Genomic DNA, 144,179 nt, shown 5'->3' with positions numbered 1-144,179 from the left:
AAGAACCGGATGTGCTCAGACATGCAAAAGATTGAAAGGTATTTGGCTATTTCCTTGCATGTTAAGAGGGAAGAAGAAAACCTCAAGGTCTCAGGTCTAGATTTATGCCTCAATTAAACAGATCTGAGAACCAATACACAGTTTGAAAATATGCCAAGGGTCAATTTCTAATGAATGAGGTACTAAATAAATGTTTAATTAAATTAAAACATTATATCAGCCAAATTCTTTCTCTGAAAAATGTAAGTGTATCTCTATAGCACTTTTGGTTTCAAAGCAGTTCAGCAGAAAATCATGATGTTGATCTTAATGCCTTTATTGGTGCATTTAACAGGTTAGAGCTAGGCGATAATAGCTATATTTACATTTCGCAACAAAATAAAAAAGTAGACAGTTAAGGTTTGCTAGTATATCACTTTACGTTAGTGTACTGTATGTTTGCTGATAAAGCTGGATATAACGTATATACAATATATAGCTCTGGGCGACAATACATCCATTTTTGCAACTATATAAAAGTGACAGCGAAATGCAACCTTTTTGAACACTGTGTTGGTCACGAATCTTTAGTAGAGTCTGGCTGAGAACAAAGGTTTTTTAATAATATAATTCACGTCTGGTCATCTCTGAGTACAGTGCTGCCATAACTCAGTAAAACTATTATCAAAGAGTTCAAGAGCTTCAAGGATACATTTCATAAGGCCACTCAATGCCTGCCCGCATCTATCCGCTACAATAGAATGCAAATCAAATCATACACTTGCTTTGCTTTTGAAGCGGCTGCTCTTTTATCATCTACTCCATATCCATTCTGAATCCTATGGTTTCTGCGATGTTGCCTTCTTGCACAAGCATCTAAAACTACAAAGAGAGACCCACTTTGTTTACAATATGTTGGATCTGTATGGGAGGAATGAATTACAGAGCTCAGTGAAGCCAAGATTGCATGGTGATTTTGAGACCTGTCTTATCAGGGGCCAGTTGCATAAAAGGTTAAGACTAGTCTTAAAAGTTAGTCAGCTAATTTTTTTCTTTAAGACTGGTCATATATATATATATATATATATATATATATATATATATATATATATATATATATATATATATATATATATATATATATATATATTCAGTTACATAAAAGCGTAGATTAGTCTAAGTTGAATGCAAAAATAAGACTGATTACCCTTTGGCTATAACTGCTAGCTGGTCAAACTTGTATTTAAAACACTGACTTAACATAGAGTTTATGCAACTGGCCCCAGGGTTGAACAGATAATGTTTTTTTACTTTATTTGCATATACACACATCACCTAAACAATGCATCAATCACACATATAGGAGGCGCTAGATTAAAGTACAATGCACTGCTGGAAAAAAAAAATGTCTCTCATAATCCCAAAACTTAAATCCCATTTTAAACTAGACCAGGCTGGGAGACCAGATAAAACCAGCAGACCATTTAAAGTTGGATTATATACTGGATTACTGAGATTATTCATAATTAAGATAATTAAGGGCTGGTTAAGATATCATTTTCATATATGAAAAGAATTCTATTAATAAATAAATAAATAAATAAATAAAATTCGTTAATATTTATAATTATATGTCGATACCAGCATTAAGTGCACTTGCTTTTTTCATTTGCTTAGAATGCAAATGAAGGTGATTTAGTCAAAAGTCTTGTTTTTCCTCTCACAATGGCCTAACTGTAAACTATGTTAATTCATTACACCATTTCTCCCAGCTAAGCTGTAGGCCTATTTACATTTTTTTAGGCTACTTAAAATTCCTCTGTTGGTCGACAAAAAATAGCCTAATAATGTAACATAAAAATGTAAATATAACATTATGTTAAATTATTGTTTCTTGTTGACCAGCATGAATTCACGATTGTTATATGTTCAATAATTTCTAAGAAAATATCCAGTTGTAACAATGAAATACATGTAGCCTACAATACAATTTATGGGGAGAAATGGGATCTAATGGGTTAAAATAGTTTCCCACACTTTACTAACACCAGAAAGAGGACTGAGACGAACGAAGACCATAAAGAGTTAAATAAGTTGATCAAAACACTTTAAATGTGCTGGGTGGGAGTGAGCAAACAGAGAAAACTGATTCGGTCTGAAATGCCTCTGAACAAGTTCTGAACCCCTCCCAGCAAACCAAGACAGGCGCAGTGCGCGCGGACACCAGCGCCGCGCACCATTGGCTGAGAGCTCGGCTTTACCTGGAGGAAGGTGTGCCAAGCAGACAGCAGGATGAACTTTTCTTTACTCTGATCCACTTCAGGGATTTGAATTCATGCTCCTAAAATCATGGAGCCCGTGACGTCCTTGAGCAACGAGAGAGTCGCCGAGTGGCTCAAAGGTAACGGGGCTGTGTTTATATATGTGTGTCAGTGATTTTTGCGACCGACAGGTGACTATATGTCAGTCGTTAGAGAGATACAGCCGAATTAAACAGGAACACCACAAATCCCCAAGGAAAGGGAAGGTGTAGTGGAATGAGGAAGCGCCTTTTAGTTTGTTGATAAACTCTCGCGCGAAATTGACTCACAGCTGGCGAATACAAAAGCGATTTAACTTAACAAACTGCATTCTATTGATACGTCTTGCCTCATATGCAGAGCGATAAAATATGCTGCTGTCATTCACTGCGCGAGTCTAGACTGGCCCACATCGCTCGCTATATGCGCATGTCTCTATTTCTCTCGCTCATTTCTGATCCATGTTTTGGTGGTTTGATTTTAACACTCGTCCAGTGTTATTTGTTTTATAGGTATACTTTACAATAGTGTTTGTGTCGCTTTGTAGGCTATTTAAACTGTAGTTACATCAGTACTGTAGTATTGCATGATAATGCTAGTGGTTATTTTGTGTGTTGCTTTTTAATAATGTATAAGCCTATGTTTTACAGTACTTTTGGACTGATATACAATATAACTATAATATGTGATGTTTAATATTAATTCTGTATAGTACTTCTGTTATTTTCAAACTTTGTTTTTACTTTATATTCCTATTATGTTATCACCTTTACAGTGGCTTGATACAGCAAAGTAGGAGAATAGTTGTCTTTTTAGTCCAGTGAATATTTATCTTTTGATTTGTCTACTAAAAGCCTTGACTACTGAAAGTTTTGAATGATATTGCCCCCAAAAAAGATATAGTTCATTGAACAGATGATGTTATGACAATGTCGTCAACAGTGGGGCATGTTGATACAATTCATCATGCCATTAAACAGGACTTTCAGCAAACTTTAAATGGTTTTGAAATACAAAACAATGAAACTGCATGTTTAATACTATATACACTATTGAAAAAAATATTGTCATTTAAGTTAATTTTGTAATTCAGCAGTTTCACACAGTTGGACAAAACAAAGGAATTCCACATTTCTTTCATAATATCAAAGCTGCTTGGTTTTTTATAATTTAAGTTTTATTCACTATTAACAGAGTTTTCCCTCAGTAAACTCCTAATTTGCTGCACTTGCTTACTTATAGTAAGATATATGGTTTACATATGTTCATGTAGAATAAGGCATTAATATAGATACTAATAAGCAGCCTACTGTATCTAGTAAAATGCATGTTAATAAGCAGCTAATTAATAGTGAACAGTGTTCCAAAAACAGATATTAACTTGAATTTTCCTAGCCTTTGCGTTCAAAGAAACAATTAGTTATTTCTAACACTTTATGAATGTAGACTAATTATGTTTGTATGTTTACTGTGATACTGTTAAAGCCTTGATACTACTGTATTAGACATAGCATAGAGCCCCTTATCTCACTTGTTTGTTTGTCTAAGTGTTTGTACAATGTTGGACATTGTTGTGTCTTGTGATCATTTAGGTTCTCAGTGTATGAGACCTCTAAAGGCTTAATAAAAACATCAAAGCAAAATGTGGTAAAAAAAAAAAAAGCTTTTATATTCCCTGCTATTAATTTATATGGTTTAATTAAACCAATTCAAATATTGTGCATGTCTTATGAATCTAGAATAGAAAAAAGTCTCAGACAGTTGTGGATAGTTGTGTAAAAATCTTACACAAAGGAATTTTCTTCAGGGCACAAAATCTTTGTGTTTTACCAGCTCAGAGAAATAAGCTTAAATCCTCAGTGTTCACTGCTTGAGTGACACAGTATACAGTAGTTTACAGTAAGTACTGTATGTGCTGACGAGATCCATCTAGTACCTTCAACCGTATTTTTTTACCTTGTTCATACCAAAATCAACAACAGAAACATGTCACATAGAGGTTCTGAAGTTCTTTCCTAAAGTAAACACACAGCAGGTATGTGTTTTAACATGACTTTCAACAACAGCTGGCAGCACAACTTCAGTGTGCATGACCCAGATGCCTCCTGGGCACCTTTTTCATGCTGGGCCACTCATTTCCTTCCCTTATAATGATCTTTTATTTGTGTATGTGTGGATTGATCAGTGGGTTGTATTTCAGCTCCTCATATAGCTGTTTCCTTTCATTCATTATGTGTTGGTGTCTCTCTCCTTATTCCAACCACCTACTGACATAATTTTTTCTTTCTGTATTTTACCTGGGTCAAAGATAATTATTATTTTTATTTTTTTTAAATGCACCCAAAGTTTAGGCTTGGTTAGTTGTTATTTTTATGGTTTTGAAAGAAGTCACTTATGCTTACTAAGTCTGCTTTAATTTGCTGAAAGAAGAAGAAGAAGAAGAAGAAAAAAAATGCTGAAAATATAAATAATGTAAAATATTATTACAATTTAAAATAACTGTTTTGTGCTTTAATATATTGTAAAATATAAGTTATTCCTGTGTTGGCAAAGCTGAATTTTCAGTAGCCATTATAGTCTTCAGGGTCATATAAATTATTACAATATGCTGAATTTGTGTACAAAAACTATTTCTTATTTTTATAAGTATTAAAAAACAGCTGTGGTGCTTATTATGTTTATAATATGTGTATAATAACTATAAACTTAATATGCTTATATTTTTATGAATATAAAGTTTAAAAGAGCAGTATTATTAAGTTTTTAATGGTAGTGTTTATATATAATAATATTGATATTATCTACATAATATTTTTGTAATAATATCTATATTATGACATTTTCCATTATTTTCCATTAATATTTGCTATTTTGATGAACTTCAATTCTGACATTAAATCGAACTGTTCATGAACATCACAATTTCTCTGTGCTGTTTACCCTTCTTTAACTTTGTGTCATATATCTGTGCATTTTTCAGGTCTGGATGCTCCTCTACAGCAGTACTCGTTCTCCGAATGGCATCTCTCTGGCTCAGATCTGCTGAATCTTTCATCTACCAGACTGGAGAAACTTGGAGTGCATAAAATCGGACATCAGGAGCTTATACTGGAGGCTGTGGAAAAACTCTGTGCTTTGGTAGGACCCTTGAGTTTGTTATGTGTGTGTGTGTGTGTGTGTGTGTGTGTGTGCCTTATCTTTGAGAGGAAAATTATATAAAATGCTCCCAAGTAGAATAAATAATTCCAAGTAATACGAAGGGGCGTGCTCAGTGCTAAATTTAGCCTATTTATTATTAGCGTCTATTTAAATCAACACTTCTGAATGGAGTGTTATAAAGAGGATAAGGTTTGTATTTGAGTGTGTGATTTGTGAATTCGGGGTGTATTTGTATGTTAATAATCTTTCTGTTATTTCATAACCTGATATTAAGTATATCTATATGAGTTTTTGTTAGTGCCTCTCTGCTACCCGTATTAGAGCCTCTGTTATAGAGATGAGGAATGCTTTAAGACTAAAATCATTATTTACAGCCTTATAGCATTAGTCTGTGACTGAACTGCTCTGTATACCATCTCTCTCTGTCTGTGAGTTTTATTACATCTGTGAGAGTTGCTCACCCTGCTGACTGTATTCTCAGAGGCCTGTAACACTAACAAAACTCCAGACAAATCTCAGGGAACATTATTCCACAAGTGTCTGACATATTTTTTGAAACCGTTTCCACTTCCATGCTTGTCTTCAGTCATCTTAGCTGTATAATATCATAGATTTATAGTGTGCATTATGTGTTTAAAGAAATAAATAGTACAGTCATTTCACTTCATTTTCAGCTCATAAATGTGTTGATTGTTGGCTGGTAGACTGAAGCTTCCCCTGAGCTGACAGTGGATGTGCTCCATGTGCTGTAAATGTTTTGCCCGCTGGGAGGATTAATGTGGACCTGTTGGTGCCAGGACTCCCTGTGTGTTTCGTAACAGCACATTCAGGATTAACTGCTCCTGCTTTGCTAGAGAGAATACCTTTTTATTTTTTATTTTTTTGCAAACCTAAAACTTTCAAGGCATGGACCAAAGGCAGATCAGGCTTTGGTGGGATATGAGGACATTAGTTATGCTGAGGTTGAAAATATGTTTGTAGGATAATAAAAAATGCCATGACATTTCAGAGTAGGATGAAAGGTAAGTGAAAAAGTCAGGTATAAATATTGCACATTTATCTTTTAAATGTAGGTTATTTGTATTTAGGACACAGAAGTCATCATAGTTGGGTAAACGTTTTCTGAGTTCGTAATTGTTACCAACAGCTAAATAAATAAACAAAAATCCATGATAGCAACAGCATTTCTATGACTTTTCAAAAGAGGAAAAATATCAAGAGATTGATTATGTCAGTAGAAAGAGGAAAAAGAGAATATTTCTGTAATTTAATGCCAAGATAGTATAAAACAAAGTATAGTGTTATAGATGTACATGCAGTAAAAAAAAAAAAAAAAAAAAAAAAAAAAAAAAAAAAAAAAAATATATATATATATATATATATATATATATATATATATATATATATATATATATATATATATATATATATATATATATATATATATATATATAAATTAAAAACTAGATGCAATGTTAATGACTGTGGACATTTTTTGAGTGCCTTGTAAAATTAAAAGTAGATACATTTTTAAATACACATTTCTGGCACCTAACATTGTTTCTTGTGTCTACGCAGACATACAGTGTTGGGGGTGACAATCTGCGCAGTTTGACAGAGAAACTGCGTGCAGTGGCTCACACTCTGCAGATGAGCATACAGGGGCGCTGGCGTGTCAATACTAGTGATGGACAGAGCGCCACCAAGCTGTCACAACAGGTCCTGCAGGCGTTGGTGGACGTGATCACAGCATCCAATGGACTTGTGTCTTTGCTCAATAGGTGAGAATCACACAGCCTGAACCACAGAGTGATGTTTACCTGTGTGTTAACATACAGACAGTGATTTTGCACATCAAGTAGTGTTGTGGCATTCTTTCTCAGTCATAATGCGTATGTCTTTCATAATAGGTATCAATTTGCACAGCAGACTGGACACACAGCAAATGAGAAAGTTGCCACTCTGTGTAAAGATCTGGACATTACAGTGCATAAGGTGAGTGCTCTTGTTACACTGCTTTAAAGGAGATTCAATTTAAAGATTGTCATTGTTTGCGTCGTTACAGAGTAGAGAGTTGCTCTTTTCCATAAAATGGAAGTGAAGTGAGATGTCAAGCTTCAAAGGTCTAAAAATGCAATAACTTTGTGTGAGTAACGGACTGAAATAGAAAAGGATCATGACATGAGAAATCAATTTGCCTTTTGACATATGAGAATTCTTTAGTTTATGCCATAAAAATCCTTCAATGTTTCTTGCCTCGCATCAAAAGTAAATAGAGCCCATTACAATCATTAATAATTTTTGCGCAGTACAGTACAATACAGTACACAGATGCCCGTTTAATTTGTGACATAGTCCACGCGTTTGAGTCTTCCTACAACAGTATAAGGATTTTTCGTTTCGACGGGTCAAAACGGCTTGTTTGCACCTCTGGACAGACCTCAGAAGGATCTCCACGTCAGGAACAAGTGGATAGTTTTTTAATGGAATCTCTGATCTCGTAAAATTATTATATGTTTGTTCGGAGCGTTTTACTTCAGATTGTTTTGTAAATGAGGTGCGTTGTAATGGAGAGTTCACAAAGGAATTTGTTGAAAGATGAAGCAGCCAACTGTATTGGACATGAAAGAAGCTGCATCGCAAACTGTATTTAACAATTTCATAATATTTTTCTGTAAATTACAATTTTATATTGATAATGTTTTTTAGAACACTTGTATGCAAAAGCGAGGAGGCATTGGTAATATTTCCTATGCAATGATGTTAAAGAAGTCATCCCCTAAAATTTGATAATTTCAGACAGAGGGGCAAAATGATGGTTGAAAATAATAATTTTCCTGCTTATTAGGGATGCATCGATCCGATACAGGTTCACATAAACTCTTCTTTCCGCTGCAGCTTGCAGCTCTAGGTAACTACAGTCTCAAAACGATGAAACTCTCTTCAAGAGCGCACAGTACTGAGGTTTATAAATGTTCAAAGAAAAGCCTCATTAAACTAACGCACAGATTTAATACACTACGTATCAATATCTCTACCCTTTGTTCTAGTGACGTCTGGTTCGCAAATGAATCGTTCGATTTAACCGGATTTTCTTAGTGAACCAGTTGAACCAGTTCACCAAATCGGACTGAATCATTTGAAACAGTTCGCGTCTCCTGTAAGCATTAATCCAATATCCCGGAGTCATTCATTTACTCAAACAGTACACTGACTGAACTGATGTGACGAGAGAACTGAAGATGAACACGAGCCGAGCCGCATGTGTGTTGTACTCACTTTTCTATGTGGACTCAGAGGGCTGCGCAGACTGCACACTGTGACTCTGTGTTGTTTCAAGCTCATCATTCTGCACACGGGATGCGCATAAGCGCTCTGTGATGGCACCTTTAGTATTATAATACTTATCTGCGCAATCAAAGATTATTAATAGTCTTTCTTGTTCGGTCCTATCTATCATATGTTGCTGCCTTTATTACTGTACTATACATTTAAAAGAAACGTCTTTTATATTTCTATATAAATGTATATACTTGTTTTTTCATGAATGTATTTTACAACAATACAAAGAGCAATGTGTAACATTTTACCAGATTTTAGACTTATTCACTTTTATTTGTAAATAGGGATGGGACGATTACCGGTTTTACGATTAACCACGATAAAATGTCCTGACGGTTAGTATTATCGTTTCAAATTTAATTATCATAACAACCGTGTTTGTTCGAGTCTAAAACTCGCGATAAATCCTGTCCAGCCAGAATCAGTTTGACGCAGGTGAGCGCTGCAGCTCGCATGCAACATTGAGTTTTGCATGAGAAGACATGGCGGAAGGCAGTGACAGCGCACGGGAGATTTTTCAGCCATCCAAGAGGACAAAATCTGAGGTGTGGTCGTATTTTGGATATTACAAGAGCCCTGACGGCAATTTAATCGAGGATGGACACCCTGTCTGCAGATCTTGCAAGAGGAAAATCGCTGCAAAAGGGGGAAATACATCGAATCTGCTAAGTCATCTTCGTGACAACCACCCACTCTTATATAGCGAATGCAAGGTGAGTTAACTTTTACCTCAGTACCAAAACTAACTTGGGCAAATAAGTGGACAAAAAATAATGATTAGAGATTAAATATTATTTCATTATCTCACTTGTGATTCAACGCAAAGCTTCCGTGAAAAAGGTTTAACGTTACAGCAAGTGGCTTTGAGCCATAACGGACAAACATTACCACAGAAATATTTTTAGGGACATATTGAATTGTGATGAATGTTTTTAAATCTTACCGGTTTCTAAATCCATTAAGTTATGCACGTTACAGTGAGTGTAAGAAACAATCATTGAGACAATATGATCACTTCAACATTTATTATTGTAGTATAATTAAATTACTCTGATTTGATTTTCAATACAATCAAAAACTGAGACGCAAGACGTACATATGAATGAAACCAGAGGTCGCGCCTGCGGTGATTCTAGACATGCAGGCGCGCTGTGTTATAATGCGTTGCTATTTATATATAACGGTCATAATAAGTATTTTAATAGTTTAGTCACCCAACCAACATATTTGTTCATTTAATGTGTGTGTGTGTGTGTGTGTGTGTGAAAAATTTATTTATTATTAATATTATTTATATTAATAATATTCGGTCATGCACACACATATGCATGAGTGAATAATATTATCATTAATAATAAGAATACATTTGCTATTTCTTTGTTTACAGAGTGGGCGTGCAGCAGGCAAACCTAGTGATGATTCTGGTCCCTCGACTCCCTCCTCATCTACAGTTGTGACACAGACACTTGAACAAGCATTTAAAAGGCAGACTGCTTATGCACCCACATCAAAAAATGCACAAGACCTCACTGCAGCCATTTCATTTTTCATTGCAAAGGACATGATGCCATTTCAATTTGTTGAGAGGCCTGGTTTTCTGAGGCTGATGAAAGTTGCTGTACCACACTACAAAGTGCCATCACGAAAATATTTTTCCAAAACTGAAATACCAAACCTGTACAACCAGGTCAAAGCTGCTGTTGTAAAAAAAAATTAGCTCAAGGAACATGGTTTGCTGCAACTACTGACCTCTGGACTAGTGAAAGCGGTGGTGGTCAACCCTACATAAGCGTCACTATCCATTACCTCACCCCAGACTGGCAACTGGAATCAAACTGCCTCGAAACTCAATTCTTCCCAGAAGATCACTCAGCTCAAAACATCAGCGAGTTTTTTGAGAACATGCTGGAAGAGTGGGGGATCAACAAAAAAGATCTGGTCTGCATAACCACAGACAATGCAACAAACATGATAAAGGCATTTGAAGATTTCTCAGAAGTGTGGCTTGGGTGCTTTGGCCATAATTTGAATCTGGCCATTTCAAAGGCTTTGAAAATTCAGAGAGTTGAAAAAGCAGTCAAGGCCTGCCGTCATCTGGTCCAGGGCTTTTCACGGAGCTGGAAGAGAAGGCGAGAACTGAGGGAAAAACAAGCTGCCCTCAACATGCCACAGAAGGCTCTAATTCATGATGTGGTGACTCGATGGGGATTTACACACAAGATGGTTGAGCGTTTTCTTAGTCAGCAGCAACCAGTCTGTGCAACACTGGCTGGAGAAAGAGGAACATGGCATCTAATGCCCAAGGATACCGAAATAACTGTCATGGAGCAACTGTGCCAGCTCCTCTAACCTCTGAGCAAGTTAACAGATGCACTTGCCTCAGAAACACGAGTAACGCTGTCAGCAATCAAGCCTGTCCTGGACCACATTAATTCTGATGTTTTGGAGGAAAAGGACACAGATACATCCCTGACCAAGGAGATGAAAAATAAAATTTAATGAGAGAAGACCTCAAAAGCAGATACCCAGAGAAGGCTAAGAGAGTCATGAACATGGCTTGTTTCATTGACCCCCGCTTCAAAAGGAGCGCTTTAGATGAGTCTGAGGCTTCAAAAATTGAAACTGACTGTGTCCAGGAAGCTGTGAAGCTGGCTGCACAAGTCAGGGAAGAACCACAAAGCACCTCCACCAGCAGCAGCACCTCCACCAGCACTCCACCAGCAGCATCGGAGGGGAAAGGCCTAGCCGGGTTGCTGAGTAGGATAACTTCAACAAGGCAGCAAAGAGGTGAAGAGGGTCAGATTCCAACCACTCTAGAAGACCGTGTGAAAGGAGAAATCAAAGTCTACCTGTCTCTGCCCCCAGTTCCAGCAGAAGAGGATCCACTGGTGTGGTGGAGGGGTCATGCATCAGAGCTGCCTCACCTTGCCAGGGTTGCCAGGAAGCTTTTGTGCATCCCAGCAACCAGCGTTCCATCAGAGAGAGTGTTCAGTGCCAGCGGGCATATTGTCTCTCCTCAAAGAGCACTTCTTAAACCAGACAAAGTAAATATGCTGACATTTTTGCATTTCAATCTCAAGTGAACAAAGATGCATATATAACACTAATGTTAGGTCAGCTGCACTTTTTTCTTTAGAAGATAAGAACAGACATACAACCAATCATTGCTGTTCATTTGATTCGTTTACATATGGTTGTATTGTTGTTACATGATGCACAGATTGCTTTACTTGTGTTGTTTTTATGTGTGCATTTGATGTTCTTATTTAAGGTACTGTTCATTAAAACCTGCACTAGGAAAACTTATACCTCTCAGGGATCCATGTTAATGTTAATTTAATGTTTATGCTTAAAACAAGTTCATATAGCTGCTAATTATATTTGTTGTTTGTTGATTTTCAAAAAATAAAACTTGTTCAAATGTTTTCAGTGTGTGTATCAGTTCTTTTTGAACATTTCCATCGCATTTTAACAAAACCTTGATAATATTGATAATCGTGATAACTTTGGTCACTATAATCGTGATATGAAATTTTCATACCGTCCCATCCCTATTTGTAAATAAAATATTTCACTAGATTTTATAAAATTATTGTGCACCCGTGATTTTTCTAGAATCTAGACTACCATTTGCTGCTGAATTATCCAGTAACCCAGTTAATAATAGTATTTATGTCATAGATTATGATTATATATTTTTTCATTCAAGTTGTCTATGTGTAATAGATTGTGTTTAACACACAAAAGAGTGATGATCAGGTCAACACAAAAGTATAGAAATTCTACATTGATAAAAAAAAAACTGTGCTGGAAAAAATGGTATCGTTGCATCCCTACTTCATATATATTTTGTGTTTCTCTGCCAAAACTGTAACATTACAAGTGAACCTCAAGAAACATATTAATTAGAAAAATCCTTGTCATGACCCCTTTAAGTAATTTTTCACTGGAAATATCTGCCATATCTCACTGTATATCACAGTAGAGGGAAAATGTTTTTATGAGTCTATAGTGACTGAAGTGATCAAGGTCAAATAGAGGTTCTGGTGATTTCTTTAATCTGTCTATGATGCCTATTTTTTTTTTTTAATTGCTTTGTTTGTTTGTCCTACGCCTGATACAGTCACACTATAATGCTGACAAACACATGGTTTTCATTACACTTATTCACTGGACTCAAGAGGGCTAAGGCTGTCTGAGGAAGAGAGAGAGAGGGTGAGAGGGTGGGGGCGGGCATTAAAAGTCAGACTATGAGAACTGAAAGACACTTTGGTTGTGTGTTATTCACCTGTGGTGAGCATACAGGAGAGAAGGTCACATGGTATTCACTTCATCAGAAGAATCATCTGGACCTGGAACAGTAGGGTTTGTTTTTCTATTCATTGATAATTTTACACTTCAATAAGTTTTGATTGTTTATTTTCTGTCTGTACCATTCATCCATTAATTTGACATACTTGAACCCAGAAAGGCTCACAAGTTTAACAGTCACCTTCGCTTGGGTGCAAACTAACACCCACAAACACATGCACACACATACTAATGATAAAACAGGATGACATACAGTGTTGTTGGAAATCAGATAGAATCTATTTCAAGATTGGGGGCTGCGTTATCATTCGAAAGGCATCTGAACCATTTGCTTAATGTTTCTTGCAGATTTCATGTTGGCGTTAAAAGTTTCAATGGCTTTTTGGTGCTGTTTGTGTACTCATAGAGGGAAATAACAAAAAAATGGTTTGATCGTTGATTATGTGACTCAGATGTCCACTCTGAGACCAAACAGCATTGCTGAAGAGGGGAAGGAAAGTGTGGAAATGAGAAAGAAAGCTTAAGTGTTTCTGTGCATGTATAGAAAAAATGTATACATAGTGTGCAATGTGCACACTAAGAATGCTGACACTTGATGCTATCAGCTTCTTTCTGTCGGCTGTCACAGACACACACACACAAAAACACAGAGTAAATCACTAGAGACTTGTTCTCTCTTTCTGTTTTGTCACTGAGTTCACTTTCCTAAAGCTGATGGCATCTTTTCCAGTTTAAAAGCATTGTTTGTATACTTCCTGTTTACGCTACAAACAGTATTGTGTGTGTAACATGAGTGCAAATGCTTTCTTGTGCAGCAATCAGAAACTTTATCATGTATGAACGGCAACAGTAAGAGAAGAGTTAATGTACAAACTGAAAGCTGTTCTGGATCACCAATCCTTACATAATCATTCCTGCATACAATGGGGTCCAGAAGTCTAAGACCACCAGTGAAAATATTAATGCTAAACATTTCCGTTCAAAAATCTGGTGTATTCCTTTTGTAACATTCATACATTTTTGGTAACTTTTAAAAATGTAATGAATCCTTGCTCTATAAATATATATATATATATATATATATATATATATATATATATATATTGAAAAAAGTCTAACTGACCCCAAGCTTTTGAACAATAATGTCTATATAATTAGAAAATTAAGAAAATGTATATTAAATTAAAACTAAATATAAATCCTAAGTCAAAATAGCTCACATCTGTCACGATCATTAGATGGAGCTTCAGTAGAGGGCACTCCAGTCAGGACCATTCCACCCATTCACCACCAGTTGTCACTTGGACACTAGCACCTCTCAAACTGTTGCACCACACCCGAACTACATTACCCATGAGTCACTGCATCACAATCACCCTGCCACACCTGCACCTCATTCATTTACACACACACATAAAAGCAGCACACTCACTCTCACTCACTGCGAAGTCTTGTTTAGCCAGTCTGACATTTCCGAGCGTTTTCCCCAGTGTTTATTATTCCTGTGTTTTGACCTTTGGACTGTTTATTCTGACTCTGATTCTCCGCTGCCTGTCCCGATCCCTGCTTGTTTCTGATTACGATTCTGGTTATCCCTGACACACCTGACGCCATTCCTGATCTCTGCCTGTATGACCATTCTGTTTAATAAATGCTGCATATGGATCCGAATGCCTCCGACTCCTTGTTACAACATCTGACTGAGGTCAGAACCCTCAACTCAGTTCAGTCTAAAGGTTTCTGGGAATAAAAAGTTAATTCTACTTACATTTGAATAAGTTTCTGACATTTGAAGCCATGAAGGTGAGTGTTAGAACAGGTGTTAGGGGACAGGTGGGCCTCTGATCCCTATAGAAACCACGTCACTTGAACTCAAAGGTCATCATGTCAAGCAAACCTTTCTGGTGATATACACGAATGACTGTGTCTTGTACACTGGTGGTGCTGAGGTTTTAATGAACAGAGTGTGTCCAGGGTTAACCCAGATATGAAGGGGAAACTCTTTTTTTTATCAGAGATATAATTGCACCTGTTAGTGTTTTGGTGTGTTTGTAGGTATTGCAGCCCTGCCCAGGGAGTGTGAAATAATTAGCAGTCAGCCGATGACTATATCAGGAAAGAGAGAGAAGAGTAATGAACTTTAAAAGAAGGAGAGGTGAGGGAGTGAAAGATAGATTAATTAAAAGAGAGATAAGAGGCAGAGAGTGAGAGAGGGTGCAAAAGGAAATTCATACACACACACAGTACTGGAATACATCAGTAGATTAAGCAGAAAAGGTCACGTCGATCAGACAGAAGTACTGTATGTGCTTGTTTTATCTGTTTTACCTTGAATATATTTGTCCCTTAATGTTTACATGTCTGAAGTTGCTTCAGAATTGTTTAGTTGCTGGGAGGAAATGGTTATTTTATTTAATTTTGGATATAATCTCTTCTGTAGAGTGACTAAATTCAGTTCAGAGTTTACAGCATGTGTGTTGTTTATGCGTTTGAGAAGTGTAAATGGATCCATGCAGGATGTGAGGCAGATCTTTTTTTAGTATCTTCAAGTCTGCTGGTCTGTGACCCCTTAACAGAGCACTTGATTTAGCTGTTTATCTCTGCCTAGAGACAGAACATTGATATACTTTGGTTTGCTCCATTTTTGTCATTGTATGCAGCTGCAAATGCAGTTATTTGTAATGCCAATAAGCTATAGACAAAGAGAGGGAGAAAAAGATAGAGGATGGAAAGAGAAGATCTGACCTGTGTTTTATCACTGAGGAAAGCTCTCTTTCTTTCTGCAGTGTTGAAAACAGAGTTAATGATCATTATCATTGTGAAATGAGGAGCTTTGTTGTGGACCTGAGGATAACAAGGTAAAAGCTTTCGAGTTGAATGAAGCTCCACTATATGAGGACATCAGCCTCAGTAGAACTAAAAGATGAGGAAAACAGCAGGACTGGAGAGAAAGTGAATATCAGTTGTCGTTCTCCTTTTCAGTTTTTTTTTTCAGTTATACATTTAGTTATGCATTTGCTCATAACTCGAAACGTAAAGAGGGGATAAAGAACCCTGGTGCAAATCAATGCACAGAATAAATCAAAAGACAAAATATTCTCTAATTCTTAACACATTCAAAGTAGCAATGAAACAGAAGTAGCTAAATATATTTTTATTTCTGTATTGTAGTATATATCCGATAAATATTGTGAATTTTGATTTCATGTAAACTTTAAATATTTTTATTTAAATTTCAATGATTTTTTTACCCCATTTTTGGTGCTGATTTTTGTGGATATTTGCAAAATCCTGTGAAATGGGTTTTAAAATGATGGCATATATTAACCGGTGGGGACAAAACTACACTGTTGTTTGTAGGTCAAAGAATAATTGAATTAAAAAAATTATTAAATACACAAATATGCAAATGGTAGCGGACGTGTCTAACAAAAACAACAGGTGATTCTACAAAAATATATGTAGTTTCTGATTCAAATTAGCTTAATTTTTTTCTGGATGTGATTATGATGAGTTTTATTGATGGCTCTCAATCAGCAGTAAGGACTGACCTGGGCTTGAACTATACCATGATGACCTATAAAAATACTCTCTGCCAATTTTCTTTGTTAGGGTGTGAATATACAGTAGAAGATATCACACTAAATCACACTGAAGACATAAGCAGAGTGTGACCTGTTTGACCTTCCTCATCATTCCCTCCTGTCATTTCATTCACTTTTACGCTTACATCTGTTTCCATGCCAACAACACATCTTAATTCCAAGCACCTCCTCAGAAGCACAACCATATGTTTATCAAATCACCTCAAACAATGCAGATAATTGCTCTCGTTTAAAGTGGAATCCCAGCAGTCACTGCTGTGTTGAATCCAGATGCTCTGTCACATCTCATTGTTTTACTCAAAACTGGGTGTATATTTATAGGGGAACTGAGAGGTTTATTTAATTTTTGAAGAAAATCTTGGTGGTGGTTGCCCATTAAAGTTGTCATCACAATCCTAGCATAACAAGTGTTTTTAACCCATTGTAAAGTTGTTTAATGCCCCACGTCAATATAGCCCACCCTGAACTCTAGTATTTTCCCATTTAGACAATTGGGCCACATTTTCATATATATATATATATATATATAATGTTGACCCTGTACTGCAAAGCAATTCATAAATAGCATGGGTATATTTGTAGCAATAGCCAACAATACATTGTATGAGTCAAAATTATATAAAAAAAATAATAATTAATTTAATTTAATTTAATTAAAATAATAAATAATTAACATATTTTGTAAATTTCCTACCATAAATATATAAAAACTTAATTTTTTATTAGTAATATGCATTACTAAGGACTTAATTTGGACAACTGTAAAGGCGATTTTCTCAATAAATCGAAATTTTTTTGCACCCTCAGATTCAATAGTTGCATCATATCCAAATATTGTTCTATCTTAACAAACCATACATCAATGGAAAGCTTAATTATTCAGCTTTCATATGATGTATAAATCTCAATTTCAAAAAATTGACCCTTATGACTGGTTTTGTGGTCCGGGTTCAAATATGTAACAAAATACATATTTATAAAATACATGCTGTGTAATATACATAATTGAATCTTAAGCTTAAGTTGACAAGCAATAGTATGAAAAGTAGTAACAGTAACAGTACTGATGGTTTACTTCTTACTTTGTTAGGTTTTAATAGACTACTGGAAATGAATGCATTCAAATAAAACTCTTTGTGAGCCTAAATGTTTGTGTGTGTGTTGATTTCTCATGAGGGGAAGTGTCACGCCTGTTTAAATTAACGAGAAGTGAGCCATCAGTGTCACACACACATACCTCCTAAACACAAAATTGTTCAGCTGCGTGTCATGTCATATCCTCTCTCTTGCATACCTGAGTTCGGTAAGTACATACTTTCATGCCTCAGATGGATTAACACTGAATCCGTTTAGCCAATACAAACAGATCTGAGGTTGGATATGAGCCCTTATTTGTGCTGAATTTCATGGCTGAGTGAGTTGTGCATAGGCTGAAGTAAATCTGTTGGTGGTCTGGGATTCAGTGTTTATCTTTAGGGATGTTACATAAGATCTGGCTCATCAGTAAATCTGGTTCAAATGCTTTTCTCTTGCCACCGATCTTCAGCAGCCACCCTAATCCTTTAATTAGACTATGATCTACATGTTCTGTACAGTCAGCAGTATGAGTGTGCGCTTGTGTATATGTAATCTTGTGCTTAGCTCTTGTACGGGTTGCTGGCTGTATGTTAGCGGTGTGTTCTCTGTTTGAGGAAGTGTTTCATTGAGAGATGTGAAGGAGCTGAATCAGCCCTGGAGTGAGTTGGTTAGGTGAACTCCCCTCATGTGTGTTTGTTGATCTCTGAATACTGGATTCAAATCTTCAGTGGGTGGAAACACTTGCATTTTTAGGAAATGTTCTCATTTCTCTCTCTCTCTCTCTCTTCCCTGTAGGAAACCGCTGTGTTTGAAAAGGAGAAGGACATTATATCTATTGTAAGAGATCATGGGCCTTCTGTTTTCACTCTTACTTTCTAAATATCTTTTCATTCTTTAAATTACATTAAAATATTCATATATTATTATTATATTGTATTATATTATAATACTGTATTATATTTTCAAGCCTTACACATATTGCAGTTATGAAGTTCATATGAATATATTAATACATTTCAGTGACAGAAATTACACACAATTACAGACTTTCAGTGGTAGGCCTAACTGATATGCTGTCATTTACCACAGAAAAGTAATTTTCACAAAAATAGTTTAGTGTAATGAATAAAGTTTTAAGTAAATGTGCAGCTTATATTTTTGTTACAGTACTTTATTTAATATTAAAAGTGTGGCATATAAACTTTTAATTAGAAATTTTCTGAATCATCCTTTCATCATTGGGACAGCAGTGTATACTTTAACATTATCCCAGGGCAATACTTTATAAACTTCCAGTACTGTACTTGCTGTAAATGTGATTTTTACATGTAGTTAAAGATGTATTTGTTGATAGAGCTGAACTTGTATTGATCCTGGGACATTCTTTTAATATTGTATTATGGTATTCATATTATTTATATAATATTTTGTAAATGTATTATATTTACACTTACATTTGCTGTTCAGAAGTTTGAGGACAGACTTTTTCAAATGTTTTTGAGAAAAAATTGATATGCTCACCAAGGAAGTGGTGATACATTTTGTTCAGGATTCTTTCATGAATGCAAAAGAATAAAAAAAATATAAAGGTTTTATTTGAAATAAAAAAAATTTTTAACATTATAAATGTCACTGTTGATCAGTTTTCTTCCAAATAACATCTTACCGACACCAAACAGTTAAATGGCAGTGTTGCCTACAGAATCCTCTATTATTCCAATAATATATGTGATTATATTCATTACTTCAGAAGAAATAACCAATCTTTTTCTTTTTCTTTCTGTCTCTTTCTCTAGTGTCGTCAGCTGGTAGCAGTGTGTGATGATATTTTGACCATTACTCCGTCGCCTCTTCTTACCCATACTGCCCAGCTGGAGAGTGTTGACCTGCTCCCAGCTTCAGCAGGAGATCAAGTGGTAATGCATCTTATCATTTATAACTTGATTTATTTACAGTAATTCATTCTTTAACTATTTCATCCTCTCTCCTTGTTGTCCAATTATGTTTCCTATTTTTCGTTTGGCTTTCAGCAGCACTGTGAACAAATTAGCTTTGAAACAATTTTCAGTCAGATATTTCACAATTGATTACAAGGAAAAGGCAAGTAATGCATTGAATTAAACATGAGACTTTGAGGTAGAAGGACTGAAATATTATTTTCTTGTAAAACATACTCTATTGATCTTGGTTTATTTTTAAATTTGAAAAATCATTTTTACAATGTCTAAGGTTCATGTAATTTTCAGTATTCAGTATTTATTTGGATACTTTGCTAATGTTAAAGGGGTCAAATGATGTTGCTAAAAATAACATTATTTTGTGTATCTGGTGTATTGAAATGTGTACTGTATATGCGGGTTAAGGTTAAAAAAACACATTACTTTCCACATAACTTACATTATTGTTTCTCCTCTGTGCCCTGCCGTTCTGAAAAGCGAGGTGTGCTCTTATTGGCCAGCTATCCAGTGCGTTGTGATTGGCCAAATGTTTCAAGCGTGTGATGGAAAGTTACACCCCTCAACATATACTGTTATGGTGTGTCCCGTTCAGAACTCCGGCATGACAGGACAAAAACAATAAAGCCCATTAGAAACGAGGCAGTCGCTGCATCCAGTGGGGACATAATTACGGATTATAATGACTTATACTGTCTTTTTACACGCTGTGTTGCATATTGCACTGCGTAAACAGTAAACCATGTCTGCATTTGTGTTTGGAGGAAGGACAAACTGCAAGTGCTATTCTACACTGCTCAAAACTCACGTTTGAATCATCAGTGGCAAATCCTTTGTAAACCTACTAACATACCGTGAGTCAGAAGCACCAGACGGTCCTTGCAAACAGTGAGGAATGGCCAGCAGCTTGCGATAATCGCATCATATGACCCTTTAAATTCACACTATAGTTTTGCGAATGATAAAGAACTAATCATGCTTAGAGGTACAGATGGAGTTTCAACATCACCTTTCTCCCTCTCTGTCTCTTTTATCTCTTTCTTTAAACAGAGCTCAAATCATTTTTACTCAGACAGTCCTTTTACTTTGTATTGTATTCAGCTAATATGTTGCTAAGGGTGAAGCTATTTAAAGAGAGTTTAATTATGTAAAGCTCTTCCTTTCTGTACCTTAGACACATGACATGGCAGCTCCACAAAAGAGAAGTTCTTCTGTAAGGTGTCTGTGGACTGATAAAATGTTCAATTAAAAATTCTATGATTGGTTTAAATTTGACCTGTTTTTTTTAAGAACAGTCATGCTCTGAAGGCTTGTGCTCATGCTCTTTTTTTGGGGGGGTACATGTTTGAAATGAATTTGGGGCCTTTATATTTTGTGTGTCTTCAAATCAGACCCAAAACACACAATGCAACATGAATGATTACATTGTCAATCATTCACAAACCATACAAGGAAATCCAATATCAGGGTTTTACACTGTTCAGTACACTGTAGTTTATTGACAAAGGAATGTCTGTCAAAATATAAAAAATACTTGCCAAGTGAGACCTGCCTCTCCTGTTTTCTGGAGAGAGGTTGTGGGAAAACTAATTAAGTTTGTATTTGGCATGCTTGTGAGAAACGAAGATTCAGAGAATATAATAATTGATGATTATTGGTGGATTCAGTTAGCCTGAGGTTGTACTATACTGGTTCATTGTCTCTTAAGCAGGAGGTCTCTGTGCTAACAGCACATTTCCAGCACAATCAATACTATTTAGATCCAACTTGGGCTGACATCTGACACTGCAGTCGATTCATTGACCAGTGCCGGTCTGAACATGCTCCCTCAGTTCTCCTTTTGAATTTCTTGTTATAATCCTGGAAGGAGTGCTGAATATTATAGGAAACCAGCAGGGTTCATGGACCAATTACCAGCTCTGATTCTCATTTTGCGCACAGGAGCCAATGTCAAATCCATTGAATTCTAGTTTAGCCCTTCAATATATTTTACCAAGATTGAAAAGCTTAATTTTGTTTTTCTAATGTATTTATTTAGGGAGGGAAATTTTGTGTTTCTGGCATAAACAGGTGTAAATCATTCCCTAAATTGTCTGCTGGGAGATATGACAGAGTGTGTTTGCAGTGAATTCACACATAAATGAATTGGCTCATAACCGAGTGGGCGAAAGGTTAACTTCCTCCTAGGGAAAAGGTTGGCTAGTTTCTGGACTCGCTTAAAACAAGAATCGTGGGTTTAAATTGTTTGCTCATTTTTCTTTTCTATTATGAGAATGAGATAAAATGATGCTTCCATGTAAACTGCTTTCTTTAGGGTCAGAAGGGGAAGGAGTTGTGATGTCATATCCTTTAGTTTCATCTAAAAAACTGCACTTTCCAGTCTTCTTAAGTGTCACATGATCCTTCAGAAATCAATATAATGCTGATTTGGTGCTCAAAAACATGTAATGCAACATTCTCAATGTTGAAACTCAATGTTGCTGCATAATATTTTTGTGGAGGATTATTTCATTCAAAAGAGCCACATTTACTTTCCTTTAAAATATTTTTTACTAGCAAGTTTTACTGTCACTTTTGACCAATATAATATATTTTTGCAGAATAAAACTACTGTTTCATTATTTTTAAATATTTCTGACCCTGAAGTTTTGAATGGTAGTGTATAATAATCATTCAATCTTAAAGATGTTGATGTTGCATTCAAAATCCACTTGGTTCAAAAAGGAGCAACATTCCTGTTTGAATGGGCATGAGGTTTCTGCTTGTGGGGCGGTTCCTTCTAAGCCATTGCAATTATTACTTTGGAATTTTTGGTAGAAGTGTTTTTGGTGCTCTTTTACTCAGTAGTGTGTCTTAGAACACTGTGTTGTACATGACCATATATCCTGTCTTACAGTATCCTACAGAGATCTTTGAGAAGATTTTAGCTGAAGATGAAGTCCTTCAGGTCAACGGACAGATAGTGGTAAGTGAAAACAGTTCAATTGTAATGATGTTTAACTGCACTAATAGTGATATACTGGTGTTATTTACATAAAGAGTGCTGTAAGGAAGGAAATTAGCCAGGGTTCCAATGAGAGGGGCTGGACCCCGGGTTGGCACAGTAAGACTCTTCCGTCCATTTGATGACCTGCCTGCTGGATTTGAGCAGATGTCTTTTGTCCACTAATTTGGATTATTAATAGCTTGTGCCCCAGTGTCCTGCAATTACTGATAGGCATAGAAGAAAAACAATAGTTACTTCAGATAAAGAAAAAGTGAGTAAAAAGCCATTTTAAATGAAATTATTTGTAAAAATCTAGCACAGTTTTCTAAAAATGTCCCAAAGATAGGTGCAGCCACAAGCATCATGTGCAAAAGAACACCATTTTGGATGCAAATATGCATTTATTTCATGCAATGTTAACGATACATCCTATTTCAGGTTGGCTGGAGCCGGGCAAACCTTGTTCAAAAACTGGAGGAAAATCCAAATGGAGTCACTCTGGTTTTGAGGAGGATTCCAGGATTCCTGAAACGCAAGGAGAGCCGAGCCAAGTCTGAGGTACTAGAGGTTCATCCTTTTCTTCAACATATGCCACTTTAAGCATTTTCTAAATAATTGTTGGCATAATTTTCACATGAAAATACTACTTTTATATTTGCAGTCTAGCTCAAAGACACTGAAATCACTTTATCAGCTTTCCAACTTTTATCAGCTTTATTAATGCAGACACATATCTGATTTGGTAATCAAATTCGATCTTAAATTTGAACTTCCACAGTTTTTTGGCAAATGAACCCATTGCACTCATTACAACAAATGAGATTCACTCTCACTGGAAAGAAAGGATGAAAACTGTACTTTTTCACAACCATGACTTGTGTATAGAAGCCAATTTCTGCCACATGTGAAACAAATCATGCTTTAGTAAATCATAATTGACATAAAATTTGAAATTGTGGCATACAAATTTTGACATGGCCTAATTATGACTTTTTATCTCATAGTTTTTACTTGTGTCATTTTCATTTTGTCACTCATAATTATGACTTCTCATAATTATCTGTCTGTCAGGATCTCATAATTGTTATCACGTAATGTCCTAACTAAGTTCTTATCCAGGTTTTTTTATTTGTATTGTTATGATTAATTATGATTTACCAAAGCATGATTTTTCTTATATGGCTGGAATGGGGTTTCATGTCACATATCACCAATATACTCCACATTTTGGTGACATTTGTTAATTTACTATTCACTATATGAGTGTCATGTAGTTCCCTATATGATGAAAGAGTGAATATAAATTAATGCACATTCAAGTAGTAATAAAGTAAAAATATCATATTAGTATTGTCTGTGCCTTGAATCTGGTCTGTAAAATCAGATACAGTAAAAAATAAGATTTTTGCTGTCTGCCTCACTAAACAAAGCCAAAGTGTTTTAACTGTTAATAACCAGATAGAAATGAACACATGATATGAGGTGCTGCAAGCATTTTACTCTCTTGGTTTTTTTAGCAGTTGCTTTGCAACAGATTTATTGACGTCACATGTGGTTGTGCTTGTTCAGTAAGCAACACATTTCCTCTTTGTGACACTGAAATGATTACAGATTCTCTCACACAAGCAGACTCAGACATGCACATTAAAATAAACATTTTCAAATGAAAGAGACAATCTAATTTTCATATGAACTTGTCGTGCCTTAAGAGCATCGTCATGACAACAGCAACTTTCTTCCCTCCAGTCTCCCGTGACTGTAAACACTCATTAGGACAGTGTGTGATGGAGCAGTCATGTGGCTTTTAAAATGATTGGGTCTATTGGTGACCCTGAGGGACTGATCCACGGGGATGTGACAAACACACAGATCCTTTACATACTGATGAATGCGGACACAATAGTTTTTTTTATCAAGCACATTTCAGTGTTGTTTTAGTATCATTGATAATACTATTCCTATTTCTATTTCTGTTTTTATTTTCATAAAATGTTGTGCTTTTTTGTCATTTTTTATTATTATTTAGTTGTAGGTTATTTAGATTTTAGTTATTTTTAGTGCCTTAACTTACACTTAAAGAAAAATGTGGCCTTGGGAACTAGCTGGAATAAAATAAGTTTAATCCCCCCTCCTCCCAGGTAATGAAGATGTTTATGGTTTTAGTTAATGATAATAACCCTGACATAAACTACTGTTCAAAAGTTTGGGATCAGAAAGATTTTTTATATTTTTTTAAAGAAGTCTCTTATGCTCATCAAAGTTGTTTATTTGTTCAAAAATACAGAAAAATGCATTAATATTATGAATTATTATTGCAATTGAAAATATTGGTTTACTATTTTACTATACTTTAAAACACAATTTATTCCTGTGATGCAAAGCTGATATTTCAGCATCATTACTCCAGTTTTCAGTGTCACATTTATTATCAATATTGGAAATCTATCATTTTTTGCTGCTTAATATTTTTTGGAACGTGTGATACTTTTTCTCAGGAATCTTTGATATATATAATATAATATATATATATAATATAATATATATATATATAATGTAATATATATATATATATATATTTTTTTTTTGCGTATTATTCACACTTGAATGATTCCGATCATTAAACTAATTTTAATAATATACAAAGATAACCCAAGTAAATACAAAATGCAGTTTTGAAATAATTATTTTATTTATTAAGGGAAAAAAGCTGTCCAAACCTGCCTGGCACTATGTGAAAAGTAATTGCCCCCTAAATCTAATAACTGGTTGTGCCACCCTTTACAGCAACAACCGCAATCAAGCATTTGAAATAACTGGCAATGAGTCTTTCACAGCACTGTGGTGGAATTTTCTTCTTTGCAGAATTGTTTTAATTCAGCCACATTGGAGGAATTTCGAGCATGAATGGACTGTTTAAGGTCATGACAAAGCATCTCAGTCGTATTTAAGTCCGGACATTGACTTGGACACTGCAAAACCTTAATTTAGTTTTTCTTGAGCCATTCAGAGGTGGACTTGTGGGTGTGTTTGGGATCATTGTCCCACTGCAAAATGCTGTGTTGGTTTTATGCCAGATGTAACTGAACACACACCTTCCAAAAAGTTCATCTTTGCATCAGTCCACCTAATATTTTCCCAAAAGGGGATAATCAGGATTAGGCTTGGGCCGATTACCGGTTTCAAGATATACCGTGATTTGAGGTTGTCACGGTTTCAAAACCACTAATATTTTCCATTATACCGTTCCTGCGGTATGCACTGTTTTCCATGTCTCCTTAAAGACTGAAAGAGTAGGAATCCCTCCTCGTCCTGTTGGTTCGAGTGAGCGGTCAGTCACGTGTGTGTAGGATGACCGATCTTAAGCCCCAGGTAAACCTCACATTCAGCGTTCCTTTTTGTTTCCCGCACAGCGTCCCACAGCTTTCAAAAGTATACTCATATATAAGTATACTGATATAAATGTTATGTATATGAATTATATAACTAATTAAATAACTGTTATTACAGAATTAGGTTAAATAAAGATGCCAAGCTTTATTTTTGATTTTATTTTTAGGAAACAAATAAAATAATAAAAAAATTCTACTGTTCTCTATTGTTGCTCAAAAACAAAATATATTCTGACAACGCCCAAAAAAACATTTCAGAGCTGTAACAACAATACCATGAAACCGTGATATTTTTCCTTAAAGTTATCATACCGTCAAAATCTCATACGGCCCATGCTTAATAAAGATATTTTTTGGCAAATGTGAGACAAGCCTTTGTGTTCTTTTTGGTCAGCAATGGTTTTTGCCTGGGAATTCTCCCATGGATGCTGTTTTTGCCCAGTCTCTTTCTTATTGTTGAATCATGAACACTGACCTTAATTGAGGCAAGTGAGGCCTGCAGTTCTTTAGATGTTGTTCTGGGGTTTTTTATGACCTCCTGGATGAGTCGTCGTTGTGCTCCTGGAGTAATTTTAGTAGGCTTTCCACTCCTGGGAAGGTTCACCAATGTTCCAAGTTTTCTAAATTTGTGGATAATGACTCTGAATGTAGTTTAAATATATATTATTGCCCCCAAAGTACTGCTTAATAAACCCAAACACAGGCACATAGAAAATGTGCTCATAAACTCATTGTCACACACCTAAAATGTGTCGCCACAAAGAAATATGCATTGGGTTTTTCCAAACATCTCATCAATCTAACCAATTCCTTACTTTCAGAGAGAGGAGGAAGAGGAAGAAGAGGAAGAGAAAAACCGACCTTCTCTTTTGGGCAGAGTGGCAGCTTCAGTCCGCTCTATGTCCTTCAGGTAAGTTCGGCTCCTTTGAATATCCTCAGATGCTCTTATAATCACTATATTGTTTTTTCTGATGCTAAATTTGCATGAGGCTCTGTAGAGGCATTTCTTGTCGCTCATTTCATGTTTGTTGTTAAAACATAATTGAGGTGAAGATATTATAGTAGTTAGTATAGAGGCAATATGGTATGATATAATAGGATAGATTTGTATTTGCCTACCATAATGCTTAGCCTTGAGTCTGTGCTTTCCATTATTTGACTTTTTTACAGTAAACTTACTGTGTTCAAGAAGTGAAAGTCTCCATTTCTCTGCCTGTGTTTCATAAACGAAATTCTTGTTTCATAACTGTTTTCGATGAGCTACAGTGAGGACATGCAAGCGATCCGCTATCTCAGGTCTGTGTGTGTGTGTATAGCATGGTTGAGCTGGATTTGAATGTGAACTATAGTATGTGTGTATCTGTATATGTAGCGCTGCAAAGGTCAACTTAGCTGACTTTGTTTATCGATAATTTTTTTTGTGTTTTATGCTTTCATATAGTGTATACTGCATGTGTGTGTGTTTATGTATCACAGATCAGCATCAGACAGCACACATTATTTCAGACGGGAGAAATCAGCACTCTCTAGTGCACAAAGCTCTAATGTACATCAGCCAAACACCTTAAAGCCAGGGACAGGTAAGAGTCACAGCAAACTTTACAGAAAATATTGAAGATACTAATATATATATATATGAAATATTGGCCCAATTATGCTCTGAATAAAGAATACAATATTGTTTAGTCAACAACGTTGCTTTACAGCTAAACTAGTACTAAACAGCATAAAATAGCCTGAAGCAGCACTTTAACTGATTTTATTTTAAGCTAGTCTTTTTATTGGCCTTTTAGTTTCTTTAGTATTCTTTGTTGCTGAACATATAGATTTGTTGTTTAGCTTACAGACGTTTACAGCTTTGATGGTAACACTTTAGAATAAGGTTTCATTAGTTAATGTTAGTTGACTAATTTAGTTAACATGAACTAAGCAAGAACAATCCTTCAGCATTTATTAATCTTAGTTAATGTTAATTTCAACATTTACTAATGCATTATTCAAATCAAAATTGTGCTTGTTAACATTAGTTAATGCAGTGTGGATTAGCATAAACTAACAGTGAATAACTGTATTTTCATTAACTAACATTAACAAAGATTAATAAATACAGTAATAAATGTATTGTTCATTGTAACATTAACTAACGGAACCTTATTCTAAAGTGTTACCGCTCTGATTTCATCTTATATGCTCTCTAAAAACGTTTCAATCTATCTTCACTTTTGTAGATTCTCTGCGTGCAAGTCGAAAAAGTTTGCAAATAGGTTTAACTGTAGAAAGGAGTCCGTCCCCGCAAGACTCAGAGCTCAACCGAGCCAGCACTAGCTCCTGTCCTGACATGGCAGGACTAAGAGTAAGAACAAAAAAGATATATTACATGTATAAGCATTAATTTGGTATGACACACAACTCAATACACTTTCATAGTCAAAAACCATTTTGGAGAGATACTATTATGATTTGTCACCCTTGAGCATGATAATCTTGAGTGTGCCATGAGTCACTGAGAAGCATCTGTTGGGGCATCACACTATAAAGTGTTTCTAATGTGGCAACTCTGATGAAATCAGCAGAAGCTCTTCTTTAAACCCTGTGATCTCAAACTAATTATACGTTTCTTTTTACCGCAGGAGGAAAAGGAGAACAAAAAGAGCTCTACTAAAGGTCAGGCATGGATTTGTTCATTCACTACTTTTTCTAGGACATCTTATATCATTCATTGCAAAATAATGACACTACCCTGATTCATGTGAACACTTAAGGAACACGGTCAGCGCTGAGCCGGAGGAGGGTGTCCTGTCGTGAACTTGGCCGCCCAGACTGTGACGGATGGCTCTGGAAGAAGAGAAAAGAAACAAACGTCTTCATGACTCAGAAATGGCAGAGATTTTGGTTCGTCCTGAAAGGTCCTACACTGTATTGGTATACAAGCCAACAGGTTAGTACAAGTTTACTTGCAAAGAGGTTCAATTTAGATATAAATGTTCATGTTTATAAAGTGCCAATCTGTGTAACCAATTACAAGTGTCCATTATTATAATAAGATTTTTTGTAAAACTGAAAGAAACCCTTCTTGAAAGCATTTTTATCTTTTTTTTTTTTATATTGATTTGTTTTATTTTCTCCTATTTTTATGTTTAAATTACCTTTTTCAACATCTAATGCTCATATATAGTTAATATTTTTTTAATGTAGATATATTTCAAATAATTATTGAACCCATATATTTGTTAAGGAGGAGAAGGCGGAGGGCTTAATCAAGATCGGCAGCTACAGTATAGAGAGCGCAGGAGAACACAAGAGGAAGTAGTGAGTATCTCCTGCACTACACAGAACATGCTGGATTTAATTACCCATTCATTATTTGCAGCTAAGTCAGATTTGAAGGGATGCGTATCTGTTGACTGAACAACATTAAACCCCATTCAGCATGATTGTTTGTGTTCACACTGTCATAAAGAAACAGAAGTCGTCTGTCTCCTCAGACTCTGTGTTTGTGGTTGGCTGTGAGAGTATCAGACGCAGGAGGGCAGTTAGCCGGAGAGGTGTGAATAACAGAATTACACTTTGCATTCCTCAGAGCGTCCCCCGCAGTCCACAGTCACTGAACAGCACAACCTGCCACCAAAATGACTAATGAGTTTTTGTTTTTTCATTAAGCTGCTAAAGCCTTTGCCCTGAGATTAATGGGTATTATAATCTGATCTCTTTCTCTCTCTTTCTCTTTATCTTCTAGTGTATTTCAAATGTGCCATCAGCGCTTCCAGAATTTTTTCTTCGCTGCTGATAATGTAACCGACATGAGCAAGTGAGTGTAGCTGCATATAAACAAGCATTTTCTCTACCGCTGCATCCAAACGACAGTCATTCATGAGTTTATAGCTTAGAGAGCATTTTGTAAAAATCATTGAGTAGCGAAATGTCACAATGATTAGATCTTGCTGCGCACCTGCAGTTTCTCTTCATGTGCAAATGATTATGCTTTGACCTTTTGAATTTTAAAAGATGTGTTAGATGCAATGACACTGTATCTTTAAAGGTGGAGTGTGTGATGCGAAGGTACTTTTTTAAAGTTTAGTGTGCATAGCCAACCATAAGCGATTCATAGGTTTACTTCACAAATAGTGCAAATACTGTGTGGGAGAGTTTAGAATAAATTGCATATACTCACAGCTGAGTTTATTTTTACACTGTCTTGTGAATATCTATTTGTTACCGAGAATAAAATTTGCAAGCAAACAGCATCATCTAATTATTTAAAAAGCTCCTTTAAAAAGGGGTTAATAAATATTCTGTGGGATAGTAGAATTTTTCATGAAAGGAAAAGGAGGATGTTTTGGGAACCAGACTGTTTTTTGCCATTATATTTTGGTGCCTCTAATGCTGTGGTTCTCAACCTTTTTCCAAAGACTCCAAGGCCCTCTTTTGTCCAAAACTGTTTTCGAAAACTGATGTGATTGGTTGTAATAAAAATAATGAAGTCATTATTTTTGTTTCCTTTACACAAAAGGTTTTCTTGTACATGACATGAGGTAATTAATGACAGAATTTCTGGGTGAACTATACCTTTAAACTATACCTTTACCTTATTTGGGCTCCCTGAAAGCTTGCAAGCGGGTGGGGTTGTGGGATTGGCCAACTAGTTGAGAACCATTATTGTAATGGTTGGTAAGGGCTTGTAAGCTGGAATGGCTTGTATTAGTTATTTAAAAATATATTTTTGTGAAAATAAATTTTTTAGTATTTGGTCAGATAATTCAACAGCCACTGCATAGCAACTCTACAGGAAATTGGAGTGGAGCACGTTATGTAATAGCACTACAGATTTGAGCTCTCTTTTACACTTCATGATTTGTCCCATGACCAGTGGAACTCGGGTGCTTGTTACCTCTAAAAATAGAGCTGATGATATGATTTCAGGAGAGAACCCTGGTCAGTTGTGTTAACTATCATGTATCATTCCCCCACTTTTTTGTCAAACAATAATATTAGACCAATATCAGGTGACTCAGTTTGTCTCTTCTAAAGAGTTTCATGCAATTTAGGTCCATTATTTTCAAGCACAATTGTCCAGATATTCTGTTGCCAGGTTGCACTAGTCAATCTTAGCCTCGTTATAAAAGCTCTGAACTCTAAAATGAATTTTAATGGCTGTGACCTCTTGAGTAGCACTTGAGGAGCGGCAGTAAAGCAGTGAGTCAGCCGACGCTCCGAGTCAGACATACAGAGCAACAGTGTCGGTCGGCCTGTGGCACTGGAGATTGTGGGAAGGCCAGAGCGTTTAACCTCATGTTTACCTGCCTATTATTGCTCTGTGCTACAGCACACATATACATTCCATGGTTTTCACACATTCAGAATTACTCACAGCTCACCTCTGCCCCCTACTGGCCTTCACCTAATGCAACACAATGCAAATAGGAAACTGGTGAGAAATCTCTGATCTCTCTTTTTCTCTCTCTGTCTCAACAGATGGATTAATTGCTTAATCACAGCCATTCAGAAACATAAGAAAGGTGTTCAAAGTCAGCCAGACAGTGAAGAAGGTAGGAAAACAACACATTCATGTTATTTTTTAATAGCTAGCATCTTTACACTGCTAAGTTAAGGTGGTTCTCTGACAGCTCCAAGTTCTGTGCTAAATAAAATCTGTTCACTACAGTATCAGTTTTGACTGATAAAATGCTACATGAGAACCTCTTGACATTTTTGTCAATTATTGGACATGCGTGAAAATTTGTTTCAGATGATTATGATTCCAACAGAAATGTATTTATTATGCCTCGTTACTGCATCATGTGTGTTAACAAATTTTCATGGAATGTATGCTGTTTACGTACTACTATATCAATGTAAAAAGTTTTTGTTGTCAGAATGTTACAGTGAAACTGAATCTGAGGAGGAATCACGTTCACCACTTTCCCACCGGAAGAAAGTCAATACAGTGAGGAAAAACAGACACACATACACAAACACTCATGTTGTTCCAAACCCCTAAGATTGTATTATTTTTGGGTTTAATCAATACAGTAAAACCATAATTCTGTGAAATATACTATTTTATAATTAAAATAATTGTTTTGTATATAATATTATTATTTAATATATTATAAAATGTCATTAAACTCTGTGTTGGCAAATCTGGATTTTCAGCAGCCCTTACTCCAGTCTTCAGTGTCACTTGATCCTTTAGAAATCATTTTAATAAGCTGATTTAATGCTCAAGAAACATTTCTTAATATTATAAGTGGTGTAAACAGATTTTGTGACAACTTTGATACTTTTTTAATGTGACTACTGTCACTTTTGATCAGTTTATTTGGTCTTTGCTGAATAAATGTAATAAAGGTTTCAAATGTAGTGTAGAATGTTGCCACTTCACCTTTATTTTGTGGAAAAGAGCTGCTTGGATCATCTGGAATAAATGCAGAATTTTACAATAAACAGAAATTTTCCATTATCCAAACGAGGAACTTGGCTGTGTGCATTTCCTATAGAACATAGAATGTTTAAAAGAGTTTCTTTTTGTCATAGAAAACTCAAACACAATCACACACACTTCCTCGAACAAAGGGAAAGCAGAACAGGATGTCAGCACCAATGACCATTTCACAAGCAGGGGGCAGTAAAATTGCAGGTAAAGGATCATTGTAAAATATTATCAGCCTCTTTATATCTTTAAATCTTTATAGCCCTTTCAAAGCAAAAATTAATTCTTTAATAAAAAAAATACTTTCACTAAACAAGCAAAATCTCTCTATGTCTCTCAGGAAAAGTAGATGAGATGGATGAAATGTTTCATAGCCTGAAGAAAGGAGGAGTGTCTCTGATTGGTCAGAATCAGCCGACGACTCATGACCAGCTACGTAAATCCTTCATCAAACGCAACAAAAACCCTGCTATCAATGAGAAGATACACACACTCCGTGCCCTCCAAAGCACACTTAAGGTGTTAAGACATGCATTTACACTCACACTAACAACCTAACATAAACTGTTGTTATTATCATTATTTCCTACTCATGTCAATTATTAAAGATGGACAGTTTAAAGTATAGTACCAGTCATATACAATACAATAGAGTTGTAAAAACATTCCTGTTTTTACTGTAGTGTTGATCAAATAAATGATTAGAGACCTCTTTCAAACACATTAAATCTTTTTACTGGTAGTGTATGGAAGCCAGGTAGAGTAGGTCATGCACACGGCGGTCTCTTAATTTCTCATTGGCTGCTGGTGTTTTCTAGGCGAAGGAAGCAGAGCTTCACCTGATTAACAAGATCCTGGAAGACTCTGAGTTCTCACCGCAGAATTTCCGTCAGTGGAAGAAGTTAAATGAAGAGCTGCTGCAGGACATTGAGAGACAGTACAAACAGACAGACTCACCAAGCATAGACACAGTGTCCAAGGCCAAAGACGAGGCAAGCACACTGAATCTGAGTGATGGAGAACAGTTGGTAGATGCAGAGAGACCTGAAGACAGAGGCTCCACTTCTACAGAGGCACAGGTGCCGATGCAAACAGATACCACAGTCACAGACAAAACTAGAGAGAACTATTTTTACATATGACAACCGTTTCCTTACTGTACTCTATTAAAACAAAACAAAACAAAAACAGAAATGAAAGTGCAACGCTTGGATAAATATATGGATCTGACTTGCAGCCATCTGGGACAGAGCCCTGGCTGTTTTAACAGAAGTAAGCTTTTCAAAAACACTTCATACTTCTGCTGTTCATTCACTAAAAACTATCACTGAATTTATGATGCTGAACTGCCTGATGCTGGCTAAGGAACAAATCTTACATTAGGCACTTGCTAAAGCATGTTGATTGTATACTGATGTATGTAATTTTAAAATATAGATTTTAGATTAATTATATCAATTTGTTTTATGTCAGGTATGTGTGTAAGGTTTTCCTAAATATGTCAGAAATATTTTATGAATGTTTCTGGTATGGTCGGACATGATAGACAAGAAAGTATGCTTTTATAAGAATGTATGTTTTTTTATTATGTAGAGAATGTATGACAGTGCAGATCCTGAAAACAAGTTGTAACTATATTTCCTGGGAGAGAAAAAATATACCTCATTGTGCATAGTTTGTATTAAATGCCCAGCATCCCTAGAATTGCCACACTGTGGCGCCATGTGTTTGGTCATGAGATATTTCACACTCCAGTCACCTGTTCCTTTGAGTCTTTTAGTGTTTTTTTTTTTTTTTTACCAATAGTGTATAATCAAGCATTAAATGGCTGTGTATATATATATATATATATATATATATATATATATATATATATATATATATATATATATATATAAAATTGCTTCTGAATATATATTATTGATGTCTTTTTTTATTCTATTTTAAAATGTCACCAGCCAAATAGTGTTTTTTTATGTTTGTTTGTTTGTTTTTGTTTTCTTTATAATCCAAGGTAAAAACTGGTTATAAACTCAGACATTTTTGTCCTAAAGCGACAAACTCATCTGTAGGAAGAGAGCAGTGAGTGTTTAATGACTTGGGTGTTTTTGTCTTCATGCTCCTGTAAAGAAAGGAAAAAGTCCCAAAATGTAACAATAATTTATTTGATGTTACTTTTAATTTTTGAAAAAAAAAAAAATATGGAAACATGAGATTTGAATGATATTTGTCATTTGCTGTGTTTATGCAGAGCCAAAGCCAATCTCACCACAGCTGTTCCACTGAAATAGTTGAAATACTTATTAAATAGTTTTGAAAAAACATTTTCGATGTCAGTTCAATTTTCAAGTAGAATATTTGCGATTGTTTCAAAAATATATATTTTATTATTTAAATTAATGACGTTTTCTGACCTCATGTCTTTGTAATGTGGGAATGTACAGGACAGGTGGCTGTGTATTTCCCCAAACTATTTGTTTTGCGTAAAATCATTAGTTAGCATGACAAGCAGAGGTGGGTAGTAACGAGTTACATTTACTTCGTTACATTTACTTGAGTAATTTTTTGGGGTAAATAATACTTTTCGGAGTATATTTAAAGATGGGTACTTTATACTCTTGCTTGAGTAAATTTTTGGGGGAAAATCTGTACTTTTACTTCATTAATGTGGGCGACGCTCCTCTCGTTACTTTATCTTAATACAATAAATGTTATAAATGCTTCAGTTTATTCCTAACGCGCCGTCTACTTTTCTCTGGGCAATGAGCGATGCCCAGTCGCGAATGATTCATTCTTTTGAGTCAATTCTGTTCAAAGGCTTGATCAAACCAATTGGCAAACGAGTGAATTGGTTCATGAATCAGTTTGAATGAGTCGTTCAGTTCCCTGCCGCACGCGCTGAGCGTCTGAAGTGGTTCACTCGGAGTTGTAACGTTTAAGAACAGAAAGAGCGTTGAAAACGTGGCTGGAACTGCACTGAATTGAAAGCAAATCTGCAAAGGCTATTATTTGCTAGCGATGGAGATCCTTATTAGATGAACACCGCGTGTGCTGTCTACAGGTAATAACTTGGGCTACATTCGATTACAGTACACGATACCACTGTGACATTAGTTTGTTGTACGTGTGTGGCTTATAACAGAGGGGAGTCAAGTTAAATGCAGCTTCCAAAAGACAAAAAATAGCCGATTAAGATTTTATTAATTTTAATACAATCACACCGGTGCGAGTACTTCAGCAAGTCATATCATCAGCTGCTAAATTCAGATCTGTGATTGCTTGCTGGCGCTGAGCCAGAGACAGACGCGTTTTTACAGCACTGCGCATTATAACCAATCACACATGATTCTTTTGAGCTTATTAATGCATTGGCCAATCAGAGGCGTTCAGATGAGTCATCGCTAAAATGCCAGTGCTTCCTTCACTCGCTCACTGACTGAATACCTCTTTCTGGCGAATTCTCTCGCAGGAACAACAAAGTGCAGATGTGTGTACGAATCTATAATTAAGATATTGATTTCACAGTGTTAACAGTTTCAGTGATTTTAATGGGAGTTTCTGAGAGTGATTGAAATCTAGACTGTCAGTGAAAATGATCTTTAATAATGTATATGTTATTTGCTCTCTTTCTGAACAATGAAAGATTAGTAGCAATATTTATATCACATTAACTTTCAATGTTAAATTCACATTTAATATAAAGTCAGTCGTATTAAAAATATGTTAAGGCATGACACCTATATCTGTTACTTAAGTAAACAGACAAGGTTTTATAATAAATTACATAAATTGGAGTAAAGGCTGATAAAATATATATATTTATACACGCACACATACATTACATACATTTTATCTATATATCTAAATAAAAATAGGCTCAGTATATATGACCCAAAGTAACTAGTAACTAACTACTTGAGTAGATTTTTTATCCGATACTCTTTTACTCTTACTCAAGTAACTATTCAAGACTAGTACTTTTACTTTTACTTGAGTAAATATTTCTAGAAGTACTTTTACTTTTACTTGAGTACAGTTTTTGGGTACTCTACCCACCTCTGATGACAAGCCTATAGATAGTTTGTGCAGGTGTGACGATATAGGCCTATTACAAGCAGTCTTACTTTTCACATCGCAGGGGCAGCAGGAAAAAATGCTTTGAAACATTTAATGAATAGTCTAACACATATAGTATTACAGTCAATAACTAAACACATTTACAACAGAAAGATTTATCAAGTAAAGATAGTAATTACTTACAGATCAATATATTACTAGTACCAGTAAATGCTTTTTACCAGCCATAGGCTTAAAATAAATGAAACATGACAAATATTTCACACACTAGTGGGAAAAGCCTGAAACGACAACAGCTTTGTGACACTAGTACATTGCTTTCATTTAACAACAGCTTAATAATAATACAGTATTCTGTCATGATCAACGGTAAAATCTGCCACGAAATAGACAACTCATAGGCTACAATCTATGTCTTATCAGCTGAGGGACCGTTCACACAGAATGCATCTTTGCATTTAAATGAGGCGCATGATATGCGAATAAAAAGGAACGCAATGTATCCATTAGCATTTTTAAAAGTTGGCAAAACCGAAAACAAAACAGTAAATAAATAAATAGAATTGTAAAAGACAGAAAAAATTATAACGCGCAGAAGAAAACAAAAACACATTCTATGTGAACCAACCTCATGTTCACACCAAGGACGATAACTATATAAATTTTTAAGACACAGCAATAACGATAATAACGCTGATGTCATTGAAATTGCTTTCAGAAAGACTAATGGTTATTAATCAGAACTAACCTGACTTTGCTGGTATGGATGCTAATATAGAGTTCTTTATAGTATAGTTCTTGGTTTGAACAGGACTTAAGGCTTCTGTTAGCAGTTTCCTACATATTTTAATATAGTTCTCTTTAGAAACATCACGTGTATAATTTCTGATTCGTCCAGTTAATAAACACTACAGCTGCACTACACTGAGCCATGTGCCAATGTGTTTAAACACTGTAAGAGTCTCTTCACCTCTCAGGAACGTTAGCTCCATCTAACAGTTTACCTCATACATCTCTGCACTGTCTTTGAGTCTCTGCTTACGGCAGGATGAACACTTCATGCTTTTGAACCCAAAAAGCAGTGCGGCCCCTCCCAGCACCTGTACCCAAGCTCCCACCCACCCAAAATAAAGCGACCCGGCTGGGTGTAACGTTAGTCGGGGTGGCTTGTGTACGTTGAGTCCTTGCGTCTCTGATACAGTTGAATTCACCTCGATCCCCAGCTTTGAAAGATTATGAGTGTACACTCCTAATGCAGTGAGACTGAGCACACCCGCCAGCGCCACCAACAGGCCACCAGCTGCAGCTACACTCCTAAGTGGGATATCAGTCCAGCAGCGGACACCCACGCTGGCGAGGACAATCCCAGCACCGCACAGGAAAAGAGACGAGAGCACCATCCCCTGGACCATTCGAACCCGAGCATCCCGCTGGTAGGACCCCGACACGGGCCAGCACTCTTTGACTTCGGAGTGCACCACCTGCAGGCAGCTCTCCCACAGGCCGTCCGAACGAAGTAAGAGGAGCTCCGTAGCTCCGGCACGCCCTGCCGCACCCAACCGCGCCTGTCCCTCCCTCCACTGCGGCGTGATCGCGGCAGTGAACACCAGCACAAGGCCCAAGGGAGCGAACACAACCCCCATCAGCATGGACACTGGAGTGTGCATCACGTCTTTGTCAACTTGTAGCTTTTCAGGATGATGCTAAGCTTGAAACCACCGGCGAAGACCTGGGAAAAAGAGTAAAATTTCAGTTAAACTCATTCCACTCGCACAGATTCTAGAAGATACTTTCATTTAAATCCCCTCCATTTCGTCGGAAATGCATTCCTGGATTCGCAGTCTGTTAGATCTAAAAGAGGAAGAGTGCGTATATGCATGTCTTGTTAGCCGATGACTCTCTCCTTTGAGCTCTAAGAAACATCGTCATTCCTGGCAACCAGCACAGTGGAGGTGAATGGCCCGCTGTTGCTAAGAGACAGTAACCTGGACGGTTGCATCTTTTGTGGTACATCTGAAATGGTTCTTGCACTATCAGCCACAGGTGCTAGTCTCTGAACATCATCTTTTGATGCAATTGTGTGGTTGTGCTGTCGCTGATAGTGTGAACGGTGTATGTTTTGAAACCGTTCACAGATATTATGCATAGACAGGAAGCCAGACGTCTGGGAGCTGAGAGAGCAAGCTGAATTCTGTTCTAGGAGACAAGGACAAAAGACACCCTCGAATGATGTGATGCTATAAAAAGCAGCTATTTTTAATGCATGAACCCACAATTATTTAACAAGACTGTGGAGTGTTTTCATCATCTAATTGGTTGACAATATCACCTTCAAAGGTATCTGTGAGAGGGGTGTGGGCGTAAATTTCAACAGTTTGGTCAATCACTGCATGCTCTTAGAGTACAGCCACATCTATCTTTGCATCAGTTTCCTATTCCACTCACTTTTGTTGCATGGCAACCCAAAAAACATTTAAAAGGGTGCACTGGCACCCGTACGTTAATGAAAACAACAGAATCTGCCACACAAACAAAATGCAGCTACTCACTCTGACACTTTTGACATCTGTCTCCAAACCACACTAGTCATTAAATATATGGAAAAACGGCATGACAGTGAGATCGGAACCACAGTAGTCAAGCTTTGATTGAAAAAGATGAAAAGCTCATTCCATCATGAAAAGGATCAACAGGATTTGGAATAATACGCAAACTAGCCACACAGACCACTCAGACAAAGATGTAAGACAAGTGCATTGACCTGTTCTCCTGACCTGGTTTTTGCATTCACCCAGATATATTAAAATCATCTGCTTCTCTATTTAAATCACACATAACAGAGATGTCATGTACTCACCTCTCCGCAGAAGAATGAATGATCATTCAGCTGTTTTCTTTGTTAATTCTGAGATGGGTCCTTCTGCTTTCTGTGCTTTCTCTTTCCCTCTCTCTCTGATTCTCTAGTCTTGTGTATGAGCTTTCCATACACCCCCGTCCTTCTTTCAAACAGAGACACGCGCACACACAGAACAAACAGCAAGTCCAACGTGTGCTGACTGCAATATGCAGACTGCCTGCTGAACTGTTCGATCTGATAAAAGAAAAAGAATATGAATTTAAAAAGTCTGCCTTCTATCATTTGTATTCATCTTGGCCATGTAGACACATACATATTTATTAAATTCCTAAGAAAGATGTCAGTCAGAAGATGTACATAAGCGCTGACCTCATAGGTACTTATGTCAGTGATACTCTTTAATTTTTATTTATGGCATATAAAGCCTAAATGTAAATAATGGTCCTGTGGGGATGTTAAAAAACTGAACAAAATTTGTTTTATTATAAAGGAAAATGTGCATCTTTAAAAAAAATAAAAATAATAATAGGCTAATATAAATATAAATTGTTATATAAATACATTGATTAGGTGTACTGGTCGATTTCATTGCATTACCACAAGGCATATGGGGCTATAAAAATGAAAATAAACATGAACAAAGTCTGTGAAGCATAGGGTAAGATGCCCTCTTAAGAATAACATATTTAGATTTAAGCATGGGCATAATGGTAATGCTAATTGGCTTATTTGGTTGTCATAGCACAAAATGTGGGTTGATGTGGTCCCCTACCTGGGACAAGAAGACTTTCACAGAATATATAATTGATATAATTCTTATTTACATTTAAATAAAATACTCAATTAACTATTGCAGAATTTTTTTTGACAACTTGAATAAGTTGAACAATTGAACAACCAATGACAAAGCAGAATCACAATAAAAGCAATTCTTCTAAAAAGTATATTTATTTGAAAATATTTAATCTGAAAGGTAATATATTTTATGACATATTTTGTAGATATGTCATAGTGACAACACTATGAAAAAAAATGCAATGATTGACGTTGCCTACATATTGAAGATGTCTGAAGTGCATATCTAGTATTCAAAGATGTCAATGTTTCCACAAATCCCTCATTAACAAAAAGACACTGAAACATTTATGCCTAATACAATGTCATAAATATTTTTTTTATTGAAATCAGGCAAATTAGCTGTAAAAGTGAAACTATAAATAAACTATAAATAAACTATAAATGACAGCCATTTAGTCAAGTGACAAAAAAAATATTTGTTGCTTTCTTAAAATATTCACCCATTGACACGGAATCAATTCTACGAGGCATGTTCAGTGGCAGCTCTGACGGATTCAATGAAGAATTCGTCAGACTGATTCGAAGAGATAACTCCTATGTCTGTGTAGCAGCTCGTTAAAAGATTCATGAGAGTCAAGTGCTTGAATCAGAACACACAGGCTGCTGAGCTCTCTTTGTTTTCTCAAGAAGCACACGTGCAGCCAGCGCCGCCGCCATCGCTATAAAGCAGCGCGGGAAATTCTATGATCTGTGACACACGCTGTGTCCGAAAGCTATAAAATCCTGCCTTCGGAGAAAATCTGCAGTATTTTTTATTGGCATATTAAAATGAATCTTAACTTAGTCATAGTTAAACATATAACAATGTAAAATAAAACGTTATACAGTTATATGTAAATAATATCTATAATAGTATAAAATGTTTTAATAAGTTATGACATTTGTTTGTAATGTTATGTTATATTTATGGTTCATTGGCCGCTGTTTATGCTGTGATTACACGGTCAGTTAAGCAAGAACGCAGCACATCTCAATACTCATAAGGGTGCATTCTGTGTTCTCGCGTCCTCCCGAGTGCGTTCTTCCAAGGAAGCTTGGCAAGACCGGTCTCCACGAGAACGCAAGTCCGTTCTTTGTGTTCTTGGAATTGAGAAACAGCCTAGATGTTTCCTTCATTGCCTTTGATATCCCACAATCCTGTGCGTTCCATTCCGGGACGGTTGGGATTAAAAAACAAAGATGGCGTCTGAAAGTTACATTGGATGCTCAGTGTAAATGTATGTTTCTGACTAACTGTTTACACTTTTAATGTTATTTATAGTGGGAAATCAGTATAAATAATGAAATAATTGTGTAAAAAAACGTTAATAAGGCAGAAAGTCAGCTGCTTTCAGACACAGCCACACTTGCATCATGTGAAACAGGTAAGTGTAAGTTCTTTTACAAACAATTTACTATGGTTTTACTATCTTACAAATTTAAAAAAAAAAAAAAAAAACTATTTAAAACATGGAAACCACAAATTAACTATGGTTTTGCTACACTAACCATAGTTTAGTTTACTTTATACCATATTTAGCCTAAATCTGTGGTTGTATAAATGGTGATCAAAACACCAAAAAAACATGGTTACTACACTTTTACTATAACAAAACCATGTTTTTGTGAGGGTTATGCCCATTAATGAACTTAAATATGAGTAATTGCACTTTATATTTCTGATTTCAATCGCAGTTTGTGTGCGACCTATTAAGTTGCGGGCCATACAGTTTAACAGCTGTAAATGATTTCAGCAAGGGAATATCTTCAAACAATAACAAAACACTTTAAAATGTAATGGATTTTATTTTCCATATAAAAGCAGAGGCAGTAAAAAAAAGAAAAACACAGCTTTAGTATATCAATATTGTTTGAAAGCAATACAAAGAATTTGAAATGTACAAGTTTTGTGAGGCAAAATCCACAAAATGAAAAGTCACCGTTATTTAATCTGATATCCGGGCAAGTTCGACATTGCAGTGGTTCGTCCGAACTTTCTTGACTAAATTTTAGAGGACAAAAAGGGCTGGCTGTCCTGACAACCGTTACAGCCACACAGATTCGAAATGTGTGGAGCCAGTTTTCAAAATGTGATCGAAACACTGGCAATTTAAGGGTGGAAATGTGCGACTTAAATGTCTAAAACACTTGTGTCTGTTTGTGGAGTGTTCCAGTTGTGAAACTAAAAGGCTGATAGTTACAGGACCCTGACTGGAAGTATGCTGAAGTACAAGCGGCAAGATTAATAAACATGCGAACCACCATCAGAGCATAAAGCAATACAAACGCATCACATCCTGTCCTAGAAATGATGGGCCTACTGTAACCAACAAAGAAGCAGCGTCCAAAAAGGCAAGTTTATCATTGAAATAACATATAACTCTTTTAAAATCACGTCAACACACAACATTATGATAATTATGTCTATTTACAATTAATATTTACAGAACATGTACCTTGTTGATCATAATTGCTCGTGTTATAAAATTATAGTTGATAAAATAATTAAAAAAAAGGTACAAAAGTGGAAAATGGTATTTACACTGTCCGGTACTGATATGTCTTGTTAAAACTAAAAATGTTGGAACTGGCAGGTGAGCTGTTTCCAGAGCGACTGCAGAATCTGGCTCCTAGTCATGCTTTTGGATTGAAAGAGCAGAAAGAAGCTGCCAGCAGCAGCACCAGGTGTGCTGTCACTAGCTGATAATGTCATTCATAACTCCATAAGTGTGATCTGGAAGTGGTTGATCATGACTTCAGTGATCTCGATGAGGAAGGCAGAGTGGTTGCTGTAATGCTCAATGATGTTGTCATCCATGTTCACAAAGATCCTGTTCATAAGAAAGAAAGAATAAGTTATAGAAATTCTTAATATTAATATTCTGGCTCATACATTGCTCTGCTAACCAACAGATTGGACATATTAAAATGCTAAACTATTTTAATAAATTAAAAATAATAAAACTCAAAACATTCAAAGCATTTTAAATTCTATAAGTAAATTTAGGCATCACGACATGTACAGTATGGAATATGTATATTCATGTTGCTAAAATATTATTAAAGAAACATTTGAAAATTATTATTCAAGATTAACTTTAATTTTGCATAAGATTACAGCAAAGGTAATCTAGATGTAAAAGTACAATATCTGTTACAGTAGCATTAAATCATGTATCTGTAGAACCAAACACACACAACTCCAAAAGTTGCTTCTCATCTGCACAAAAACCATAGTGCTTTAATTCCAACACCTGCTCATTGACATTTGGCATTAATGCACGATTATTTGTTTTAGTCATTATGACTATGTTGAGCTGTTGAGTGACACTGACTGACGTACAGATGATCTGTGCCCTAGCAACTGCTGAAAGAAACCTTAAGTATTCCTGTACAATCTTCTAAAGCATTCATCATTCCTTCCCCAAGGGCAGACCCTGATTTAGATCCTTAAAAACACAAATCCTTATCTCATGACTTACGCAAACAATTATTTGGCACAACAGTCGTCTCTACCGGCCAACATGTATGCGATGTGCGGGTGTATGACAGACTAACTGTGAGGTCATGCCAGCTCTCCCAGCCCTGAGGGTGGAGGGAGTCTGATTAAAGATTGGGGTGAGAGAATGAGCGAGAATGTGGCCCGACCTGTCCCTATCCCTCAGCCATATCATCAGCTAACGGCCTGAGGAAAATTGAGCTCCAAGTTACACATCTCTAGGCTAGGATGATTAAGATAAAATAGAGCCCTGGACAAGTTTCTTTGACCTATGTAGGTCAAAAGCTCCAGCAGGATGTGAAATATGGTCATACAATTATATGCTTTATGTTAAAGCCTTATACTTTATGATGCACTGAGTTGAGTTATTCCCACACATGTTCTGAAATGGATGAGTGAACAGGTATGCACAAATGTCTATATGGTGTCATGGCTGATCACCAACCAAAGAGATAAATGGTGTTTTTCTAGAGCCCAAGCTCATTATGTTGCATGTAGACCCCAGTGCCGCCTTCCTGCACAGCCCTCATCTATACTGTTTCTATCTGAGCTTCATAAACCAAAAATAAAAAAATAAAAAATACAGCACAGTCAGATGAGTCTACCTGTCTACCTATGTTGAAATCATCTTGTCTTCCTTCTTTTGTTTAGCTTTTATTCAGCTTTTTTTTTGAAGGGGAGCAGCAATCATCGCATTCCAAACACTATAGATCTCCTGTCAACCCAGTCTGTGCACTTTGCTTCCTGGCAGCTTGTTGAGATAGAGCTCAGATTATAAGAAAAGGGTTTAACAGTCGTTCGACTTCGTGAAAGAGCATTTCGACATCCCTCTATCTGTGTTCGTGACATCGTCATAGCTCCCCAAACGTTTCCGCCCAATGGAGTTTAGCTTGGAAATATCTCACTCACCCTCTTTTGCACTTCTTGAAGATTTTCCCAATGGTGTCTTCTTGCATACCGTACTTTTCTGAAATCTGAGAAGGCAGAAAGGGGACATGAGTCACATTTTTGGTACAATTCCTCTTCGAGGTGAGATCTTCGCAAATATGTGTAACGGAAAGAGAGGTGGAAAACTCACCGCTTCTCTCAGGCCCTTAAGCGTCGGCGTGTTCAACATGAGGGCATCGAATACTTCCTCAGTCTCTCGTCTGACATACAGGAGAACTGAGAATAAAGAATTTAGCATTAAAACACTGTGGGACTGTGATTTTTATCGCAAACTGATATGTTCCCAGGCTTCTGCATTTCTAAATTAATCTTGATTCTTCCGTACCTCTCTGTTGCTCATCTCGGCGGGCTTGTTTGCTCGGCGGGGAGGTGCTCTGGTCGCCACCGTCTACGTGGCAGTTGATACGTTTCAGTGATGTCCTGTCACTTTCCTCCATGCTAACAGGGGGCACCTGGACAATAACAAACAGATAAAATCAAGGATGTTAAAATGGCGCTTAGTTTTCTGTCACTTGCGTGTTTGCACGCTGATGATTACGATGATAACAACTTTATCACAGTGACATCTTGAAGACTAAGAGGTGCGACAGTGCAGAAAAAAACGTAGGATGATTGCATGACTTCTTAATCCTTCACTAATATGCTAAAGTCACTAATTTGGGCTGTGACTACATGTAAAAAGGCCTGATGTTTAGAAACGATGTCGAAATATAACAAATGAGAATTTCGGTAGTCTGGACTGTGGGGAAAAAGGCCTGTCAGAACAGCCTCCATCTCTCCTCTCTTAGGCTGTGTAAACACAGCTGAAAAGCATCTCTTCAACACCCTCAGAAGTGTGTGTGTGCATGTGTTTGAGCTCCCACGGATTAAACCCTGTGTCAGTCCCCTCCTCAGGTGAGTTTCGCTTGCTGTCATGTCAACTCAGGAGCGCACCAGTTAGCATGTCTGATCTCGAGATCACTTTCTCTTATTCTTTTCCAAGCCCACTTCTTTCCCACTGCATTTTTTCCCACACTTTTCCTCCCTTGCTCCCATACACTCAGCCCTCAGGGTGTTGGTGAACATGACTCAACAATGCTGCGGTAAGCCGCATATCCTAGGATATAGGGAAGAGCATGTGTGTGTGTGTGTGTGTGTGTGTGTGTGTGTGTGTGTGTGTGTGTAAGACAGACGTACCAGGCCACAGCGCTGCATGGTGCTGAAGTGCATCTCTGGGATGAATAAAACAGGTTGTGTGACATGATCGTCTAGAGTTTTAAAATAGGTAGAGTCCTTTCCGACAGAGCTGGAAACTAGTCCCTGTTTACAACCTGAGGAGAAGACAAACAGCTTTAATCTAACACTCAAAGCAGTTAATGAAGGCATGACTTCATTAATGATTGAAAACCATGGTGGAAAGCACAGTTTGGCTAGTGGCCCGCAGATCATTTGAGTTTGAGAGCCCTTTATTACACTTGGTTAAAAATATGTGCTTGAAAGCTAGTTTTGGTTTTGACTTGTGCCAAATTAGGAGCAAATCCTAAGTAGCCGTAAAGCATTTCAGTGGTTTTTTGGGTCAGAACATAGACAACAAACATGGAAGATATGAACTGGGTTTTCTTTATGCTTTTGTTTGGATGGTAAGGGGTGTTCTCTGAAAGTCTCAGGCTGTAATCATATGACTGAAAGCACTCACTATTGTTGCTGGAGTCATTCTTGGTCCTCCTCTTGCTTCTCTTCCTCTCCTCGTCTCTCATCTTCCTCTCTGCTCCCTGCAAGAATTCAAGGACAATAAAACATTTAGAATCTGAGCAATTACAAATTGTATTGCATATTGCATATTAGAACGGCTTATAAAACACTTAATTAACCAATAATTAACCATGCAAAAGAGTTTTTAAAACTCTTAAAACTATGCTTTAGAACTTATGTCTATTGAAAACCATTCTTGTAAACAACTCAAGAGTTCATGTCTAGTTTAGCTGTGTAGCTGTGTAGTAAATATGCATTTGATCCAGCTAGAGAAACCACAGCAATGCAGTTATGCACTCAGTTCACCTGCTGCTGCTAAACCAGTCAGACGTGTGTTAAATCTAACCTTCCCATCATGCATTTCCCCCACACACTATCAAACAGCTAATAACTATGGCCAATGTGGAACACAAAAACAGCCTTAAAGGAGATGAGGAGATAAGGCGGTCTGGTGACATTTATCTGATCAGCTCAACAAAAGGGATCAATAAGAATCAGAAGATAGAGGTATCAGAAAGTGTAAGGGTGAGAGACACCGAAAGAGAGGCAGACAGACTGAAAGAAAAAAATGCACAAATACTTCAGTGTCTATTTTCTTTTTCTGCTTCAGTGAATACAGTTATCACGTAATTGAGAATGTGCCAGTAAAAGATCGGAGGTCAGACACTTTTCAGATAAATAACTAAAGTATGTCATGGTAACAGTGAGTCAGGGCTGTGTTTTGTTTAACAGTTTATGACGCAGTCCAAGATGAGCCAAATTAGCGACAAAGATCCACTGCACACCCTGATAATGAAACTAAATGTTTCAGATCCATGTTTCAGGTTTAATTAAGCCTTGAAATGAATGTGTGCATCTTTTCATGCTGTTATAAAATTCTCTTTTGGGTTTTGATTCTTAAAAACAAATTTATTAATTTATATATATACTTTATAAGTTATATATAATTTATTTTATATATATATACTTTTTTAATTTGTGGGGCACTGGCTCACCTTATCGCAGAAGATCTTAATCTGACAAACAGCTCTGTGAATGAGGCGGTTGTTCCCTGAGCTGAAATCATAGGTGTCGATCTGAAGATTCAGGGGAAGACCTTTGACCCCCTTCTGCGAGGAGAAGTCAGTGCTCAGAGAATTGATGCCAATATGCACCTGTAAACACATGAATACATGATACATTAAAACTCAAGAAACTCATTTTGAAAATCAGGAAAGATGGATTTGTTATTTAACTAGATGACACAGTAAGACATTTCATACAGAAAAAAAAAACAGATACAATCAAAAGAAAGGGTTAGGGATTGGAAACATTAGCAAATATGGTACAAATGATTGTTCAATAATTCCAATCATTTCAAAAGAAAAGGAGTGTCCATATGAAGAACAACATGGCGCGATCTAACATGTTGGAACTGGAGGTAAAACAACAATAAAAAACAATCACCAAAATAATATGATGATTAATGAATAAATGAGTGAACCGGTGCTGATTTCCAAAAATTTCTTCCTTGTTCCTCATACAGTAGCTGCTAATTCATTTAGCACAACAAGGTCGAATAACAGTTAACAGTTGGAATATTTTAATTAGAATTCTGATTTATAAAATGCATTGTTGCTATATTGCTTGGCAACTGGATATTGTTAGATGCTAGACTAATTAATTATTTAACTTGGTGGAAGAATTGTTTATTCCAATTATTAACTAAAAAATATGCAACTCTTAAATGTGTCTTGTAACATTGCTGTTGTTGATATTTCATTGAATTAATAAAAGTGCGTTACAGTGATTGTATCCTTTCTTTATGTCTCTGCTCCACCTGCTGTGAGTTTCGTTGTCCCACCCTTCACTACCCTGGGGGCATGCTGAAATGTGCCCTATTTCTCTTTCTCTCCTTCCCTGCTTCCTTCCCTCCCTCTTTCTTTCTTTTTTATTCCCTCTGATGACAGGTGCCTGAGGAGGCTGCATACCGTAGATACCACTGCTCTCTGACACTCCTCTAAATGATCCTCCTTTCAACCCATCACTCCAACCCCACAAAAACAAGTGACAGGTGGATCTGTGTGTTTGTGCTTGTACCTTTGCTTCTTCATTGGTGTTCCAGATAAAGGACAGTGCGTTGAAAGCCACCTCTTCCACGTTACTCACTCCACTGAAAACTTCCTTGTAGTCAGCTGAATGTTATTTAGGATGAATTTATTCATATGAATTGTATGATATGAAACACACATAGATCAAAACCAAATGACATCTGACTTTCAATCTAATGATGGGTGCGGCCATAGTTACCGGTATATAATAAAAACATTCTTCATTTTCATAATCAGTAATGTCTTGTTTTCTAGAGTTAATTAATTATTATAATTTTGATTATATACCTGATGTTTATGTTTAGATAGAATGATAGTGAGAAACGCACCGATATCAATGACTCTCTGTTTAACGGTAGGCTGTCGAGCGTGCCAGTGGTTCCAGTACTTCAGCTGCATCTCAGGACTCTTGTCATTCTCAAACACAGCCATGATCACTGTCTGCGAGAGATTAAGGAAGAAAAAAGGAGCGTAATCAGAACCGGTTAATTTGTGGTTTTTAGAGAGTAGTGATCGCCTGTAGGTCTTTTTTGTCATTTACAAAGCGACGTTGTATGTCACCACACTAATGCTCTTTCTCTTTGCTCTGTCACTGACCATAGCAGTGTATGCGCTTACAAAACAGCCAATCTGTCACACTTAGAATATACAAGGGCATATGAGTTTGGAAGTTTTAGGAAACTTCCCTCAAAGCTTCTATGCTGTTGCACGTCATGGTTACTAAATGACAAAATGGTGGATGTCTAAACAACTAGCAACTCTTTCTCTTTGGAACAAATATATGGCAAGAATGAATTTTGTCCTTTATTGCCATTATTTGGGTCTATGAAAGTGTAACTTACTTTTACTTTGCTGCATGGCACCCCAGCAGTGCTATCCACTCCTTGCAGTGTGATGGGGTAAAACTGCCCCTTGTTGAGGTACACCATTGGTATTGCTGTTGTCTTGTGCTGAGAAGCTTGTGGTGCACCAAGAACAAACTGGAAGTCATTCCTGTGAAAAACAGTCAAATACATTTTTATGCAATGGCATTACTCTATAGTAGTATCTATTGCTTTTAATAGCTTGTAAACAGTCACCAAATGAAATTTGAGTTATATTTTATTGAGGAAAACAAACGCAAAGAGAGAAAAAAAAGATCTGATTTGTAAAGGCTTAGACTGTTAAGAAGCCAGTCTCACCTGTATCTATCTGGAGGAGAGTTGGTGTAGGACTCTGAGTATACTGGGCTTGTTTGTCCCACAAACGTGCTGTAGGGTAGAGGCTGTTTTTTGAAGAAAACAAACAGAAGTGTCATAAATTGATGGTAATTATAGTGGACAAAGCACCTGTTTCAGGCATTCATGGCATATATTTTAGGATCTGTTGGTATGGCTCAGAAACTACAAAAAAATATATTAAAAATATATATTTTAAATGTGTTTTAAAATGCTTTGCAAACCTCAGGGGTCGTCTCCAGAAAGGGTTGGTCAGATGGCCATGATTTCTGTGTTGGTTGCAGGAGGGAGTACAAGTTGTCCCCAGTGTAGCTGTCAGTGCTCAGTAATGCTTGCTTTGAATGACTGGAGGACATGCTTTCAGAAAGCAGCTTCATGATGTGAGCGTTCTCCAGCGTGGCCAGTTCAGGGGAGGCGCTATTCACTGTCCTGAGAGATAAATGACAGCACAAATTGTGACCAATTTTTTATCGTACGCCATCATTAATGTTATTCACGCAGAGTTAACTGTTAGCTAAAGTCAATAGAAGCTTTGTTCAATCTCTACATTGTTTATGGAGCTTTCTTTGCACGAAAAGCAAAGCCAAACACAGGGCGGGAGCTGTTTGCCACCTAACGCAGATTTTTTTTTTCTTTTTACTGTTTGAGTTTCACAGAAGGCTTTGACATCGGGGAGACCAACAAGCTCTATAAGCAGCTATTTTTCACTTGCACAAAAGGGTGCTGTGTAGTGACTCAGCTTTTTTGGGATGGGTTGAAGAAGAGGATTAACAGCTGAACCAGCTCTGACCTCAGATAATCTTCAGCTAAATTACTCAATCTACCAATATACTGGATAGAGAAAATGTGCCATTTTACATCTGGATAACTTACTGTCATGACATATTTTCATCATACCTTCTCTTTTGTACCATTTACATGCAATATATGCTCCCATAATATATGCTTACTATGAAAGCATTTTAATTCATAAATCATAAAAAAAAGTGTATGGTCAAACTTACCTGTCCATGTACATGCTGCTTTCACGTGCACATGATGTCATCTTCTGCTCTTTAGGGTTCTTAAAAATAAAATACATTTATAATATTATTTATGTATATAATACAAATTAAATATGGATAGGAAATTATTATGTTTATATTTTAAATATATATCTTTGTGTTACCTTGCAGGCTTCATAAAGAAGGCTTAAAGTTGCAAGTTCTTCATCTGAAGACATTCGGGGTTTAGTCTTGCTGAGGTCACCACTGTCCATGCTAGGCCAAGAGTCCATAATGTAGTTGTCTGGATAGCGTAAGTAGTTGAAACTCTCGTTCTGTTGTACCATGAGAGCCCTAGGTGAAAGAAGGAGATATTAGCAAGCATTCCCTGAAAAGTGCAACATGTGATTTTGCATGTATATGGCGAAATGATTAACAGCTTAAAGGCCACAGAAATGGGCCTCTGGTGCCACACATGTGTGCCACACATAAAATATTCTGTGACAAAATAATAAATCCAGGGTGCGAGAGCTGATGCTCTTCATCCAGACTTCAAACTATATAATACTCAAGAAAATCCAATCCCATAAAACATAAAAGAAAAGGACTAAATGTCAAGAAACAGTGATAAATCTGAGTTTCTCTTCTCATCTGTGCTCCTAAGGGCAGATACTCTATTGTAACGGATCAACGGTCAGAAACAAACACTAAGTGTAGGAACTTAATTTATCTTAACACAAGCACCGCAAACAAAAGACATGGATTTGAAGAGGATCACTAACTCCTCAAACAGTTGGATTTGTTTTGGGACTTTTCTTAACTACTAGGATTAGCAATGAGGTGGTCTGCTATGGTAAGCCAAAATACAAACAGAGCAGTTTAGGCACCTGTGCGCACACTAACTGAATGAGCATTCTCTGTTTATTTATTCATTTTAACTGTGTAGACTTTTCCAGATATACCCATATTTTCTAATTCTAGGCACCTATATAATGACATAGACCCCGACCTCTGAAACATTAGCATAAGACTAATGTTTTTCAGTGTTTGTGCACTCAAGCCCCTAGGATAGTTACACCATGCTGTCTGTAAAGAGCAAGAGACAGAGTGTGCGTGTTTTGGTCCTGGTATCAATTTTCAACAGAAATGATCTTCTTGTACTCATTCATGTGGGGACCCGTTTACACATGAGCAGAGGGAGAGTGGGAGAAGAGGAGAAAGACATTACTCAAGAGGAACGGACAGCTCACAGCTGTGAAACTGCAAACTATAGCACACCCCACAACAAAATCAGATGAATCATATGAAACAAAATTGAGTTTTTTAGTCCTACATTAACAGCTTATTTGAAAATGTCTGGACAGTGTCTAATACCAAAATATGTATATTTTTATCATAATAAGGTTAAAGACTTAATCTTTAAAAAAAAAAAAAAAAAAAAAATATATATATATATATATATATATATATATATATATATTCATTCAAGATACCTGGAAAGCGATTATAGCAATTCAATTTTAGTAACGAATTGTATTTGTGTTCAACAAAGCCAAGCAAAGAAAGTCCTAACTAGAGCATTATAAATGAATGCAAAATTGATGACACTTACTCAATCTCCTTGGTCATGACTCCTCTGACAGACAGTGATGATAAATCCTTAGTTTGTAATCTTGTCTCTTCTCTCAAATGTGTTTTTCTGTGTTGGTATCCTGATAAATGAAGCGGTTTGATTTGTGTCCACATCGTCTCTCTCTATTTATCCTCTCTCTTCTTTGCTCTGATTGGTTGCCAGCCTGAGACAGGTGTGTAATAGTACAGGTGTATCCTCCTTTAACTCTTTCAGTGCTGGAGAGAAACTTCAGCATGTGTGTGAATGTGTTTTGGAGAGGGGGGTGGTGGGGGGTTAACTCATTAACACCTCATATAAAAGACTGAAAGTCTCCAGCCACAGGTGTGAAATGCATCCTATTTGGGATCAGAAACTAAAGACAATGGTGAAGGAACATGGTTTTAACATGCAAATGAAAGGTTGTGTCATTCTCTCTAACAGAATGAAAAAGAAGGTTTTGGCTACATGTTTTTTGTTTTGTTTTGTTTTTTGGTGCCCCCCCCCCCCCACCACAACTTTTATATTATTTTGAAAAACGACAAAACAAGAAGTCATATTTACCTGCATTTAATAACTTTCCTACTGCATATCATACCATGCTTTTCCAAATCATGTTTAAAGGTGTATAATGCTTAATTCTTTATCATTTATTAATAACTAATGAAAGTTGCAAATTAAATTAATATTGGTTTCCTCAAAATACTTATTACAAGGTCTAAATAGCTAAAACATATATGTTCACAGAACATTTTACTATAATGTTCCCATTAAGTTCTTTAAAAAAATAATAATAATTTTATCTGAACATTAAAAACATTTTAATATGTTTTAAAATAATTCCTGGTTATGCAAATGATAAGGAAACAATTTGTAACCATTACGTGAGCTCTACTTTTGTTGCAACACTTAAAAATGTTAGATGAACATTTCACAAAAAAATTAAAAAAACATTCTCTGAACAATGCATAAATATTTTTGTGCTAATGTTTTGAGAACACAATTAAAGACTATTAATAATGGAAGAATGTTTGTTCATAACTTGTCAATAACCAAAACATTCTGAGGATGTTCCCTGTTAGCTGGATACATGCATGATTTGCAGATAGAAATTCTGCATATCAAATATGCATCTCTATCAGTAACTGATGCAAACAGATACAGGCTTGCCTTTGCTCCTATAAAATCTCTAAAATATTTATTTCCTATTCTTTTTTTTTACAATTTTTTTTACTATGTAAATAAAAAAGTTTGAGTATATTTTTCTATACTTTTTAAGTTTAATTATCAGTGTAAGATATGCACAGTCCTTGCATATCATGTTTATGCATTAATACACAGCAGACATGCTTGTGTTTATGTGTGTCTATTTATCTTAAAAATAAAAAATTAAAGTTTTAAGACCTCAAGGTATCTGGCATTGTGTCACAAAGGGTGCGTGTTCTGCAGCCTGCCTTCACATACACCCACACAGTTTCACACACGCACACACATCAGACCCCTGAGGCATTTTGGACTTGAACCAAAAAAATGTGCAGAAGAAACAGATTAGAAGAAGTAAGGAAGGAAGTCAGGAATGCTGATAACGTTTTAGTGGTTTACAGTAAATGAGTTCCCGGACACAAATTCAATTTTCATATACTTTAATGATATGTGGTTATAGGGTGCAGTTACATTTGCAGTTTAAAGCCAACTGCGCAGTGCATATCACACATATCACATTTGTATTAAAATATAGCACATTTTATCTGTCAAAATTGTCTCACTAAAAATGCATACAATTTCATATATATTATCCTTTCTTGATTGAGTTTTTAAATACTCAATAAATACTTTGCCATCCTGGTTCCTGCATGCAAAAAAAAAAAAAACAAGTCTCCACGCACCTTATCTTTGTCATTACACTGATCTTATGAGCTGATTTAATATCAGATTTAAGAAAGCAAGTGTGAACAGTCTTGTGTTCTGCTGTAAGTGAGAACGCAGGGAAAGAGCTTTTCTAAAGGGATCATTTCACACCTAGAAACCATGCTTAACACTCAGAAACCAGAGTAAATGCACCATCGCTTTGGTACATGCAGGAGAAAGCAAATATAGAGAAAGATGGGATATGAATATAAGAAAGTCCATATCACATGCTTTTGTCCTTTCACGGTTTCTATTGTGCTTCTTCCATCCCTGAATCCCTAAGGGTGTGATAAAAATAGCAACCACTCAGGTCTTCTAAATCATAGCAGTTTTAAATCTATTTTAAAAGGAATTCGTTTCTGAACGCACATGAACCATTCACTATTTAATTCACTACTCACTATTTAAAAGACTTAATCCGAGTAATCTGATATGCATTTCTCCGGATATTGTCACAAAGCTCATAATTACTACTTATACTACAGATAAAATAAAATATAAAATGAAGCTCATTTTACATGGCAAATTATTTAATAATCATGACTGTCTGTACAAAGAGCTACAGGAACAATGTCACAAATTTACTTAATTAGCACTAGAAATATTGCAATGTGAAATATGTCTTATTCATGTAAGTGTTTATTTGTTTTAAATGTTATAGAATTCTATCTTAAACCAGAATTTGAGTCCCAGATTCTCTCATTTTAAGGATTTTTTATTCTACTGTATGATTGTGTGACTTTTAAGCATCACATCATCAGAAATTAATTTTCCATATGAACTGTTCATCATCAGAGCTGAATATAATAACCAAAATCAGTGTCAAACAGTCTGTTTCAGTATATTTATAGAGTGTGCAAAGCTGATGAGATTTAGAGCTGTGGGAACAAGACACTTTGTGCACCTGTTAATGCAGTGTGTCTGTCATATATTCATCTGCACTAGCACTCTCATCTATTAAATGAGAAGAATGATAAAACAATCTACATAAACACATCTTATAAACTTGCCACAGTAGCACTACTTTTATTGTTTTACTCCTCAGATTAAAGTGAATGCATGTAATGCAAATGTGAAATCTCACTTAGCTTTAATTTGATTATGCTGAAAATTGGTCTTAAGTTGCTCTTTTGGTGAAAATGTGTTCTATTTAGTCTAAAATGTACAACAAGATAGCATTTGAGGTGTTTTTGAAAAGAGAAATGATTCAATGATCTGAAAAATTTAGCTCAGTTGTGATTGCACATTCAAACTTGGTATGATCCAATGAAACTGCCAGATGTTACTCAAGATGTGCTTAAAATGTATGACTTAGGGTCAAAACCCCAGATCACTCTGAATCATTCATGAAGCACCAGGACACACATGCACATTGTAATGGTAAATTTACAGGTGGTAGAGGCGTGACCTGTAATATCTATTGGTCAGATCTAATCCCAGTTTCATTCACACACACAAATCTCCAAATCTAAGGTTTCTTACTGTCACACTACTATCCTCTTCACATTTCTCCTCAGGCTGCACTGTGACTGTCGTAACTGAAGGACACTGAGTATGAAAACACTCACTCACACTGACATTCCTGCAAGATACAATTGTCTCCTATTTCCTTCCAGGGATTTATATACAGTATATATGCAAAAAGCACTCAAACACTAGCTTGCTCTATTTTTTTTCTATTCTATGTTTTCTTTTTATTTCTTATATAATTAAAAAAACTTGTAACATTCTGCATTAAGATCAATGAGACTTTTTATAGCACTTGCATATCATTGCTCTTTTTAAAATTTTTATTGCTTCCATTGTCCTCATTTGTAAGTCGATTTGGATAAAAGCGTCTGCAAAATGACTAAATGTGTGTGTGTGTGTGTGTGTGTTTGTGTGTGTGTGTGTGTGTGTGTGTGTGTGTCTGTATATATATATATATGGTGCATCTCAATAAATTAAATAAAAAAGAATTAAAAAATAAAAACATTTCAGTAATTCAACTCAAATTGTGAACCTCGTGTATTAAATAAATTAAGTGCATACAGACTGAAGTAGTTTAAGTCTTATTTGGTTCTTTTAATTGTAATGATTAGAGTGAATTGGTGTTTCTTTTGTTAAATGTGAGCCAAAACCTTTACAATTAAAAGAACCAAAGACTTAAACTACTTCAGTATATACACTACTATATATATATATAGTGAAACTATTACTAGTATAAATCTGTTATTACTTTAAGGATGATTTTTTTAAATAAAGAAAGAAACTGGGATTTTTGCTTTTTCTAAGTAGTTGAGCGAATACATCATTATAACCTAAAACATTTTATTGTGTACTTTTTCTAGTTTTTATGAGTGTTGACATGCCACATTTGTCAGAATTTCTCTATGTTGGTCTACTTTGCAGTTAAATTGTACGTTTTTAGTTTACAATTAGGGACTTTTCACTTTTTTCTAGGAAGTAATAAACCATCAATGAAAGATAATTGGGTAATTTTACACTTTGGAATGTTTATATAAAATTTCATGCCAAGCATTTATGCAAAACAATTCACAAAACCTTCATTTTCCAGAAAAGATTTATGTAAAAGAGAGCATGTTACACCAAACTGGTATTATACATATATACATACATTTTTTTTTCAGCGTTAATCGACTGATAACTTAACTTGAAAAGATGAAAATGCCATCATACATTTCAACAAAATTCACTTTTAAGCCGTGAATAAATCTTTACATTGGGAAATGTAATTGTTTTAACGGAAGAAGCTTCATTTTCTGAACCACTCCAAGTGTCATTTCTTGACATCATCTTTTGAAAAAAAGAAATTATATAAATTAAGAAAGAGTAAATTAATAAAGAGTGAAAGTGGGTTTAAAGCAACACACACGCTGTTCTCTTTTCAGATTAGTTTGTGCTAGTGTGGTGTGCGATTTCTATCAGCAGAGCCGCTGAGGAATAATATTTGTGATGGTCTTTGGGATTCTTACTGGGAACTGACAGCAAAATTGGCATAAATAAGAAGCAATCCCTCATTAGACCAAATGAAAGAGGGAAGCAGAGAGTATATGTGATAGGAATCTGCCTCTCTCTGCCTTTCATTCTTTCCCTGGATGGGTTAAGATGTTCCCGTGGGATTGTGAGGTTTCTGTGCTTTCCAGGATTTGTTACCACATTGGGAACAGCTAGAAATGAAACATGTCGAGACCCCGCATACAAATGCAAGCGTACATGCTTATTGTAAATAACCTTGGAAACAAGTCCAAACCATCACCCTGCTAACCTTCAACACTCCAATAACACGCACATGTGCCCCCTACAAACACACACACATACTGCATCCTTAAAATTTACCCACACAGAAAAAAATGATCCCCTCACCACCTCCTACCGCTCACATCAAATTTGCAAGTACTTTTGTTCCAACTTTAGAGAGCACACACACCTCTCACGTGTGCGACACAAAATCTCTCACCCAGTTTCACTCTACAAGTCCTGTCTTGTTAGATAGAATGCAAGACATACAGGAGAGAGATAGAGAGTGAGAGGAGAGACAGAAAAGATTTCTGGATTTTCATCACAAGTCTCAACTCTGTTTGCATTTGAAACTTTATAAATTGCATTTGTAGAGCTCAGATAACTATTAAAATCCTTAATGTTGTTAGATGTCCTTGTAAAGAGGAAAATAATGATTAAAATAATAATGACATAGAATTAAATAAAGTTTCATTTAATAATACATTTAGTTTTTGCTTTAACATCTGATTTTCTTTTTTGGCACTATTAAAGATGCCAATCAAAATCAACAACTTATCTCTCAGCCATGTAAATAAATGTCAAATACAAAGCTGGGTCGTAACACAAAACAAAAACTAAAATCATAAAAACTTGTTGTTGTTGTTATAAAAGTAATATAAGAGTAATATGATTTCATATAATAAAAATAATATGATTTTTTATATTTATAAATAATAAAATAATCATTCATTAATAAAAGAAAAAAAATATTAAGAGAAAATTAGTATCATTTAATATAATAAAATTATTAATTTTTAACATTAACATTATATTTATTTTATTTTGCACTTTCGTTTAGTTTAACTTGAACTAAAACAGAAATAAACATGATTAAAAACTATATAGTAATATTTAAAACAAACAAAATAAAATAAAAACTTATAAGGATAAAAACACACAAAATTACTAGAAGTTTAACTAAAGTTAAAATCCAAACATAATAATGATCTGAATAATCATAATAATAATAAAAAAAACAAACTACAATAGTATTTTAATGATACTAACACTGGTAAAAAAAAAAAAAAAAAAAGTTAGCTAACAAATATGCCATCGCTATCAACCCATTTAATTTGAAACATTTCAATTCCAAAAATTTTTTTTTAATTCTAAAATTGCAAGAAAAACACTGAACAAATACATACAAAGGCTGATATATTTTAGAAACATAGTTTTTGCTTTTAGTCATTTTTACAGTTCTTTCAAATTTTAGACATTAAATGTTGATTTTTAAATCCTTTCCTATTTCCTGTTAATATATTTGTATACACAGTGTAGTCTAAATGTTTGAAAATGTCTGTATTTCACATTTTATTTATAATCTATAAATAATATATCATTATAATATATAATATTTTGAATTTTATCTTCAATATTTAAGTGAAATTATTATCTGAAAAACATATATATACATTATCAGAATTCCAGAATTTTGTCATATTGGTATTTCCTCCTTTTGCTTTGATGTCATATGATCAGTGTCACAAATTTGTTCTTAGTAAATAGATACAGTGAAAAATCCTAACTATTTCTTGTTCCTTTTATGCTTTGTTGCTTCTTTTTTTATTGCCAAACTGTGTATTTATTTTAATTTAGAAATTCGATTTTCAATCCTAGATTTTCAATTTGGACTGCCTCACTGTATACCTAAAGCTTTAGATGTTTTTTTTTACTTTTTCTTTTCATGCATTCTAATTAATGACTTCCTGTGTAGCCTATATCACTCTATTTAATCCCAAGGAACAATGGGCTAGGAAGAGGATCATAATCTAGTGAAGCTCCGTGGATTAACCAGTGAAGGTGAGTCATGGAGTGAAAGAATGCAGAAGGCACCTGCTCAGACACCTGCTGAAAAACAGAAGAGACTCGACTAAGACAAGTGCCATGTCATTATTGCTTTAGTACACTGTAAAACACGCCTTTAAATGAAAGGACGGGGCTAAGGAGAGAAAGGGGCCAACGTGTAAAGCGGAGGAGGTAGGAGTAAAAGGTGCTGGTTTGTGCCCACAGTCACACAACAGGTTCAACCTGAACCGAATGCTAACAAAGGCTGTGATTACAAGGTGCTGAAAAAATGAAGGAAGAGACAAACAGAAAGAAAATGAAACAGGGCCTTTTGTTTCGACGTGATAGCTTTTGAAAAGTCAGGGCTCTTCGTGGAAAGCTCCAATTCCTGCGCATGTGCTGTGTGTGTGTCTATCTGTATGTCCATCTCTCCATCTGGATTAACCTCTCTTCACCACACACACAAGACGGTTAACACCAAGTCTGCACAAACAAACCATTACTGCATTAACACTGACCTAGATAGGTGACAATTCACTCGATAAGTCATCAAACACACACACACACACACACACACACACACACACACACACACACACACAGAGGTTTGCTTACCTATCCAGTTAGGACATCCCATAGATGTCTATTAAAGACCTAAATCCTACTCCTAAAAAAACCTTTTTGTAACTTTAGAATAAAAATAAATTATGGATTTAATGTATTAATATATATACAGCATATATATACATAAAACACATTATATATACTTTATTTTATGCTTTATTTAAAATATTTTTATGTTGTTGTGATCTAACACTAACCCTAATATATGCATATAAATAACCTGCTAGAAATCATCATATGCACGTACAGTAAGCACACTTTTACATGCACATATGACATGTAATTGTGTAAATATAAAGGTTAAAACTGTGCATGAGATTCTTATTTAGTCCTTTATGGGATGCTGAAATAATGAAATGCTTAATAAATTCAATTGCCAAAAAAAAAAAAAAAAAAAAAAAACCCAGAGGCTCCATAGGCCCATATGACACAGTAGAGTGATTATTATGCACATTTTGTTTCAGAAGACATAATTATATTTGATATATGCATTGGCATGCAGCAACCTTCAACCAAAGAAAAAATAAAAATGAATGTGAAGTGCTGCACTGTGCTATCCACAGGGTCTTTTACAAACAGTCATGCTGTGCTCAGTTACAGCATTACTTTTGTGTATTCATCATGTAATTATTCGTATGCATAAGGCTTTATAAAACTTTTACATTCTTGCCATGAGAACATTTTAATTAGTGTTTCCAAGGCAAATGTTATGACACACGATGAAGGTATGGTTACGCCCTGTTATCCTCTAATGAATGTCATTCTGATTAACCAAGTCTCTGCCGTGTTATGCTTCATTTCTCCCTCATGGCTGCGCTCACATTTGGACTGAGGTGTCATTGTCATTGTTGTCTCTTGGATCAATGTTTAAATACCTTTGAGTGGGTACTAAGGCAAGTCTAAACCTGTGGAGGTTTTAGGAAAAGCCTGCCTTACCACAGCCCTCTAACGAACCTTCATTCCATCGCAAAAAAATCAGGTATCGCAAGAAACTCGCTTCCGGAATAAAATGTGATGGCCAGAAATAGAGCGACATGAAGCAGCTAGTTTCTTTCTCATCATCGCTGCTGCAAACGCTAACGTTCACGCATTCTTGACTTATGAAACAGGACTGAGTTTATTTGCTATTTCAAAAACCCTTTTGTCATCGAAGTTTTCATTACCATTGGTCTGTAACTAACGTTTTCGTGCTGGAGGGGATTTTAAAGACAGCCACCCACATATGACAAGAGAGAAGAAGTGACGTGAAAAGAGAAGATGAATATTAAGTCTGGAGGTGAGAGTCTGTGTAGAACCGCTCAACTGTGACTAACTCATCTGAATGGCCCCATAAGGTCTATGACAAATGATGATCTATTTTGAATAATTTATATTTAAACAAATAAATAAATGAATAGAACTAAAAGCAAATGATATAAAAATAAAAACATTCAATTCAATATTACAATTATATAAAGCATACTGATGGCCTGCTAAATTGTTTCATGTGGGTGTTGAAATCAAGGTGTGTCAAACAGAGAGACTGAAAGGAATCATTCACACAAAAATGTTTGCTGATAATTGACTCATCCTCAGGCTATCCAAGATGTAGATGTGTTTTTTTCTTCATCTGAACAAATTTGGAGAATTTAGCATTACATCACCTGTTCACCAATGGATTCTCTGCAGTGAATGGGTGCCGTCAGATTAAGCTATGCAAGTCCAGTCCGTCAATTAACATCTTGTGAAGTGAAAAGCTGCTCAGTTTAAAAGCAAAAACAGTCTAGAAAGATTTCTAAACAAATATGTTGGAGAAAACAACACAGGAAGGACATTTTTCACTGGAGGAAGAATTATTATGGATTATGGAAGCAGTGATTTTAAATAAAAAAATATATTAATGATGGACTTGTTTCTTATGCATCTTTTCACAAGATGTTAAAATTTTTTTTGGGGGGGGGGGGGGGTTGTGATGTTTTTATCATCTGTTTGGCCTCTCATTCTGACGGCACCCATTCATTTCAGAGGATCCTTTTGGTGAGCAAGTTATTCCGATGAAGATACAAACTCATTTCAGCTAATTTGCATAAGAAAAATATTTTTTTTATTAATAAATGAAGGTTAAAATGAATAATTCCTCAAAATTATTAACTTAAATTATTAATATAGATTTGAGTTGTAATTTTTTGTAAAAGCTTTTCACTTGTAAATTTAAGTGAAACTGGAGTCATATCAGCCAGCATAACATGAAGAGAACATTACATTTGAATTGTTGTCTTGCTGAATTTTAAATGACAGAGGCTGTAAAGAAAGCCATTGAAGGATGAGCCTGCAGGTATCACCGGTAGAGTTGTAGAAATGCCTGACTTATTAAAGGGATGAAATGCGACAACTGGTCTGTCAGCTAGTCTGAATAACCCCCTGAGTGTTATTCAGTATCATAAAGGCATAGAAAGGATCACAGGGCCATGAAAGTATACAAAGTATCATAAGACACTGTGCCCTTAAAAATATGTCTAGTTTAGTGAAATTCAAGTTCTGTTTTGTTTATGCTATGTTTACACTGCTTGATGCTTATCTGCTGTAGGCTATCTGTGTTGTGGAAATTCTCACTGATAATGAGTCTCTGAGAAATTCAATAGCAACAATCAGGAAAACCTGTAACAAAATGTGCATTATGTAATATGATATTTTCTGCTGTTAAAGTGGGTGGGAGAAAGGTTAATTTTGTATTAACATTAGCAATTGCATGTATTCTAGCTTGTTTCAATACAACAAAGAAAGAACTGACTGATAAATGAGGAAGTATTATGTACCAGACCAGAAGGATACATTTTACTCACACTTTCAAAGACTCTCCAGATACGTTATGGGGTTATGAGATATGTTTAATCAAATAAGTGTTTCTCAGAATTTGCTAGGGGAAAATTAAAATAGAAAAAGAAAAAAGAAATGGTCCTGGAGATGCTGGATGAGAAATGTGTTAATATTTAAAAATTGGTCTTTTATAATCTGAGCACAGATTGTGACATTGCCAAAGAGACACATAAGATAACTTTTTTTAGGAGAAAAATCAGAGAAGCAGGAGACCTAAGCTTCATTTAATCTGACTGATATCCTGGATGTCCTTTATGTATATACATATATATACAGTACAGACCAAAAGTTTGGACACACCTTCTCATTCAAAGAGTTTTCTTTATTTTCATGACTATGAAAATGGTAGATTCACACTGAAGGCATCAAAACTATGAATTAACATGTGGAATTATATATGGAATTATATACATAACAAAAAAGTGTGAAACAACTGAAAATATGTCATATTCTAGGTTCTTCAAAGAACCTAGCTTTGATTACTGCTTTGCACACTCTTGGCATTCTCTTGATGAGCTTCAAGAGGTAGTCACCTGAAATGTTCTTCGAACAGTCTTGAAGGAGTTCCCCGAGAGATGCTTAGCACTTGTTGGCCCTTTTGCCTTCTGTCTGTGGTCCAGCTCACCCCTAAACCATCTCGATTGGGTTCAGGTCCGGTGACTGTGGAGGCCAGGTCATCTGGCGCAGCACCCCATCACTCTCCTTCTTGGAGAAATAGCCCTTGATGCCTTGATGTATAGTCTTCCCTATGAAATGCACTAAAGTAACACACTTTCTTTCTTCATGTGTAACACAAAAAGAAAATTATGAAGAATTGTACTGTTCATTTTTTGTTTGTTTCTTTCCAAAATATTTAAGCTTCTAATTATACCATATCATTTCAGAAGACTTTGAATACAGCACACAAGTTGTATAGGCCACTTTAATTAGTGTATTTTGTGCTTTTGCATTCTTTGTAAAGCTTTAAATTTGCAGTCTCTATCAATATTCATGGAGAGAAAATACACTGCACAGTCTTAAGAACAGGGCCGTGCAGAGACCTTTGGAGGGGCAGGTGCTCAAAGTATAAAAGGGGCACATGGAACAAGACTTTAAATAGCGCTGTTCAAAATATCAATACAGCTAATTCTTGAATCGTTTTTGCTTGACAAACCTCATAAGGCTGTGGTACTCTCGGTTGGTTGTGCATCTTTTTCTTCCACACTTTTTCCTTCCACTCAACCTTCTGTTAACATGCTTGGATACAACACTCTATGAACAGCCAGCTAATTTGGCAATGTTTGTGGCTAACCCTCCTTGTGAATGGTGTTGATGATTGTCTTCTGGACAACTGTCAGATCAGCAGTCTTCCCCATGATTGTGTAGTCTAGTGAACCAAACTGAGAGACCATATTAAAGGCTTAGGAAACATTTGCAGGTTTTTTTGAGTTGATTAGCTGACTGGCATGTCACCATATTCTAATTTGTTGAGATAGTGAATTGGTGGGTTTTTGTTAAATGTGAGCCAAAATCATCACAATTAAAAGAACCAAAGACTTAAACTACGTACTTTAGTCTGTGTGCACTGAATTTATTCAATACACGAGTTTCACAATTTGAGTTGAATTACTGAAATAAATAAACTTTTCCATGACATTCTAATTTATTGAGATGCACCTGTATTCATTATTTTAATATAAATACACACACATATGGTATATTTTCACGATACGCTACTGGAAGGAACGAAGGAGCAATGGATAAATGAAACTGTAATTTATAAAATCCAACACACAGGGTAAATCCACACTTGGAAGGGAAGGACGACACACAAACACAACTGACCGACAAAGAGGGAAAGCACAGTTTTGAGTGGCTTAGTTTATAATTTAGTCTTGCCATTGTATCCTATAAATATTATTGCCTCTTATGACAAATTGCTTGTGATGCTCCTTATTTGTAAATTATTTGGATAAAAGTTTCTGGTAAATGACTAACTATAAATGCAATAAACAAGTAATAATTGGAATAATTAATAAACAAATGAATGCATAAATTAAGGCTAAAATAACGGAAAAGTAATTGCACTAATCAGGCAGTGCGTCTCACGGTGTGTTTAATAAAATAATGAATGAGTCAACAATTATTATGCAGGCTTAAGCCCAAAATCACAGTAGTAACATGTCTACAGGAGGAATAATCGAATAATAGATTTTCAGTGAAAAGTGAAAAAAAAAGTGAAAAGTGTCAGTGTTGTGGACTTGTGTTTATATGTTTTACCCGTCTTAGATTTCCTGTGTTTGTGAACCTTTACTTTTTGGAGTAAAACCTAAATCAAAGATTTATCGTGTGTCTCCTTGTTCATCCCATTGAATCATGAAAGAATAGCCGACCGTGACAGTAAGCGGTGCCCTTCTACCCGGGGTTTTTTTGTGTTTTGTTTTTTCCCATCCGTTTCTCCCCACCTAAATTGAGGAACAAGCCAGGTTCATTGAGTATGGATCCTTCCATAGTGGCCTGGGCTGAGTGGAGAGGCCAAGACCATGGAGATGGTCAAGCTATGGCCTTCTGCATTCCCTGTTCCACCATGGCCTCCTGAACTGCCTGCTCTGCCATGTTATTTTTATTTCATGCCCCTTCTTTGAACTTGATATGAACGTGATTTTTGCATATTTAGAGTCTATTTGAGGGGTTATTTACTGTGCCACAGATTTTTTTACAATGACAGGCATAAACTATTTTCTGGTATATAATACTTGCAAAATAACAGAACCAAAAAATAATTATGTACATGACAAATTGTGCAAAACTCAACTGCAATGTCTTCAACTGTTAAAACCTTGAAAACATAAGCTAAAACTTGTACTTTCTCTAATAAAATTTAAATTGAAAGAGGCCATACTACAGATTTTACTCTGAAATTTAACAGGAAGTTAGTTACACCATTCCATTAGGAGTGCTGTTCCCCTCCTGAGGACAGGCCTTAAGGGAATTAATGTATTTTTTTTTCCGGGTGTCAGTGCAAAGGCATAATTTACCACAGAGATAGCAGCATTATTAATCATTCATAATTAGTGTTGGAAACATCACGGCAGGGAAGCATGATGCTCTGTAACTGTCTGATGCAACTACAGGCTACTGTGGCATCTCTCCAATGTTTTGTAAAATTCTTGTGCTTTTTACAAAACTTTTGATATTCGGATCTTGCCTCAAGTCAAATCCTTATTCCTGACATATTCCATGGAACTAGGACAAGAAATCTGACGCCTTTCTGTCAGAAATGTTGACTGTTCCTGTTTTTTACAGGTTATTTTTATAGCTTATAATATAATATAATAATAATAATAATAAACTACAGGTTTATTATTTATTCTATTTATTTTGTGCAAAATGTTATAGAAATTATTGTTAGACAAAATATCTTCCTGTTTATTTCCAATCCATTTGAGCTGATATCCAGACTAATCAATGAAATGTTTCTGGTCATTTTGCATACTGAACAGGAGTTAAAAACAGTCCTGGTATTTATACTGGATGATCTGAAGGGTCGATTTCCACAGGCCTTTCACACCCAATGAATTCTGAACATCCATACAGTGATGACACATTTCTAATAACATCAGTAACTATTAAAACATGGGTGTACCTCTTCTCTACAAAAAAAAAATGAAATGAAATGACTATGGTTTCTTTTATCCTTAACGAAATGGTGAAAGGTCACAGATTTGTTTCATGTCAGTCACACCAACCTATTTATATTTACTCATTGTGACAGGGTTTTAGGTCACTGGCAAGTCAAAAAAAAGTTGGAATACGCCTGTTTCGCCTACAGGAATTAGTGGACCCTAAAACACCAGGAATGGTTTGTGTGTCATTTCAGCCATGCCAAGATATAATTGATGAATGTCAATCATTGAGTCTCATAGCTCTGGGATATGATAATGGAACATTGCAAAATATCAGTGTTGGAACATTGTATTACTCAAGTTGAAGTCACAACTGCTTTCAGGCAGTCTTGGTCTCATAAACATGTTGTTGTGGGTATGTGGGTCATTACTCTTAATTAACTTAATAATTTCCAACAAAGTACAGATAATAATTACCTCAAGCACATATTGGCACTATCCTTACCACTGCAGGGAATTTACAAGACCTCTATGGCTTTGAAATACTTAGCTACTGTATAAAATCAGCATTTCAGTTCACCAAATCAGATCTTAGTCTGGATCTCAGGGGTCTGGTATAAGGATGTAACTAAACATTCAAAACTGGTTCCCCAAAAGTTAAACTTTATTAAATGATATATTGATGATCCACGCTTGTCTGTGGTAGTTATGGCCCAGATGTGATATTAGTTTGGTCTAGGTGTAGGTCTTGAGAAATCTTAAATCCAACTGTGCTTTCTAGAGGTAACTACTCTCACATAAAACTGTATATCCAAAGCTTATAGTTTTATGCCATGCGGTGTGTTACAACAGCAGCCAACCATGACCACACTTTGGATTTTTATTTTATTTTTTGACGAAGGTGCACTCGTGCCACCTGCTGTCCAAAACTGATTCCAAGCGTAGACCAGACCACTTTTTTTTTTTTTTTTTTTTACAAATAGTAAGCATGATATTATAAAAAGGTGAGATGTTGTATACTAATTTAAATAAGTGGATAATATTTACATTTTATTAAGTAAACAGCAGAACAATATTTTCGATTCCAAAGTACATATTACAACAAAGCGGTTTTACAGCCTCCATACGGTCACCATAAAAATAAAACTCGTCAAAGCAGTATTTTTTTTTATTATTATTATTGTGGATTCACTTGTTCTCCATCATACACCGCGTTTTTGTTGTTGTTGTTGTTATGGCATAGAATGCGGTCCTCATCACATCCCTCAAAATCAACGTCACACAGAACCTGTGTACAACGTCACAAGTCACTTGACAGGTGTACCCGGAAAGAAGTACGACTTTTCGAAAATGGCGAGTCGCTGCCAAAACAGAGGAAAGTAGAGCTGACTTTCGTACAAGTCCCGACTGGACCGAGCTGTGAGACGGCTCGGTGATGCTTATATAAGGGGAATATCATCTGATTTAAGGATGAACGGCGTGAGGATGGCACGAGAGGAGGACGGTGTGACGGCAGACTCTTACACCGTGAGTCTATATGACGTGATGTTTGTAGTGAAAAATGAAAAAAAAAAAAAATCAAACTGCAAGGATTTACGAATTTACAAAAGTTGAACTTGAAATAACAAGTATTTTTTTCTAAATCTGGCTGTTTTAGAACAAGGCAACCATTAAGTTCCTTGTTAATCCAATTTAGTTCCTGTTATACAGTATATTATATTCCTATTGCATACACATGTACCGTAAACATCTGTATAGTTTAACATGAGTTTCCGGATGGTTGCCTGATGATTTATGTCTCCTGTGTTTTGTTTTTTTGCACACTAAATGCTGTAAACCATTATCGTGTCCATGGTTGACATTTCAAAGTCTTAATTTTGTGATTTATACACAGGAAAACCTCATTGGAACATTGTTAGCTATCTTTGGAAACCTGTTGGTCAGCATCTCAGTCAGCATTCAGGTAAGTGTGTATTTGCAGCCTACATTTCTAAATTGCATTGTGATTAAGGGTCAGGGTGTGTTCAGGTTACGCCCTGTCAGGTGAAAGTCAGCTTTTGTTTACTTCTCAACATCTTTCTTTTATAACCTGGCTGTCATTTGTTACAGTAGCTAAGGGAGTGGGTTTAATAAGAAAGTGTAAAAGACAAACACACGTCACTCATCGCGAATGGTGTTTTATCTTGCAGAAACAAAGTCATGTGGCGTTGGCAGGAAATAAAGACCCAAGGCAATACTACTACACTAAGACCTGGTGGTCTGGCCTGATGCTGATGGTTCTGGGGGAGGGCGCCTTGTTTGTGTCTTACGCATTTGCACCGCTCTCTCTTATAGCACCACTTAATGCCGTGTCTGTTATATGTAGGTATTCATAGTCTGACTTACTGTTCACTTCCGTTTTACTGTTTCACATATGATATAATTCAAATATTCATGTTAATTTTATAAGTAATACAGAGTATTATTTTAGTATCATGATACTAGTGTAGTTTTATCAATATTTTGAATTACTTTTCATTTTAATTTTAGCTAGAATTGTGTATTTTTGACATTTCTATTTTTTTCTTTAAATATGTCCATGTAGTTTTTATTATTTTTTATTTTAGTTCTGGTAGATGAAGCTAAATTTAATGAAAATGAGAAATGTTTCTTTAGGAGCTAGCTGAAATATGTCATTTTCTTTCATTTCAAGCAACAACCAATGGTTATTTTGATTTTCACAGCAAGCTCCATCTTGGGTTTCGTGTTTTTGCGGGAAAAGTGGAAGGCTCAGGAATTCTTGAGTGAGTTCTGCTCGTCTTTCTCAGTACATATAAAAGGAATAAAAGAAACAAAATCTGATAAATCATACTGATTACCTTCAGTTGCATAACTCACAAAATAAGGCTAGCTTTGATGTGCCAGCTGTATTTTACCAGCTATTTTTTCAAAAGATTGAGGGCATGAATTGCTAAGCAAGAAATAACTAATTGCTAATATATGGTATTAGTAATATAATAAATTAAATGCAGAGCAGTATAACATCCCTGTGTTTGTCTTTGTAGAGCGCTACATCTTAACTTTCCTGGGCTGTGCCTTGACGGCAGGCGGTACTTACCTCTTTGTGACATTTGGACCAAACTCTCACGAGAAGCTGAATGCGGAGAACATAGTTAAACATGTTATCGGCTGGCCCTTCCTCTTATACTTGGTAATACACACCCTCATGTTTTAGAAAGCTATTGTGTGCTTCCGAATTTTAAATTGCATATATCAAACCAAATTTGACAAAGGACATAGTTTGGATTTACAGTGCACAGAAATATTTGTTTTGATGTCTTAAGGCTCTTTATTTGAATGGTTAATTTTGTATTTTTTTTTTTTTTCAGCTTCTGGGGATCATTACTTTCTGTCTGGTGCTGTATTTCTATAAACGGCGGAATGCTAACTACCTCGTCTTGATTCTCCTGCTGGTGGCACTTCTTGGTAGGACAATAACACAGCATTCGTTGTTTGTAGAGCCCGTTGTGTGCATGCAACATTATTTAAAGTACTTGTTTAGCAAAGTAGCTCTCCTGACAAGGAAGGAATGCACAGATCGACAAGTCATTGTCTTATTTTGCCCTCATAGATGTACCAGAGACCAAAATAATGGAGTTGACCTTTCCCTTGACCTTTGCCCTTTTAGGTTCAGTGACTGTAATCACAGTGAAGGCGGTTTCAGGAATGATTGTGCTCAGCATCTTGGGTCCTCTACAGCTGTCCTATCCCATTTTCTATGTCATGTTCGTCTGCATGGTGGCTACTATCGTCTTTCAAGCATCGTAAGATCTGTTGTTTGTTGTGGTAATGTTCTGTTGTAGGACAGCGAGCTTGCAGTGGAATGCTGTATGTTTTTATCTGACCTGACTTTCTTTATTAGATTTTTAGCACAGGCTTCTCACCTGTATGATTCCTCTCTCATCGCCTGTGTGAATTACATTTTCTGCACAACATTTGCAATTGTGGCAGGTAGGACTCTGAAATTTCTTTCTCTGTCTCAATTAAGACGACAGGGTTGTCTTTGTTTTGTATCAGTGGTCTCATTCTCATTCTGTTTCTTTTAAAACAGGGGCCATATTTTATCAGGAGTTTAACCACGAAGATGTTCTGCACATATGCATGTTTCTTTTGGGGTAGGTTTATCCAAGTAGTTCATACATTACTGTTAAACGGTTTGGGTGAGATGAGGTAAAAAGAAATTAGTGTTGTTGAAAGATGTTGCACATGTTCACTGAGGCTGCATTTATTTAATCAAAAATACAGTGAAACCGTTAAAAAACTTTTTTTTCTAAAATCTTAGTTTTTTTCTTTTAATAGTGTACTTTTGATCAATGTAATGCATCCTTTGAATGGTAGTATATGTCATCTACAAAATTGCTAAATTTAATAATTTGTGAAAAAGCTAATTATTTAGCTTTTGAATTATGCAAAAATAAGTGTTTATATTCATTGACAGCCCTAAATTTTACATTCACTTTATCAAGATGGAAAATGCTCACTCTACTACTATTGTATAATACCATGTGATGCTCTGTAACACATCCGTGTGAGGTAGACAACTATTTGGCAATGAAATTCCACACAAGTTTGTTTTCTTAGCGGTAGCAGTGACTAACAGACTAGCGGAGAGGCCCTTGGAATCTAGGATTTGTTACCATGTGTCTGTTTAAACATTCCTGCAGGTGTGCTATATGCTTTCTTGGAGTGTTCCTGATCACTAAAAGCAAGAGGAAGGCCAAAGCTTTTGAGCCATATGTCACTATGGACATGGCAAAAGGTACGACTTGTCATTTCTGTCATCAAGCCAAACAATTAATCATCCTATTAGATTAAACACTTCTTGTCTTTTCTGTCAAAACAGGCATCCCGACCATTCACAACAAAGGCTGGGCTGTGCAGCCCGATTATAGTGGCTCTTTTTCATATGGAGCACTGGAGAACAATGACAGTGTGGCACCTGTGACGCTTCCAGTGGACCAAACGCTGTCTGTCTCTTCCAGTCCTATTAGCCCGTACCAACCATCAGAATTGAAAAAAGACTGATCTGAAGTGCAATTAAGACTGATTTTACTTGAGAAATGCTACTGTGTGTTGACGCATCACTGATTTGCTTATTCACAGCACTTCAAGAGCACAGTTCCAGAATACTGGCTCATTCTAGAACTTTCTATCGTCTGATCCTGAGCCGGGAAACCAAGCTATAACAGACTTATTGTACATCAGAACAGTGGTTCCTAACATTGGTCCTGGAGGCACCCAAACACTTTTGCCTTGTCTCTTTTATCTGATACACCAATTTCAGGTCTTGAAGTCTCTGCTAATGAGCTGATGACCTGAATCAGGTGAGTTTGATTAAGGAGACATGCAAAACGTGCGGTGTTGAGGTGCCTTCGGGACCAGGGTTGGGAACCACTGTGTTTAAATGCAAATAAGGCCTTTCATTGGTGGTGTTGATTTAACCTAAGATATTGGCATGTTATCTTTCTATGATACTCATATCTGTAATCATACCTTAAATGTGCTGACTGACATCACTCTCGGTTTCCTATTAAAAATTGCAAAAAGCTAATAATGATAACCCAAAAGCCTAAAAATATCTAAAAATTTGAATTCTGCTACTACTTTGTACCAAAGATACTATAGCCAATCCAGCTTTATCAACCCAAGGCCAAAGACTGATGTAGATTGCACGATGCCCAGCTAGTTATATACAAATATATATTTGGCACTGACTCAAATTACTCTATTCTCAAGTTCATACGCACATTTCTCTAATTCTCCACACTGAAGTCTTCAGGCCTGAATGTCTGCTGTGCTTGTTATTTATTCTCTCTGCTTGTCTGAAGCATACCATATAGACATTTCTATACAAATCTGCATGTTTGTAGGTATTACATTGGATATCTGAACACTGCTGGTGGTTGAAATGTACTGATGCCTTCTGTAAAACTTTAAGAAACACTGGCTGATATTTTATCATAAATGCCATTGCTTAGAATAATGTGGTAAAATATTTTTGTTGTCTTTTAACACAAATAATCATAATACTTCATTATACCATTGAGAGGGACAACATTGTTGAAGGATAATGGGAAACTGGACTAGTTATGTGTAAGTGCAAATACTACTGTGTTAAGAAATTTAATTTAATTAAATTTTTTTTACTTCATGTTGTTTATGCTAATACAACAATTCCACAAGGACAATAATTTTGCCTTTAATCAAAATAAATAATGTAAAATAAAATAAAATAAAAAACATCAAGCTTCAGTCAGTAGGTAGTTTAAAGCTTACCAATGTACTAAAGCCTTGAATCTCAGTCATATTGGTGTGGACTGCTGTTTAATAAAGTATTGAACTGGAAAATTAATTTAGGTATCACAAGAACTGACTTAAATTTGAATATGTTAAACAACCTTTGTGTAATGTAAGAATATTGTTATTTCACTAATTGTTGTCTATGTATCAAGGACCATTTCTGTATTATTAAGGAGCCATATATGTACAGTAGTCTGCTTGTGTAAGTAAAGTTAACAACATGCGGACAAATTAATTATTAGTGGTCCCAACATCCGGTGAAAACATGCTGAGCACAGATATTGTAATGCCCATTTCGACAGGAATTTTGATATTAAGGATAGCAGTTGCAACCAAAAAAATGTTTCAGTTAGACAGTTTTTTTTTTTAATTATAAACGTTCAAAATTAGTCAATTGATGTGGTCAAAATGAATGTGTCAAAGATAATCCATAATGCATTCTGATGTGACACACCAAACAGTCACACGTCATCAATCACGGCTGTCAATCTTCTACGAGCTCGAACCCCATTGGCTGATCATGAGATAAACCTGAATGTCATTGGTCATTCTTCATTGTCACGTCGTTTTGATAGCATAAAGCGAATTTACTGTTTATACGAAAAGACGCATTTCTAGTTGAGATTTACAGTATTCCATTATTGTATTAAAGTTTCTGTTCCTCGGATTTTAAAGTGGATGGCCTCTTGCCTCGGCATCGATTTCGAATCAGCTGCAAAATAATTGGTAAGACATCTATAAAACTTAACGTTACATTTGACTCTGATGGACTTGCTTTGAAATTTTTCGTCCAATAAAAGTGGCAGAATTAATAGCCTAACATAGATGTTTACTACAATTATGTTACCAATGTCATCTTGATAGTTTAAGCGTGCAAATCGGTTTGTTATGAAGCAGCGATGTTTTTTCCCCAGAAAATATTAATTATATGTACATTATTCATTTTTATCGCCAAGAATATACATTCAGCACTACGCATGTTTGCATTCGCTCCAGGTTAGCAAACACAACACTTTCTATTTTAGAGACACGCTTATAATAAGATTACACCCATGATGTACACACGTTGTACTCGTGGATCAGCCACTAGATGGCGCAGTAACACTCAGCGAGAGAGTAGCTGAAACTTCAAGCCGTTGTTAAAGAGACTGTTCACAGTGTGCTTGGCAATTTTGTTGGTAAATTTTGCTACTTTCCAGTCTTCCCTAGCTTTTTCTTCCAAACGCACCTAGCAACAAATTTTGCAATTTAAAACATGTATTTGGCAACTTTTGATAAGTGACTAAAAATATAAATAAATAAAAATGTACACATTCTCCATCCAAATTACACAAAAAGATGAAACCACAGATGCCTAACAGTACACACACCACATAAAACTGAGTTAGCTGCTATTTGCAATTGTTCAATTAAAAAAATAATCATAACTGAATAATTTGATAATTTGATAATTTAAAGGGGTCATATGACATTGCTTAAAAAAACATTATTTTATGTATTGGTGTAATGCAATACATTATTTTCCACATAATGTACATTATTGTTGCTCCTCTATGCCCCGTCTTTCTGAAACGCATATATTTTTACAAAGGTCATCGTTCTGAAAAGCGAGGTATAATCTGATTTGTCAGCTATCCAGTGCGTTGTGATTGGCTGAATGCCTCAAGCGTCTGACGGAAATGTTATTCCCCTTACCATAATGTGATGCGACGACAAAAATAATAAAACCCATTATAAACGAGGCATTAGTTGCATCCAGTGGGGACACATTACATTGTGTATGGCACTGCATAAATATAAAACCATGTCTGCGTTTGTGATCTGAGAAACGACAAACAACAAACAAACGCTTCTCTACACTACTCAAAACTCGCATTTGAATTATCAGTGGCAAATTATTTAAATATGAAAACATACTTTCAGACTGTGAGTCAGAAGCGCCAGTCTGTCCTAGCAAAGTTGGAATTGTCCCACTTTATAGAAACAGTGAATTTAATCAGATTTGTATCTGTTTTTTTTTATTTTTAAAAAGAGCAACAGTTTTCGAGCACCAATTTTGTCTATACTGAAAAGCAAAATAGTTAGATGCCTGGACATTTCAACTGGGTTGTATCATTTGTTCTAATGCCGTTTTCTGGTGGGCCAGTGGAATGATGCGTGAGGGTGGGACATTGTGGAGCAACAGCTCAGACGGTCACAGCAGTGATCCTGAAGAGGATGATGAAGAAATGGCGTTTGGCGAGACTGAGGAAGACTCTGAAGAGATGATGGACTTGAGTGATCTACCTACAGCTCTGTTTGCCTGCAGCGTGCATGAGGCTGTGTTCGAGGAGGACAGGGAGAGGGTAAGAACTAATATTTAAAAAATCTCAGTCTCTGTGTTTGTTTTGGCCATACTTTGAAAGTCATTGTTGTTTTGGACCTCACTGACAATATTGTGCAGGCTAAAACAGTCCATCCAATGGTAGAAAATTCATACAGGTTTGGAACAATGTTAATTTTTGAATGAACTATTCATTTAAGGGTCTGTCTGAGCTCGAGATGAGGCATTGTGGGATGAAAGGTTTTCTCTTCCACACAACGCACTCAGTTCCTTAGGCTTTGAGTGATTGCTATGTCTCTTCATCTTTGTCAGCAAACTCTAGTTTCCCAAAACAGGCATGTCCAAAGATAATGGAGGCCTTGTGAGCAGTACATTTTAACCTAAATTCTGAAGCCAGCACTTTAAGGCCCGGAGGACAACATCTGATGTTCACACTGCGTTGCCTCAGCGTTCATGGAATATTTTTGCTGCCTGTTGAAGCTGTAACCTCTTACCTGAGGAGTGGAAGGGACTGAGAAGAGCTTTTACTTCCCCTGTGGTAGAGGAGATAAGCGGAGATGTGATTTCTCTGCAGAGAGCGAGAGAGAGCAACAGAGTCACTCAGGTCACTGGCTGAAAATAGATCGTACCTGCTTCCTTCTGAAAACCTCTTGTGCTTCTCTGAAAACATTAAACCTGAATACGTAAATGTTGTGTTAGCATCCAAAGTATTACAAAATGCAAAAAAAAAATCTTGTTTGTGTACACACTCAACACTAGAACTAAAACGTGTTTCCTTATTTTCAGCTTGGTCTCTTCATTATGTGCATCTTTAATAATTTTTTTTCCTGAGGTCCACTTATAATATTAGTCAGGGTTTTTATTTTTGTTATAAGTTTGTTTAGCCGATTCCTTTAATAACTGCTTCTTTACAAAGCGTTATTTTGTGACAAGAAATGTGCTGTACAAAATGTAAAGTTCAGACTAAAATGATCAGGAACCTGTTTTCTGACAAGGAGGAAGATTTGGTTAACCTCTCTTTCATTGGTTGAACTTTCTTCAGAAATAATGTTTTCCCCCCTACATCTTCTTGCATAATTGACCAGTCTACATTTTATGTGGAGATAGTTAAATATTTCAGGTTTCTGAAACCAGAAATCCAAGAATTAAAGTTTTTATTTTTTATAAATTAGTCTCTTATGCTCACCAAGGCTAAATTTATTTGACCGAAAGTACAGCATAAACAGTAATAATGTGAAATATTATTGCAATTTGAAACAGCATAACTGTTTTCTATTCTGTGGGCTGCTGTCCTCATTCCCGGAAGATGGTGGTCCACTTTTAGTCTTTAGCGATTTCAACATTCATCTGGACAAGCCTTATGCTACAGAATTGCATTCACTCCTTGCTACATTTGATCTCAAACGATTTATCACTGCAAGGACGCACAAATCAGGCAACCAACTTGACTTCATTTACACATGTAATTGCATTACAGACAACATTTAGGTGTAACCCCTACATATCTTTGACCGTTTATTCATTACATGTAAGCTACATTTTGAGCTACACTTGTACACTTAGATGAAACTTACAATCCCTTTCACCCTCCCATCTTTCCTATATAGTACCCTCCTCTCTTCCCTCACTTATTCCAACTGACACTTTATGCTCTACTTTAACCTCTTGTCTAGATGATATTTTGTCCTCTCTCCTCCAGGCCAGCATGGTCTGCTCCTTCTAACCCCTGGTTATCAGATGTTCTTTGTGAGCTTCAAACCAAACTCAGGACAGCAGAGAGAAAATGGTGCAAATCAAAAGATCTGTCAGACCTGAGTATTCTTTGCTTTCATCTTTCTCTGCTAAAGTCTGTATTACCAAATCTTCATACTTCCACAACAAGATCAACAGTGCTCCAGACATATTTACTCTCTTCAAAACATTCAGTTCTCTCTTCTGTCCCCCTCCTTCACCTCCAACCACTTCTTTAACAGCTGATGATTTCGCCACATTCTTCACAAACAAAACTAGAACAATCAGTAGTCAGTTCTCAGCCCCCCACACACAGGACCTCAAACCAACCACACCCACTGCTAAAACTCCCATTTTCTCCTTCTGTCCCCTCACTGTGGCAGAAGTATCAAAACCTCTCCTCTCCAGCCATCCTACAACATGCCCTCTAGAGCTAATCCTATCACACCTTCTCCAAGCAATCTCTCATACACTCTTACCAGCACTCACATTATCAGCACATCTCTCCTCACAGTCACCTTCCCCACTGCATTCAAGCAGGCTCGGGTAACCCCACTGCTCAAAAAGCCTTACATTAAACACTTCCCTTATAGACAGCTACAGACCTGTAAGGGAATTTACAGTTAAAACCCAAGGACCAGATATGTCGCAACGAAGACCAGGAGTCAGAGATGAGTTCAATTAATAATTATAATTTTAATTGAAGAAAATAGTTTGCAATTTCATCAGCAGAAGTCAGCTTCAATACTCACAACGGAGTTCGTAGGCTGCCCCCGTACAACTCAAAATCATCCACAGTTATACCCTGACAGAGGATACTAATTGCGTCAATACATAAGTCAACAAAATTCTGATTGGTTCCAAAACCTAGATAAACTCTCCAAAGACGTATATCTGATACGCTGGACACTGGCAGTTGATCGTTTGTCCTGGGATTGTCTGAGCTTCTCCCTGTACAGACAGATGCTAACACACATACACAGAGAACTTATCTAAAATTCAAGGCTTTCTAGCACTGGAGAGTGTCTTATCATTACGGTTGGATACACACACATAATATGTGGACATTAATCTTTTTTTTATTTTTATTATTATTCTTTTTTAATGGAATATACAAAAAGGTATAGCAATATTAATAAATGTATACATTCCTTTTTTCATTCTTTACGACTATTAAGGGTGGATACAAACATGAACAATCCAAAGCCCTCAGTAAACCTTGTACCACCCACCCACCCACACACCCCGAGGAGGAGAAAAAAACAAAACAAAAAAAAACACATAAGTATATCTCCAAATTACATACGACAAATAAGAAAAATTAAATAAAAATAACAACAGTAATAAAATAAACATGCAACATACATATAATAATAATATTACAATAATAATAAAAATAAATGTAATAAAACGTAAACACCCACAATCAATCCTGCATCAAGATAATTATGAATAAAAGTATATAAAAAAAAAGTATGCATTTACATAAATGAACATATATACACATATACACACATACAAACACCAATATGAAGGGATATGTAACCAAAGGTTCCAAAAAACAAAACAAAAAAACTTTTACAAAACAGCAAAGATAGAAGGTGTACTCTTGACGAAGATAAGTAGAGGGTCCCAGTTTTTATAAAAAATTTTCAATGTATAGAAAAGACATCAAATCCTCTAGCCAAGAGACGGTAGGAGGAGGTTTAGAGGACTTCCAGTGCAATAAAATTAGTCTGCGAGCTATCATAGAGGCAAAGGCAAGAATATTAGCATATTTTTTTGTAAACTCGTCCAAGACAGCTGGTACACCAAAGATGGCAATCAGAGGGCAAGGTTCAATGAAAATATTAAGGATCTTAGAGAAAATATCAAAAAATGAGTGCCAAAAATCTTCCAGCTTTGGACAAGTAAAAAACATGTGGGTATGATCAGCAGGAGCCAGAGAACACCTACTGCATGTGACATCCACGCCTGGGAATAGCTTGTTTAGTTTAACGTTTGTAAAATGAGTTCTATGGAAAACCTTAAATTCAATCAGACTCAGCTTGGAACAGGATGATGAAGACTTAACCCTGCCAGCAGCCACTTCCCACCATTCCTGATCCAAACCAAGTCCAAGTTCTGTCTCCCATTGATGTGTAAAACGAGAGGAAGAAGGCAAAACAAAAGGAAGAATTAAATTGTATAAAATTGGTATAGAGCCATGTTTCTGTATTAAGCACTTCTCGTATAAAGAAGGTTCAGACAGGACTGGAAAGGATGGACAATGAGAATGAACAAAGTTGCGTACTTGAAAAAAACGAAATAAGTTAGACTGTGGTATATTAAAAATCTTTGCAAGATCGGAAAAAGTTGTGAAAACTCCGTCGATAAATAAATCAGAAAAATATAAAAGGCCTCTATTTTTCCATAAAACATAAGCAGAATCTAAGGTTGAGGGCACAAATAAATGATTATTACAAATAGGGCCATAAAGAGAAGCAGCAGCAAGTTTAAAATGTTGTCTGAATTGACTCCAAATCTTAAGGGAGGAACAGACAACTGGACTTGTAGTGTATTTTGAGGGGCGAATGTTCAAGGGAGCACACACCAAGGCAGAGAGTGAGGACGAGGAGCAAGACTGCGCTTCTAATGCACACCAATCTATATGAGGAGAGTTATACCAACTGTTAATTTTGCTGATATTTGCTGCCCAGTAATAAATCAAAAAATTAGGCAGAGCAAGACCCCCATCTTTTTTATGTCTCTGAAGATATACCTTGCTTAGTCTGGGAGGTCTGCCCTGCCATACATAAGTGGAAATCACCCCATCTAACAGTTTAAAAAAGGACTTTGGTAAAAAGAGTGGAAGGGTCTGAAAAAGGAACAAAAACCTAGGTAAAACATTCATTTTGATTGACTGAATTCTACCAAATAGAGTAAGAGGTAGCTTATCCCAACGTTGCAAATCTAATTTGACTTGAGTAAGCAATTTGGAGAAATTATATTGATATAGTAAATCAAATGAGTGTGAAATATTTACCCCCAAGTAACGAAACTTTGAGGAGGAAATATGAAAAGGCAGGGCGTCCGCTGAAATTTGTTTAGCCATGTTATTTACTGGAAAACATTCACTTTTGTTTATGTTAAGCTTATAACCAGAAAAAGAACCAAAATTGTTAAAAATATTCAAAAGATCTGAGACCGAGCCAACAGGGTTCGTAACAAAAAGCGACATTAATCTTGAGGAAAAGAAATACAAGGTAGAACAGGATTCTTTAATATCTCATAAGCGCACATAAGGTTACACATTTCACTCTTGCCATAACTTGATTAATAGTCAAACAAGAAATCATGTAATAATATAATTAATATCAGTATGAAGGATATGGCAACTCGGCATCCACTCCTTCAGACCTGTTTCTCTCCTTCCATTGATAGCGAAAACCGTCTAACGAGTTGTTTTCAACTGGGTATCATTGATTCTTTCACAAAACAACAAACTGGACGCTAACCAGTCAGGTTTCAGAAGTGGCCATTCAACGGAGACTGTGCTCTTGTCAGTCACAAAAGCCATGCGGATTTTAAAAGCTGATTCCAAATCATCAGTTATTATTTTGCTGGATTTATCTTCTGCTTTAGACACTGTCAATCATCAGATCCTCCTGTCTACCCTCTCATCACTGGACATCACAGGGATTCCACTTGTGGTTTGCATCCTATCTCACTGGTAGGTCTTTCAAGGTGGCCTGGGGAGGGGAGGTATACAAAGCACATCGTCTTGTCACTGGGGTTCCTCAGGGATCAGTTCTTGGACTCCTCCTCTTCTCCATATACACTACATCACTGTGTCCCATCATACAGGCACATGGCTTCTCCTACCATTGCTATGCTGATGACACACAGCTCTTTCTCTCATTTCAACCAGATTATCCTACGGTAGCTGCACAGATCTCAGGCTGCCTGGCAGACATCTTGGCATCACCTACAGCTCAACCTGGCAAAGACGGAGCTTCTTGTCTTCCCTGCCACTCCAACTCTACAGCATGATTTCACCATCCATCTAGGTTCTTCTACAATTACCCCATCAACTTCGGTCAGAAATCTTGGTTTAACCTTTGATGATCAGCTGACCTTCAAAGACCACATTGCAAAGTCTGCTCGATCTTGCAGGTTTACATTGCACAACATCATAAAGATCAGGCCCTTTTTAACAGAGCATACTGCACAACTTCTTGTCCAGGCAATTGTCATTTCTGGGCTGGAATATTGCAATGCTCTTCTGGCTGGACTTCCGTCAAGCACTATCAAACCTCTACAAATGATTCAGAATGCAGCGTGCCGCTGTGTGCCAACTGGTCTACTACAAATCTACATCCCCTCCAGAAGTCTGTGATCCACTAGTGAGCGACGTCACAGAGAGGTTCAAAATCACTTTCCAGAGCATTCTCGTTTACCATTCCTGGCTGGTAGAATGATCTTCCCACCTCAATCCGGAATGCTGAATCCCTGACAATTTTTAAATGACCGCTGAAAACTAATCTCTTTCGATGCCACTTGACTTAATGCTAAATTAAAAAAAAATATATATATTCTTTCTGTTTATTTATTCCTTCTCTTTCTAGCATGTTCTTATTTGAACAATTCCTAAAACTTGGTATCATGAGCACTTCCTGTGTCTTTTTGCCTCTTTAAGAATTGCTTTATGTATTCCCAAATAGTAAGTCGCTTTGGATAAAAGTGTCTGCAAAATGATTAAATGTAAATGTATTTAAATATATTTTTAATATGTAATTTATTCCTGTGATGGCAAAGTTACATATTTAGCAGCAGGTATGTGTCACTTGATCTTTCAGAAGTCATTTTATTATCCCAATTTACTTCTCAAGAAACATTTAATATTATCAGTTTTTAATAGAACAGTAAATCTTTACTGTCACTTAAAATTCATTTAATACATCCTTGATAAATAAAATTATTAATTTCTGCTAAAAAGTCTTACTGACCCAAGACAATAAGTGAACAATATAGTCTTTTCATTCATATTAATTTTTTCATAATCTTGCCCCGTGAGGAGGTTGCTTCTAGCTCATGTTCACATTCAAACTTCAAAAATGGCACATTCAAAATCTTTTTTTTTTTTTACAATATAAAGGTCTTTTTTAATTAAATTATAAATTTCTTAATCTCTTTGTGACTCCAGACTTTTAAAAGGTAGCATAAAGATAATCTTAAAAATGACCATTAGCATATATTCTGTTTCGATTCCTGTTAAGTTATCACACAAACCTCCCTGCAAAATTCTTGGAATGTTAGTACAGGTTACAAATATAGACTATAAAGAATCTAAAGAGGTGTTTCTAGAATGTTAAGAAGTAGTTCTTTAAAAAAAAGAACCAAACAGGAACCATATACAGTGCTTAACACGTTTTCCAGGTAGATTTAGTGGTGTTTTTTCACAGCCATACATTTGTTAAATTTGTGTTTTCATAGCACAATTTCTTTTTTGCTTTCCAGAATAATTACATTTTTCATCAAGTTCAGTGGCTGGTAATATTGCTTCACGCTACTATGCATTCATGACTTGTCAATGAGTACAACTGAGGCTTGGAAAACATTGCAGAGTATTTGCTATCAGTACCATTAAGAGCATGACTTACATCTCTGATATTGTGTGTGTGTGTGTGTGTGTGTGTGTGTGTGTGTGTGTGTGTGTGTGTGTGTGTGTGCTTTATGACTGTGAATGCTGGTGCAATTTGTGTGTTTGAATAGTATATTTGGGTCATTATCCTGAGGGTAAAAAAGATGGATAAACAGTGAGGGCTAGAGGTTACCCATAATGCCTTTCACTCTGTGACCCTGCATACTGCTTTGTCTTGTACTAATGAGTGCAGTTATCCATAGCAGCCATGAATTTAAATAAAAAATCAGTTTTTACCTATCATGTGTTCCCGGGGAATCGAACCCCAAACCTTGCGCTTGATAGCGCAATGCTCTACCAATTGAGCTACAGGAACACTTTACTATTTAACAATTTACTGCTGTGAGTGACAGTAAAATGGTATTTTGACTTTTTGATCACTTTGTAACATTTATCTTGAGATGGCTATTCAAAACCACACTGTTGTCCTGTCAAAACACCACACAGCTGAAGTGAATGTACGCATACCTGAGGTCTCTCTCAGTTTGAAAAACACAAAAATGCTCTTTACTTTCTGCTCTTGAGATACACTGAGTGTGATTTGTGTCTTTGGGTGGAGCTGGGAGCATCTTTGTGGGCAAACAGCTGGCCTTTATTTCTGCTTCAGAAACTAGAGCTCTCACAGATCACCTAGCACCCCCCCCCCCCCCCCAAACTCTGAAAATCTAATTTACTTTGTGTGAGTTGCACGAGAGAAGCTCTCTTTGCCTCCTTGCCTTTCGCTCTCACACACACACACACACAGAAATACACACTTCATAAGTCTTTCATTTTGTTGCGTCTGGCAGCCTGGCGATGTTGTTTCATTAAAACTGTTGACCTGCTTTGGTGGCACGTGCCTCGACCCCTCCTCCCCAGTCTGTTCACTGAGCTGTATCAGGGTCAAAGTCCTGCCTGCCTGCCCCAGTGCCGAGACTCTTCAGATAGGAGTCAAAACAGTGGATCTCAGCCATGTATCTTTAGATTAAAGTCTATAAATAGTCCCTTTATAAACTCACCCAAGAGATCAGGCTGTTGGGAATGATGGATTTGATGTGTGATCTGTAAAGATAGTTTACATTCAGCAGTCATACAGAATCACCCTGGGGTTTGAGATTATCTTATGCTCACCAGGGCTGCATTTAAAAAACAGGAAAAACATATTGTGAAATATTATTGTAATTAAAAAAAACTGATTTCTATTTTAATATATTTTAAAGTTAATTTAATCATGTTATACCAAGGCTAAATTTTCAGCAGACACACACGTGTCACATGAATCTTCAGAAATCATTCTGATTTGCTGCTCAGGAAACATTTCTCATGATAAGAAATGTTTCCTGAGCAGCAAATCAGAATGATATATATTATTATTAATATAACATAATATATATATATATATATATATATATATATATATATATATATATATATATATATATATATATATATATATATATATATATATATATATATATATATATATATATATATATATTATATATAATTTTTTTTTTTTTTTTTGTGGTTGACCCTGATACAGTTGTTTCAGGATTCTTACTTAACTACAGCTACTAATACAATATTCAAAACAGTGTTTGTTCCACGTTAGAAAAAGCATAGCTTTTGTTATGCATGTTGTCTTTATCATTTCCTTTTTAATCATGTTTCACTTATTGGTGGGCATTTGCACTTCACTTTGATTTTAATATATTAATATATATATTATATATATATAATTTTTTTTTTTTTTTTTTTTTTGTACAATAAATAGTTTTGCTACTGTGTTCCTTGTTGAAAAATCCAGCATATGCTGGTTAGGTATGTTTTGAAACATGGCTGCTGGTCAGGACCAGCATAAACCAGCTCATGACCAGCTTAAACCAGCACATGACCAGCTTAAACCATTTCAAACCAGGTGCAATGCCTTAAAAACACACCTTCATATGCTGTTTTTTTTTGTGTGTGTTGGGTCAGCACTTGATGTCCAATGTAAAATCTGGGTCCTGAAGCAAAGCCACTTCCTTAAATGACACATCCACGCATTATTAATTATATAATAGGGTCATAAATAGATATACTGCATTGCTCATTTCAGTGCAGTGCTGTAGTACTCATTTCCAGAGACCTGCTGCTGACCCGTGGATGAAAAAGAATTGCAAAGAGGATAATATTATAGAGATAGAGAATATTATGCTGTTATTATTCAGGACAGGATGTGGCTCATTTACATAGGTGACATTTTGGTGTTGTGTATAAACAAGTTCCACAGGGAACTCCATAGAAACTGCAATAGATCTAACTTGCTAGAAATGCACAATAGCTTACCTCTGCAGTGTACTGGAAATACTATCTGTAACTAATTTTTTTTACCTTTATTTTCCACATGTTTTGTTTTATTATTTTATTATTTCTTTTCAATTATCTTTTTTCACTTGATATCTCAGCTTGTCTGTTATATTAACTAACTGACTTGCGGCTTTCCTTTATCTCTGTCTCTTCTGCATCCCGTATCTGCTGCATCACCTTCTACTCCCCTATAGTTGCCTGCACTCTCCTGCATCTGAACTCTCTCTCTCTATCATGTCTCTCTGAATGTCTCTCTCTCATTCTTCTCTTCGTGATATAAATAGCTTGCCCTAGTTTGTGATAGCTGCAGTGGTGCCAGGGGCTGGTACGGCATGGTACGTAAATGAACGAGGTAGACTGGCAGTCTTTACACATGCACATTTGTAAGTCATGATGATGGTGCAGTGTCTCTGCAGTGCTGTGTCCATGTGTGTCTGTGTGTAATGAGACTGACCCTGTTAAGCATTGTCTCTTGCACAGATTGTCATGCAGAATTATCCTTCACTGTACTTTCATCACGTTTTGTTTGAAAAACAAGTATGAGACAGCTTTATTTTGATTGGTGTGGTTGAATAATAACAATGTTTGAAATAGTGCTTTGTGTCTGAATGCAATTTATGGTGCACAAATTTAAAGGGACACTGTAAAAATAAAAAGTCAGTAAAAAAACTACTGGTAATTTTACTGGTCATTTTATTTGTCATTCATTTCAGTGTGCAATGTCAAAAATGAATGCAGAAAACATACACTGGGCCTTATTTTTACTGGCTTTTTTAAAGTGGATAGTCCATTGGAAACAGCCTATTGGACGAAAAAGTATTTTTAATTAACTGTAGTAATGAAAGAATACCTATAAAATCGGTTTTAAACATATAAATAATTATTTTGTTTGTTTTATATACCTATAATATATATATATATATATGAATCAAAGTTATTCACAAATAGCTTTTCCACAAGCTGAGGGAATACTAGTATAAGAGGCACACATAGCATGCACAAACCTTTATTATGGTATAAAATCCTTTTTAAAAAAAAAGTACATTGAAATTGCTCTTGAATGACACAACTTAAGTTTGCATTTTCTTAGCATAATTATCCAGCAGGCACACTGTTGTGATTGTTCCCTCTCAAAGGATGTTGACTTTTGTTAACAAGCATATAAACAAAACTTACGTTTCTTTTAACTTAAAACTTTAAAAGACTATTAGGCTTTATATATTATCAAACTGTAACCTACATAGAGTTTACTGATGTAAAATTTTCAAGACTCCCCAAACTTTTGTTTTGACTTCCGGAAGAGATAATGCTGTAAATAGGTGTATCAGTTCCCCACCTGTAATTCACATTTTTATTTATTTATTTAAGGTCTGTGGTCATTCTGTCAGTATTCTGATGTCATTTTATAAATTAGGAATTTATGACATATGTTTCCCCTCTTTTACTACAAGTTTAGTTGTCACCTGGAACTGTTTCATGTACTGTTAGTTAATCAGAGGAGCAGGACAACAATGACGGCATCGTTTGTTGGCAAAACCGAACCGTTCTGCGGTGTTCTGCGTTCACTTCTCTGAGGAGCGCGTGCACATCAGAAGACAATCAAACGAAGAAGGCGGTGACGTCAATGTGGCGGCTGAGCGCTCTGATTGGTCAGTATGGATGAACCTGAGCAGCCTTCAAGCGCTCACAGAGCAGCATCTCAGTCAGAGACAGCCAGAGAGTTTGAGTCAGTCACCTCACCAACACACAAAAGACTTTCAGTCTCAGAGAGGCGCACAGATACAGAAAGAAGACGAACGAGTAAGAAAATAAGCGTAGGTAATAAAAGACCAAATTTCTTTATCTGTTTAAAAGCTGCAAAAGAGGGCATGCCATCGATAAACATGAAATTGGAGATGTTGACGCTCATCGCCTGCGATGTAGACACGGAGGTGTTTACGTCGGACAAAATGCAGGTACTGCAAGTTTATCTATAAACTAATTAAAATAGGAAGAAGAAAAAAAATAAGTGCATGCTGTGTTTATGAACGGTTTGTGTCTGTGCGCGAGGAGCACTTTAACTGCATGCGCGCGGTCTGCGTGACGTTGCACGCTGCCAGTTCATTGTTTCTCATCGCTGGAATTTTTCTCAATGAATCCGCAGTTCACATTAACATTCTGCTGCATGCGCACCGATGGCGTCAATGCTCTGAACGACCTCGATGCGGAGCAGCTCCAGACGGGCTGCTCCACCCGTTTGTATGGGATGATGCAGCTGGTGTTCACACTTAAGTCGCATTACATTAAGGCATAGTTCAAACCATAAATGACAATTCTGTAATCATTTACTCACCTTCATGTTGTTCCAACCCCTTCTTTTTATTTCTGTAGAGCCAAATGAGCATAATTAACTTACTGACATTTGCCTTTTAATTTTTTGTGTGTGATCTAGTCCCTTAAAAACCAATTATTTTATAATCTGCTGAGATCTGCTGTAGATGCAGTTGCTCCTCCATACACATGCTTACCTTTGCCTTTTGCAGGTAAGTCAGGTAGAACTGCACGTATTCACCTATTATACTGCGATAATCGATGATAAAGCTTAGTTTGGCTTGTAATTGGTAATGGCGCTTTATTTTAAATTGCATTGAGTATTTGTTAGGATTCCTCATTTAGAATTAGTCCAGAAGTAGGGCACACACACTTACACACATGCATTCAGGCATGAGCCAATGCAGTTTTCTGCAGTGTGCAGCGCTGAAAATGCACAGATGCATTTTTATGTCAGGATTCGTAGATTTAATATTTAGAATTATATATTTTTCTGTTACACCCTTAAACATTTGCCTCACTTAAGCTAACAAATACGCAAGTTTTTGCATGAACATGCATGTGTTTGACAGTTGCTCAAATGAGGTTCACTAGAAAAACATGATACTAAAATTAAAAGAAAGAGGTGGCATTAAGCATGTGGTGTCAAAGTGTCAAAATAGTTTATGTTGTCTCCATGTTTGGTCAGTGTTTCTGTGCCATAAACTGCAAATAGAGAGGCAGGCATTCAGACAGACAGGTGTTTCTATGCTGCTGCAGACTGCAGTGTCCTGCCCTGACTGAGAAACAACAGGAGTGAAAGAACAACAACTTAAGATTTATGAAAAAAGTCAGAAAGAAAGATTGTCTGGAAAAATCAGTATGTGTGTGTATTGCTTCTAATCTGGGTTTTTGGCTCGTTTTGAGGACACATGTGATTATAAGATGCAGCACGTGGGCAACAGTCACTGATTACACTGATCTCTGCACAACAGCTTGGTTTTTTTTTTTTTTACTTTTTCTCTTTTATCCGCCGCTTAAGGGGGTTTATTCATTTACTCTCTGCTCTGATTTTCTCACTGGACAGGAGCATTGAAAAATTCACTAGATGTGTGTGTTTATATAAATAAATCAACTGGGATCTGAGCGTGCTCACTGGAACAGGTGTGGCCTATGCATGTGTGTTCAATGGAAAATGATGTGCTATGGAAAATATGCAGACATCAGCACATTCAATTTGAAGGTTATGGGCAGGACTCTCAACATTCACGCATAAGCACACACATGCACATCCCCTCTAAATGGTTAACACATTGGTGGCATGTTTGTTGAGGCCGTAAACACATGACTTTTTAAGTTTGCCCAGATTTTGGTGTGTTTGTGTCTTACTTTATACTGATTCCCTTAAGAAGGAGTGAATGTCCATCAGGCATGAATGTCCATAGCAGCTGTCAGATCTTGCCACCTTTCAGTGCACTTTATTTGTTTATACTGGCTTTTAAATTGATCTGTTTGTCGTTGAATGGTGATTGCATGATGGTCAGTGATCTAGGTTTCGTCCCAAGTGGAAGTGACACAGGACTACTCTGCCTTTGAGCAAAACATGATAGACTTTTCTTACAATTAGATTGCTGTAAATCCTTTTGCAAGAAAGTCAAATAACAGTTAGAGATGGTCAGTCTTTTAGCTGATGAGCCTTTTCAGCTTTGAAAAAAAAAATAATAATATATATTAGCTGAAATATTTTGGCAAGTCACAAGCAGCAGATCTAGGACGAGATATCTCTCTCAGAGGGCTAATAAATAGGTCAGTAACATGATGTTAATTTTTATTTTTCCCTGTCAATGTCTTAAATACAATTAATCTGTTATGAACCTATTGTTAATTGCTAAATATAATTAATTTAGAATTTTTTTTTAGGATAAATTCAAGAGAAAAATAGGGTGATACAGCTATCCTGATATCATAATGAAGAAAAAAATGGCCTGGTTAAAGAATGAAATTGTTGAAAAGAAATGCTTATTAGCCTAGTGAAAAATAAATATACTAAAATGTGTTTTAAATACATTTATTTCATACTAAGTATACTACAATACATTTACACATTTCTTTTTAAAAATCCCCTGTAATTGTACTATTAGTATACTGGTGTACTTAAACTCTACTAAATTGGAGAAGTAGTGCTGAAGTCCAACTTAAGTATATTTGATTGTGCCAAATATGTCAGTAAATATGTTAATAGATTTGAACTATAATTGGTATGAAATAAATGTTTTATTTATATTATTTTTACTAAGTTAAGTTGTTTGGCATAATTGTGTGTGTGTGTGTGTGTGTGTGTGCAGTGTTGGGGAGTAACTAGTTACATGTAACGGCGTTACGTAATTTAATTACAAAATTATTGTAACTGTAATTAGTTACAGTTACTAAGAAAAAATGAGAAATTAAATTACAGTTACTTATGATTTTTTTTTACGATTACAAAGGGGATTACATTTGAATATTTACACACATCCACATACAGATTTAACTGATTTCTTTCCCAAATTGCACTGACTATTCTGAGACATACGCCCTAATAATGTCCGGGATGCGGAAACACAGTTTGGTTCGTAGAATCCAGTCATAAAAACGAAATGCCTAACGCGGACGGAATATGCCACATTTTGGATGACTAAATCAAAAGTAGGTCAGTACACTGGAATCAAAACATGACATCGACTAGTGTCTGTGAATATAAAGCCCCAAAAATGCAATATAGTGTCTGTGGAAATCAGGCGCGGACTGGACACCGGGAGAACCGGGACAATACCCGGTGGCCTGGCAGCCGATTTTGCCCCACTATTTAATATCATTATTGTATAATTGCCTGCCGAATGTACTAAAGCGATCATTTGCGAATCCGCCATTTGATAATTAAATCTTTAACAAGTCATGAAGTGTTAGTTGTGACTCGCGCGCTCTCCGCGCCTCCGCCAAACGGTTTGGATCAGACTCCGAGTAATCAATGCGAGAGAGAGAGAGAGAGAGAGAGAGAGAGAGAGAGAGAGAGAGAGAGAGAGAGAGAGAGGACTGCTGGAGCAGAGAAGCAGAACTCCTGTTCAGGGTTTCAGGTCAGTTTCATCTGTAAAGATGCTTTTTTGTCTTTGTTTTTTTATTTATTTAATCAAGCAGCAGCACGTTGCTCATCAGTCATCACTCAAAATACTATATAAAGGACATCATTATTATCTGTTGTAATGTTACAGTAGTAATTTAGCTAAAAAAAAATTCCGATTTTTTTATAGGTTTAGGGGGAGCTACGACAGACAACAACACAACCCTTACGAAAATTAACATTTTAATATTTAACTATAAATCCAGAGAAAATGGTTACTATTGTTTAACTGTGATAACCAAAAATGTAAAATTATTTTACAAATGTATTTATTTAAAAATAAATACAAATCCATTTGCAAAAAAACAAAACAAAAAACAAGGTTATTTTACTTTTATATAGGCTAATAAAAGCATGGTCAATTTTTGTAAGGGAAAAACATGACTCGTGTACAGTATTAGGATTTTTCTATAAAGATATTGTAGTATTGTAGAGTATTGTATTGTAAAGTATAGTTTTGTTCAATCTTGAGTATTAAAGTCATGAGAGAGATGGATAACACGGCAAAATAAAGAGACTGAAGAGAAAAATGGAAGTGAAGGTGCAGTTCAGGAGAGAACTTTTAATTATTTTGCATGTCCCCAAATTAAAGATTTAAAACCTTTAAATAAGGTTTATGTCAGGTCCATACAAAAAATAGTTTTGTCCATGAATTTGTTTGTATGAGTTTGAATTTTCCAGTCTGAATTTTTTTCCCAGTCTGCCCCTCCTGTAAATTAATGGCAAAGACATGGTTTCATTTACTACACATAGGCCTACTGAAGCTCGCAGTGTTTCAACCTCTGCTGCCTCAATATAGGAGTACACAAGCACATAAACACAATTTCTAGAACTGCTCTGTGTCACTTCATGTGCATTTTACTTATTTTGAGAAAACTATCATCATATACAGAGACAGCAGTTTCAAAAAAACACCAATGTTTCAGGAGTTTATTACACAAAATACGACACATGCTTATTAGATAACTGTATTTGAGTTGATGCATATGCTTTTATTTATTATTCTTTAATTTTCACAAATTTAGAAAAGTAATCAAAAAGTACTCAAAAGTAATTAGTTACATTACTTTAATAAAGTAATTGAAAAAGTTACACTACTATTACATTTTAAACAGGGTAACTTGTAATCTGTAACCTATTACATTTCCAAAGTAACCTTCCCAACACTGTGTGTGTGTGCGTGTGTAGAAAGAAACAGCAAAACAGTTAAAACAGTTAACATATTTGAAAAACTTTTGTCTACCAAATTGCCAACATGCAGTAAAAACATAAAACAAGCTCAATATGTTTATATCAAGGTCTGTCTACCAGATCATTTGACTTTTTTATAATTTTATAAGGCAAGGTTAATTCAGGATGTGACATGTCATGTTTGACCCTCCAAAAATGTACCAGTATTTATGCAGAATAAATCGCTGATTAATCGACACTGCAGATATCTCTGTCTAGAATGGATGTCACAACAAATGGCACATTAGCTACCACAGTGAGCGACTGGTAAAACAGAAGGTAGAATAGGACTGAGGTATACCTGGATCAGTTTCTACTCGGGTAGGTAACAGGATCTGAGCTTTGGCAGGTGGGGAGGCTGAAGCCTGCAGCCTGAGATATAGCCCTGCAACAGCCATGCTAGGACTGTATGTCTCTCTCTCACTCTTAGATGGACTGATAGATGGATGAAACAGAAAGATGGATGGAGGAGGGAGGTTAGATATATCTGTAACCCAAGAGCAAAGGCAGAGCTCAGATGTCACTCTGAAAGTTTAAAGGCATTCGTAGGTAATGATGACGTTAGACAAAAGGCTGCTGGCCACCCACTTGTGTCTGTTTTCCTGGGGGTCAGGTTACCAGCTGACACAGCCTGCACATTCTAGTCCTAGCACTTCAAACAACCTTCCTGAATCCTCAGTGCTTGCGGATGATAGAGCCAGGAATAAACATCTAATGATGTGACAACCACACCGAATTATGTAACTTTGTGGTCAGAGAATGGGTGGCACATAACTTGTACCAGTGTTTTAAGTTTTGTTATAAGTGTTGCTTGGATCATGATATCCGGACATTTTAAAAACATTTATAATTTTACAAAAACTATATATATTTAATGTAAATGCTGTTCTTTTGAATGTAATATTCATCAGGAAACCTGGAAAAACTGTTGTCAACTTCAAAAATAAGAAATGTTTCTTGAGCTCCAAATCAGCATTTTAAAATGATTTTTTAAAGGATCTTGTGACACTGAAGTCTAGAGTAGTGGCTGCTTAAAATTCAGCTTTGTCATCTTAGGAAGAAATTACATTTAAAATGTATTTTAATATAAAATTAATACAAATTGTATAATATTTCATATACAATTAATAACATGAAATATTTTCACAGTAATGTTTATATATTTATATACAAAAATACTGTGAAAATATAACATTTTATAAATATAATATAATAAATATAAAAAATTCTTTAGATATAAATAAAATTGTTATATTAAAATGCATTTTAGCATCTTTGAAACAGTGAGGGTTGTAAGATGTTCCTGGTCAGCATTTGTGAGAACCTACCAACTGCGGTCCAAAGAGGGATAAACTGCAAATTGGTTACAGCATGTGTATGGATCATTGATAGTATAAGGTCTATGGAGACACTTTTAATGATGAAGGTGGCCTGTGAAGGTGCCTCTGTCCACAGCCAAAAGCTCATAGAATGGGCACACAAGCAGTCGAACTGGAGCAGTGGAAGAAGAATGTTTGGTCTGATGAGTCCCCTTTTCTTTTACATTGTGTATACATGGATGTAATGGCACCAGGATACACTCCAGGAAGATGAGAAGCTGGTGGAGGGATTGTGATGATCTGGGCAATGTTCTAATGAGAGACCCTGTTTCTGGCCATTCATGTGGACGTCAGTTTGACACAAGCTACCTACCTCACCTACCTCTACTTCATCGCAGACCAGGTACACCGTTTATTACAATGGTATGGCAGTAGCCTCTTTAAGGATGGTTTAAAGAAACATGATGAATAGTTCAAGGTATTGTCCTGATCTCAAAATTCTTCAGAAGCTGATTGAGAATCTATGGGATGTGCTGGACCAACCATTCCAATCCATGGCGGCTCAACCTCCCAGTTTAAAGGGATAGTTTACCCAAAAAATTTTTATTATCTTATTAATTACTAACTCTCATGTTGTTCCAAAACTGTAATACCTTGGTTTGTCTTCAGAACACAAAGTAAGATATTTTTGATGAAATCTGCACATACAGATAATGGTGGAGCGCGGTGACGTGGAAGAGAAGAATTGTTACATCATTATTCGTTATTAGTCATTATTTTTGATTTCTTTGCACACAAATGTATTCTCGTAGCTTTCTAAAATTACGGTGCCATAACGGCATGGAATTCTGGGATGGATATCACTCCGCCCATCTCTGAGCTCTGGAAAATCCCCCGTGGCCTTTTCATCAGGTCTGTCAATTGGATTTGTTCCCTTCCATTGATTCTAGTATAAAAACCACAACAGACCTGAGCGATGGCACCAATTCCACCAGAGCCAATCAGGATGACAGCTTTTGTTGTTGCTGTTTAACTCTGTGCTGATAACACTAAGGAAAAACAGTGCCCTCTGCATTTACGGTAGTTTTGATGAATTGCTTCTGCCACTTAAAGAGATTTCCTTTCACAGAAGGTCAGGGATCAGCTTCTTTTGTACAAAACCGTTTCGTGCCTGGCGAGTTGGCACCTCGGCTGCTTGGATGAATGACTCGTGTGTGACATTATGATAACATTTAGATTTTGTGTTCTAGGTTGGTCCTCTTGTTTCCAGACTCTGTTTTGGACAAAGACTTAAGGCAGCAAAAGTTCCCTCATTATTTACTGACAGGCTGAACAATGAGCAACTGAATTACAGGAAACCAGATGCGATATAGTTTTTATGGGGACATGTAATAAAATTGGTGCGTCTGTCGAGTCAAACTATGTTTTTCGAGTGATTATGTTGCTGTCTATATTTAGGAATTTGTAGTTATAATAAAGTGTTTCTTTGAATCTGCTCCAGTCTGTATCACCCAAGGGCTTTTTGATTGGCGACTAGTCGTCAGGGTTGTGTAACATCAGCAGGGTAATTAAAAACATCACCCACTCATTTAACGGATTAATCTTCTAAATTATTTATGGTACTATTCTCAGCCCAAAATCATGCCAGTCTCCCAGTCCACCATATGCCCCAGATTATTGGGTCATACTTGCTTTTAATGGCTTTCTGTATTGAGTACATGTATGGAGCTTGTCCTAAAGTCACTTTCTGAGGAGACTAGTATGAGGACAAGAGGATAAGTATGAGTCATGAGCCATGTATGGGGCTGGTGTTCAAACACACATGATATATTCACAATAGTTTATCTGATGATATTTACAAATTGCAAATACAGTATGTAGTCTCTTAACTAGTATTTCTATTAACATCTTTATAAAAATGTTGCTTTTATCACTATGTACTACTATATAAGTGAAAATATAATTATTCTTGTTCATTCAGTGTAAAACAGTATGGAAAACATGGATTTATAAAAATGTTTTTTTTTTTTTTACTCAAGCGGTTTCCAACAATAGTTGTTTGGCTGAAAAAGAAATGCTGCCTCTGTTTAGAAAAAAAAATCACAGTTATCATCTCTGTAGTTTACATAATTAATATTCAGTGGTAAAAATATGCTTGAGTAAAAAAATTTTTTTATATATTTAGAAAGTTTTTGATAATTATAAAAATAGGACTGAACTCATTGGTGCATCGGACAATACACGTCAGTTGCATTACAGTTTTTCATGCATATGTTTTATCTGAAACTGCTTATTTGTTCATTGTTTTACCATTCATAAGTGAATGCAGTCATCTAGACCACTGTACTTTGCATTTGACTGACAGAAAAAAATGTAATGTGTTTTGCAAACAACTAATAGATTACAGTCAGATGCACCACACATATTGTACTCTACTCACTCTCTCAAACGATTTCCTAAATCTCAATTCTCTGGCACTTCTTTTTAGAGGCCTTTCACTTCTAAGAGGCATTTAGGGGTTTTTTATTTAGAGTGTCACCTCTCTAAATCTGTCTGTGACTCTTGGTCTGACTCTTTTAGTTTTAGTAATTTCTATCCCAAGTCTGTTTAAATCTCATAGTCATGTGCATTCCATCTTTCTGAAATACTTTTTATAGAGGTCATAGATGGAATGTGCTTGACTAATGCTTGACCTCACCAGTCACTAGATGTGTTTCCACAGAGGAACAGAAGCCTCTCCAAACTTTTCATCAAATATGTCTACAGGATAGTGTGAACTATGAAGTTTTTGTTTTTCTTTCACTTGGTTGCATTGAAATAAAAAAAAAAAGCTAAATTAATAAATGAATTAGATGGTTATTTTAATAAAGCGATAAAAAAAAAGAATAACATCATTTTAGTCAGCCCAATGAAGAACTTTTTTAATATGTAACACTTGCTTTTTCTACTCTGTTTAGGAGTGAATATCTGCAAGGTTTTTTACCAGATTGCAGTTTTCCATCAGTTGTAAATATTTCTCTCTGCCCTCCATTAAAGCTGACCACAGTGATCTCATGTGTCACCACCTGCTTATGTTTTCCAGGCAGGTAAAAGGTGTATAATACATGTGATTGGCAGAGGTGTGAAGTGAGTCAACACACACACACACACACACACACACACCTGTGGTGTTGCATAACAGAGTTACATAGGCCTTACATCACACCAGTGTCCTGAACAATTATCTGCAGTCTTGCTTTGAAAATGGGCCTGTTTCCTGCCTGTGAAATGTTGGTATCGGATTAAACATAAACAAGCTTTTGTTTACTGGATGCTGATGTGATCTTTGAAGTTTCACTGCAGTGTCTGTCCAGCAACACACTGAGAGAGAAAACCTCGGCTCTCCTTTTTTGATGCTGGGCCATCATAATAAATACAATCATATATCTATATAATATATCATTTCTTAAAGAAATTGCATTAGGGATGCACAACATATCAACACCATACAAAATAAATGAAATCTTTAAAACAGTAGTTATTTAATTAGTTAATTAAATCTAAATAATTAATACTGTTAAATGTAATCTTTTGTAAAGCTCAAAAATATTATCCATTGTTCATACTGTACATTTAAATTTGGCTCTTAGTGATTTTTTTTTTATTTCTTTTGTCAAAGTAGTATGTAATTTTAATGTCAACAGCATGAAAAGAAAATCTTATATGTAATTGGAGAGAATTTTAATATTATGCACTTTTATCAGTATTTATTTTAATTATATTTATTTTGTTTATTTCAAATTTATTTATGCATGTATGCATTCATAATTTACAGTTAATTTAATGTAGAAGCAGGTCAGTATGATATGTGTCTCTACGAATGTGATTTCAGCTTCACTAAACTAAAACTTCTTTGCACAGGTCAATGTGTTAATCTTTAATATGTTTCATTTTTCATTAAAGGAATAGGTCATCCAGAAATGAAATCATTTATTCACCCTCATGTCGTTCCAAACCTGTATACTGGAATTTTTTGTGACATGGTGCCGTCAAGCTCTAAAAGGTTAAAAAAAGAACACGATAAAATTAGTCCATACACTGTATATTCTGCCTTCTTAGCCAGTTATACCAATGAAATATCCATGATAAACAAGTTTCACTTGTTTATGCATGTTATGCAGATTGACGAGTTTAATCAGCTGAGATTTGCTCGTGAACAGCATGGCAATTTAAGCATTATAAAATCCTGGTGTTCTTAGCTGGTGTTGATTTTACATGCCACACACGCTCTCCCGTACACACACAAAGAGCTGGCGTGTCATGAAGGCGGATGTCCACTCCTTCCACCTGGGTAGTGTGTAAGTCTACACCGCTTGCAGGAAACACATGAATTAGTGATTGGCACATCCCTCTTGTTACACCGTGTCTGAGTTCAAAACAAAGCTTCTGTATGTGTGGAAACAGTAACACTGAAATGCAAATGCAAACAAGCTGCATATGGACAGCAAAAATTATTATTATTCTTATAATTTAAAGGAGCATTGCGTAGGTTCTGAAATTTCTAACCGTTACTGACACCAGTGGCCGTTAGAGGAACTGCAGCCAGTCTCATGCTCGTTCTCAGTGCACACGCTCTTTTTTTTTTTTTTTTACTTACGAGGAGTGTCCGTGGGTGTCTGAATTGTGCTGGAGGCTGGTCGCTTCTTTCCATCCGCAGAGTCCATTTGAAAACACTATTGCCGCTGCTTACTATAATTGCTGGCATGCCGTATGGTTGTGAGCCCAAGTAGACGAGAACGCGCATGACGTCACATTTTGTGAATTTTCACGCCAATTTGGGCCAGACTCCTCCACACACAATTGAGCCTACAGGCTGATAGAGGCAACCGTGGTGGACAGTCGAGGTGTCATTCTTTTTTTTACATCATGGTTGGCTCATACATGTACAAATGAAAACTCTATCTTAAATTTTTTTTGAAGTAAAAACCTCCACATAGCTCCTTTTTTAATATTACATTTATTCAAATTATAGTTTTATTCAGAGGGATAAAGCAAAAAGAGAAATTTTACATCAGACAGTTTTCTTACTCTTATTTGGTTGTTCTACTATGAATGTTTTGTGGTATCAGTTTAAATGTTGGATTTTTTGGCGCATTAGCTGCAGACTTAATTTATATCAAAACATATAAAACAACACCTTTAAATCTTAACAGTTAATGAGCCTAATCACATCAGTATTGTGTGGGGTAAATCTAGAAGTTATTCTAGTGTCTTTGAATGAACCATTTGCTTTATTTTCTTCCTGTCACTGTTCTTTCTTTACTTGCTCCATCAGCAAAATAAAGGTCACTCTTCATATTTCACCTGCTCCCTTCTGTTCAAAACCATCCAAATCAGCACTGAAGTGTCCTGTACTTTTCTTCACACGAGACAGTTAGTAGTTTCATAATAACACAAATGCTAAAAACAGCAGCAGAATGGTGAAATTACACACTGCAAAAGTTTACAGTAGACATCAAGTTATTTAATGCAAAACTATAGCAATTCTGTATTGTGATTCTCCTCAGGAGCGGTTTGAGGCTCTGTTCAGGATCTATGATAATCAGACATCCTTCCAGATGTTCAAGAGTTTCAGAAGAGTTCGGATCAGCTTCAGTACTCCAGAGGCGGCTGCATGCGCACGCATCGAGCTCCATGAATCCGATTTCAATGGCAACAAACTAAAACTGTACTTCGCACAGGTCAGTGCTTTAATCTTTATTATGTTTCATTCTTCATTAGAGGGATAGTCCTTCCAGAAATGAAAAATCTGTCATTATTTATTCACTCTCATGTTGGTCCAAACCTGTATACAGGAGCTGTCTCCAACTCCAAAACAGCACAAATGAACGTCATAAAATTATTCCATGTGACTTGTGAACTATGTTCAAAAACTATAAAGATTCAGTTCAAAAAACTATTCTGTTCAAAAGTTTGGTGCCGCTAAGATTTTTTAAGTGTTTTTGAAAGAAGTTTTATTTTAAGGTTGAATTTATTTTAATCAAAAATACAGAAGGAACAGTGATATTGTGAAATAGTATTACAATTTATATATTAATATATTTTAAATGGTAATTTATTCCTGTGATGGCAAAGCTGAATTTTCAGCAGCTATTACTGCAGTCTTCAGTGTCACATGATCCTTCAGAAATTACAATATGCTTTTGAATTACTACTATTCTGATTCTTATGATCAGTTTTGAAAACATTTTTGAGTGCTGTACATATATTTTGTGGAGTAATATTTTTCAAGATTCTTTGAAGAATAGAAAGTTCAATATAACAACATTTATTTAAAAAAAAAAAAAACTTTTTTGCATACATTCTAAACAAAAGTATTAATTTCTTAAGAGCTGAGATCTTATGACTTTCAGTGTAACGTTAGATGAGAGAAGAGGAGAGTTTAGTTCTTCGTTTCTCCTCTAAAGAGGTCTTTCAACTGGAGAGAACACACAGTTCTCAGCACAGTAACACACACACACACACACACACACACACACACATTGCTATTAATTATGTGAAATCAGACAGACACGATTATATTTCTAGAATCATTATGTTGGAAATGTGCTCCACGTGTTTTATTCAGAGCACAAAGAGTGGACGCAATCCTCACAATGATTCTGTGTATTCGTGTGCTGTTGTGTAGGAGTGTGGATTTGATCTAGGACATCTTGTGTCTTTTGAATAGTAAAATAATTGCCTGTTTCCTTCAGAGAGAAGTAACTATGGTGAGAGTATTCCTTCAAATCAATTAGATCTGGGCCTTAACTGTGCTATATTTAGTTAAGAGGCTGTCTTTAATTTAAATAGGAGAGGAGAGGAGTTTTTTTCTTGTACTGTTTAGTCTTGTTTTTCGCTGTATCATCCAGTCTTTTTTCTCTCTGACCACAGGTGCAGAATTCAGGGGACGACGTGGACAAGACATTCCTTGCCCCACCTCAACCTGTCAAGCAGTTCCTCATCTCTCCACCTGCGTCCCCACCTGTGGGATGGAGCCAGAATGAAGATGCCACACCTGTGATCAACTACGACCTGCTGTGTGCTGTGGCCAAATTGGGACCAGGTACAAAACACAGACACACACACAGAGTGAGCATACAAGCATATGCCACTTACTCCCACAAATACAAACAAGCTGTGCTGAGTTTAAGTGTGTGTAACCATCTGAACCAAATGTGTGTCTTCACTGTCTCAAACACTGATTTTCACACCAAAAGTGGATAAAAACACTTGCAAACTTCTGTAGATAGATTTAGTGACCCAAAAGTATCAACCTTACTTTCGTTTTGATCGGTAGTGTAGGCCAGCACTAGCTGTATTTAATGTTTATTCACAATTTCATGAAAGTTATTATACAGTCAGTGTTACTGAGAAGGTGAAGCATACATGGGGGGTCCCTGAATTGGAAAATGTTGACAACCCCTGATCAAATTCAATGTCAGATACATTTTTTAATGTGACTTTAGTATTCAAATAATTTTTGGTGCCACATTTCCAGATGTGGTCTTTTCCACCATCTCCTGACATCCCTTTACTGTATTATGAATTAAAATGTCAAGAAGGCTAAAATTATGTATTGTAGAAATCAAAATATGTTATAAACTAATGTTTAAATGTGTGGTTGGTGATCAGATATTGTGTTTTGAAACTGAATTGTAATAGGTGGCAACAGTAAATAGAAATTGAACTTTAAACAGTTTTAGATGTTCCCCTTCATGTGTGCTGTGTCTGCGCCCCCTGCTGGTACATATCACAACACACACACACACACACACACACACACATGTTTGTGTTTGTGAAAAGTGGGTTCATTCCATAGGCGTAATGGTTTTTATACTGTACAAACTGTATATTCTATGGCCCTACCCCAACCCTACAGCTAACCCTAACCCTCACAGGAAACTGTACATTTTTATTTTCTCAAAAAAACTCATTCTGTACAACCCGAATTCCGGAAAAGTTGGGACGTTTTTTAAATTTTAATAAAATGAAAACTAAAGGAATTTCAAATCACATGAGCCAATATTTTATTCACAATAGAACATAGATAACGTAGCAAATGTTTAAACTGAGAAATTTTACACTTTTATCCACTTAATTAGCTCATTTAAAATTTAATGCCTGCTACAGGTCTCAAAAAAGTTGGCACGGGGGCAACAAATGGCTAAAAAAGCAAGCAGTTTTGAAAAGATTCAGCTGGGAGAACATCTAGTGATTAATTAAGTTAATTGATATCAGGTCTGTAACATGATTAGCTATAAAAGCTTTGTCTTAGAGAAGCAGAGTCTCTCAGAAGTAAAGATGGGCAGAGGCTCTCCAATCTGTGAAAGACTGCGTAAAAAAATTGTGGAAAACTTTAAAAACAATGTGCCTCAACGTCAAATTGCAAAGGCTTTGCAAATCTCATCATCTACAGTGCATAACATCATCAAAAGATTCAGAGAAACTGGAGAAATCTCTGTGCGTAAGGTACAAGGCCGGAGACCTTTATTGGATGCCCGTGGTCTTCGGGCTGTCAGACGACACTGCATCACTCATCAGCATGATTGTGTCAATGACATTACTAAATGGGCCCAGGAATACTTTCAGAAACCACTGTCGGTAAACACAATCCGCCGTGCCATCAGCAGATGCCAACTAAAGCTCTATCATGCAAAAAGGAAGCCATATGTGAACATGGTCCAGAAGCGCCGTCGTGTCCTGTGGGCCAAGGCTCATTTAAAATAGACTATTTCAAAGTGGAATAGTGTTTTATGGTCAGACGAGTCCAAATTTGACATTCTTGTTGGAAATCACGGACGCCGTGTCCTCCGGGCTAAAGAGGAGGGAGACCTTCCAGCATGTTATCAGCGTTCAGTTCAAAAGCCAGCATCTCTGATTGTATGGGGGTGCATAAGTGCATACGGTATGGGCAGCTTGCATGTTTTGGAAGGCTCTGTGAATGCTGAAAGGTATATAAAGGTTTTAGAGCAACATATGCTTCCCTCCAAACAACGTCTATTTCAGGGAAGGCCTTGTTTATTTCAGCAGGACAATGCAAAACCACATACTGCAGCTATACCAACAGCATGGCTTCGTCGTAGAAGAGTCCCAATGCTAACCTGGCCTGCCTGCAGTCCAGATCTTTCACCTATAGAGAACATTTGGCGCATCATTAAACGAAAAATACGTCAAAGACGACCACGAACTCTTCAGCAGCTGGAAATCTATATAAGGCAAGAATGGGACCAAATTCCAACAGCAAAACTCCAGCAACTCATAGCCTCAATGCCCAGACGTCTTCAAACTGTTTTGAAAAGAAAAGGAGATGCTACACCATGGTAAACATGCCCCGTCCCAACTATTTTGAGACCTGTAGCAGAAATCAAAATTGAAATGAGCTCATTTTGCGCATAAAATTGTAAACTTTCTCAGTTTAAACATTTGCTATGTTATCTATGTTCTATTGTGAATAAAATATTGGCTCATGTGATTTGAAAGTCTTTTAGTTTTCCTTTTATTAAAATTTAAAAAACGTCCCAACTTTTTCGGAATTCGGGTTGTATGATTTATAAGCGTTTTGAAAAATGGGGACATGGGTTATGTCCTCGTAAGTCACCCTCTCCTTCTAATACCTGTGTCATACCCATGTCATTATACAGAGTTGTGTCCTGATATGTCACAAAAACAAGAGCACTGACTTCCTGCCAGAAAACCTTTTCTCTCCTCTTATTGGTTGGCTCGTTACTATAGGAACCTTCATTCTGTTTCTCAGTGTTTGTGTGTTCTCAATGGTGATGCTTCTATTCCTTAATCTTTAATGGCTTTCAAATCTCATAGTTGGTTAGTGAGAGAGGACCTTTATCTGGACATTTATCTATTAAATGTCCACCAAATGAAGGAAAGTTGGCAAAAACAATCTAACACAAAATGTTTTGGGCTCCATTCTTCATATCTGGATTTTTCTCATTTTAATTGTAGATGATATTACATAATACTCTTATTCAGTTGGCTTGTTCTATATTTAATTTAATTACATTAATGTTATAAGTTGAGATTTAGGCTGCAATAAATATTTTAACTGCTACTATGTAAAGGGAACAATGCTGGAAAAAGCACCTTATTTGTTCAAAGTGTTTGCAAACCAAATGTTATTACACTTTTGTTTGTATAGCAGTAGGCTTTTAAATGAAAAAAAGTGCACAGTACACTACTTTTGAATGCATTATTAGTTTTGTGCATAACAATTGGATTGATCGATGACAATAATGCGATTTAAAAATGTATTTAATCGTTGCCCAGCACTAATATATATATTTGCCTATATATTTTGGTCAAACAGGCTGCTTTTCTAAGGCTTTATTATTGTTGTTGTTGTTGTTGTCATTAATGTTGATGATGATAATAATAAGGATAGATGGATGGATAGATAACCTAGTCTTAGAAGAACAGTGTGTTGAGCTAGAGGCAAAAATAATTTTGTATAACATTATTATTACGAAATGTCTATTTACACTTAGTGCGAACAGCCCACCTTGTTGGCAGAGGCTATTTACACTAACTCCACCCACTAATGTCTCAGTATTACACGAGACAGTCAACTGTCCTTAGCACCAGATGGTAAAACGTGTTTTGTACTCATTTTGACGCGATCGACCCAGATTCGAATCCACCTTTTGGTAAACTTTTTTCTCCCTTTAAAATTTCAGATCACATCAGAAAACCATTTATTTTTTAATGAAAACTAGTATTGGATAGGGTTAGGGTAGGTGTAGAGAGGTCTTTATTGTCCAAATAAGGTGGAATCCATTTAATAATTTAAATTCAAATAAAAATTTGCGCTCAATAAATTATCATTGCATACTGTTTTATAATATACTACAGTACTGAGGTGCAGATAATTGGCACTCTTTGCAATAAGTAAAATAAATAGCAGAAAATCCTTAAAAAAATGCTGCTGTTTGCACTATAACAAATATGCTAATTGCTGTTACGCCAAATTATTATTATTATTATCACAGACCATTTTGTTAATTTATAGGGACCTATGGTTTTAGGGTTTAATTTACCTCATAATTTACATTAGCTGTACAATTTGTCCAAGCCATGCAAAGAAAGGCTTTTTCCTCCCTTGTTCTTGGGAAGTTCTTCTTTAACAGTTTTTGTGATTGTTGTCAGTATACCATAGGTCAATATTTGGTTCAATAGACAATGCAAACAGGACAGCTGTAGAATGTCTGGGAATGTATTTGTACTAGACTTTTCATGAAAGTTAAAAATGTCCTGCCCACAGAATGGCTTTCTTCAATGACAAAGAAGTTCATAGCTAAATTGAGGACATGGGGAGGAAGGCTTGATTTCTGAAATTAACTTTAAGTATGTCCATTAATTTCAAAAGGTGTTAATCTTTTATCTGTCTCTGTAGGGGAGAAGTACGAGCTGCATGCGGGTACAGAGTCCACTCCTAGCGTGGTGGTCCACGTGTGTGAGAGCGATACTGAGGAAGAGGAAGAAGCCCGGCCAAAAGCCAAGATTGTCCAGACCAGACGCCCCGACGGTCCCCCGAAAGTCTACAACTAAAACCTTTGGCACACTTCACACGTTTTTCTCTCTCTCTGAGTCTCTTTCTCTTATCCAGGGAAAGGCACGCTTTATTTCAATTACAAAAAAAGCTGAACTAAGAATGGGATGTGGAGGGGTGCTCCGTGCACAGGTGACGTGTGGTGTTCTGAACTGGACTCGACTTGGACTGAACACACTGTCTCACTGCTGCGTCATGGGACAGCCAGGGGGCAATGAGCTTGCAACCCCCCTCTCACAATCATAGCGCTTTCATTCCCTCATTTAGAGTCTTTGTACTGTAGCATTGAAGAGCAGTAATTGTATTTAACAGTCGTAGAAGTAGGTTACATGTAAACTTTCTTACTGTTTGTCACTTTGATTGATCATCAGAGAAAATTGCGCTTTAAAAAAAAGGCAGCAGACCCATTCTGCTTTTCCTGTTTCTCTCTCGACAGCCTTGTCCGCATCTCATCTCCATATCGGTCAGGTTGGCACACCTGCAGAGGTGGCGCGGCTCGCTGGGGTTGTGACCATGTGCGTATTTATGCCTGTTCATACCATGCTAGAATGAGATGACAAGTTGTTTAATGGAAATGGTAAGAATGAAGGAGTCGATTGAAGAGTTTGTGTCATGTCGGTTATGATGAGAGGGTGTTTAATTAGATGTGTATTATTTTTACTGTGTATTTGATACTACACATTTTTGCATGCTGACTGGCGTATTTTATACTCTATGTTAAAGCAACTTTAAGCATATCTGATCGCTGTCTTTCAGAGTGATTGGCCTTGGAAAGTGAAGAAATAGGTGTAAAGTTCGATATTTTGTATTATTATTTTTTTTATAGTACATCATTCACTTGCAGGCCAGATAAACAATTTGGGTCTTAGTTTAACACCATCTCTGTTTGGTGTGATTCTGTACCACTTGTATTGTTTAGCACCGACGAGGTTCTGTGCTTTTCATATATTCATAGATTTATTGAATATACATTGACATGCTCAAGTTTCGAACGGAGACCCAGAACTGAGTACTGATAATGATACTGTCATATCATTGTTAATTTTTAAGTTGTGCGTTTTGCAATGACAGATCAAATAATATTAAGGGATAGTCCACCGAAAATGAAAGGTCTCTCATCATTTACTCCAAACCTGTGTGAGTTTCTTCTGTGGAAGTATCCTAGCTCTTTTCTGTCTCATAATTTTTTTCAACTTTTCTTCCAGTTTATTAACCTCCACTGTGTTAATTCATACCAAAAAGGAAAACATAGATGGAAATGGATGGATGAAAATGTCATTTTAAGATATTTGTTTAATGTACAGTCAGTGAAGCACGATGTCACGACTGACCGATCTGATTGAGGATTGCGTAGAGGCTTATTAAGATGGTGGTTAAATTAGCCTCAAAAAATTATAAAAAAAAGGAAGGAAAAAGAAAGACAATTCAGTTAAACATTGAGTGATATTCAGTCATATTTTGAAATGCAATGAAAAAGAAATAATGCAAACAACTCTGAATGCAGTGCTTTTCTCCTGCCTGTTTCATCTTGTTGTGTTTCAGTCAATACAGGGGTGAGAAACTTTGTGAACAAAGATCTTTGAGTTATTGATAACCAGCATGAACATATGTTTTGGACTCTTTGAGTTTGTGTGTGTTAACCTTTAAGACAAAAGGAAGAAGTGAAGTATATGAACACAAGAAGCAAATTTGTACCGAGTTGTAAGATAAGCCTATCATTGGCAGCATAATGTAGTGATATTTTTGACTGTCTTTAAGGCTGTTGTTGCAGTGGCTCTGTATCAGTAAAATGATTGTTCTTGTTCTTTCTTTTGTTTTTTTGTTTTTTATAAGGAAGTCTACTGATAGTCAGTTCTATCACCGTTGCTGTTCTGTTTGGATCTAAATATTGTCTAGTACTTTAACTGTAGTTCATAAACCCGTGAACACGAAGCAATAATTTACAGTTATATGTCTGTGTCCCGTATGGTATGGAATTTTAATTTATTTTTCTGTTTTGGCAGAGCTCTTCTCTGACTCTTTGCTTGCCTTTGTGTAAATATGATTGTTATTTGTTTCTCATTGGCATATATATATATATAAAGAACCGATTCTTAAAAAAAATATTTACTAAATTGGGTGTGTGTGTCCCTCTCTTCATCATTTCATCTGTGTTTCAAGGACCGGTCATGCGTGGGCAAAAACTTCAATTCTGAATTGACATTGTCCGTGTGATTTTTTTTTTATAATTTTTTTTTTTTTTACCTCATTAATGCAAAAACAGTATCAAATTCAGATTGTGGAAAGCTTTATAAATATCTTTGTTGTGCTTATTGTCTGTTTTTGCCTTTTTTAAAACCAAAGGAAAGATTCACACAATTAGCCTACTTTCCACTATCCAGTTTTTCTTTATCTGATAATAAAAGGAGGTTCATCTCCACCTTACCAGGGGAGAACGGGACACACCTGATTTTTGTTCTCACCTGCCTAGTCTCCTGGGATACAAATACTGTTACAAAGATACTAATTATACAGGCTCTCACATGTCCTGTTGGGAATTATTCTTTGAGGGATTTAATAAGGAGCTTGTGAATCACGTCACATCTAGTAGCTTTGAACAATATGTACTAGAACTAGTACTAGTGCCTGAATTTGACTTTTTGAAGATATTCCCCTTGCACAATGCAAATCGATGTGCATACTGAAAATCTTGCTTATAACAACTTAAAAGTAGCAATACAGGGAATCTGATAATATACTGAAGACTGGATCACGTATCACTTATATGGTATAATATGATTTACTTATTCATTTATAAATATCGCATTAAGTGGCACTAAAAATTATTTGGACACTTAATTGTAAGTCACACTAGAAATGCATAAACGTAATTATATAATCTAACAAAACATCAAACTGAACAATAAATAAATAAAAGGCACACAATGAGCACATACATTATAGGTGATATAACTGATAAATTACTGATAAATATGTAAATTCTAGGCCTATAGCCTAGTTTACCAAACTCGATACTTTTCCTAAAGGTTTTTTTTAAAATAAGCATCAGATATCAGCAAATAGGCCACGCTGTCTATATCCAATGTCAACAAATGTTGATAAATTAAACACATTCATTAATTTTGTTATCTACTTTTATTTTGTTATTGACTGCAATGGAAATCATGCCATTTTAAGAGACCAAACTCTTGGGGCCGCTGTATAATGCCTTGTTTTTGCAGTCTCTCTTTTCGAGAGAGAAAAAAAGGTAGCCACAGTGTGATATATGGACAAACGAAAGCAGCTGAAACTATGTAAACAGTGTAATCTTCGGATGTGCCGGATGTGTGCCTGCAGTGCAGTGTGTGCCTGCGCTCGCCATGTGTTTGCTGATGACCAATGGAAACAGCCTCACTTCAGCGCTTATCTTGTGTACGTGTAAAGCAGTCTTTGCAAGATTCTTTGAAGAGCGAATTAAGTTAGACTGAATTATTAATTACTGTTTTAAGCATACATGCCTATTGAAGATGCTTCAGGGTGGGTGCTACTGAGTATATTGAAGTAACATGACGTCAAACTAAAGGTTCGCCGCATATTTTTGCTATACAAAGATATCTAGAATTTAAAATGCTATTGTAATAATAACGGTAAGATTAGAGTGTGTAACTATATATATCGCCAAAAGTCTCCGAAACGAACCAACAAAAGTCAGACACACCAGACGAAGTAACAACACTGCTCACACGATTTTAATTGCAAACATTTTTGGGCAGTACGTCGATAAAGCACAACAAGCAGGCCTACTATTATTAAATAGGCTATCACTTTATTACATAAGTAGCCTACATATGACAAATATGTCACAAAAAAAATAAAGTGTTTTGTTTAAAATTGTCTTTTAGACAATTGACGTGAGGCTAACTGTGGCATCAAATTGCAGTTTGTATCTTGAGACAACGAACCTCGACAGATTGCGTCTTGAAAACCTGTACATTTAAATGTTAAATAAGTAAGCAGAAGTTAAAATATCCTTTAAAAACTGACATTTTTGCAAAGAGGCAGAACAATCCCTCGGGATTATTTATTTTACAAAGTGAGGAACAGCTCATTCCATGGCTTTGTAAAACTCCAATCAATCAATCAATCAAACCAAATGATGTAAAAAAAAACACTTTGGTGTTCAAAGTGTGTCATTATGGATCAGTTTTGTTTGAACTAGATTGAGGCCAAGGACAATAGAGTTTCTTCTGTAAGTCTCAACTCTCTTCCAGTTGTTTGTGAAATCTGAGCAGGACATTTAAACTTGTTCTTGTTATATAATGATGCCATCTAAAAAAGAGTGCAAACTGCCAAGCACAAGAACCACAAAATTTCCCACTGGGACAATCTAAATCAGGGACCATGAACTTACAAAATATTCATAAAGTATAGACAAAGTATTTTAATACCTGTTATTTAATTTCAAATATATCTAAAACAGAAAGTGGCTGAATCACAAGAAAAAATAAATGAAAAGAGATATAAAATGAAAGAAAGAAGGAAAGAAAACACTTTTGCCCTTTACAGGTAACTTGATTCCCGCTGAGGCAAATTGCACTGCCTGGTCGACTGGAAAACCCAGGAGTGAAACTCTATCATGAGATCCCTCAGAGGAAGGAATCCCTCAAAAAGAACAAATGTCCCCTTTCTTTTATTGATTGTGTGTGTGTGTGTGTGTGTGTGTGTGTGTGTGTGTGTGTGTCAGGGTGGAGGGATGAAACACCCTTTTCGGAAAGAAACCGCTATTGAAAAGAAAGAGTTGCGGAAAACACCAATGTATGACTTATCTTAATTATGCTGTTATAGTAATATACATGTACATTATATTTCAATTTAAATGCTAAATAATTACACTATACAATTTTGTCTAATAACTTCATTTTTTTAAGTTAATTGGTCAAATAAGTTAATTTACAGGATATTCAAACAAGTAAATCACAACAACTCTAATGTTCTGGTATCAGCTCAAATCTATTTGCAGTTGAGTGTGTTAAGGATGTATTTGAAGGGAATCTGATTAAATATATAAATGTGGCTGATAAGACATCATCTGTAAACCACATCAGCTTTCTCTGTGGCCCTTGTTTTGCATGTGTACAGCACGTGTGCTAATCTTGTAATGATTTTCTACTATTCTACATTCTGTTATACATAGGAAGTCAATGAGAAATGCAGTGCATGTGTATGTGTGTGTTTAATTAAAGGTGAGTGCTGACAGAGAGCGGAGTGTGTGAACTGTGTTGTGAATGTGGCACGCCTTGGGGGCCAGGCCAGACCTGAAAAACCAGCTACCGCTTTCAGTCCAGAGAACTCTGATATGGCACGTTGTGTCTACCTCTCTGCCAAAGGCTGAAACCATCCCTCGCTTTCAACTTCTTCAGTTCATAATCGCTGCTGATGTGAACATTCGGTCGTTTCACCTGTTCAGACTCATCTCAGACAGGTTTCTATTGTGTTTTTTATTTCCAGCTCTGTTAGCGTCAGCGTGTGTGTGAGGGAAGGAGCATGTGGACTATGCTCACTTCAGTCAACTGAAGGAGGGGGAGTGGAGGAATTGATACTGTGGAGAGAGAACTCCACAACGGGGAACCGATCATACAGGTAAGCAAATATGCAACCAAACTTTACCCATTATCACTTTGCACCTTGAATTTTGTGTGTGATTTGTCACCTATCATCTTAGGACCCCTAAGGGTCCCTGGCTGCATGCCTCCAGGTGTGTGTAGAAAAGATATTTAGATTGACAGACTGTGTATATTTAAAGCGAGTTGAATAAGTAACTGTTGTTCAACTCACAGTATCTCTTGTACAGCCAAACAGGTGCAAACCACACAGTAAAAAATGATTTACCTAGTGTAAACAAACTCATCTCAGTAGGTCGGATTGTGTTTTTTTGTCAGAAACACTGTAAAAAGTGATCTTGAGGTGAGATTTGTATCCAATCAGACCTTTAAAAATGACTTTATAAATGAAGTTACCACATGAAACACCTGAGATTTTAGTCTGAGAAACAATAAGCACTATGAGATGTCATGATTTAGAATATTTGATGAAAACACTTGATGTTAGTTTCCTTCCACTTCCTTTGTTTCATACTAATGTCTGATCATATGATGAAGATACTGAACTAATAAGTTCCTGGTAGGAACTATCGCAGAATAGCTTTTCCCTTTTTTGAGAGGACCCGAGAGGATGTTCTGTTTTGTACATCCTCTGAGATTCGGAATAACTTTAACTTTCCTTTTCACTTGCTTTTGATGTAATTTTAGACTGACATTGCACACAAAGCTCTGGCAGGGCAGTCAATGTTTATTGTGTTCTGGCATTCAGGAACAATACAGGAGGTTCCTGTAAACAGTCAGGCTGATTTCTTTTAGATTTAGATGTAATTTTTTCGATGGTGTATTTTGAAGTTTTTGTTTTTATGTGTAGCAAGTGTGTAAGGAGAGGGAGGCACGTTTAAAAAATCTGTCTTGAGACGGACACACACCTGTAACGGAAAGTGATGAATGGGCCATTGTTTGAGTCAGGGGAACTGAGGACTGATCTGGTGTGTATAGAAAGGCTGTAGTCAGAGCTGTGACGTGCGCTAGAGGCAAGACATATGTGAGCGCACCTGTGATCTAATCATTTTTTTACTGGTTAAATATTTACCCATGATCTTAACCCAAATCGATCACATTTATGTTGTATTGTGTGTGTGATTGATTGATTGATTGCTTCACCAAATCGACCGACAGTGACACACATACATTTATGAATTTGACCTACGGTTTATCTAATTTAGTTAAAAATAGAATGGTGGATTTACATTACATTAAGGACGGGTAGTTAAGTTTTAGCCAGAAGCAATCATGACAGCTTATTTAAAATGATAGAATGAACGAATATACAACAAGCCAGTTGTTAGAAATGGATGAAGTAGAAACTTAATAGAAGTTTTGCAACAAGTTATGACCACACCTTCATTTCGCTTGCAACAAGTGATTAAAAAGCATTTCAAGGGAAGATAGAGATCGAGAACGAGTGAACGATCACAATGAGTGCTTTCTAGAGATCTTTCACGAAAAAGATATTTAGACTTATATATGCAGAAGCCTAAATACTTAATAAATATTATTATTATTAGGGGTTCAAGCACGCAGTGCTGAAACCCTATTGTTTTTGTTAGGATTTTTATTATTATTATTATTATTCTTCTCCCCTAAAACTGAACGTGCAGCCCAAACCGTAAGGCCTAGAGACTTGAAACTTGGTCAGATGATAGAGCTCAATTTGGGGAGAACCTATCAAAGTCTCAGCCCAATTGGCCAATAGGGGGCGCTACAGTGATCGAAAATGCGTTTTAGCTAATAGCTCCTAAAGCGCTTGTGATAGAGCCAAAAATTTAACATTTCTGGAATCCTTGGGTCATGCGAAATGAAAAACTTTTTTTCGCAAATTTGACGTATGTCCAAAACCTACTTTTGCGAACTAGTCCTAGGTTTTTCGCCCAATCTGAACCAAACCACTGCAGAAATGTTCTCTGGCCAGTGAATATCAATAATTATCAAAAAAAAGTAGAAATTTCGACTCACTGTCGTAATGGGATGCCAAAATGTTCGAAAGTCGAGGACCAATTTTACGCAACAGGCTATAACTCATGAATGAAATGAGATATCTTAACCAAACTTGCTGAACATTTTTATGAGCTAAAACTTTGGTCAAATAAAACAAAATTGCACACCTCTGCCACTTGGGGGCGCTATAAAAAGAAAAAACACATAAACGGCTATAACTAGGCAACCGTTGGCTCGATCGACTTGAAAATTGGTATGCAGTGTCTTGGTCTGAAGGGGCACAAGTACCTATGAGGACATTTGCATATCTCAAAAAACATGGCCGCCATTGGCCAAAAAATTTTAGGCACCTATTTGAAAGGGTTAACAGATGTTGATCGGAACGAAACTCGCTGGGTACGTTCGACTCATGAACCTTAAGGTCTGTAAGAATTTTGAAAGAAATCGGCCACTAGTTGGCGCTAACGAGTTTTATGGCTCTGTAATCACGTGGTGTTTCACATATCAACACAATATGCATATCATTTGATAGATCTCCTCATAATGCACAACTTTGCCTCAAGAACCATTGCTGTCAATCAAATCGTTCAATTGTTATTCACAAATATGTTAAAAAGCTACTTTTGCGAACTAGTCCTAGGTTTTTTGTCCGATTGGAACCAAACCACTGCAGTAATATTCTGTGGACTCTCTAGATCAATAATTATCAAAAAAATGTTGAATTTTGTACTTTGGTTGGCTTTAAAGGGGTAATTTAGAAAAGGGGTGTGGCCAAACACACCCCAAAGCCTATAAAACCTAAACGAAAACTCAAAACTTTATGAAACTTGGTGAAATCATGTAACAGGTGACTCTTAACAAGCATGCAAAGTTTCATGAAGATCGGACCATAGGTGGCGCTATAACAGTAGAAAAGGTCTCAAAACACAAGATTTATATGGTAAATGCCCTCAAATTGTTTGAAAATGCTCATATATTCACTCAAAAACACTAGATCTTCATATCATATGATAGATCTCCTCATTCTGAACAACTTTGCCTCTGGGACCAATGTTGTCAATAAAGCTGTTAATTAAATATTCAAGATTATTTTAAAAAGTTACTTTGGCAAACTAGTGATAGGGTTTAAGCTGAAAATCAATAACACCACTGAAGTACAATTCTCTAGACTCTGAAGGTCAATAATTATCAAAAACATGTTGAACAATTGCATTTGGACAACTATAAACCAGTAATTTTATAATATGTTATTTGCATAGTGTACACAAAGGCCTATTAATACAAACAAGAAAGCCCACAAATTATCAAAACTGTAAAATAATGCATAATTTCATTCTAAACAAGCATGCAAAATTTAAGAGAGATTTGGCAAAAAAAAAAAAAAAACACTATAACAGTTATGTTTAAAAACACATTGTTGTTTGAGTAAATGCAATTTATAACCACTAGATGGCAGCGGAAGACCAATAATGGGCTCATTCAGCTAAGTTAAACAGTACTGTTGAAAGGATTCATTAATTCATGCCTAAACAATCAAAAAACACAGTTACAAAATTTTAAATCTCATTGAGTTAAAGTTTTCCATTTTGTTTATACATATATATCAGTTTTTAAATGTTTGCCACATTATGATTACAGTGAAACCTGAAAATGACATCTAAACTCTGAAAAACTAGTTTAATCATTTAATTTCAGTGCATGTGTCTGACTGTGACTACCTCAGAGGCCTTAAATGCTTGAACCCCGGTAAATGCTGCTTGCAGCTTTAATTATTATTATTATTGTTGTTATTATTATTATTATCATGCTATTAATGTTATAATATGGTGTGCAATTGATTGTAACATCACACTTTTTTAATGAATATAAGTTCAGCAAATTTCACTATATTTTAGCATTTATCTAGATATATTTACATTTTATACACCAATACTTAACACAAGCTTTTTTCACACTGTGGCTTTAATTTTATTTCTTTTTTTTTAATTAATAATTAATTTTATCATAATAAAAAAATGTGTGTGTGTGTGTGTATATATATATATATACACACACACATTTCAGTCAAGATTTAAACTGTTGAGTTAAATGTAACTCAAATGTGTCTCTGGCAGGATTCAAGGTTTGTCTTGTTCTGTCCAAGCTTCTTTGTTCATCTGTGAGTTTAAAATGGCTGTAAATGAACTCAAGTGGCACAGCCTGACACTTGAAACCTCAGAATATTATGGTCTGTTTTATGGTGGTGTGAAACTGAGCTCCATACTGATGTTCACCATGTAGCTCAGGCAACAGAATTTACAACTATTTGCTGTTCTTCGGTGGTACAGACGCTGTATTTTTCTTTCCATCAGCGCTGATTGCTTCTGTCAGAAATACTCAGAAGAGCCAGTCTCAGACATTATGGCCTGTCTGGAACAGAAGAGGCTGTTTTACAAAGCCGTGCTGAAAATATATACTATATAAATAAATGCAGATTATTATGGTCAAAATTCTGTCTCAAAAGTAAAGTTGTCTATTCTTGTTTCAGATCTAGATTATTCTGATTACTTCCGCTTCCTTGAGGTGATAAATAATAAATGGACATCTGTTGATAATAACGTCATGTAATAAATATGTAGCAGCTGCTCATGGATTGTAAGGCACAAAAAAATTCTTAACAATTTCCAGTGTTCAAATTCTGACTGAAGCCAAAAAATAATTATAATAATGCTCTCTAAAATGATCTTAACGAATTGTAAAAGTAGAGGAAATGCACACAAACAATTAAGTATATCAAATATCACCTGAAATCGATAAATCTCTCATTTTCCATAACCTTAATCAAACCAGGCAAATGAGCTCAAAATCTTTGGTTGTATTTTACTCCAAAATCCATCACAGTTAGACAACTGGTAAACATATTTTTTTACAGATTTGCTCATTGATACTGAGAAGACTTTGTTCGCTGTGAAGCCCACACTGTCAGAATGTGTAATAGCTGTTATGGAACTGAAGGTTTTGCATGTTTTTTAGTTGCCGGTCTATTTGAATATAATCAGCAGGTGAAGAATAGACTTCTCCTGTGCTTAAAAGTCTGTAGGAGTGAGAGAGTCTGCAGGACTTACACGTACTGTATGAATGCATTTGGTTGAGTGATTCAGGGGGAAATGGATGGATTCATGTGTGTGCTGGGTGGTTAAGCTTTTTATAGCCAATGCCATTTTGTTTTGAAGCAGCTCTGATTGTATCGTCGAGGATACTCCACAGTCATTTAAATCTAAGAGAAGCTGTATAAATTTGAGGCTGCGGTGAGCTGCTGTAGTGCAGTACATCAGTGATGCACCATGGGTTCACCGAGTACAAAACCTTGAAGTAAATCAAATTTCTTTTGGTTGAACCATGCCTCTAATTCATTTCCAGAAACACGCTGGAAAGACTGTGCTGTGTTTTGACTGTGCTGAAATTATGACTAAAAAAGGGAAGTTGATGGGCGTGAGATTTATTGCTGACAGATATATGGGAGAATTATATACTCTTCTCTGCCTATCTTTAACAGATTGACATAAACACATAATCACTCTGTCAAGTGCCTAATGTACATAAATAGGGACCTGACATAATTCTAAATCTTTAAATTGGTGCCAGATAAACATTTCGAATTAGCAGGACAGCTCAAAAGCCATCAAACAATACAACTGTTTTGAGATTACAATACACAATTGTGCCTCTAATTCTCTAGTAGTTCGGTAAACATAACGAATCTTGTATTCAATGTGGTTAAATTCAACCAAAACAGCCTTTTGGCCTAATAAACGTCTTGATTTTTGTTGAAGGCAAACAGCTTTTTCAAAATCATTAGAGCTAAAGGCATAGCACAAAAGAAAGAAAACATTATGTCATTCCAAACCCGTGACATTTGATCATCTTCAGAACACAAATGAAGATATTTCTGATGAAATCCGAGAGCTCTCTGACCGTAATTGTTTGTGATACTCTCCAAAATGGAGCGAGGGTAACGCGAAGGAGAAGAATTGGTGAATAAAGTCATTTTGGACTATTTTAAAGATGTTCTTAGTATGTTTCTGAGACTTGGGCATGGTGGTACCCTTGCTGTCTATGCAGCTCTTGAAAACTCTTGGATTTCATCAAAAATACCTTCATTTGTGTTCTGAAGATGAACGAAGGTCAGGTCTTACAGGTTTGGACCGACATGAGGGTGAGTGATTAATGACAGAATTTTCATTTTTGGGTGAACTATCCCGTTCAAAACTGTGAACCATAGTGGTATTGTATGTTTCAACTTTTTTCCTTGTTTTTTCAGGACAAATCTAAAGATGCAAAGAGCCGTCACAGCAGCCGTGACCCAGTCCACAACCACACAGAGCACCACAGTCATCACCAAGTCTAGAGAACAAATCCTCACGCAGAGTATGTTACAGATCTGTACTGAGTTTACTGAGACACCACACGTCAAAAGCAAATAGAACCCATACTAATTAGTCGTTCTGTCTACACTGGATGTCCACTGGATGTCCACTGGATTCTGTTTCTGTCGTACTCCATGCATTTGCGCAACTGACATGGAGGACAGATGGATTTGGAAAGCTCATTTTAATATGTTCTTTGTAGACAAGTCTCAAGCTGACACTGAAATCTGGAAACATGAGCACTACATTGCCTTACTTCCTGGAACTTGTTCTACAGCATATTTGAAATAATTCACATTCAATTTTGTATGGCGTATTCTACTATTGTTTTTTCACATTTTGTGATCATATTAACTTCTTTAAATTTGTCTTTTTTGATGCGTTTTACTATGTTATATTTTCTTCATATAGAATTGTGCTTACAGAATTTTTTTTCTTGCACTTTTGGCTTTACTCATGTTTATGTTTTCGCTGAATGATTAACAGGGAATGTGTGGTTTTTCCAACCCATAAAATGTCTAATAAATCATTGTCTATATTGTTGTGTTCACAGGCTCAGGAGCCATGATAGCTGTAATCGTCATTGGTATAATCATCATTCTCACATTTTTGCTGATTATCCTCAAGACGTACAACAGGTATGGCAACATTTTGATGTGAACCATAATGAACGAGTTACATACCAGGAGGTGAATACCTTGTCTATCTCCTCACAATAGCAGAACAATTTTAGTCAGACCTTGTAATGAGGACTAAAAATAGATAAAGGCCTATTCATTTCAACCAGGCTCACACTACATTCTCCAAATCTATTAGAGGACAAGAACACTTAAAATGTTCTCAGGGCTGAAAGGAACATGTTTTGAAAGACTTCATAGCTGTTTCATTACAAGAACTGAGCTGTTGTTTATCATGAAAGGATGCACCAGTACTAAAACCAATATTAATAGGCAGATCCTTTTTTCCCCATGTTATGGCCAGAAAATAAACAAATGGCCAATATTAAAATTCTACACTGTAAAAAATTATTATTATTTTTTTTTTATTGTAAATACAGATTATTGGGGCATGTTTTACAAGGATATATTGTAGTCATTCTACCTAAAAATTTAATGTGCAATTTAATGTTTCTTGTCATTTCTTTGTGAAATTTAGTAGTGAAAATAGATTTGAGATCCTACATTTTTTTTGTCGGTATGTACTATTTTTTCCTGAAGGATAAAATAAAAATAAAACACTAAAACAATATTGTTTTAAAAGCTGCAATTTCAATTAGGGATCAAAATCCAAGTACAGTATTAAAAATCAATATTCATTAATTTTAACAGTGTTATTATTGTTTTGCAATGCAATTTTTTTTCTTCCATAGAGGAGATGAGCATGAACAACTAAATATCCAATAGTTATAACACTTAATTTAGTTTTTTTTATTTATCAGTCCATTTTTACATTTATTTATCTAACAGGAGGACCCATGCGAACAGGATGCTGAATGGAGGCTCCAACAAACCACGAAAGAAGGTGTCCTCAACTACCACCAACACAAACCTGCCCATGAGCAACGTGGTTGCAAACTCAGTCTCTGGAAGCTTTGTGCAGTCTAATGCGTCTTCAGAGAACGGGTACCGCATTCCTCGCGTCGACCTGGGAAACGTGGATCTGAGTAATGGGGAGCATTTCAGCACCAACAGCGGCTCAACTATTGTGACGATACATGACATGCCATCAGTAGATAACACATAGCAGACAATATCTGGACACTTGGAAGATACTAACATGAACAGAGAACCAGTGGAACAGGCCCGGTCATATCTGAGCACCCACCATCAACCGAACACTCACTGCCCGTTTGGGACTTTATGGAACTTTGATAAAAGTCCACTTTAGAAAAACCTGTATATGATATTGAAAAACCAGAGGAACACTTCAGACGAGTGTCCTATCACTTGAATGATTATAGTTTTATTCTGAGCACTGGATTTGGTGATGAAATGTAGGTTAGAACATATTATACTACCTTGAGCTGAAAACTGTTTTTCTTAAAAATGGAATTGGTGGGAGCCAGAATTCAGTTAAGAGATGATAAGGATGCCCGTTAATTTAACCATGACGTGCACTCTATAATAGTGAGGTCTGTCAGAAAAGATGTTCAAACAATATACTATATAATGTATATGTTTTACATTTATGCATTTGACAGATGCTGATTCATTAAAAGTATAGATTTTGTTTACACAGTCCCTGGGACTCAAACCTATGACTTTGACATTGCTAGTGATTTTAGAAGTCTAGTCTAGTCTATGTTATTGTTGTGTTGGGAAAGGACTCTGAGATGTTACATTGTGAGCTGGGGTTAGATGTGCCGGCATTTCCTGTGTGAAACAACCACAATGCTCTTTTTAAAGAGTTTGTTGAAAAGATTTCATTCTCACTGAACTTGCTTGTGAGTTTGCGGTTTAATCAAACTCGGTCAGTGGATCTTTCAGAAATATTACAGAGTTTGCAGCTGATTACATCACTGAATAATGAATCATTTATCAGTCAGATTTCAAATAAACCAGGAACCACTGTTTTTTTAAAAACATAAATATACAGTTTTATTCTAATAAATATTATTCTAAAATATATAGGTCAAGATAAGATTGACTCATTACAACTCATTAATTGTCCATTGTAATCAGCTTGACTGGCACATATATAATGAGAATCACTACAATGAATGACCCTCAAATGGAAACTAAACTACTTTTGTAATTTGGCAACCAAAGAAAGTCATTTGATTTCCAAACATGGTTTAATTGTAGGTTCCAACGTCTATCATTTGTCAATTGTTCGTCTGAAGCTGTATTTAAAGTAATGCAGAAAATGTCTCCAGAAGTAACCTCAAGAAAATTTATTCACAATCTGCAACAAAACTAAAGTATTGCATAAGAGTAAAAGAAAAATACAGCAGCGCTTGATTATATAAACATGTAGAAACATTTTTTTTTTCGGTGAGCAGTTATACCGAGCTCTCTGGCTAATGTTCTAGTGCAACATCTCAACAAAAACACTCAGGCACGGGATAAACTTTTTCTCGAGGAGATCAACTCACATTTTGTATGAGAAAAGACATTTACAGCTATAAAGAAAAGATGCAAGAACACATACTTTGAGTACTACTCCAAGGCAACCATGTCAAGAAGATCAGTCCTTTCAATGCAACAGTGTCTTTATTAGACCTATGATAGTGTCTTGTGTTATTGTTTAATATCAAGTGCAAAAGAGAATTCAAAGTAATGGATACTTGAAGTAAATGATTGTTAAAAGCCTTCCTGAACAGAGCTGCGAATGGCGTACATCGTATTTCATCATTTCATCATTTCATCATACAGAGTGTGAAATTGTCCATCTTGGATCTGGAGTCCATCTATTGCTGAAAAATATGGTTAAATGAAAGAATGATTTTTTTTTTATTATTATTTGTATTTTTCTGGAAAGGAATTACTTCGAGACCAAAGAGAGTACATATAAGGCATTGACCTGAAACACACTCAGTTTGTTTGAAAGAAAAACAAGACATAACGCTATAAATTAAGTACAAATAGAAGCAGATTTCACCTGAGAAGGAAATGGTGCCACAACAAGTATGGCACACATCACATACACACAACATGATGACCTTTGAAGTTAGCAGAATACTGAGAAATCAAGTTTTGGACACTGGTTAGACTTGTGGTCAGATATTATTAAGTGCTCAGTTAAGTGCAGTAATTCTGTGGGACTTAAGACAGTTGGACTGTACTGGCTTGGTTTCACGCTGGTAAGTGAAGTGCTCATAACATCTAAAAATTGTGCCAGTTATTTTCACCTGATCTAAAGTTTCATTCATGAAGAAGATATTTTTCTTCTTCATCAGCCAATTGTTTGGTCTTTGAAACTTCTCTGCGTTATGTTCTTTTAACGTACACTCAAAAAAATAGTATCAGCAACAGCAGAGAATTACAGAATAGAAAAATAAATATGTTCGCCTTTCACTGAAGAGCAAATGAAAATGAGAAATAGAATATTTCATGACGCAAGAACTCCACGCTGGATCACGTCCGAACCGTAACGTCTAGTCATCGGGCTGCGAAGTCTTTGGGTGTGACACCTCTTGCCCTGTTCTGATTGGCCAAGATCAGACTCTTCAACGTGGCTTCGGTTCTCACTTCCTGTCCGCAGCCGGGTCCTAATTTGTGGGGAGGAGGCGGGACTTGTATTAAATGTTTTTAAGGAAGAATTTTGGTCCGCCACGTCATTGCCGTCCGGTCCATCTTTCCCCTTTGATATTCTTTCACTCCGTTTAGGGATTCTGAAACTGCCCCAGTTTTTCAGATGCCGCCCATTCGGCACTATTTTTCCCTGATGTTGACATGGGTTTGTCTTCCTCAGTGATCCGTTATATGTGTTCGAAGCAGTGACTACAGAACTAGCAGTGGTTCTGTTGTGAGACAGCAGTAGCCTGTCGTCCATGTTGTCATGCTCAGTCTCGTTCTTCACCGTGTCCTCCATAGACTTCGACTGTCTCAGTTCCCACAGCTTGCTCCTTCTCCTCCTGTCCTCCAGGGGGTGCTCGCTTTCCTCATCTCTTCTATGAGGCTCACCTCCCATCAGCCTGCCCTCCGAGCATTTCGCTGTAGCTGATGTTGCAGTCTTACAAGCTCCAGAGCCTGAATCGATGACCCCAGAACTGGGCACACAGTCCATGACCAGGCTTTCCAGTCGGGGCATCTTTGCAGGCTTGTCTGCTTCAATATGCTTTGAGACTTTCGAAGGGTTGCTTCCTTTCTCATGATTTTGAACAGCGGTGCCCAGGGCACTGTTCTGGCCACAGTGACCCTTCAGAGGCTGGGGGGATGTAGGTACAGGAGGTGCCTTCCGAAAGGTAAACATAGCCTCTTCCAAACGTCTAGTAGAAGATATACCTGACCAGAAGAGAAGGCAACTGTTAAAAAAAAGATAAAAACAGACTAGACGGATCACTTATTCATCAAGTGCATGCAGGAAGCGTGATACTAACCAGCGACGCGTCCCTGTTCGAGCAGCCTGATGTGGTGATGAAAGATCTGCTCCTGCACTCGACACAAGCTTCGTTTAATTCTCTCCCGACGGCTGACCATGTATGTCAAATTACGCACCTGAACACACATATATGTAGGTGAGACATACTAAATAAAAAAATAAATCTGTCATTTACTCAACCTCATTCATTCATTTTAAGAACAAAAATCAACATACTCCTAATATTTTCTCATCCTTGGCACGCAAGAACCAATGGGGGTGTTTTTGCATGACAAGCAAGCATGACTGAGCTTTCGTTCACCATATTTGATTTGCTCTATGAATGTACAATGTTAATATATGAACAAAGGCCTAAATAAAGGCAGTTCATTTAAAGTGTTCGACTCTTGTTTTCACATAGATAACTTTTACAATGTACTTTACAATTTACAACTAATAATTTGTGTTTTGGTTGCATGGAATTTAAAAGAATAATTATGAGAGAGAATATTAAAAATATCGTAATTTGTATACCGAAGATGAACAGGTTTGAAAGAAACCACAAGAGCATTAATAAATAATAATTTTCATTTTTGGGCAAACTAAGACATGTTCTCATCAGCAGTGGCAATACAGCACATAATAATCTAGAGGCTTAATAACTAATCTGTTTAAATATTGTTTCTGTTTTCCAGTGAGAATAGAGTTCAGGTTAGCAATCTAAAACTGTTGTAGCTGGAATTCACAGATAGTCGTCATCAGATTTCCATCTGGTATCTTATTACCAAAATAATTATTCAGATTCTTCCACTACTGACGTCTTCACTCATAGCCTACTATTTGAAAGAAAAAAGGGTGTATTTGTGTGTATTTTCTATTTGGGGTTGGCCTGGCAACATATTTTATGGTCTAATGGTAAAGATACAGGTGTTGAAATGACTGTGGCATGACAAAGCAACACAGAAATGATGACAAATGTTAATTTAAAACCTTGAAATAAACAGAATCCAGTATCTGAATCCTAGGCCCTGGTTATTTTCATACTTAACCACAAAAACTCATACTTAACCACAAAAACCCACACTGAACTACGAGCAAATCACTAATTGTTAATTTGAAATCATGAAGAAAAGGCAGAGTTGGGATCCTGGCGTCTAACAGTCCTGAGCTGTGATTGGCTGCCGCTGTCTTCCCTTATATTGATTCAACCTGTAATGTGAGGTAATATGGCTACAGAAGGTTTTTTTCAAAACTTACCCTCTCTAGATCCTGTCTTAAATGCGTGAAGAGACGGAGTCGCCGCAAAAGGACTTCCTGTTCCCGCCGGGCAAGGCTGTCCTCTTCCTCTTTCTTCGGCATGATGAGCGGCTGGTTAAAATTCACCTTTCTTTTCAATTTCCAGTATTGGAACAGGAAGTCCACAGATTCCAAGGGCAACTGCAGGTGCTCTGCAACTTCATCAGCGGCGACGAAGCGAAAGAACTCGTCCTCCAGCTGCTGGACTCGAAGTTTGCGCTCGCTGAGTCTGGTCTCTTCTGGGTTTTGTGCGAGTCTGGGCTGTGATGAGGATGACATGTCCACTCCTCGATTTCTCCCTCTCTTTTCGCTTGTCTGGACCTTCACTGGCCTGTCATCATCTCCCTCTTCCTCATTCCAGTCCATGCCTGAGTGTTTGGGACAAAAAGACTTAAACTTGACTTCATCCGCCTCTGTGAGAATTGTGTTCATCTTCAGCCCACACTGCAGACCACAAGTCACGTGGAACGCCACTCGGCAACTTTTGGCAGAACACTAGTGGGATTTAGAAAGACAGGATCTCAGGATTTAAGCACAGAACACGGGGAAAATGGATTATTAATAAATTAGCAAATTTGTACATTTACTGTAAACTAAGTAGCATGGAAAAATAAAAATGCAGTCATCGAACCCACTGAAGAATGATGTTACTATTGTTACCTAAAAACTATTATTGTTAACCGATACAAATCTACAAAATATAAATATTATACTGTATAATTGGCAGCTAACTGAAATAAAATAAGTACTAAAATTACTAAAAACGCAATAAGAGTAAATCAAAGCTCAACAAGTACTTAAAAAAACTAATAAACAATAATAAAATATTAAAACTTAAAATAACATTACAAATATAAATAAAAATATAAGTAAAGTCAAAATATTAACTATATTAATAAAAAAACTGAATAAATAACCTAAAAATGTACTGAAAAAATACTGTTCATTTTGTAGGTGTAATATTTTCATTAAGAGAAAAAAAAACAAGCGCTTTAACTTTACATTACTGATGCCATCAAATAATATTATTTTATTTTCCAGAGCTTAAATTGAGAGGAAATGTTAAGGTTTAATATGCACTTTGGACCCTCTGGAAGATTTTGAATATCTGTATGAATAGTATAATAAAACGGTGATAAACATCAGCGCTGTGAACCTGAATACAAGCTCCTGTCTTCTCTTTACACAGGCAGCATATTAGAGCCCATCTGTTGCTGGGTATATGAGACACATTAGTGATAGGCTCCATCTTCTCAGGGTTACCAATGCTTACCTAGAGATAAAGAGCACACAACAAAGATTACACACCGCTCTCCACAAAATTAGTGTGGTCAAGCGCATCCAAAATAAAGGTTTTTGTTTACATAATATATAAGTGTTTACTATGTATATTTATTAATTATATATAAATACAAAAACATGCATGTACATATTTATGAAAAATATGTTATGTTTATATATTAAAAATATTTATATATAATACGGTGTGTGTGTGTATGTATATATATATATATATATATATATATAAATATACACTGAATGCGTGTATTTACATATTCATAATAAATATACACAGTACACATACATATATAATGTAAAAAAACAAACTTGTATTCTGGATGCGATTAATCGAATGATAGCACTAAACAAAATCACTTTATAAGTCTCAGTTTGTGCATGCATCCTTACTTCTGGTATCCAGAGGGCACAGCTGACGTGGACCCACTTGGTGCCACTTCGAGTGGGTTTCATAGCCCCGCCTTTTTTAGGACACAGATGGCATTTGGGAAAGATGCCCAGCGCACAGGTTCGACAAAGCCAGCTGCCCTCAGGAACCTTCAGTATACCGTAACACGCCTGTGGGAAGGTACATTGTTATATAATTCACACGCACTCACACATGCATTCAGACACTCACAAACACACACACACACACACACACACCTGATGCACACAGATGTTGCACTTGTCACAGAACACCATTTCATTGCCGTCCTCGCCGTCGGGGGACTGACAGACGTCACACACCACGTCCTCATCGTACTCGATGCCAAGCCCCTCCTCCGTTTCCATAGCGTGGCTCATGTTGTCATAACAACGGCGCTCAAACTCTTCCATGACCCGCTCCATCGTCAGCTCATCCAGGAGTTGCATGCCTACAAGCAAATCAGTTAGCATCACGTGCCATTTGTTTCAACAGTGTGAAAGAGTACATAATGGGTCAAATGAAAACTCCAGACTCACCCATCTTGCTGAACTCCTCATTAGCGATCTGCAGCCAAACGACGTCCTCCTCATTCAGATCATAACGACACATGCCATCAGCCAGCGTCTGTATACCCACGTACCCCAGCATTGATGACTCAGATGAGCGAATCAGCTTCTTCGGCTTGATGAACAGAGGAGCGGGGCATTTCTCAGCTACAGTGCTGCAGGAAAAATTCAAACAGGAATAAATCAAGTGCAACCATTAAATAAGAATAGTTTGACAGGTAAAAAAAGCCTCATACTGCACAGTACACTCCGGAATGGTGTCAGGACTAACAGGAACTTGAACCCCTTTCTCCCACTCCTGCCGCCAGGGATCGGCCAGCTCATAATAATCCTCTGGATTCAGCTGGTATGAATCATGCAGCTTCATAGCAGTGATCAGGTCTGTCCTGAACACCTGGATGAGATAGAAAAAAGGGAATGTGATATCAGAATATGCATGAAAATACAAACATTCTCATCTCTGTCTGTTGAGGTCGTATGTGAGGCCATATTGAGTGCACCTGTGTACCTCTGAGGGTCTTTTTCCATTCTGTTTCCTGTGCTTGGAGTGCTGAGACCAGGAAGTGGAGTTACCTCAAAGAGACAGAAAAACATGCATGCATGTAATGTCTTGTGCTGAAGATTCTGAGAAATAGGGATAACTTGTGTTTTAGCAGCAACATTAGACATATTAGTTTGAGAAAAAAAGGCTGGTATTAGTTTCGCATAAGGAGAGGGTTTGTTTTGCTCCTATAAATAAAGAGCTGAATATTAAAAGCAGCATAATGGGAATTGTGAGCGCCTTTTCTCCTGTACTGTATTGAGTGAAACGGCATCTAGAATGACAAGATAAATAAATAAATAAAAAGTTTTACTATGTAAAGTTTTTAAATTACTGTGATCTCATATGAGTGACAGATTATTGTCCCATCTCGGCACACAGCGTCTGATTATATTGTTTTAAGAAGGAGAGGAGGTTTTTGATTAAAGATGACAAGAGCACATGAATAAAAAAAGAATAAAAAATGATGTGGAAGGATAATTTATAATTACAATACATTTAATAATTATCCATTTTCATTTCATGGTAACTTTAGTAATATGCAACTTCAGTATTACCAGAAGGTTCATTAAAATAGATGACTCGAAGCAAGTTGGTACTAGAAAATAAAAGTGTCTGTCTACTTACTTCCATTATCTGAGTCCTCACTGGTGCTCGGGACACGGCTTCGCTTCATCGTCAGTTAACCGTGGCATTCAAGTGAAGCAGAAATCTGCAGAGGTTGATCAAACATTAGCAGAACATTCCTGAAAACCGATCCTGCAGAGATGACTGCTGAGAGCGCTTTTAAGTAGGTTATTTTGCTCTAGATACTAAATATATGTCATGTGTATATACAATTAATATTCAATTTAATTATATTCAATTAAAATTGTATTTTTAAACCATCCAATCCATCGTGTTGCAAAACTTTCACATTTCTGAGCCATGCTCACATGCCTGAAAAGTCATAAAACTTATGAATAAAAAAATCCTTGTATAATGCACTTTACAGTTTTAAGCTTTATTAAAAAAATGTGATAACATTGAATATTTAACATGGGTAAAGCCAAACTATTTTACATTAAGGAACAGCAGAAATACAAACCACATGAGTTTGTATTTCTTAAATTGTGTTTTTATTAGTATGTATGCTGCTAATTAAGCAAAGAAAACCCATTTATATATATATATATATATATATATATATATATATATATATATATATGTATATATATACAGTACAGACCAAAATATATACAGTACACACCTTCTCATTCAAAGAGTTTTCTTTATTTTCATGACTATAAAAATTGTAGATTCACACTGAAGGCATCAAAACTATGAATTAACACATGTGGAATTATATACATAACAAAAAAGTGTGAAACAACTGAAAATGTGTCATATTCTAGGTTCTTCAAAGAAGCCACCTTTTGCTTTGATTAGGGCTTTGCACACTCTTGGCATTCTCTTGATGAGCTTCAAGAGGTAGTCACCTGAAATGGTCTTCCAACAGTCTTGAAGGAGTTCCCCGAGAGATGCCTAGCACTTGTTGGCCTTTTTGCCTTCTGTCTGTGGTCCAGCTCACCCCTAAACCATCTCGATTGGGTTCAGGTCCGGTGACTGTGGAGGCCAGGTCATCTGGCGCAGCACCCCATCACTCTCCTTCTTGGAGAAATAGCCCTTGATGCCTTCAGTGTGACTCTACAATTTTCATAGTCATGAAAATAAAGAAAACTCTTCGAATGAGAAGGTGTGTCCAAACTTTTGGTCTGTACTGTGTAAACTGTTAAGATCTACCAAACTTAATGAGTTTAACCAAAATCATAAGGTAAAGATACATTTAAAGACACAACTTCAAAATCTTACAACTATCTGCCAATTTCAACTGCATTAGAATAAAATAAAACAAACCAATAATTCTGCCCAAAACACAGCATCCATCACTCCATGTAAACAGCAGCTCTTTTTTTATAATGCTTAATTCAATGCCACAAGAACATGAAGTATAAAATAAAATGTGCAAAATTTGGTTAACATTGAGCCCACTTCTTTTTATGTATATGGACCTTTCCTAACAAAATAAACAAATGTATTATGTGTTTGTTTTTTTTACAATTCAAATGTTTGTTTTCTGTATAAAAATATTCCAATTTCTATCATACACTCCATTTTTCTGTTAATATAGAATTCCAAAATAATCTTGAGTAAATAGAATGAAATAAAGATGCAAAATAGTTTCTTTTTCTTGACCACAAAATTCACAGGTATACGAAATATTAAGCTTAAATCTTTCCAAAACATGCTCAAGTTAGCAGGACAAATTCTATGAAATATTTGCAGGACACTTCCTCAATTTTATTTCAGACACAAAACATATTTTGCAGTTTCCATGCTTTAACCCAAGAGATATTACCAAATAAAGAAGACCAAAACAAATCTTGCTGCAGGTAAGGACACGGAACAAACAGCATTCCTTATAATCTTATTGCTACATTGTTGTTTTAAAACATCAACATTTTCAATGAAAGGATTAACCATGCTGGTTTCTTCTTAGATACAGTTGTTTAAAAGTAACATCACAATCCTTGGAATTGCGTCAAAAACAATAGCAAGTTTTCTTGGTTTAACTGCTAATTGGAATTTCCCATGGCAACAAGTACCCACGTAAATTAACAAACTAGCAGTCTCGCTAAAAAAGAATAACTTCCTCAAACCAAGTATGATAGAATAAATATTTGTTTTTAAATAATATGTCCTTGTTATTCCATATATGAAATAGTTGTGGGCTGAGTTTTTTTTTTTTTTTATTAAATGCTTGTACAAGATAACAGCAAAACACACACAAAAAACATTAACAACAGTCATTGTCATTACATTACAACCATACTCCAGAGACCCTCAGTTCAGACTAAGTTCCTTCAGTCTTTCAGTCCAGATTAATTGCCAAGTCCTTAAACACAGCCACTGTTCTCATAGCTTTTAAGTTTTTAGATAACTCAATAGACTCAAAGTACATCTTCATTTCATCTTTAAATCTTAAAAAAAGAGGATTGCATTTAGAAAATTTACATTTGTGAATGTAAAATTTAGCTAACAGAAAAATAAGGTTTATAAAATAAATATCACTTTTCTTTCCACCTTCATGAAAACCAAAAATGACATTTCTATATGTTAATTCAAAGCTAGGATTCACATAACATTTGATAAAATCACAAATGTCACACCAAAAAGTTACTGTGAAAGAGCAGTTCCAAAATAAATGTAAAGTAGTTTCAGGCTTCTCTGAACAAATAGTTGTGGGCTGAGTAAACAGCAGCTCGCGCAGTGTGTGACGCTACTGACAGACCACGCCCCTTGACGTTACATAGCTGTCCATTTCAATGCCACTTCGAAATTGAAAACACAACTATTATTATTATTTTCCCCACTGAATCCAAATTAATTTCCCAGTTTTTTAAATACAAAACCTCCGCTGCACTTTCTTATATTTAAACAACAACTTATAGTACCAAGAACATACAAGTATGTCGCTACATTCGTCGATAAGAAAACTATTTTTTTTTATCGCACATATAAATACATTTTGCAGATTTAACTTCTAACGCAAACCCCAAATAAAACTTTAATATTTTCCAATGTTATTTTCCCAACATCATGGAAGAGTTGAATCCGGACCAACCAGACAGAGGCACGGGGAAATATTCTAACAACCCTCTGAAACATAACCGAAATTTATATAAAACTGAAAAACACGGGCATGCATTTGATGCGGTTTGCTGGTTCAACACTGCAACTTTTAGGTTAAATAAAATAAGCTGCACAATCAGGCCAGGACGCGCGCGCCTAACTTGCCAAATGACGCTTGGACACACGCGCGCGCACGGCCAACAGCTACGTGACTGAAAGAAACTACCAAATTTCAAACCAAACCACACCATGATCTTATAGAAATTATTACAGAGGCCAAATGCATGTAAACATTTATTTAGGGCCGCGTCTGCTGCTACTCAACTTAATCTTTTGGCGCCATTTTAATGACGTGTTACATTGGCACCGGACCATCTGCATGAAGAGCTCGCGGAAATCCTGGAAAACACTTGTACGTCCCTGTCAAACATGTGTGCTACAACACAGCAAGAACATGTAGTGTACCTACATTAAAAGGTCTTGCTGCTCCTGCGTTGGCGTTCCTATGTGACGCTTGCTCAGAGTTTGAGTCCAGTCCAGTCCAGTCCTCTCCTCTCCTTCCTCTCCTCTCCTCTCCTCTCCTCTCCTCCACCCCACACACACAAACACATGCAGGTTACGTATGCGCTGCTATATCTCGCGTCCGCCTGCAGGGGACGCTAGTGCTCACGCAAGACACCATCGGATTAGCGTTAGGACTCCATTTCAGCTGTTTCATAATATCCACATCTGTTTTAGAGATGATGACAGGGATTTTTTTTTTGTAAATCGCAGGTTTAAACCTACTCATTATTGAATATTATGAATAAATAGGAAACCTCTGTTAATTAAAGAAAGATTTAATGCATCACTATTAATCAGAACTAGGTTAAAATATGGCCCTGGAAAACAAAACCAGTCATAAGAGTAGTAAATTTTTTGAAATTGAGATTTATACATAATTTGAAAGCTGAATAAATAAGGTTCCCCTTGAGGATTGATAGGATAAGACAATATTTGAAAATCTGGAATCTGAAAATCAAAATCGACATTTTGTTCTTAGCAATGCACATTACTAATCAGAAATTAGGTGTTGATATATTTACTGTAAGAAATTTACAAAATATCTTTATGGAACATGATCTTTACTTAATATCCTAATGATTTTTGGCATAAAAGTAAAATAATTTTGACCCATACAATGATACAATGTATTGTTGGCTATTGCAACAAATATACCCGTGCTACTTATTACTGGTTTTGTGGTCCAGGGTCACATATTTAATATTTTAAACATCAGTCCAGTTACGAGAGTAACGGAAATCTTCGTGAAAGGTACAGAATACAAAAGCTGCAAACCATATGGGATCAATTCACAACAAAATAATTTCCTTTTATTTATTTTTCCTCGGTGGACAAGTATAAATGTGAGGCAAAAGGTCATGGTGCAAGGTTTTTACTTGCAAAAAATACACAAACAAAACATTAAAAAAAATTCAAAATGCATTATTTTTCAGTAGATGGTTTGTAAATGAATTGTATTAGGACTAGCCTATATGACACAAAAAAACATATTTATAAAATTAAGTAAGTAAAATAAAACTGAGGCCAATAATTGATATTTAGACAGATTATTTTTAGTTAAAAATCATGCTTTTTTTGACTGTTAATTATAATAAGCACTAGGGGTCACATTTAACCATGTGTCAATACCACAGTGTATAGATACACAAGACGGGATAGAGGGCGGAGCTTATTTTGAAACATCAATGGCCAATCCAAAACAGCTCCTCATCCCACCCCTTCTTAGACTACATCTGGTAAGCCTCAGGAGTCAACATCACAAATAACTAAACCTAATTGGTATTAAAACTGTCTTTTGAAGGAAACCATAAGGATCACTCTGTGCTCACTCTGTGTTGGAACAACAGATGCCTGACATGTGCATGAACATGATCACTGACGTGTCTGCAGATAAGGCAGAAGGGGTCTGATTACTGACAACGCTTACAATACACTTGTGCATATTCATTTGAGAGCCAAAATAGCATCGTATGATTTTCCGGTCCGACAGACTTGCACGTCTCTGAATCCTGCATCGGTGAGCAGACGTGTATAATGAGAGGGTGGATGTTCCTTCCCTTCTGTCTGGACCAACATGTTCAGAGAAAACATCTGAACCATAGTTGGACCCCGGCGGTTCTCGAATAACAGTGCCTCTGCGATCAGAACGCCTCCACCTAGACAGAGATGGTTAATGCTGTGAAAACGATCATTTTAGGGCCACCTAATAATATTAGTGACCAGGTAATGACATTGTTTCTCACCTGGATGACATGCTGTATGAATCTTCTTCAGTAGTTTGAGATTTTTGTCCTCCTTCCAGTCATGAATTATCCGGGCCAGAATGTATAAATCTGCAGGAGGGATTTCTCCCTCAAAAAAGTCCCCTACAAATACATAACAACATATACCTAACTGTTTTTTAGATGAGAAATGCCATACTTGAGTTATGAATTTTTTTAAATAATTTTATCTTATTTCATTTAGTTTTCACATCATCAACACTGCCGCTGAAAAGTCTGGGGTTGGTAAGATTTTTGAAATGTTGGTAAGATGTTTTTGAAAAAAGACTTATGCTCACCATCAAAAAAAAAAAATACAACAGTGATATTATGATATACTATTACAATTAAAAATACATTTTCCATTTTAGTATACAGTACAGGCCAAAAGTTTGGACACACCTTCTCATTCAAAGAGTTTTCTTTATTTTCATGACTATGAAAATTGTAGATTCACACTGAAGGCATCAAAACTATGAATTAACACATGTGGAATTATATACATAACAAAAAAGTGTATATATATATATACACATATAAAATGAAAATATGTCATATTCTAGGTTCTTCAAAGAAGCCACCTTTTGCTTTGATTAGTGCTTTGCACACTCTTGGCATTCTCTTGATGAGCTTCAAGAGGTAGTCACCTGAAATGGTCTTCCAACAGTCTTGAAGGAGTTCCCCGAGAGATGCTTAGCACTTGTTGGCCCTTTTGCCTTCTGTCTGCGGTCCAGCTCACCCCTAAACCATCTCGATTGGGTTCAGGTCCGGTGACTGTGGAGGCCAGGTCATCTGGCGCAGCACCCCATCACTCTCCTTCTTGGTCAAATAGCCCTTGATGCCTTCAGTGTGACTCTACAATTTTCATAGTCATGAAAATAAAGAAAACTCTTTGAATGAGAAGGTGTGTCCAAACTTTTGGTCTGTACTGTATTTATAAAATGCAATTTATTCCTGTAATGGCAGTATAAATGTTATATAATAATCTATTTTAACAATGTCACTTTTAAACAAATTTATGCATAGTTGCTGATTATAATTTTTATTTTGAAAAAACAACAACAACAAAAAAACTATGCTATGTAGATTTTTATTTATTTATTTATTTTTACAGTGTTTTCTAGATTTTTTTTCTTAGTTAATATGCTAACTGGTATCATTTAAAAATGCCTAATAGCATTTAATTTATTTTAGGACAGTGTTATTGCCATCAACTGTATAATGTGTTCATGTTTAATGCAGATGGTTTTATGATATATTATATAAGAAACTAAAACATTAAAGGTGCAATAGGTGAATACTGGTTGAAAGTCCCTTCAGATCCCGAAAGCAATCATTAAGTTAAGTGGTTTAAATTTATTTATCTGTATTTATATATTCTGTGAAAGGAGTAGGACCAAGAAATGTACGTCCAATCAAAACGCTTGGTCCGAGCATTTTAAATAGCTTTCCTACGTGCCTGTCAACATATGTATCTGCATACCTCTGCGCACTGTTCACGCAGTTATTGTAGTACTTTTAAAGTTTTCTCGCTGGTTAATGAAACATGATGTAGCCCAGCGGTTCCCAATTCAAAGGCTTGCGCACATATTTTGCATGTCACGCTTGGTTAACACACCCGATTCAGATTCAGCTACGTGAATGAACTGTGTTCCAATCGATATGATCCCTACACCGTGATCATTGCTCCCTACTCCCTGAGCAGGGGTTAACTTCACTTCAGAACATAGATTGGAATTGGGAACCGCTGATGTAGCTTATTGTAGTAATGTTGTCTGTGGTATTCAGGGGCCGGATTCACGAAAATCTTTAAGAAATAAATTAAGAATTTTCTTAAGACAAATTCCACGAAGTTCGTAAGAATGTTCTTAAATGCAATTCTTGAAAAATTCTTAAGTTATCAAATATATTCTTAAGAACATCTTAATTTTTTTCTTAAAAAAAACCAAAAAACCTCACACTATTGTCTTTTTGCTCTTCCGGTAGATTATAATAATCATAATAAGCATGTACCATAGACTGTATATTTTTGTTGCGACTTTGACTGACGCTCAGCTTCACGTTATTAATGCAGCCTGTTTTTGAACAGTTACTTTTAAAACAGCATGTCTCAAACTGCAGCGATATGTTTCATTTATTTTTGTGCCATGTTTTTGCGATCTCATCTCAAAGATTATGTATTTATAAGCTAAAATTAACGGCGTTCAATTAAAGCTCCCTATCTGACTCGTTTTATAGTTGCTAATGAGTTTTGAAGTCAGCAAAAAGCAGCGTAACACACAGGCTAATCATGAGCGATCAAGTTTACATTAACAGTCATCGCTGTCCCTTCAGAAAACTTGTGCACATCCATAGTTCTTCTATGTATTACATGTAGCTATTGTTGTAATGCTTAAATTAATTTGAAATAACCCAATAAATTCATAAAATAATATTTATTGTTTGGGATTTAAGACGGGGGCTATCCTAAATTCAAGAAGTTATTTAAGATGCTTTTTAAGAAGATTCTTTTCAAGAATTTGAATTCTTCTTAAGATTGTTCTTAAGACAAAACCTACGAAAAAAGATAAGAATATTCCATCCATCCATCCATCTTCTTCCGCTTATCCGGGGCCGGGTCGCGGGGGCAGCAGTCTAAGCAGAGAACCCCAGACTTCCCTCTCCCTAGACACTTCCTCCAGCTCTTCTGGGGGGACACCGAGGCGTTCCCAGGCCAGCCGGGAGAAATAGTCTCTCCAGCGTGTCCTAGGTCTTCCCCGGGGTCTCCTCCCAGTGGGACGCGCCCGGAACACCTTCCCGGGAAGGCGTCCAGGAGGCATCCGGAACAGATGCCCGAGCCACCTCAGCTGACCCCTCTCGATGTGGAGGAGCAGCGGCTCTACTCTGAGCTCCTCCCGGGTGACTGAGCTTCTCACCCTATCTCTAAGGGATCGCCCAGCCACCCTGCGGAGAAAGCTCATTTCGGCCGCCTGTATCCGGGATCTTGTCCTTTCGGTCATGACCCAAAGCTCATTACCATAGGTGAGAGTAGGAACATAGATTGACCGGTAAATCGAGAGCTTCGCCTTGCGGCTCAGCTCTTTCTTCACCACGACAGACCGTCACATCGACCGCATTACTGCAGAAGCTGCACCGATCCGTCTGTCAATCTCCCGTTCCATCCTTCCCTCACTTGTGAACAACACCCCAAGATACTTAAACTCCTCCACTTGAGGCAGGAACTCTCCACCAACCTGAAGTGGGCAAGCCACCCTTTTCCGACTGAGTACTATGGCCTCGGATTTGGAGGTGCTGATTCTCATCCCAGCCGCTTCACACTCAGCTGCAAACCGTCCCAGTGCATGCTGAAGGTCCTGGCTTGATGAGGCCAACACAACAACATCATCCGCAAAGAGCAGAGACAAAATCGTGTTGTCACCAAACCTGACCCCCTCCAGCCCCCTGGCTGCGCCTAGAAATTCTGTCCATAAAAATCATGAACAGAACCGGCGACAAAGGGCAGCCCTGCCGGAGTCTAACACGCACCGGGAACAAGTCTGACTTACTGCTGGCAATACGAACCAAGCTCCTGCTCCGGTCGTACAGGGACCAGATAGCCCTTAGCAAAGGGCCCCGGACCCCATACTCCCGGAGCACCCTCCACAGGCCGCCGCGAGGGACACAGTCGAATGCCTTCTCCAAATCCACAAAGCACATGTGGACTGGTTGGGCAAACTCCCATGAACCCTCCAGCACCCTGTAGAGGGTATAGAGCTGGTCCAGTGTTCCACGGCCTGGACAAAAACCACACTGTTCCTCCTGAATCCGAGGTTCTACTATCGGCCGGATTCTCCTCTCCAGTACCCTGGCATAGACTTTCCCAGGGAGGCTGAGAAGTGTGATCCCCCTGTAGTTGGAACACACCCTCCGGTCCCCCTTCTTAAAAAGAGGGACCACCACCCCGGTCTGCCATCCCAGAGGCACCGTCCCCGACTGCCACGCGATGCTGCAGAGGCGTGTCAGCCAAGACAGCCCCACAACATCCAGAGACTTGAGGTACTCAGGGCAGATCTCATCCACCCCCGGTGCCTTGCCACCGAGGAGTTTCTTGACTACCTCGGTGACTTCAGCTTGGGTGATGGGCGAGTCCACATCTGAGCCCTCAGCCTCTGCTTCCTCAATGGAAGACGAGACGCGGGATTGAGGAGATCCTCGAAGTATTCCTTCCACCGTCCAACGACATCCCCAGTTGAGGTCAACAGCTCCCCACCTCTACTGTAAACAGCTCTCCTGAGGCGCCGGACGGTTTGCCAGAATCTCTTCGAGGCTGACCGATAGTCCTTCTCCATAGCCTCACCGAACTCCTCCCAGGCCCGAGGTTTTGCCTCCACAACCACCCGGGCTGTAGTCCGCTTGGCCTGCCAGTACCTGTCAGCTGCCTCAGGAGTCCCACAAGCCAACCAGGCCCGATAGGACTCCTTCTTCAGCTTGACGGCATCCCTTACTTCCGGTGTCCACCACCGGGTTCGGGGATTGCCGCCTCGACAGGCACCGGAAACCTTACGGCCACAGCTCCGAGCGGCCGCTTCGACAATGGAGGTGGAGAACATGGTCCACTCGGACTCAATATCTCCAGCCTCCCTCGGGATCCGGTCGAAGCTCTGCCGGAGGTGGGAGTTGAAGATCTCTCTGACAGCAGACCCTCACAGTACGTTTGGGTCTGCCGAGTCTGTCCAGCTTCCTCCCCCGCCATCGGATCCAACTCACCACCAGGTGGTGATCGGTTGACAGCTCCGCCCCTCTCTTCACCCGAGTGTCCAAGACATACGGCCGGAGGTCGGATGAAACGACCACAAAGTCGATCATCGACCTACGGCCTAGGGTGTCCTGGTGCCACGTGTACTGATGGACACCCTTATGCTTGAACATGGTGTTCGTTATGGACCAGCTGTAACTATCACAGAACTCCAATAACTGAACACCGCTCGGGTTCAGATCAGGGGGGCCGTTCCTCCCAATCACGCCCCTCCAGGTGTCACTGTCGTTGAAGTCCCCCAGTAAAACGACCCTCTCGTTCACCGGGGTAAACTCCAACACATGGCAGCTGAGCTGGGGGGCTATAAGCAAACCCACACCAGCCCGCCGCCTCTCACCATGGGCAACTCCAGAGTGGTGAAGAGTCCATCCTCTCTCGAGTAGTGTGGTTTCAGAGCCCAAGCTGTGCGTAGAGGTGAGCCCGACTATCGCTAGTCGGAACCTCTCAACCTCACGCACAATCTCGGGCTCCTTCCCCGCCAGTGAGGTGACATTCCACGTCCCTAGAGCTAGTTTCCATGTCCAGGGATCAGGCTGTCGAGGCCCCCGCCTTCGACTGCCGCCCGATTGTCTAAGCACCGGCCCCTTACGGTCCCTCCTGTAGGTGGTGAGCCCACGGGAAGGCGGCCCCACGTCGCTCCTTCGGGCTGAGCCCGGCCGGACCCCGTGGGGGGAGGCCCGGCCACCAGGCGCTTGCATACGAGCCCCAACCCCGGGCCTGGCTCCAGGGTGGGGCCCAGGCTGTGCCATACCGGGCGACGTCACGGTCCTTTGATTTAGTCTTCTCATAAGGGGGTTCTGAACCGCTCTTAGTCTGACCCGTCGCCTAGGACCTGTTTGCCTTGGGAGACCCTACCAGGGGCATATAGCCCTGGACAACATATTACACATAATTTCTTCTTTAGAATGTTTCGTGAATACAGCCCCTGGTCTGCGAGCATAAATGCGTTCAGGGGGGTGTAGCTTTGGACGGTGATTGCAGGGAGGGTGGGACGTACCCTTTCAGTGCTATCAGGCTAATGTTAGCATTTTCCAAGATCTCCTATTGCACCTTTAATCTGAGGCCATTTCTGAGTATTTGAGTTTTTCCCAGTTATTTAAAGTTTTTATTTACATTTTGGTTAACAAAACAGTTTTTTATTAAGTTTCTATTTTAGTTTTCATTAACGATATTAACACAACAAGCTTAAAATGTACTGTGGTCTGGGCAGTAACTAGATTGTTGTTGTTTTTGACAAGTTCAGAGGGACAGAGAATGGGTCAAATGCGAACGATGTTACAATGCGTCATTCCGCACCCTCTTGAAAACAGATGGTGTCGTCTTGCTGGGTGAAATGCCGCTGAGCAGTCTGGACCACAGCCGGGAGATCCAGAACCGTGACAGTGGAGGAAGGATACTCTTTAGCCAGCTCTCGTGCTAATGCACCAGAGCAGCCTGCAAAGCATCTCAAAATAACATGACTTGCAAATCTACAACGTCTTGCATAATTCATTAAAAAAAAAATTCTACAACTGTGAGCTTTTTATTTTTAGCTCAAATAACTGTCACAAATAAGCAAAGAGTCAAAACAACATTTATACTCACCTCCCAGATCTATGACGGTCTTGAAGCTAGAAAGATCAAATGCTGTCACTATGTCATGACTGTCAATGACCCATGTAGAGTTCATCAGACCCATGAACTTCAGCATCTCCTCTTCTGACCTGAAACAAAACATTGATGGATTTGAGTTTGAATGGTGTATGGCCACTTTTGGTCAATTTAATGTGTCTTTGCTAAATAAAAGTATTAATTGCTTTTCTATACAAATCTGGAAAACAATACAAAGATTTTGATAACTGATATCTGCATTATTACTAAAGTAAAAACATTATGGGTATAAAATTTAATATAATACAATTATGGGTAAAATGAATACAATATAAAAAGGATAAAAACGGATATCTCGACAATATGCCAGAATTACTAGAGCGTGAAATGATTCCAAAACATACATACAATAAAACTAGTCATTCTTTCACATACACACATAATAGTTGGCTCATATATAGCACGCGCACACACACACACACACACCCACACACCCCTCCAGACATGGGAACAGACTGTCATAAAGACTCAAATTTGTATTGGTTTAAAGTCCATGACCTAGAATTACACTGCACCAGAAGCTAAGCGCTTAAGACTGCATCACTGGAGTCAAAGAAAGGACTTTTAATCTAGTGACGTCTAGGGACAACAATAACATTCACTGCTAATGTTATATAAAACTGATCACACAAACCTGTATATGGCAGAGAAGATCTCTTCAGATGGGAGGCCAAAAGTTTTCTCATTCTGGTTCTTTCCTTCCCTGTAAGTTTTCAGATATTTTGATTCTACCATTTTTCTTATTCAATAAAACACAAATCCTGATGTATCTAAAGATCACTAAAATAAAAAAATTGTCACAGAAAAAGGATTTTAAAGTGGCTCACAGTTGTTAATGGATGATAAAAAAAACTGCGATGCCTACCTAACAGCATCTACAAGATTGTTCCAGAGTGGGTAGATGGTCTGAGAGTTATAAATGATCAAATCATGTAGAGATTTGGGGCTGGTCTTGGCCAGGTATAGATTAGCAACATCTGTACTGCTGTAAAAAGCTAGGAGAGAAGACAAGAGTAAAAGTTTGGAGACTTGGAGGATATTTTAATAACAATCTAGACACGAGAGATGGATGATTTTATGAACAGATATTTGGTACTAAATATATTTAGTACTATTTGGTACTAAATATATTTAGATATTTACATTTATCACCTTTACACAATAGAGCAATCAAAGTAACTTCCAGCTATTTGTGGAGGAATGTACAATAGTCAAGCAGCTCACCTGTTCCCTGTACAACCTCCACATCCACAATCTCAATGGCAACCAAAACACCCAGTAAACGCTCTATACCGTCTTCACTGGTGCCAAGCTTCTGTGCCACTTCAACTGCGCTCATGGGCTTTTGGGATTGGAGGAGGAGGTCGAACACCCCTAACTCACAAGCTGAAAATATTGCCTGGAGGAGAACAGGGATTCAGGATATTCAAATAAAATATGTCAGTGGGAACTTATGTTATTTATGTGTTTGTCATTTCTTTTAAGGGGTCAAATGCACTTAATGCAACTTGTAACTGAATAAATATTCTTGCTTTGATACCTAAAGACATTTTCAAAAAAGAATGTCTTGTTTTTCTTCTTGTTAGGATATTTTAATTAGACGACAAAACTTGTTTAATGATATACAGTATGCTATAGCCACTATATTTCTACAGGAGAACCCAAAGCTAAAGTAATATTGTGTAATATTACTACAGTTAAAAATGTATTACTACAGGGTTTTCAGATACTGTTAAATGTAATTTATTTCTGTGATGTCAAAGCTGTATATTCAGCATTCAGTGTCACATGATCCTTCAGAAATCATTCTAATATGCTAATTTGGTGCTCAATAAACATTTCTTATTATCAATGTTGAAAACTGCTTAGTATATAATATTTAATACTGATTAACATACATTTTTTGGGATTCTTTGACCAAATATAAAGTCTAAAAGGACTATTTATTTTAAATAAAAATTTACAACATTATACATTTCTTTAGTTGCATTTGACCGGTTTAATGAATCCTTTCCTTGCTGAATAAAAGAATCTTTGTTTCTTTAAAAAAAAAAAAAAAAATCAAGACAAATATCTGATATCTGTCATTGAACAGGATTTTTGCAGTGTGATTTTTTTATTTTAGGACTAAAACTACATTCAATATATTTCTCCAGGAGAAACCCTAAGTAAATGGTAGTATAAATTACATCAGCCCATGAACACGATTTAAGGTTAAAATTAATATTAATGTTCAAGTATACTGAAAGGTGTAATATTTGTTAAAAAAAAAAAAATATTTTAGATGATATGACTTTTTTATATATATAATTAATTCACAATTTTAATGACTTTTTGCCTATTGTGTTTTATAGTAGATCGACTGTGCATTATAATTGTAAAATTATTTGTGTGAATTCTATTATATTCTATTATCAAATTTTTTGGGATAACAAAAGTCCTGAGTCATCTCAGAGTTTGACTCAGTGGCTTTTAATAAGTTATAAGCCTGTCCTGCCGGAGGCAAAATCAGCCCTGGTGGCCACAGAGGTAAAAAAAACAAAAACAAAACGTGGACATGCCACAAATAATAGATGTTCTCACATAAACCATTTACTCATAAACCAACAATAAATATCATATGTGGTAAACACATTATTAAAACGGTCTGCTAAAGATGCCTTAGGTCGATTCCAGATCACAAAGGAAGTATCACAGAAGTACTGATTTATATCAGTTGGTTGATTGATATTCATGCACTCATTTTGATAAACACTCTATTATAGAGACGTTAAGGAATTCAGTATGAGTCTCTCATAAAACACACACCTTGGAGATCCTGAATCCATTGAAGTATTCCAAAAGCTTAAAAGGATAGTCCAGTTCACTCTGGGATAAATGCTCAGCCATGATGAGAAACGTCCCTCCTGTAAAAGTCAGGCTCACCATCAGCACTAATTTATGTGAAAACCAAGTGAATGTGAAATATCAAAGTAGTCAGTATAAGTTAGTGTTGGAAGATCCAAATAATATTGATATTACACTTCAACCACTGAGCCCGTGCAGTACCTTTTCAACAACAATATATAAAAAAAAGATACAAAAATAAAAATAGGGTTTATAAAGGCATATACAGAAAATGCTATAAAACGTATTTTCTGTTTTGCATTCTTTGCTTAAAATCAACTAATGCATTACAAAATATAGACGATTGTGGTACACAAAAGCTGATGTCGTCATCAGCTGCTGGTCCAGACTTACCCAAAAATAAAAATTAGGCAATTCTACATTTTATATTTACATTACCAGACTGTATGCGTTCTCCCTCTCAAATGAGGTTCATCTGAATCTTTGGTCCTCACACTTTCACAAAGCCGGTCACACTGAAACGATGTATTGTGTAACCAACTACAAAGTCATTCATGTGTTCTTTCCACGAGAACATGTACAGATACACACGATGATGATGCGTTGACCACAGTGCTGTAAAAATACTACGAGTCGATCGAAGATATTTTATATAAAGCTGCAAGATTATCGATATATGCAGAGTCTAAAACCTGCTTGCACAACTATGCTTAAGCACTGTAGTGTTTAAGAAAACCAAACTTACCCAACAAAAACTGCCGGTTTGATATGAAATTCCGTTCTACACAATTCTACGGTTAATTCGACTCTGCTCCAACAGTCATCTCGTGCAAAATAAAAGCACCGTTCGCGGAATGATATACGAAAGAATCACACTGTGGCGGTGCGATGTCCGATTCCTGAACCCAATTCACAGTTTGAACGACTCATTCACGACCGAATCGGTCAGAGCGGCTCCGAATTGGCAATGTGACTGAAAACCAAAATACACATAAGAGCCTATATATGGATTTACGGAAACATTTTAGAGCACGTACTTTGACACGCCGAGTCGCCGATATAAATGTCACAAACGACGCTATGACGTGAAAGAATCGATGGAATTTTTAACCGGTCAGAACGAACTGTTGGAAAGAACCGATTCGCGGAATTGATTCGGATATCCCATCACTGGTAGCCTTCGGCCTCTGGTAGAGAACCATTGGGGTTTTTAGTGACATCTGGCGGTTAATGCCGGACGATTTCAATAAGTACGCTGTTATAATGAACAAAACAAAAGTCCTTAATGAAATCCTCCACGAAGTGATTTTTAGTGGAAAGATAGCACTAATAATATAGCTTTAGCAGTGGCTATTAGAAATCTCAGCTTGACCACAGAAAAGTTCCCTCTTTTTATATACACACGCAGTGGGTACAGAAAGTATTCAGACCCCCTTAAATATATTGCAGCCATTTGCTAAAATCATTTAAATTATTTTTCCCCTCAATGTACCCACAGCACCCCATATTGACAGAAAACATGGAATTTACATTTTTGCACATTTATTAAAAAAGAAAAACTGAAATATCACATTGTCCGAAGTATTCAGACCCTTTGCTCAGCATTTAGTAGAAGCACCCTTTTGATCGAATACAGCCATGAATCTTTTTGGGGAAAGATGCAACAAGTTTTCCACACCTGGATTTGGGGATCCTCTCCAGTTCTGTCAGGTTGGATGGTAAACGTTGGTGGACAGCCATTTTCAGGTCTCTCCAGAGATGCTCAATTGGGTTTAAGTCAGGGCTCTGGCTGGGCCATTCAAGAACAGTCACGGAGTTGTTTTGAAGCCACTTCTTATTTTAGCTGGCTGCTTAGGGTCATTGTCTTGTTGGAAGGTGAACCTTCGGCCCAGTCTGAGGTCCTGAGCACTCTGGAGAAGGTTTTCGTCCAGGATATCCCTGTACTTGGCCACATTCATCTTTCCCTTGATTGCAACCAGTTTGTCCTGTCCCTGCAGCTGAAAAACACCACCACAGCATGATGCTGCCACCACCATGCTTCACTGTTGGGACTGTATTGGACAGGTGATGAGCAGTGCCTGGTTTTCTCCACACATACCACTTAGAATTAAGGCCAAAAAAAGTGCCATCTTGGTCTCATCAGACCAGAGAATCCTTCCGGTGTTTTCTTAGCCCCCATGGAGTTTGAGGAGAGGCTTCCGTCAGGCCACTCTGCCGTAAAGCCCCGACTGGTGGAGGGCTACAGTGACGGTTGACTTTCTACAACGTTCTCCCATCTCCCGACTGCATCTCTGGAGCTCAGCAATACTGTGATCTTTGGGTTCTTCTTTACCTCTCTCACCAAGGCTCTTCTCCCCCGATAGCTCAGTTTGGCCGGACTGCCAGCTCTAGGAAGGGTTCTGGTTGTCCCAAATGTCTTCCATTTAAGGAGTATGGAGGCCACTGTGCTCTTAGGACCCTTAAGTGCAGCAGAAAGTTTTTTGTAACCTTGGCCAGATCTGTGCCTTGCCACAATTCTGTCTCTGAGCTCTTCGGGCAGTTCCTTTGACCTCATGATTCTCATTTGTTCTGACATCTACTGTGAATTGTAAGGTCTTATATAGACAGGTGTGTGGCTTTCCTAATCAAGTCCAATCAGTATAATCAAACAAAGCTGGACTCAAATAAAGGTGTAGAACCATCTCAAGGATGATCAGAAGAAATTCACAGCACCTGAGTGATACTTCAGTTTTTCTTTTTTAATAACTCTTCAAAAATGTCAACAATTCTGTGTTTTTCTGTCAATATGGGGTGCTGTGTGTACATTGAGGAAAAAAAAATGAACTTAAATGATTTTAGCAAATGGCTGCAATATAACAGAGTGAAAAATCATAACATAACAAAAGACATATTTAGGACAAAGTTTGAAAAGTACTGCATAAAAAGATAGTGCTACATTTAATGTAACAAACCAGTGGTGCATTAGAGACTTATTTGAGGATAATTTTGTACTTGCACATTTTATTTTATTTGAATCAATTTCATTTTTTGTGAATCTCCAGCAAATTATGTGAATTTATAAATTTATAATCAATTTATTTGGAATTATGCAACAAAACTATCTCCGTACTCAAACTGTGGTGTGAAGCTGTAAACTCACAACCGCAATGATTTGAAACAACGATTTTGTTTGATTACTGATTGTGTAAACTGGGGTTGGAGATACATTACCTTATGTTAATTCTTTTCAGCTCTAACATTTTCTTGTGACATTTCACACTGCTATATCATGCTTGAAAATATATTTAAGTCTGCAAATCCATAAAAATGATTTGGACAAACTATTGCCATTACTTTATAACATTTTTGCCTATT

General features: G+C 36.6%; 7 protein-coding genes across 11 annotated transcripts; 3 read left to right on the top strand and 4 right to left on the bottom strand.

Annotated features, from left to right (window-relative positions):
- The first annotated feature begins 2,168 nt into the window (after positions 1 to 2,168).
- On the top strand, positions 2,169 to 33,721 carry LOC132112768 (CNK3/IPCEF1 fusion protein-like). Of its 3 annotated transcripts, XM_059520416.1 has the most exons (21): positions 2,169 to 2,380; positions 5,260 to 5,417; positions 7,017 to 7,219; positions 7,349 to 7,433; positions 18,569 to 18,610; positions 19,570 to 19,689; positions 22,625 to 22,693; positions 23,153 to 23,272; positions 26,925 to 27,013; positions 27,370 to 27,399; positions 27,580 to 27,683; positions 28,332 to 28,456; positions 28,734 to 28,767; positions 28,866 to 29,041; positions 29,339 to 29,412; positions 29,840 to 29,911; positions 31,576 to 31,649; positions 31,977 to 32,047; positions 32,638 to 32,740; positions 32,874 to 33,052; positions 33,352 to 33,721. In XM_059520416.1, exons 1-21 carry the CDS (start codon positions 2,329 to 2,331, stop codon positions 33,673 to 33,675), a joined length of 2,304 nt encoding a protein of 767 aa, XP_059376399.1. In that variant the 5' UTR covers positions 2,169 to 2,328; the 3' UTR covers positions 33,676 to 33,721. The 3 variants fall into 3 exon arrangements, with proteins under 3 accessions (XP_059376399.1, XP_059376400.1, XP_059376401.1); XM_059520417.1 differs by lacking the exon at positions 27,370 to 27,399 and having other exon boundaries at positions 2,170 to 2,380; XM_059520418.1 differs by lacking the exons at positions 2,169 to 2,380; positions 5,260 to 5,417; positions 7,017 to 7,219; positions 7,349 to 7,433 and adding an exon at positions 13,052 to 13,140.
- Positions 33,722 to 36,600: 2,879 nt separating this feature from the next.
- LOC132113240 (claudin-23-like) lies at positions 36,601 to 39,715 on the bottom strand. Its single transcript, XM_059521053.1, has 2 exons — positions 39,468 to 39,715; positions 36,601 to 38,339 (listed from the first exon to the last, which is right to left on the bottom strand). The coding sequence occupies exon 2, from the start codon at positions 38,275 to 38,277 to the stop codon at positions 37,603 to 37,605; it is 675 nt and encodes a 224-aa protein (XP_059377036.1). The 5' UTR covers positions 38,278 to 38,339; positions 39,468 to 39,715; the 3' UTR covers positions 36,601 to 37,602.
- A 2,445-nt stretch (positions 39,716 to 42,160) lies between these two features.
- LOC132112766 (grainyhead-like protein 3 homolog) lies at positions 42,161 to 52,505 on the bottom strand. The gene is made up of 15 exons (XM_059520415.1): positions 52,385 to 52,505; positions 50,958 to 51,126; positions 50,794 to 50,852; positions 50,014 to 50,218; positions 49,754 to 49,836; positions 49,415 to 49,565; positions 48,902 to 49,013; positions 48,562 to 48,656; positions 47,478 to 47,636; positions 46,427 to 46,502; positions 45,928 to 46,061; positions 45,077 to 45,203; positions 44,882 to 44,967; positions 44,713 to 44,777; positions 42,161 to 43,135 (listed from the first exon to the last, which is right to left on the bottom strand). The coding sequence occupies exons 1-15, from the start codon at positions 52,399 to 52,401 to the stop codon at positions 43,018 to 43,020; spliced, it is 1,656 nt and encodes a 551-aa protein (XP_059376398.1). The 5' UTR covers positions 52,402 to 52,505; the 3' UTR covers positions 42,161 to 43,017.
- A 15,240-nt stretch (positions 52,506 to 67,745) lies between these two features.
- LOC132112765 (NIPA-like protein 3) lies at positions 67,746 to 72,466 on the top strand. The gene is made up of 11 exons (XM_059520414.1): positions 67,746 to 67,968; positions 68,336 to 68,404; positions 68,631 to 68,802; positions 69,165 to 69,224; positions 69,486 to 69,631; positions 69,810 to 69,906; positions 70,109 to 70,244; positions 70,343 to 70,431; positions 70,532 to 70,595; positions 71,145 to 71,239; positions 71,324 to 72,466. The coding sequence occupies exons 1-11, from the start codon at positions 67,912 to 67,914 to the stop codon at positions 71,503 to 71,505; spliced, it is 1,167 nt and encodes a 388-aa protein (XP_059376397.1). The 5' UTR covers positions 67,746 to 67,911; the 3' UTR covers positions 71,506 to 72,466.
- Positions 72,467 to 74,896: 2,430 nt separating this feature from the next.
- LOC132112764 (calcipressin-3-like) lies at positions 74,897 to 105,907 on the top strand. Of its 2 annotated transcripts, none has more exons than XM_059520413.1 (4): positions 74,897 to 75,125; positions 98,387 to 98,560; positions 99,753 to 99,924; positions 104,266 to 105,907. In XM_059520413.1, the coding sequence occupies exons 1-4, from the start codon at positions 74,931 to 74,933 to the stop codon at positions 104,418 to 104,420; spliced, it is 696 nt and encodes a 231-aa protein (XP_059376396.1). In that variant the 5' UTR covers positions 74,897 to 74,930; the 3' UTR covers positions 104,421 to 105,907. The 2 variants fall into 2 exon arrangements, with proteins under 2 accessions (XP_059376396.1, XP_059376395.1); XM_059520412.1 differs by lacking the exon at positions 74,897 to 75,125 and adding an exon at positions 86,471 to 86,800.
- A 14,399-nt stretch (positions 105,908 to 120,306) lies between these two features.
- On the bottom strand, positions 120,307 to 129,758 carry LOC132112763 (protein Jade-1-like). 2 transcript variants are annotated; one of them, XM_059520410.1, is made up of 11 exons: positions 129,679 to 129,758; positions 126,165 to 126,249; positions 125,505 to 125,569; positions 125,233 to 125,390; positions 124,967 to 125,151; positions 124,667 to 124,878; positions 124,412 to 124,579; positions 123,879 to 123,995; positions 122,684 to 123,217; positions 121,446 to 121,563; positions 120,307 to 121,350 (listed from the first exon to the last, which is right to left on the bottom strand). In XM_059520410.1, exons 2-11 carry the CDS (start codon positions 126,211 to 126,213, stop codon positions 120,455 to 120,457), a joined length of 2,502 nt encoding a protein of 833 aa, XP_059376393.1. In that variant the 5' UTR covers positions 126,214 to 126,249; positions 129,679 to 129,758; the 3' UTR covers positions 120,307 to 120,454. The 2 variants fall into 2 exon arrangements, with proteins under 2 accessions (XP_059376393.1, XP_059376394.1); XM_059520411.1 differs by having other exon boundaries at positions 129,675 to 129,723.
- Positions 129,759 to 130,769: 1,011 nt separating this feature from the next.
- On the bottom strand, positions 130,770 to 141,801 carry asmt2 (acetylserotonin O-methyltransferase 2). Its single transcript, XM_059520409.1, has 9 exons — positions 141,571 to 141,801; positions 140,787 to 140,884; positions 139,203 to 139,377; positions 138,844 to 138,973; positions 138,613 to 138,681; positions 137,913 to 138,031; positions 137,625 to 137,762; positions 131,516 to 131,638; positions 130,770 to 131,428 (listed from the first exon to the last, which is right to left on the bottom strand). The coding sequence occupies exons 2-9, from the start codon at positions 140,865 to 140,867 to the stop codon at positions 131,217 to 131,219; spliced, it is 1,047 nt and encodes a 348-aa protein (XP_059376392.1). The 5' UTR covers positions 140,868 to 140,884; positions 141,571 to 141,801; the 3' UTR covers positions 130,770 to 131,216.
- Between the last annotated feature and the right edge of the window lie 2,378 nt (positions 141,802 to 144,179).

This window comes from Carassius carassius, chromosome 32, assembly GCF_963082965.1.
Source record: "Carassius carassius chromosome 32, fCarCar2.1, whole genome shotgun sequence".
NCBI lineage: Eukaryota > Metazoa > Chordata > Actinopteri > Cypriniformes > Cyprinidae > Carassius > Carassius carassius.
Note: the sequence above shows the minus strand (reverse complement) of the source record. Positions and strands in the feature narration are given on the sequence as shown.

Excerpts from the sequence above, each read along its gene's own strand:
- LOC132112768 (XM_059520416.1), top strand. The coding sequence starts at position 2,329 with ATGGAGCCCGTGACGTCCTTGAGCAACGAGAGAGTCGCCGAGTGGCTC. Across the intron at positions 19,690-22,624 it reads CTTCAGCAGGAGATCAAGTG|TATCCTACAGAGATCTTTGA; the intron begins GTAATGCATCTT and ends CCTGTCTTACAG. Across the intron at positions 29,912-31,575 it reads AATGTAACCGACATGAGCAA|ATGGATTAATTGCTTAATCA; the intron begins GTGAGTGTAGCT and ends CTGTCTCAACAG.
- LOC132113240 (XM_059521053.1), bottom strand. The coding sequence starts at position 38,277 with ATGCACACTCCAGTGTCCATGCTGATGGGGGTTGTGTTCGCTCCCTTG.
- LOC132112766 (XM_059520415.1), bottom strand. Across the intron at positions 49,014-49,414 it reads TGCCATGCAGCAAAGTAAAA|ACAGTGATCATGGCTGTGTT; the intron begins GTAAGTTACACT and ends AATCTCTCGCAG. Across the intron at positions 44,968-45,076 it reads CCGAGATGAGCAACAGAGAG|TTCTCCTGTATGTCAGACGA; the intron begins GTACGGAAGAAT and ends CTTTATTCTCAG.
- LOC132112765 (XM_059520414.1), top strand. The coding sequence starts at position 67,912 with ATGAACGGCGTGAGGATGGCACGAGAGGAGGACGGTGTGACGGCAGAC. Across the intron at positions 70,245-70,342 it reads ACTATCGTCTTTCAAGCATC|ATTTTTAGCACAGGCTTCTC; the intron begins GTAAGATCTGTT and ends TTTCTTTATTAG. Across the intron at positions 71,240-71,323 it reads CACTATGGACATGGCAAAAG|GCATCCCGACCATTCACAAC; the intron begins GTACGACTTGTC and ends CTGTCAAAACAG.
- LOC132112764 (XM_059520412.1), top strand. The coding sequence starts at position 86,501 with ATGGATGAACCTGAGCAGCCTTCAAGCGCTCACAGAGCAGCATCTCAG. Across the intron at positions 86,801-98,386 it reads TTACGTCGGACAAAATGCAG|GAGCGGTTTGAGGCTCTGTT; the intron begins GTACTGCAAGTT and ends GATTCTCCTCAG. Across the intron at positions 98,561-99,752 it reads TAAAACTGTACTTCGCACAG|GTGCAGAATTCAGGGGACGA; the intron begins GTCAGTGCTTTA and ends CTCTGACCACAG.
- LOC132112763 (XM_059520410.1), bottom strand. The coding sequence starts at position 126,213 with ATGAAGCGAAGCCGTGTCCCGAGCACCAGTGAGGACTCAGATAATGGA. Across the intron at positions 124,879-124,966 it reads TGAGGAGTTCAGCAAGATGG|GCATGCAACTCCTGGATGAG; the intron begins GTGAGTCTGGAG and ends ATTTGCTTGTAG. Across the intron at positions 121,351-121,445 it reads CGAACAGGGACGCGTCGCTG|GTATATCTTCTACTAGACGT; the intron begins GTTAGTATCACG and ends TCTTCTGGTCAG.
- asmt2 (XM_059520409.1), bottom strand. The coding sequence starts at position 140,867 with ATGGCTGAGCATTTATCCCAGAGTGAACTGGACTATCCTTTTAAGCTT. Across the intron at positions 131,639-137,624 it reads CACCATCTGTTTTCAAGAGG|GGGACTTTTTTGAGGGAGAA; the intron begins GTGCGGAATGAC and ends ATGTATTTGTAG. Across the intron at positions 131,429-131,515 it reads TCATACAGCATGTCATCCAG|GTGGAGGCGTTCTGATCGCA; the intron begins GTGAGAAACAAT and ends ATCTCTGTCTAG.